This window comes from Calidris pugnax, unplaced genomic scaffold, assembly GCF_001431845.1.
Source record: "Calidris pugnax isolate Ruff unplaced genomic scaffold, ASM143184v1 scaffold188, whole genome shotgun sequence".
Taxonomy (NCBI): domain Eukaryota; kingdom Metazoa; phylum Chordata; class Aves; order Charadriiformes; family Scolopacidae; genus Calidris; species Calidris pugnax.
This window is the reverse complement of record NW_015091257.1, coordinates 1,156,268-1,300,446: the sequence shown is the minus strand read 5'-3', so window position 1 is coordinate 1,300,446 and position 144,179 is coordinate 1,156,268. Positions and strand designations below refer to the sequence as shown.

Sequence of the window (144,179 nt, the reverse complement as noted above, 5' to 3'; positions counted from 1 at the left end):
CCAGGGCAAGTGCAAGATCCCGCATGTGGGTTGAGGCAATCCCAAGGACAAATACAGGCTGGGTGGAGAATGGATGGAGAGCAGCTCTGAGGAGAAGGACTTTGGGGTGCTGGTGGATGAGAAGCTCACCGTGAGCCAGCAACGTGCACTGGCAGCCCAGAAAGACAATTGTACCCTGGGCTGCATCAAAAGAAGCATGGCCAGTAGGTCACGGGAGGTGATTCTGCCCCTCTGCTCCTCTCTCGTGAGACCCCACCTGGAGTACTGCATTCAGCTGTGGGGCCCCCAATTTAAGAAGGACATGGACTGTTGGAGTGAGTCCAGGGTAGGGCAATGAAGAAGATCAGAAGGCTGGAGCACCTCTGCTATGAAGACAGGCTGAAAGAGTTGGGGTTGTTCAGCCTGGAAAAGAGGAAGGTTCGTGGAAACCCCATAGTAGCCTTCCAGTATCTAAAGGGGGCCTACAGGAAGGATGGGAAGGGACTCTTTATCAGGGAGTGTAGTGTTAGGGTAAAGGGTAACAGTTTTAAACTGAAAGAGGTAGATTTAGATTAGATATTAGGAAGAAATTCTTTACTTTGAAGGTGGTGAGGCACTGGAACAGGTTGCCCAGAGAAGTTGTGGATGCCCCATCCACGTGTTCAAGATCAGGCTGGATGGGGCTTTGGGCAGCCTGGTCTAGTGGAAGGTGACCCCTCACATGGCAGAGAGATTGGAACTAGATGATCTTTAAGGTTCCTTCTAATTCTAACCATTCTGTGATTTGGCCCTCTCTCCCTGACCTCCTGGATGGAGTTTACCTTCATGCTGATACTCAGCCAGCACCAGGCAGCCTGCTTCCCTCATCTTGGCCTTCTGAAGCTCCCTGAAGTCTATCACACTCCCCTGAACTTTACCTTTTCAATTCTGATTTTGCTTTTCACAGGGTCCATAAAAGATGGATGCAAAGACCATGTATGAAAGCTCCATAAAATGATTCTTCATCTGGAAAAAGAGACAGCAGAAGCCATGTCATTCGTAACTGAGAGGCCACTGCACTTTGCCGCATAGTGACAATTCAGCTAGATTGAACACAACATGACACTAGAAATGCATTTAAGTGCTTGGGTTTATGGACAGGCAGAGTTAACTCACTGTTCTCCTCTCTCTTAGAATTATTTTACATAAAAACGATGAACTACATCACACAACAAGCACTAATGAGAGGAAAAGGCCATGTCTAAAACTCTTAAAACACCATCAGAAACACAAGGTCTCACGCAACTATCACATTGGTCTTTGGAGTAAAAGGTTTTTTGGGGGATCAAAACAGAAAAGCCCATTTGAAGAGCATGCCTTTTCTTCTCCCTTCCAGCTGTTTTGCCCCCCTGGAGAACTCCACGCAGTGTCCTGGAAGCTCTGGTGGAGGACCTAGCTGACCAGGTGTGCACCAAGTGTTTGCTGTTGTCCCTCAAAAGGTGCAAACTCTGGTTTCATTTTCCAAGTGCTACACATAAATACATGTACTTCACAGGCCCTGGCTTCCTGCTACGGTAAGGTCTAGTTATACATCTTGCGCCCATATTCTGGTTGTTACTTGAAGGAAGCCTGGGAAGGGAATCCAGGAAAAAGCTGTGGAGATTTCCAAAAGGCCCTAGATCTGGACAATAAGGGAACCAGGCTGAATCAACAAAAACAAATGTCCGCATCTGGAATGCATTATTTTCCAAAGTCTGTCATAGCAGTCAGTGGTATTGGTTGGAGAGAAATTAGAGAACATACTATGTTGAAGTTATACATCTTCACAATACCTCAATGCACCTCCCTAATCAAAGTTAAGTATCTTCAAATCTTTTATATCGTATAATTAAATCTCTGGGAGAAAAAAAAATGTTTCATAAAGGAAAGAAAAATGTTACAGAATCACAGAGTAATATAGGATTGGAAGGGACCTCTGGAAATCATCTAGTCCAACCCCCCTGCCAAAGCAGGTCCTTCTAGAGCAGGTTGCACAGGAACATGGCCAGGCGGGTTTTGAATGTCTCCAGAGAAGGAGACTCCGCCACCTCTCTGGGCAGCCTTATCCAGTGCTCTGCCACCCTCAAAGTAAAGAAGTTCCTCCTCATGTTTAGATGGAACTTCCTATGTTCAAGTTTGTGCCCATTACTTCTTGTTCTGTCATTGGGCCCCACTGAAAAAAGACTGGCCCCATCCTCCTGACACCCACCCTGTAAGTATTTATAGGCATTGATCAGATCCCCCCCCAGTCTTCTCTTTTCAAGGCTGAAAATACCCAAGTCCTTCAGCCTTTCCTCATAAGAGAGATGCTCCAGGCCCCTAATCATCTTTGTAGCCCTCTGCGGTAGCCTCTCCAGCAGTTCCCTGTCCTTGTCCTGGGGAGACACAGTCCTCCAGATGGGGCCTCACCAGGACAGAGTAGAGGCAGAGGATGACCTCCCTCTACCTGCTGGTCACACTCTTCTTGATGCACCCCAGGATGTCATTGTCCTTCTTGGCCACAGGGGCACATTGCTGGCTCGTGGTCTTCTTGTTGTCCACCAGGACACCCAGGTCTTTCTCCTCAGAGCTGCTCTCCAGCGGGTCAGCCCCCAAGCTGTACTGATGCAGGGGGTTATTCCTCCCCAGGTGCAGCACCCTACACTTGCCTTTACTGAAGTTCATCTGGTTCCTCTCTGCCCAACTCTCCAGCCTGTCCAGGCTGGTCCTAAGTTATTTTAAGTTAACTAAATTTATTTAAGCGTTTATCATAACATGCTTGTTTGCTTAAAAATACTATTTTATATTCAAGGACATAATGCATTTACAATATAAAATCTTTTTCAAGAATATAGAATTATTTCTTAATTTTTAAATGAAGCTGAATTACATACCTTTTGGAATAGGTAGTTGATTTCTCAGAGTATAAATACACAGCCTGCATTAATTGTTTTCCTTTCTCTTTCCATGGTTCTTCCTGGAGTCATCATTCTCTGTAGAAATACTAAAGCTACACTTACAGTTCTGTAGCGGGGTAGAAGCCTTAATTAAAGCCCCAAATTCCAACACCAATATTCTTTATTTGCAGGTTGTTAAATATATACCAAAGACATAAGCAATATTAAATGTTCTCCATTAAGTATGCCACTTCATTCTCAGTTTTCCTATTGTGTTAAAACAAACAGCCCTTTCTGCAGTAAAATCTTTTGCACAGCAAATACATTTTAAAAAAATCTGGAAAGATAGAATCTGTAGTAGTACCAGGGAAAACGGTACCCACTCTTCAAACTCTTGTGAAGCCCTGTGGCCCCCGTTGAGAAGTTGCACTCACTGAGAGATACTGCATGTTTCTGCCTTCAAACAGGGCACTACCTGGAATGACAGAGCTGTGACTGGTACCAAACCACAACCACTGTCACTGTCACCACCCTGTCACCACCAGCCTCTTCCTGCCCCTCAGAATGTAATCATGCTGAGGCAGCTCCTGCTTCCAGCTCTGTGTTCCTTGTTGCAAAAAAAGCCAGAAGTCCTCCAGTCACAGGTGCCATGTCAACTATTTGTATTGGTTGTAATCATGGAAGAGAAACTTGATTAAGCTCCCAGCCGCTCACTGACTTTTAATCAGCCAGTGATCATCTGCTACCGTATGCACCTGAATGACTGGGAAGTATTTAAATGTTCCCAGGGGATTATAGTACATCTTCACAGAGCACTAAGTAAAGCTGAGGGAGTCTGACTGCTCTTCCACTCAAGTGACCATTTGGAGGAGAATCTGCTCGGGGAAACTACTGTTGCGAGCAGAGGAGAGCTGGGACAGAGTGTTCCATACCACCTCCCAGAAAAATATGCCATAAACCCATATGATGTCCCAATAGCAAGGCATGTCTCACTAAAGCAGCACAGCAATGCCAGAGGTGAACATGGAAGAAAGTAGAGATGAAGTTGTTGGAGATAGTAAGGAAGGGTGAGGAAAAAAATCAGGGAAAGTAGGATTAGTTGGGCATTGATGAAGAGAACAACAAAGTGATAGCAAAGATCTCTACAGCAAGAAACAGAACCACTATTGTAAAGGATGCAGGCATCATTCAGGCACTGAAACCCACCCAAAAAGTGCAGCAAGAGGTTTAAACTTGCTGTGAGTTTATGATGGCTCATTATACATGCCCCCGTTACACGTCTAGTCAAAGAAGAGAGCCTCTTTCCACCATCCATACACACTGTGTTTTTTGGGGACATACGCAAGGTGAGAGGGGACCCAAATGGCTCCAGCACACTTGATGCTCTGACATGCCATGATCAGCCTCCAGTAGGGAGCTGCTGAACCAACTGCCCCTCCTTCTGGTTCTCATGGGCCATTTGCTTCCAAGGCACAGGTGCTGCTGAGGGATTTGTACAGCTCCTAAGCACCACAATGTTCAGCTAAGTCACTGAAAATGCTGGTACAGGCTTTTAGTTGGCATAAGTTTACCCCAATGAAAATCTGGTTTGGTAAATTTAGTGCTTTTATAAATATCAGTGACTGTTCCAGACAACGGTGTCATGACTATAGCTCTTCAAAGGCAGTGACGTATCTAGTAATTATATTTCAAATTATGTCTGCAATGGAATGTAACTAGTTGCAAAGCTCACAGATTTAATTCTGCTAAATAATCTCCCGATGAGATTGAACAAACACATTTAAAATGTAGAGCCAACCAGAAAAAATAGAGAGGCTTGTTGATATGGAACCACTAAAGCTCTAACCATACGTGGCTAATAGCGCGTGAAGTGCACACAACAGAGTGGCAAAAAGGTTTAATTGCTCTTTACTCTCATCAGTCATTGCCAAAGTACTAGGCACAAGGGGCAGAAAACCATCCTGAGTCCTGTTGTTAAATTTGGCAACATTTTCCTGTTCTCATATTTAGTCCCATGTGTTAACCATGTTCTTATTCAAACCTATTTACTAGCAGGTTTCAACCTACTAGTGGCAGAGTTTGGCCAGTTGCCTAGGTAGTGAAGATGTCAGGAAAAAAGAAATACCTTTCCAATTTCCCATTTTCTGAATTGTTAGATACAAGTGAAAACATGCTTATTCAGGGAACGACTACTCCTTCTTTCCAACATTTTCCTAATTTCCATGCATTATCTTTTTAAGTTTAGATTGTGCTTTATTTGTACAACCATTAAGCCAGTCTTCTGAGAGCCATCAACAAGTGGATTCAACACGCTGACAGCTTCAAGACATCATCCATCCAAATAGTTATGTTCAGCAAGGCACTACTGATGATTTAGCTCAGTGACCTAAAATTATTGGTCTCTGACAGACACCTTTTGAAAACGCAACTATTAATTACTATGACTAATTTTGACAAAGTATTCTGTAGTTTTATATGCAAATTAAATACCCATTTTGTTCCACTCTGTCTGTAATTAAACAAAGCATCAGTGATAGCTTGCAGCTGGAAATTATAATTAATAAGAAAGGGGAAATCTGGAGTTCCAGCACCTCAAAATAGAAAAAGAGGAGGGGGGGGAAAGAGAAAAAGCCTTATGTTACAGTCTTTCATGCCTTGGTCCTCACTGACTTGGTTATTAAACACAGTCCTCTCATAGCTTGCTTTTTCATTTTATTTTTTTCCAGCTTATTTACAGTTCACAAGTGAAATTCCTCAGCTGTCAGTCCACTCTGCAAATTATTCGTCTGGTTTTCTTTCATCTTTCATGTCATGAACTTCTCATACTTACCCTCAAGACCCTATTCAGCTGTGCCCGTCTACTTCACTCTTCACATCAGTCCATGTGTCCTGAAAACAGGTCCTTTCCTCGCTAGCAACCTCTGGTCAAAAATCCTCGCCAAGATTAAATGCTTTTATCCTCTTGTCAATCAGTAAAACAGATGTTGCAGGAACATTCTGCACCAACCCGAGGGACGTGAGGAAGGGTCCACATTCTTTTGGCTTCCCCTGAAAAGATTTGCTTCTAAGAGCTTTCCCTTTCCAGTTTTGCAGTATCCTGTTCTTCCTTCAGAACAAAACACACTCTCCAACACCCATTCAGAGTGAATATATGTGCTTTAAAAATCCTATAGCTGCTAGAAAATGGCTGGTGAGCTGAGCTGATATCTCTCAAATATTTTTTGTCAATCTTTGTTTTTTTTCCAAACAATGTATTTTAGGGAATCTTTGTCTTCGGTAAGTTAGTTGTAGTGCATGGCTTAGGCTATTTTCAGGAGAGAAAATGGGAGAAACAGCCTTCCCCCTTTTCTGTGTTGTGACACTGCCTGTCATGTTATTTGCCTTTACTTGTGTGTAATGGAACTGGCTCTCATACCACGCTGGAGGTTTTAAAAAGGTCCATTTTATTGTATTCTTTAGATGCCCGTGAGTTAGAGAAATACTGCCAATAACACCATGGCTAAATGACCATGAAAATGATATGTAATTTTGATCTATTTTCTTTAAAATGGAAAAAAGAAACAAACCTGGGCCAAAAAATCACAGTCACTGAGTCCATAAATTGCACTTTTTTTATAACATGTATTTTGACAATCTTCTGAGAAAGAAAGAATTTCACAGATATCTTTCTCCCACAGCTTTCCGTTTCTCCAGAGTTAGTCTGTCAAGCTGAAGCTCTCTTTAACTCCAGGACAAGCTGGCTTGTGAGTTTTCAGATTAATCATCAGTAACCTCTGAGAAATCAACTGAAAAAAAGACAGACAACGCAGCAGTAACGTCTCCCAAATACACCAGAAAAATAGGAGTTAATTGCAACAGGAGTTTTCAGAGACTTTTCCTAGTCCATCATAGAGAGAAATCATGAGCCCATGACAGACTGGAAACATTCAAAACTCATCACTGGCTGGAAGACACACTGCAGTGTTTTCCTGCATCCAGCAGCAGGACAGCATTTTGAGGAATGCCTAATCTGTGAGGCAAAAAGTATATCTAAGAGGATCAAGCCAGCTCACACGTGCGACCTTAGCTCTGTAAACCCTCCCTGCTCTCTTTTTTTGTTGCCAACAAGGAATAAGTGTTTAGTGGCTCTGCTAGAAGCCTCCTTCTGAATCTTTTGGGTGATTAATATGTAATCACATAAGTAATGATGTGAGAAGTGATACCTCATCCTTTGACTCCAGTGACCTTCCAGTTCTCAGCTGCTCTAAACTGGTGTAGCTCCAGGGCAACCAACAGAGCTGAGTTTATTTACAATATCTGAGGTTTTGGCTATGCCGTTCTGCCATGAGGGGCACTGACATTATTCTGGTAGCTCTCTCACAACTGCTGTGCTCTGCAATAAGGCATCACCAGGATGCATGACAGGAGAATAAGGCTTTTGAAGTAAGCAAGCAAATAAATAAATAAATACACGCCTTTCAAAATCTCATTTTCTTCAAGTTAAGAAATCATAATTTCCTATTTGCACCGTAGTTCTGACCCATTTCTTCTGATTGTTCCACTTCAGAGGAATTAAATGAACAAAGATCTGCGAAATAATTGGACTGAATTGCAAACCTGAGAAAAGCTCATTTGATTTTGCTCCCAAGAGAAACACTGATTAGATCTGCCTTAAAAAGCCACTCGCATTTAAAGAGCTTGAGTTGCGATTTGGAGCGGAGCTACAAAGTGAAAGCTCAATTGAACAAAACTGTGCAGTTCACACGTGCAAATGCAAAACAAAAAGATTCAAAAGACAGGGAAAAAAAACAGAAGCAAGGACCAGAAAGGTTCAAATGGTGCATGCAAAACCCCCATAACAGGTATTTTTACAGTTCTGAAACAGCCTAATCCTGCGAGGAACTGATTACTGTAGGAAACTGAACATGGCCTAGCTGTTTTCAGAAATCTGACAAATAAAAGCAAAAGGGTGCTCATACCCATTCAGTGTTATACTCTGTAGTCTCTGTGTTGTCCTAGTTATAAGTGAATAAACACTGTTTAATTTCCCTTATTTTGCACTACGGCGGGATGTACCGTAAGAGGGAAGGATTGAACTGTGTGCATTTCTTTTTTACTCAAAGTGAATAAGCTTTTCCTTGGTTTGCATAAAAATAAATGTTGAATACACAGCAGCACATCCTGCGTTCCACTGAAATATGGAAAGCATCCTCTGGTGTTATAGGATTGGATCCTTGATATAGAAATGAAAGCCTTAGCATCCCCCCTAAAGCCAGTCATTTTTACAAGCAAAATCACAATGCAAGCCATTACAGGCTAAAAGAATGAATGGTAAACCTTTAATATTGTTTGGTGTTCGACAAACAGAGGTGTTTCCATAAGAGTAGGCCAATGCATAGATAAGGAACCTTCTGCCTGTTGCCTGAGCGAGCACGCAGCTGTATCATTTATGCAGCACAGCTGGTTTACAGAGCCTTTCACAGAAAAGCAAGTACCTGCCCGTGCCCGGTTCTGTGCCAGAAGAGAGTCCCGAGGGATGGGGAGGACACGGACACCCATCAGCAGGGACACAGCTCTCGTGGCCAAAGAGAGGTGTGGGAATTCCTGCTGACTGCAAGCCTACCTCTGAATTCTCTTACCGTCTTGTGTGAGTCAAACTGCCCGAAGACACAGGCTGGGCGATCCGTGCAGAAGCACTGCAGATGCTCAGGGAGAATTTTCTGTGGATTTTCATGCTGCTCTGTTCAAACAAACACGATTGCAAATGCAGCCTTGTTAATGTTTCCCAGGTGACTAGCTCGGGAAAATAAGTACACATAAGAACACTTATTTTTTATGTTGCTTTTCAGGCCAACCCTATCTGTTAGTGAAAATAAAACTATCCTGATGTCTCTAGGGGAATTTCAGCAAAATGCTAGTCAGGCCTGAGGCATAGATAGGGACACAGCACAACTTCTCCAAACAGAATAAATTGGCATTTTCAGCCACATAATGGTGGTCCATTAGCAGCAAGCACAAGGAAAGAGAGACACTTATGTGACATATAAAGTAGGGCTTAAAAGCTTTTCTCGTCATGCTTTCTCAAGGCAATTTTTGTCGTGGTCAGGCCCCACTAATGACTCTGAGGAAACTCTGTTGACAGTCTGCAGCCAAATGTTGGTGATCACAGATTAAAGACCTCTCTTTCATGAACTCATAAATCTCTTTACTAGGATCTAACAACAGTCTGCACAGACTCTGGGACGGACTGTGTCCTGAGACACATGAGACAGGTGATGAGTGGTAGGTCTCTAATTGCTTTCTGTAAGCACTGTGCCAAGTTGTAAACTTAGAACTAAAGAAACCAGAGATCTAAAGGAAGTATATGGGACAGCTACCAGGGGCTAACAGTTCCAAGCATCCATGTGCTGACTTCCAATTCAACAGTATTTTGCACAGTCTGATGCCTCCTGTCAGGAAGCAGTGACTAACCTCAACCACTGAGGAAAGAGGAGAAGGAAAAATCCTATCCTCTTTATTTTGCTTTGGAGTTATTTTGGCCAACACCATTTATTTCCATTTACTGTATACAAGGCTCAAAGTATAAAGTTTGCCTCGCAAGTACTGGTGTTAATGATAGTCATAAAAAAAATAATGTGACACAACGTTCAACATTTCGGTTCATTTTCATTTATCTGGCACTGTTTAATGTCTTTATATGACTTCCCACAGACCAGAGAGTAAAGCAAGGCAGCAGCAGTCCGACATGGTTCTATAGGAACAACCTGCAGCCAGACCTGCAGTACTTGGACTACGGTATCACTGGCAGATATAGCCAGCCCCAGCTCACACAAATTAGATGGGGCGAAGCAGAAATGCTGAAGAAAGGAAGAAATGTTTTTAAAGAGCAAATACCACTGGTTGGGGCAGGTGGGAATTGTATTATGATATGAAGATGACCACAGACAGCGAAGGCAAAGACACCAGAAATCTTTGCCAATGAGAACATGCTGCATGCAAGCTTTGCATGAACAAACAAGCTGTCTGAGAGCTCAGGTCAGTGGTTAATGTCCTCCCTCACTGATGTACCTGAACTGAGCAAGTTACTGGCTCACCCTGCTCTCTTGGTGGGACTGACAGGTTCTTGTTAGATGGCTCTTCTGTCTCTCTTTGGAGGAGATACCTTCTTTTGTAGTGTGAGTGCTGGGCTACCTATGTCCTAACTCCTTTTAACTTACACACAAGGTTAAGGCATGATGACTTATCATAGACTGGCATAGTCTGTTGTAGCTTAGCAGGATGCATATATTCATCAAGACAGTGAAATAATCCTAGTTTGGGGCCAGCTTGTCCTAATTCCATAACAACAGGAGTTTTATTTCAGCAAATAACATACTTAAAAATCCTATACAATGGCCAAAGACCCTCTCTAGCAGTAACTGTCACCAAAACATAGGTTTGAAAGTTGATGCTGCCCATGTGTAAGGAATGAGGAGGACTATGCATCACCTCTTGGCCCAAGTAGGCCTATGGAATTGCCTTGGGGGTGTTACAGTTATTTCAGCAGGGCTCAAGGCAGGGGCATCAATATTTCTTTCCGAATATCACTGTAGCACTTCTGAACACTATTCTGTTTATTGTCTACTTAATATCATATTCAGAGGGACAGCTGTAGTACAGAGCTCTGGATTAGCAACTAGCAGAGAGATTGCTACTAATCTTCTGATGCTTCTTGGAAAGTCAAATGAGAAACGGCAGCACAGCTGCCACTGGGAGTAAGGGATTTCCTGGGATGGTGCCTCTCTTTTCAGCACAGAGGAAACTCGGGAAAACTCTGGGTGGCCAGAAAAACTGAGATCTAGAAACAGACCCAGAGTTTTTGGAACTAGCTTCAGAGGCTGGCAGTAAAACAGAAGAACTCATGAGATTCATCCCATTAAAATCCTGTTTAGCTGGTAAGAATTAACTGTACTTGCACCTGCCTATGAACAGAACAACAAATACTGGCTGATTTGGTGCTAGTAATGGTGAGAGGGAAAGGAATGTTTTTGCAGATTATATTCCTAAAGGTTAACTCCCCATTGCTTGGTTTACATATGGAGAAGAGTACTGAAGGACAAGGTTCATGCCCTTAGAAAACAGTATTCCTAAATGTATGTTATCCTTAAACCCTTTTATTGCTAATGGAGATGGGGATTTCTAGAAAGCAGGATGTGCTAGATATTCTTATGCAGAAATATATTAGGAGACTGAAACTGAGCTTCAAACCATTGTGTCACACTACTGAGAGCTACTGGGAGACTGAGGAGGAGAGCTCAGCAATTTCTCCTGCCTCTTCCATTGCCATGTAGCTGTCTTTCAAAGACAGGAACCTAAAGTCCGTTTGGTTTTAGCACCCTTCTTCCAGTGACAAATAATATGTAATTCTAGGGATATTTCACTTGCCTTGACCTTATCCTTCAAGCACGGGCTGATGAGTCTGGCTCCTCTATGGCATAAACAGCTGGTGAATGGCAAGTGCCTGTAATTCTGAGGCAGGCAAACCCAGATGTCTCTTTTACATGGTAATTCAGAGTCTGATAACTTGTACACATGGATTCCTTAAACACAGGAAAGGAGGGTCTTCTCCAAGACCAAAACTTCTGAAATATAAGCGATCACCCTTCACTACGAAACTCCATTCAACTTTCACAACCACATCAAATAAAAATATAGCATAAAAAATAAGAAAATCAGCCTCACAAACTTTTGATTTCTAAACTAAGGCCCCAACATTCAACAGCATCAAAGTGTGAGACTGGGCCATTCTTGGCACTGTAGGAATCACAGGTACTTTTAAAAATAAATTGCAAAGTTGTATACTACATCAAAACTATTGAAAAGTGACATTGCTGCATGTTATTTTTTTCTGAAAGATGCACAGGGTAGGTCAGGTGACTAAATCACTGCTGTACTGGTTTCAAAGAATAAAAAAAATAAAATTAGGATAGTACTGTAGAAGTCACTGTATCACACAGAAGTCAGAAGTCACTTTAATCGTGGCTATGTTTTGTTTATGCATAATATACAGGAGTGAACAGTAGAGGGTGTTAGCTTAAAGGAAAACTTGAGTTCACTGTATGGAATATGTCCTGTTTGCTACAATTTACAACAAAAAATCAGGTGCTGGGAAGCCCAGCTGTGGCTCAGTGTAAATGGCGCTAGGGAACCTGTCCCTTGTCTTCTTCAAGACCAAAGTAGAGAAATAAAAGAATTGCAAACATAGCCCTCTTCCCACTTCAGGTCTTACACCACAAAAGGGGTGGTTTGGGTATTTTGTCCCCTCGCATCATGATGATCCAGCAGGGCAAGCTCAGCCCTCAGCTCCAAAGTAGAGAAATAAAAGAATTGCAAACAAAGCCCTCTTCCCACCTCAGGTCTTACACCACAAAAGAGAGTACAACAGGGGTGGTTGGGGTATTTTGTCCCCTCGCATCATAATGATCCAGCAGGGCAAGCTCAGACCTCAGCCGGGCTCAGTCTGCCAGCACCATCCTTGTGGCCTCACTGCTGGGAAGAGCTTTGCCCAGCTGGGCCTGACCGTGGAGCTTGGGGCTGGATCCTGCTGGGTGCTGGGCACTCATCACACAGCATCAGCACCCTCCAGTCACATACGCTCGGAAAGAGCCCTGGACCAGAGTTTAAGGATTACTTACACATGTTGTGGGATTTTCAGGAGCAGCAGACACTTAAATCAGCAAGAAATAAGCATTTTTTAATGCCTCCACCAGTGTCTGCCTCTTTAGGCCCCCCTATGCAGCCCAGAGCATGTAATTGCACTGCCTCTGAGCCACCTTATTAGGAGCGTTTGGCCCCTGGCAGGGCTGAGCTCCAAGCAAACAGCCCCAGTGCTCTAATATAACAGAGAGGATCTGCCTTTCTTATGAGCTTTGCCACACTGATAGGAGAAAAAAGCCACGGGGCTTCTTTCTTCTACTAGAAAAGTACTGTTTGAACAAGCATAAAGAGTGAATGTGTCAAGTACAAAAGCAGACCAGCAAGGGAGAATGGCACGGGGAGGGCCTGAAACTCCATGCACAGCTGAACCCATCTGTAAGTCACTAAAAACATGCTATTTCCTCAGCCAGGATGCCTTTCTGTGTTGCCCAGCTAAAAGACCTGGCTTTGCCATCAACAAGTTTCAGGATGGTAGTTATGTTAATGTTTTCACGTCGTTGATGACTATTTTTTAGGCTTGAATGATTTTTCAATGTAACTTGCAGAATGCATGTGTGTTCTTTTGGTGACTTTCCAAGCAGCAGCACAGAAAAATTTTTTTTAGTGTCATTTTTCATGGCATGCCTTGACATCAGGAGGTGTGCCTTTGGTTTTTAAAGCTTTCTAAGGGCAAAAGTATTCTTCCATTCTTGGCATAATCAAGCAGATATAAAAGGTAATGGATATAAACAGACAAACCTAAGCCCCTCCTGCAGTATTCACCAGAGGGAATGACTTCACTGACAGGGCTCAGTGCTATTTTAGGTGCTGTGGATTATCTCACCCAGCATCTAGCAGCCAGACCAAATGAGTCTTCCGTAAGTCTTATGTCATATATGCCAGCCTGAACCAGATGTCTTGGAGACCCTTAAGTATCTCAGATACCACTGGACAGATGTGTCCAGGCACTGGGACCTCATGCTATTCATTTCAATTCTGTGTCTGAAGAGAAAAAAAAGAAAAAAAAAAAAGAGAAAGATTTTTAAAGTTCCTTAATTTACTTCCTCAGGAAGCATATTTATGACTACAATATTCATAAGCACCACATCTATATCCTGAATCACTGGATTTTCCTCCAGCTCAGCTCAGTTAAATGCTAAATCGACATCCTGGACACACACATACTCCCCAACAAGTGTTTGCATTTAGATTTCAACTCTCAAATGAAAATTCTCAAGTGCGGGTCTTACTATTGACTTGGATAACTTTGTTTTGTATGGTTTTGTTCATAACAACCCATTTAGGTCACAAGTGAGACACATTTTTAAAGCATCATATAGTGATAAGTACCGGGTGAATATTATGGGAATTAATATAAGTCATGTATATTTGTGTCTGGGGGCCCCAAATTTATCTGGGGCCACTGCTGGAAAGATCAAAACTACAGTGCCATTGGGCTCAGTATTATATAGCTTATAAGGAGCCCTTGTAGAAGTATTTGTACTTTAATTCAAGAAAAAAAGGCAAAACAGCAATATATGTGCATGTAGATACAATGTACAATAAAAGAAAACTTTCATATTGATTACATACTCCACCTGAGTTACTACGTGAAAATTCTCACACATGTCTTTGCCAGTTTCTGGGAAGGAGTGGAATTGACCTCTCAGCTTCTCCCTGACTCCTTTGAAGTTAAAAAGCGCTTGCCAAAGCACATACAAACCACATACACACAGGTTCACATATATACAGGAACAAAAGTTTCAGTGGGAGACACAGTCAATGGTGGGAGGTGAGGAATAATGTGTTCAGTGCTTTGGAATGCTCTGAACTTCAAGACTTTTGCAGTCAGATGGTATGGGTTATGGTTAAATCTGGTTAGACCATTATTTGAATGTGCTGATCTCTTTTTAAGCAATACAGAAAAGGTAGGTTTGGAAAAGGGAGAAAAATGGACCACAAATTACTAGTCAACCACCAGCTTGTCACTATGAAAGTTCCTCTCAATGGACTAGATTCCACCCTGCACAAAGTGTCACATTTATAGGAGGGAGGATGCCCCAGATGTCCACCAACTATGGAAAACAATGGGTCTTTGCTCTTTTGTGCCATTTAGAAAGCACATCCTCTTAAGCTTTTCTCTTGAGTGTAACCCATTTCTCTGTAGCAGTAAAATACACAATCTCCTGCTGCTCTTACAGCCAGAATTAAGCAGATCTATGGTATAAAAAGGAGAGAGAAGAGGCAAAGAAATTTAATTTTGTCAAGGAAGACACAAAGGAAGTCTATGTGTGGCTTTTGTGCTCGGGATGAAAGCACACAGTGACAGCGTATAGCTGCTCTTTGACCACAAGGGCTGGCAGAGCTGCATGGGACCAGCAAGCACAGCACCACTTGTCCCAACCAACGCTAACGTGGCTAAATGCATTTAGCCGTATATTTAATTAAGAGAACAAACAGACCAACGCTCAGCTGCCAGCACTGCAGGCACACTCACAATGTAATTGTCTGAAAACATATTTTTAAATTCATGTGCCAAAAAATATTTAAGCACTCAGTACCAAGCTGTCAAGTTGAAGCGCTGCCTCTTCCTTGGCAAGGATAGGTCTGAGTTTCCTTCGTGCTGTAAAGCAGCTGCATAAAAGCGGGGCTGATGGCAAACCTTGGCAGGAGCTTGCGAAAGATTTCTTCTCTGCTGATAAACCTCTTATAATATATCCACAGGCAAGTTACATATGACCCCATGTCACAAGTCTTGGTGTGAATGAAAAACTGGCCAGCAAGTACTTCAATATGCTTCTGCTCAGAAAAAAAAATAGATACTGAAATAAGTGCTGAAAGTCATGACACCCTGCCTTGGTATCTAGTCTGCAACCATTCTATGACTTATCTATTCAATCCAACAGCATCTTGCCTTTTTACGGGTAACTCAGATTCAGTATCCATGACCTCCTACAACAGCAATCCCTACAAAAACTTGCCTAGCCCCTGTGTTTTGTATGCTTATTTGTATATTTCTATTTTTTAATACTTTAATATGCCTAGCAAGGGCAAAGCTCTTTCAGTTCAAGGTGACTTTCATGTTAGATCAATGAAAACAACAGGAAAGAATAAACAGGCAGCATCTGTGGGTGGTAAATGAATGCAGTATGTATGAAAAGACTTTCAGAACAAAGCCAGGCTCTGCAGACAGGCAGAGAAGATGAAAAATGTGAAGAATAGTAGAAATAAAACAAAACATTTTCAGCTATATTCCCCATCTGTATTCACCGCATTGCCTGAACTCACTCCCCCCACACATTTCTTGGTAAAAGGTTTGGCTTTTCCATTTTAGCCATAGAACGTGAGTAGATTCACAGTATGTTGTCTCAGAAAGAGCATGGGGAAATGGTAATTCTGCAGATTGCTGGTATGTAAGGACATCACACCCCATCAGAAATCACCACTCATAGAATCATAAAATCATCTAGGTTGGAAGGGACCTGTAAGGTCATCGAGCGCAACCATTAACTTAACACTGCCAAAAACACCACTGAACCATGTCCCTCAGCACCACATCTACATGTCTTTTAAAAACCTCCAGGGATGGTGATGCTCTCCTGAGCAGCCCATTCCAATGTTTGATAACCCTTTTGGTGAAGAAATTTTTCCTAATATCCAATCTAAACCTCCCTTGGCATACATCCTCTTGTCCTGTTGCTTGTTACTTGGGAGAAGAGACCGACTTCCATCTCCCTACAACCTCCTTTCAGGTAGTTGTAGAGAGTGATAAGGTCTCCCCTCAGCCCCCTTTCCTCCAGGCTAAACAACCTCAGTTCCCTCAGCTGCATCTCATAAGACTTTGGCTCTAGACACCCAACCAGCTTCATTGCCCTTCTTTGGACATGCTCCAGACATGTTCCTAGCAAACACAGTCTTGTTTTACCTCAGCGAGCAGGGACACTAATGCCCCACAGACCAAAGGGCCCATACTGCCGAGGTAGACCCTGAAATAGCTCTGCCAACACCATGCCCGGAGCACAGGCATGGCAGTGGCACTGTTGCACCACGTATTGCACCAGCTGGGGCTGCAAGTAGGTGTCAACAGCACAATCCAAGGAGGATGTAATGTCAGTGATTTAATCTGAGGAGAACGCTGAGCTTGAAAAGTCAGCTTCCGCAAGTATTTATGACTTACTGCTGACCCGGATTTTGTTTTCAAGTACAAGCAACCAAGCTCTGCTTTACCTCTGAGCCTGCTAGCAGCAGTGCAGCTCTTGTAGAGCAGGGTGGCTCCTAAACCACTGCAGGCTGCTTATCACCAGGGCTGATCAATGCACGCTCAGTGCTGCAATAGCCACCTTCATGGGGCTCCTGCTTGACTTAGGGCACTGACAAAGCTGTTTGCAGAGGAAATCTGCCTGGAAATCTAATAAAAGATAAGGGGGAAAGGCCAAAAAAATGCAACCTATATGCGAAGTCAGATGTGCCATGCTGCGAACTCGAAATACATGCCAAGATTAGGGAGAGCTTGGCTGGACCTTGTGAGCCCCTGGGAACAAAGGTTGATACAGGTTTGAATAAGTCTGATCTGTGTCTTTAGAGCAAAACCAGGGAAGGTCTGCCAGGCTGCTCAGGTTAGCCTTGAGTTTTAGAGTTCTGCAGATCCTGAAGCTCACAGCTGACCACAGGGAAACAAAGGTGTTGGAATTAGCCACAGTCCTAAAGTCAAGAGCCTTCTATCTAAATCTACCTTAACTACTCCTGTGAAATTCAATGACAGTAATTATTTTTTTAAACTACTGAAACTGAGGACAACAGTCTCAAGGCAATGTCACAGGAGAGCCACTCAGACACAGGGGAATAAATGTGTCAATGAGGTCAAAGGCAAGTTCTAGGAATGAAAAAAAGGCCACCTTGGCAAATGAGGTCCTGTAAAACATTACCATGTTTCTTCTTATGGTGACATAAACAGTGATTGACTGGAAAACCTTGTATATACCTCTCCGTAACCATTTCTCTCCAGATGAAAGGCTATTTCCAAAGGAAAAATACGTGAGCAGTGTGAAGAAAAGTTCTGAAATATTCCTGCCTCAGCAGCTTCCCTGAAAATTATGGCATCTCCTGTCCTAAACCTCCATCCCACTTTGGCCGTCTTTCCTCTGCTGGAGACACACAACATAAAAAAAATAATAAATGAGGTGTGTAGGGATCTCCAGCCTCCATATCACTGTCTGACATAGACAAAAATCAGCTTACAGTCACAAAACTGGGCTCAACCCAGTGCATTCAGGTAGCTGCGACTACACATCTCAGCCTATGTCCTGAATTTCCTTACATCCCATCCACAAAAGCCTTAGATCACAAAAGATCATGTGGAAAATAGAGGCAAGGAGGCAGTTGTACAGACACCACAATACTCAGCTTTGAGTTACCTGTGGAGTAAAGTGTTTGGAGCAGGGAATGCCACTGAAGATGGATGATTACCCCTTCTAAACCTGATAAGAACCAAGACATGGGGCAACTTTCAGTGGAAGGTTATTTTCAGCTGCCAGCTCTGGGAACCCAACATCAAGAGCTGGTTGGAGTGGAAGAAGAACTGGGCAAAAAGAGATGGTGTTTAGTTTAGGCCACAGAGGCATTTGTAGTTGTTTGCTTCTAACCTTTTCTTTTAACGCTGTAATTAGAAGACCAAGCTTACAATGTGCTTAAATCAACCTTCACATGGTTTTGCCCTTCAGCATGTTTTCTACTAAATTGGAACCTTGGTACTACTGAGTCTATTTGAGGTGTGTCTCTCCAGAAGCAGCAAGGCTTCCTTGGCAAACCTCAGCTCGTGACTTGGTTAGGAACAGCACTTGCTTAGTGCTCTTGGCCTGGCTCCAGGCCCAGCATGAGGAGGACTGTCATTGTTAACTGCTCGGTTTTGAAGAGTAGCCAGCATAAGCCTGCAACCTTTTCTGCCAACCACCCCCTCCTCCCAGGAGAAGCATCTCACAGCTGGGGGAAAAAACTCAGGTTTGATGCTAATACCTCCATTTATCAACAGTAAGTAGTTACAGGTGACCCCAGATGCACTTGGAGCAGCATGAATGTGTGATTAAGAGCAGCTATGTGATCTCTCATGGTGTCGTTTATCAAAGGACTGAGCCCTTTGGAACTCAGTTGTTTTATGCAGCAGCCAAGCTAGCAGTGTTCTCACTAGGCAAGAAAGGAATCATAAAATCAAGAAAACATTTAGGTTGGAAAAGACCTTTAAGGTCATCAAGTCCAACTGTAAGGAAATAGCCATGGAGGAAAAGGTTCTTTGCATACCTGTGCAGATTGATTGAAAGTTTCCTATATAAACTTTTTTCCATGAAGCTGCCCTTATACACGGAAGATAGGAAAGATAGGACATTGATCTGATTTTATGGTTCCACAACAGAGTAGGAGGTTACTGATGACTTTCTAAAGGAATTAAATATCAAAAACTTTTCCACTTACTTCAGCTGGTCTCATAAAAGCCTTTACACACTTTTCCCCTTTATCCTCGCTTCCCTTGGACCTCAGGAGTTTCATGATCACACTATCAATATGACAGTTAATTAGCAGGTTTTATATTCCTACACCTTTCTTTTGCTCAACTGAGCGGTCCCATACACAAACATCTTCTTTACCTTCTTACGCAGCACCAATGAATGCGTGTAATGCTGAATGTCGGGGGCCAAGTCCTAACCCCTGGGGTCCAGAGTTCGATCCAGCTTGACAAATACAAGTGGGGGTGAATATAACTTTGTTCTTTTTGTTGGTTTGTTTGTTTGTTTTTTTATAGGCTATCTTTCTGTATCAAAAAGAAATAGAAATGTGGGGGGAAGTGAATAGGGCAAGTACCATCTCAGTGGTTGGAAAAGAATCACAAAGAAGAAGTCTGAGCACAGCCTTGGCCAGTCCCAAAGCCCACCACTGCCAACTTTGTATGAGGCAGTGCAAGGAACCAGCAACCTGGATTTTCAGTGATCTGGTTATGCTCTATTGACCGAGCCTGAAATTAGGCTGTCTTGGTCAAGCTCAGCCATCTGGCAAACCTAATTGGAAAATTCATCTTGTTGACAGACCACTAGAATAATAGTTGCCTCTTTAAAACAGAGCAGTGGAAAGAAGCAAGCATATGAAAGTATAACCTCCTGGACATTGGCAGCACAGTGTGGAACTCAGGACAGAGCTTGTGTTGTACGAACGGACCAACAAGGAACATTCCAATGAAAACAATAAATCATCCTGACAATCTCCAGGCTTAACACAAAGCAATGCAACAAAACATTTAACCAAACTCAGGCAGGAAAAAAGTTTTGTGGGCCGCAGCAGGGAAAGTTAATAAATGTGCACCATGACAGGTGCTTCTTGAGGTCAGACTGCACGCCCAGAAAGGACCAGTGAAATGCATCCTTAATAACAAGCGAAAAGGGAACTCATTCATCACCATCCATATTTCTATAATATATCAATCTTTAAATGTAGCTTGTCTAAGGACAAACAATGATTGATGATCACCCTTTATGCAGAAGAGAAATTTGCCATTCAGACTACCTGTGCTGCCAGTTTTGATCCTGTGCTTGGTTAACATTCCTGTTAGTATTTCTCACAAAGTTGTATTGCCCCCAGTGGAATGCTAAGGGAACCTCAGACATTTTTTCAAGGGAATACCAGTCTTTGTCACTGTGGGGTGATGTACAATCTATCTGCACATAATTGGCCAATATGTACTTGCAAAATTAGCCCACGCTCCATTTTGTTCAGGTCATTGGAATTGCACATGTTCAGCCTCAAACGCACAGTAGTCACAAGAGACATAGGCGAGATGGTCATGTCAATGCTGAATTAGTCTGAGATGTATCTTCTCTAAAAATGTGAGCTGTTAAATTCCAAAGTTCATGCGATTGAAAGCTGTACTTGAGGGAAAAGTAGATTTTCTGTTCAACAAACTTTTCATTGAGGTATCTTTTCTACCCAAATTTATAGGCCTCTTCTGTTCATAGGTAGTGCCATTTCCTCTAGAAAACCAAGCTGTTCATATCCACAGTAGAAATACTTCTTCCCAGTTATCCTGGCCTAAAATTTCATGGATGCTGTGGTATAATGATATCACTTCCAATTTTTCCTCTGGCTAGAGCAGATGATTCCTTATAACAGTGACTCCCTATAAACAACGATTCTGTGTGTGTCCCAGCACCATTTCCCAAGAGAAAACTCCAGAACATCACGGAGTAACTAAGGAGCCTGAGCTGCAGAACAGAAGGTAACATGAACTACCCCGACTGCAACTTCCAGAAAAGACCATTTCAGAATTACAGTTTTTCCAAGGTTTGAGTCTTCCCTGAATCAGGCTAGGCAGCAATTTCCACAATCTTTCTCATCCCACTGAAGTATCCTGGCTCCACAAACTCCATAATTCTCCTTTACTAAATAAAAATATCTGTATGCCTTTTTTTTTTTTTTTTTTTTTGCTCCACACTGAGACAGAAACAGGTAACAAAACCCTTAAAATTTTCCCAAAACTGCTATCTCAGTCTTGTCCTGGGAAATACTTTTCTGCACAGACAGTGGGTAGGATTTTCCTGTCCAAGTGTACACCTGAACTAGTTGCCTGGAGTGGCACTTGTAATATGCCTAAAGGAAGTGCCCGAGACGAGATGTCTAAAATATATCCTCAAAGGCTTTGTTTGCCTCCATTGAGTACACAAATACAATTATTTTTTTTTATACTCTCTCCTGAATGATGGCATGAGGCTATTCTCATTTCAAATTAATGGCGTTAAAAATGTGAAGCACAGACAGAGTGGGGCTTGAGATTTTCAGTGTGCTTGTGTATAGAAGCACAGCCAGTAGATCGAGCCCAAGAGAAGCAGGGTATTAAGTATGGTACTTGTAGTTCTCCTAGAGCAGGAGACACCATTCCTCTGAAAATGATGAAAATAACTTTCTCCTCCTCTGGTAGTTCTTTGAGATCTGGGAATAAGCACCACAAGCAGCTTCAGGTATTATCTCCACATTGGTCTCAAGGGAGACTCTACCAGCTTTGCCATAAACCAAACATGATCTTCCTGCATCTGTAAAATCCAAACAGAATGTTTCATGCATTCCATTGTACTGGGAATCTACTGCAGAAGACAAAAGTATTAGCAACATAGAAAGACATTTGGTAGGAGCTGAGTATTTCACGGTGTTTGGGACGTCTTCTGTTCATTGCTCTGTCTCTTTTAGATGTCAGAGCCAAAAAGTCAATGCTCTTGCAATGCTTCAGTTACATTGTGCTAAGTGAATTATTTAGAGCTCAGAAGAAGTGAGCTGCATGAATTAGAGATCCCTCATTAAAGAAAGCACTTCCTCACTATTATTCCAAATGGCCACATATACATAGAAAGACCATAAGAGAAGCTGTATGATAAAACACCTGGGTTCCAACCAACCCCAACTTAGAATATTCTTTCTTGAGCAGTGGAAACATCTTCTGTATTTCTGTACCACTCATTTTGCCACTGATGGAAATTATTTCCCCATGTTTCTATGCAAAAGCCTCCCTAACAACATACAGATGCTCAGCTGCAGAGATGTCCTTGGCTCACCATATCACTGCCTCTGTCAGGGTCCTAGAGTCCCTGGGTACAGCTAGTACAGCACCCCTGTCACTGCCATTTGAAATCTCCAGTAATGCCATTACACTCTAGGCATCCAGAGGAGACAGGACAGCCTTACTGTCTTGTAAGGTGAAATTGTCTCTATTACTCTTTGTTTAATCATGCAGCAATCTTTAATATTTGTTAATTCATTCAGAAAGATATGTGGAAGGTAATAATGAAGGAATATTAATCTAAGAATAGTCTTCATCTGAAAAAGACAAGTAAAAAGAGAGTATCAAAGCGTGGAGGAGGCAACAAAGGGCAAAAAAAAAGACCTGAGATATTACTGCTACATCAAAGCAGAAGAATATCCTAGCAGTCAGATCCAGTTATAAATGTGTCATTTATCTGAAACACAAAACTGTGATTAAATTTGCTATCATAAAAGCTGGAATTCACAGAATAAAAATGTACCACTAGATTACAATATATACATGTGTATACTTGTATTGTCCACCTTCTGTTTCTGTTTGGTTAAGTGTATTTTTTCAACTTCATTTTATCTCAAATGTAAAAATGAATACATACCTCTGCCTGGAAATTGCATGGGTATCTAAAGTCAAGCTTGTGAGAATCTTTTACTTCCAATCACTTTGATATGCCAAAAATATTAAGAGTCTATTTTCACCTTCCTAACAGAAAGCCCTAGGCAACCATACAGTTGTGTCACTACCTCCACAAGTCATACTTTGGTTGAGATGAGGATATAAAGTCCTAAACACACTACATTCTCCCGACTCTTTGTCATTTCAAATGTCATGTCCTGGAAAGCAAATATCACATTAAATTTGTTAGAGAGAGAAAACGAATCTTTATTTGGATTTAGTTTTTTTTTACTGGGTTCAGTCACCTCTCTCTTATTTGGGAGCTAAGGGTAGAGATGCTTCTAAATGTGTCTAGATGCAATTCCTGCTTTTGTTTATAATACCATAATACTGAAGCAATTCCTCTGCCTTCAGAGTAGCACTGGCTTTACACCCAGTATCATAGAGAAGAATACAACCCATGGTCTAACCCAGTGTTACTAAGAAATTAGTCTTCAAGGGCAAAGCACCTCATCTGCGTTCTCATGGGACAGTCCCCATCAGTGGAAAAGTTTAGGACAAATACATATAGAAGACAGCACCAGTGGAAAACCAGGTAGGCTCCCTGCAACACATCTCCCGAGATGCCTGGAAAACTGAGTCTGTGAAACAGGAGTTTTGGAAAAAGGCATTTCATAAGAAAGACCCATGGTTAATAAATCAAACAGGTCTACTGCAAACAAAGGATACTAAGACAATACAATTTTCCATTCTCTCTTCTAATATTGATACTTTTCAGTAGCACAACCGAACTTCTGACACTGCTTGTCTTTCATACCTTCAAAGAAAGTCTGAAAAATCATAAATAATTTAGCATTAACTAGTCAGTTTATTTTTTATTCAAGAAAGAAAATTTCAGTTACAGGTGCTAAAAATCTTTGCAGCCTCATCCACTCCTCACAAACTCCTCCATCACATACCCTTAACATGCCTTCCTTTGCTCTGTACCATGCTGCTGATGCTGTCTTGACAATCCTTGCTGCTCCATTTTGACTCTAATAACTCTGGTGATGTTGCTTTTACCTGGCACTGGAGACTTTTCTACAGCTGGACTGTGCAAGCAGCTGGGATGTTTTGGTAAGGTGGGAGCTGAAGCACTCAGAGACTGCGGAGTTTGATGCCTTGATGAACACCAGGATGATGAAATGCAGAATGAAGATGCTAGGAGAGAACAGATACTCTTTAGTTAGAGAAAAAATTAACCCACCCTGAGTGTAGCAATTCAACACCACCCCAACACACACCCTGAAATTTATCATGGAACAAATGACTCCATGAGTATGGTAACAGAGCAACAGTGTTGTGTAAAGAGGCTTTTCACTGCTTTCCTTTTTGCTCTCACCCTCACAAGTTCAAACCAGTCTCCTTTTAAGTATTGCTGTTTTTTAAGCTTGTAACGGTTGTTATTTACATGCCAACCTTCGTTCTTACTCTTCCTCAGGAATTGACTTTTGGCCACTGCTGGGGACAGGATCCAAGCTGCATGGACCTGTGTCTGACCCATTACAGCCATGCTTATCTTCTCTGGTTTGCTATTAACAATACTGTGTCACTGAAAAATCACTTTTTACAATCATATCAAATGACACCACCAACTACTAGGTATTATTCTGGCACAAAATTATGACAATCATAACGAATGATTGGCAAAAAAAAAACAAAGCTGGAGGAAAAATGAAAGAATAAAATAGGAAGAAACAAAGTAAACAAAATCATATACTCTATTTTGCTTCATGTACTTCTTTAGGGGGGATTTGGGAGTTTAAAAGGATCATATAAGGAACGCTTGTGTAGTAGAAAACAAAACTGTGGGAAGCATCTGAAGAATAAAGATATGATATGCATGGTGGGGAAGCAACAAACAGATTGAGTCCATAGAGAGCATGAGATTTAAGTATGCTTAGTTTTAGGAATGCTGGTCATTCATAGCTACCACTGAAAACCCTGAAGCTGAGGGTTTAAAAATGTAAAGCATGACTCTGACATTTGTCTCACACATGCACAACAGCAGCACTTAGATGCACAAAAGGAACATTCTGATTCTTCTTGGGCAACCTAAGAGACAGGAATCTGGAGTTCATCTGTGTGAGGGTCAGGAAATTTCTTGACTGTATCCGATTGCAGTACAAAAACATTGCTGGAATAAAATACTGAAAGGTATTGTGGCCATAGTGCTACCTTGAATGAAATGAAACATGCACTGGTAAGTGAGTGTTCCTCATCACACACAATTCACCATTTATTTTCTTTACCCACTGCATGTGCCCTCTATGTACATTCCCAAGATGCTGAAAGAAACCACTCTGGTCTTGCTCCCAGAATCTGGACAGAATTGCCCTTCCTCTCCACCCTCAGATACCCCAAGAGATGCCTTCTTCACCAATGGAATTGCACTTTCTTCCCTTGCACGTCTCCATGTTTCATTCATTATGGGGAAAGAGACAGGAAGTTTAAAATGTTTTCCTCTTTTGATGAGTGGAAACCCTGACAGAAGAGAGAGACGTTTAGGCCAAGTTGTGACATGCTATCAACAGAAAAACAAAAGCTAAATCTGGAGGCTGTTGGGGAGCCCTTAACAACACACAGCTGCAGTAAGTGACAGATGCAAGCAGAGCTGAATTGACATCAACTGCTTATTAAACAAGCCATGACCAACAGATGGGAACACTGCTTTATTACGATAGCCTTCTCCAAATGCTGAATGAACTAACTGGAAAATGAGATTGGAAAACAAATTGGTGCTAAAAATGCGAAATCCTACTGCGGGAAATACAGCTAAACCACTAGACTGCCAGGTGCCACAGCTGTTACACTCTTGAACCCTATTCAGAGGAACTGGATTTGCCACAGAAAAGGACAGAAAATGATCATTTTCAAAGGTCTCCCACCTATTCCACATTGGCAGTTATAGTAATTATCAGTGCAATTACTTCAAGTCACATCTTATTAAAAATTAAAAAGCAGATTGAGGCTCTGCTAGCTATGATTTGCTAATGCATCAGGCAATGCAGTCTATCTCTGTGTATCATACATGTATTTCACTCTGATTTTTTTTTCCTGATTTAGTTTTTCACTACGTCACCATTTTGGAAAATCAGCAAGGAAATCACATGAAATGAACATTGATTTCAGGCATTACCAAACAGAGGGAAGACTAGAAAGACAGGGAGAAGAATTTTTCTATAGAAACAAATACATCTTTTTTAAAGTATCCATAAAAACAATTATTGCAATAACCAATGACAGATTTAAGTATTGATAATCTTGTTCAATCTAATAGTATTATTCAAGTTACTTACACAAAGAATCATAAGCCCACTAACAGTCAATGGGAATTTGCCAGGACTTCATTCACTCTCTTATAAACATACAGAGCTAACACAATAAGAGCAGCAACCATACATGTTAAAAAATTAATGTGTTAAATATAATAGTTCTGGAATAAATAAGACAAAATTACACATCGAACAATAATGAAGCTAATATACACTAACTAGCTAACACAATTACTAAATCTTTATTCACTCTTGTTAAAGCTGTTTCCCTGAGTGGGAATAACACGATCAGGTTGTTGATTCCTTCTAACAACCAGGAATATTTTAGTTGAGCATAAACCAAACCACAAACATTCCAAAATGCTCCATTATTTCATACAGGACCCACAGCTCTGTGGAAGTATAAGGCTTCATGTAAATACAAGGCTTCATCAACCACCTATATAAGAGCGATGTAGCTGAATCCATTGGGCAATGGTCATTCAAGGTCAGGACTACTTACTTCCTCACATAACAGACAACTGTTATATGAAGCCAGCAGAACTGGAGGAAGAAGTGTTGATTAACACATGGAGTAGTTACAAAACACAGCCCAATCAGCTTATTAAAATATATATATATTTATCTGGAGAGTCCATAAGAAGTGACAAGACAAACTTTGGAAATGAAATGTAGGAATTGCTGATAGCACTGAATGCTTTTAATACATTACACACATACTAACATTCACAGAAAACTATTGTGCATAAATATGAAGAAAAACCTTTACTTTAGGCAAATAGACCAGGACCACTGAGCTTTTTTGAAAGTTATTCAGGTACTAGATATTACAAGGAAGAGAATATGTGAGAAGATTATGCATCTTTCAGATAAAACAGTTCCCAGTTTAACAGACTGCTTTTAGAAATCTTGAAGAAATAAGTATAATCTAGTTAATGTAAAAGATGTTAACTACCAAAGTTATTAGTTTTAACTATTAATGATATTTATAGGTATTGAGAACATTTCTTTGAGATGCTGACAAATACTCAAGAAGTATTGGAAACAACTATAATGAAAATCAGGTAAAGGATCACTCTGATGAACATTTGTGTGTGCAGCATACGAAGGGCAATAATGAAGATTTCAGGGTTATGTAGGTGTCTGAAGATGAAAATAGGGTATTTCAGCTCATCAGTACTTCTGCAATTTAGGCTCCTGACATGAATATCCAGCCTTCTTTGAGCATTATGAAAATTCCTTGAAGGAAAAGTACCTTACTAGGTACCTAAGATTTTCAATATCTGGTCCATAGAGACTAACTGAACAATTCTATAGCACAGTACAGCTTTCCAACACCTCACTCATGCTATTCAACACTTATTCATATTGATATAATTAAATATGACAACTTCTGAGGGTAAGGGTTAACCTGTACAGGTGAATCTCACAAACCTGTTCCTCAGCACATATTGGACTGCCAGGCAGTAAGTGTAAACTAACAGTCCATACTAGACCTGAACCTTGAGCAGAAGGAAAAAACAATGGCAGGCAAATTTTTATTCTTTACTGTCTTCACCCTTTAAAATTATGTCCAGTATTAACACCATGAAAATAAATGTGTATGTCAGGGGTCAAGTAATGCATTCGATATAATTTACAATATTATATACACAAAATGCTATGAAATAATTAGCATAGTTTGAAAATGGGTCAAATATCTACACCCAGAGAGGATAAATACACAATCACATACAGAGATTGGATAGTTATCTGACAAAACTCTGTGACCATGACCATACAGTCTTATTTAACATCTTCATCAGCTCTCTGACTTTCTCTTTTCTAATAAAACACAGAGGACATCGAAATGAAAATGCATTTAAGCTTAAAAAACATCATATTCCAAGTGCATGGTGTCATCAGAAGAGGAAAAGGTTCCCTCTTTAGTATGTTTGACCTGCATACCACCTTGAAACCTTGTTAGAGTCTCAATAGAGTACTATGAGATTATTTGGTAGAGCTAGGCAGGATTCAAATGCTAGATAGCCACTGCTCTCATTTAGTATTTCCTTCAACCTGCATGGAATCAGTAACACGACTTGCTAGTCACATTCTGACCAGGCCATTCCAAAAATGCAGTGGCACCATAAGACCCATTGTAAGCAATGTAAATGGAATTTGCAGACAATCTTTAAAAGATGAGTGAGAACATAGAAGGAAAGTTCAGAGGAGCCAAATCAAGTTGATTGACAACATGATGACTGAGTGAATCTATAATCCACTGCTTCTGGAAGTAAATAATTAATGCAGATGTTGAGAACATGTTTAGTACAAGGAGGTACAACTAGCAGGTTTGGAAAAAATCTTGTTATTTTTCTACTGACAGTAGGATTTTTAAAATGCAGAGTTGAATGTGGCATGTAATGGCATACCTACACTAGCAAAGGTCTCTACTGCAGAGTGACAAGGAGTATTAATACTGATGTCAGCTTTAAATAAGCTAGCTCAGACACTAAAAGCTCTTCAATCTCTGAAGCATTGAGCTCCATATGCAATAATTTAATGCCTGCAGTATAGACATACCTTTAATCTAATAAGTAACAAACAGTAGAGGTTCTGGAATACATACTCTGCTTACTAGCAGGTACTAGGGGTGGTGTTACTGCATCTTTACTGCTACTATGAATGTTAGGGAAATTAAGACAGCACATGCTGGAACATGCTCTGTATAGTTCTTCCCTTTGCTGTGGAAACACGTGCTGAGAATGATCAGTGTGAAGAATGGTTTCCAAAGGAGGTGAAAGAACCCCATCACAAAGGGCATGTGAAAGCATCCAGAAAAGATAACGCAGAACCCCTTTTTCCTTGTGTGGGGACAAACTGAAGACCCATCAGATCTGTTTAATCCCATAATATTTATGATTTTCCAGAGCTACTTCTTTACCTTCAAATTCTTCTTCACTGCTAGGCAATGAATTTCTTTCTCTCTGTTTTACTTTCCTTCTGGAGACAAACAAAACATCATCAGAGCCTGACATCCTCTCCCTGGGATGTCTTTTGTCTTCAGCTCTCCTCTTCTTTTTCTTTTTTCCCCTATCTTTTACAGTAGTTTCCTTTGCTTCTTCTCCTTCTTCGTCTTCCACAGATGAATGAGGATAGGGCTTTGTGGTCTCTCTTTCCAGGCTAGAAAATCAGAGAAGGAAATTCACTAAGCTAAAAGCACACATATCATATACTATTTTAAATCCTTTCTTATACGACATAAATTTCACCTTTTCCCCCACCTCTCAGTACTAACAAGAGAAAGGCTTATCACACCCTTGAACATTTGACAGGGCTATAAATGTCTTACAATTCAGCTTCCTTCTTATTTATACAATAAGAAGAGCCTAAAACACAGCATGCACTGTTTCATTCTTTTTTCTGTAGATACTGTATATCTTGCCAGCCTATTGCATATAATGTTTCCTCTTTAAAAAATTCTGGATAGTATTCCTGCTAATCTCAATTCTAATATGATTCAGCAAGAATTGATACCCTTAGTATCCTTCATAGACAGTCCATCCTCAGCCCACTCTTAAGATTTCTAAAATTTGTAGAATAGTTATGAAGCAAAACACAGTTACAGATGTCTCCTTTCACTGCACTAAGGCCCAAATTATCAGAAGTGCTTTGATAACTTAAATTGAAACAAATATTTAGGCACCCAGCTTTGCTGACAAGAGAAAGGCTCCTAAATACCTTTCCATCTCTGGCCCCTAGTTCTGTCTACCTCTTATGGCACCAAAAAGGATTTGGGAAAAAATTGCCTTTTATGGTGTAGACCCAGAGCCTGTGGTGTTTTACTTTGCATATGGAATTTGTCAGTTACATTTGCAGACTGCTTGTTCTTCTGTAAGTCTTTCTTTCCACTGCGATGGTAGGAAAACACCCCAAACAGATGTTAGCATTCATTATTAAAATTATGAGAGCTATATTAGTACCTCTAATGATTAGTGGTACATGCCACATAATCATCAAAAGACAATCCCAAAGAACCCAGAGCTAAACATTCAGCCGAAGTATTGTAATACAACATCTGTGTGCACTGTGGACTCCTTGGCAACAGGGGACCCTGGGCTACCCCTTTTACTTTTTAGTGCCTTACTTCTACAAGACTTAGCACACAAAGATTGTATCTTTTTGAGCTTCTAATATCGCATTGCTTTCAAACTTCTTGTTTCCTTTCTGATTAAATCATGCTTCTATTTTGCTTCTATCAACAATGTCAGCATGTTCTTATTATTTCTGCGTGCACCAATGAGCAATATGCTGCACGGTTCCCCTCTGATAAGTATGATATGGAAGGTAGGCATCTATTTTAGATTATAATAAATAATAAGTTTCAGTGTGAAGCTCCCCTGAAAGGTAGGAGCTCTGCTGGAAACTCCAATTCAATCTGGGCTGGAGCATTGCCATAGAATTTCTAATATTCGTAACTGATTAACATGGAACTAATGAAACAGTTCAATGGCTTTGAACGTATACACCTCCTCACAAAAGTAAAACAATCACTCAACATGGCATAATGATTACACAAAGAAACAAATATAAAGTAAAATCATGGACAGTACCAGCTTTTTATGATGCAGCCAATGAGTTAATATAAGTTAATGCCCAGAAGAGGACATTATGTATGTCTATGTGATATTAAAGCGTCATGTTAAGCAGCAAGAAATAAATGAGTTTTCACTTTACAAGTACATGGCTTTACAGAGAACTCAAAATGTACCTAAGAACGTTACAAGGAGAAGATAAACATTCTGAATTAGTAAATGCATTGCAAGGGACTGTATACTCAAATATTACAAAGCTATTTACTGTAAAGAGTTACAGATTCAAGAAGTAGGAAACTTAGAAGACTCTTAATTATAAAAGCTCTATAGCACCAAGCTTCTATTGTTAATTCTTGAAAAAGAGACTAAAAATTCAGCAGAACCAGGTATGGTACATAATGTGGACAAAGATGAAGACAAATACATTGCAGTAGATGATAAAGTTGGGAATGTGAAAAAGAAGGTATTGTGATTCTGGCAAGAATAATTGTGGAATATTGTGCATCAGTAGTGATCACTGAGGTTTTTATCGGCACACCAATGCACTTCATCTGGGCACCTCGGGATTAGGCCTATGTTGCCAATATGCTAAAAATTTCTATTTATGTAGTTTATCCTATGCCACCAGAGGACCCTGGGAATCCCAAAGGCTCAAATACGTCTAGTTCAGGGCTGTAAGTGGGTATCCAAGTTAAGAGAGTCTCAGTTTTAGATGCTCTGCTCTCTGTCATTTCTTATTAGCTGTTTTACACATTTCACTGCACTCTGGGCTATAAATCAATATATATCCATGGAGTCAAAGCATCTAAATTGCATTCTCAGAACTGCCAAATGCTCAGATGTGACTGCTCTGAGTCCCATATCGTCCCTTTGTGTATCTGGGCCTTAAAACACTAGCAATCAGATGTAAGTAATAGCATTTGAAATAGCATTGTTTGAAGGCACTTGTTCCTTTAATGGGGTAATTTGAGGACAATATGAATAGTGCTATCCTCAAAAATAGAGACATTTTGCAGTAAAAATATTGTCATTTCAAATATGGTGGTTTGTTTCTAAAATCTACAACTGCTGCAAGAAAAAACAGAAATGATGTAGTGAAAACTTCAGACATTAAAGCAAGTGTAAGACATTGGTATGCTCAATCAGTGTGCTTGCAAAATTTATGCTCTATTCCAGGTCATGCTAGAAAATGTTTTAGTTTGGTTCAAACGGGAAAAAAATGAATGCCTTAACTGAGAGTCCATTATTTTGTGCTGTGGCAATAATATTGTTTGGAATATTTTATTTAGATTTCATTAATTTAATTTCAATCATCTGCTATACAATCTAGCCAGTGCATTTATAACCAAATCAGTGTTTATTAGCTGGAAACACTTTATAGACATTCACAATTAACATGACTCGAATACGCAGTCTCATATACTATTTTACCCAGAGATGTGCCAGCTTTGATATCACTTCTTCTAAAATTTATATCTAATGAGTACATTTATTTCTCGTTTGCAAAAATTTAGTGCATTCATTTCAGTCACTTCTCCAAAGAATTCCTCTGTTTGCCAGTGAATAACTCAATTTGCTCATCTTTTGTACTAACAACAGTAAGTCAGCTTGCCAATAAAGTCTGTCTGGAGAATTAATATTAAATTTGATATTAAAGCACTCAATCATGAAACAAAGCATGTAGAATAGAAGCCACTCTTACTGTTTATGTATTTAGTCACACCTTTTCTTAATAAGGTACTTCATTTAGAATATAATCCAACTCACTGGAAGGGAAAGACTTCCACTGATTTTGCTGGAGTTCAGCTCAATTATATACCAGCCTCTTTTCAACTGATTGTATGCATTAAGTAGGAAACCATGGTCTTCAGGTTTACTTTTTTTTGAAAAGAGGCTGCCATCACTTAGGTGATCTGGCCTGGAAAAAAGGCATTGATGTATTTCCAGACTTGGAATTCTGCTCAGGTAAGTGGGGGTATCCATTTGTTTATGTGCTGTGGCTGCAAAGTGGCAGAAGAAGAAGTTACAAACTGTGCTGGAATCACTAGTATAAAATGCGTGGGAAAGAGGGCTTGAATCAGTGTTGCTTTTTCATTCCATCATTCTCAGGGAATCCGTAGATCAGCCCACAACTGGTACCTTCACCTATCATTTTTAGATATGATCTTTACCACTGATCACCATATTAGAACATTTCAATAAAAATGAAGAACTTCTGAAATTGCCTTTAAAGGTTGGATTTGTCTTGTTTGTGCAACCTCTTGGGAATAAATCTCCCATGACAGAGATTATACATTTTTTTGGCAGTGGTGCCCATACTATGTTGACATACGGAGAACAGGAAACCCTTCAGTCTAGAATCCCTGTGTGATGTCAAGGCAGATAGAAGTTTCAAATCAAAGTATATGTTTTCTCATACAAAACATGAAAATGTATAGCTCCTTCTGGGAAAATGCTATGGATGATAAAGGTTTACATGCTTCAAAAAAGTAACCACACAAATTTGTGGAAGAACCCATCAAGGCTTGCAGAGACTCCAATTCTGCTTCAGAAAATCCTTGAATCATGAATTGCTGGAGGCTAGGAATGTATTCTGGAGAAGTATCACTAGATGATTGCTGTGATCTTATTCTATTTCTTAAGATCTGTTGGTGCTAGCTGTCAGAGATTGTTTGTGCTCTGAAGGTTATCACAATCCAATGCTATTAGAACTTAATACAAGATGAAAACATAATCCACAGTCACTTGGAACTACTGCACATTCAGCACACACTTCACACTGGAAAAATGTTAGCCCTGCTGTATGTCAGTTCTGCAGAACTTAAGTAGAGGCTCATATTCATCCTACATGCTCTCTTCCCATCATTCCCCAGATTTAAGCCCAGTAGAAGATACAGTATCTTAGAAACAACGTGTGATTTAATGTATAGCTTTACATCACAATGTGTATCTTAACAGAAAAATAAGGTCTACAACAAATAGAAAGTCCTTCTCACTTTTCAGCAATCCTCTAACAGCTTTGTGTGGCTAAGCTTCAAACCATCACATCCTACCAATGTTTCCACAGTGAAAACAGGGCAATAAATTGCCAGATAATAAAATGGTAGGACAGACCATTAATGCTCTTCTAATCAACATGCTTATGGGTCAAATCCCTTGGTTGCATGTATAGAGCACGTCAGTTCACAACAACTAGAGTATTACATACTGAAATCCGACAGCATAAAGCAACATTTAGGATACACATAAAATAACTTCTATAATTTTACATTCAAGCATACTCACATCATATAATCCACCATCTGCACCATTTTTATATACCGACAGGAAAAGGCATACTTTGTTTGGCTGATTTTAATAAGCCCACTTCTTATACATTGTTCCTGCAATAACATAATCAACATTCATCTAATTTAAATCTAAATCTCATAAACAATGAAGATACATATCCCTAAAAAGTCAACTTAATGTTACTATAATCAACTTCTAAATATCAATGATAAAAGTTTCAAGTGCAAAGTACATTTTCTTAATATGCACTATGAAAAATGCAGTGAAATTACCATAATGGCTTACAAACAAACATACATAATGAAATGAACTGAAGACTATACTGAGTGTGATAAAAATCCCTGTGTTTCTCATTTTAAGCCGCATGGAGCTTGTAAAAGCCAGCAAATGTATTATAGAGGAAAAACCAGTATGATTTAAGAAGAAATTATCCTACAGAATTCCTGGTTCATGTCTGTTGTAAGAGCTCCTCAGATCCAGTTAGCTGGAGACAGGGACTGGGACAGTGAGCTTATTAGCCTGGAAAATTAAATCTGCCTCATCAGAAACAGAACAACGGTCATACCGTTGCCAAATTAGTATCATCTTCTAGGTTTACTTACTTTCCTGTTGTTGAACATCAGAACTGTGTAGAGTTTATCACCCGTTTCCACCCTCTCTGGTGTTGCTATGACAATGGCAGGCGCATAATATTCATTTCCTGTCTGTGTCCCAGTTCTGGCAAACACATAGTCTCCAACCTGCACACCGGGAAAGCATCAGTTTGCAAGAACCATGTAACTTTTTATGAGACATAAAAGGTAAATACTGAGATATTTTTACATGAATCACCATTCTAGCATGTTCCTATGCTTTAAAATAGACCTCTATAAGAAAAGAATAAGAATTTGGTCCTTGCATGTACTATAACTCACAATTTCCACTGAATTCTGGCTCAACTACCAAGTCAAACTGAATGAGGAATTCTTAATTCCCTTGGACTTTGGGCAAATTTATACATTTTTAGTAAGTTTTTAACCAACCTCAGGAATTTCAAAAACTGACACTGGCGTCACAATTTTCTGTCAAATTCTGCAGATCTTCTCTAGAATTAAATGCCCCCCCTACAGAATATCAGAATATAACTACCTGATCCCTATTTACCTTCATTTCAAAGGGAAAAAAGTCATGTCTCTAGCTTTAAGGGTAACAAAACAGTTATAAAAATGTTTTTTGTATTCAAAACAGCTGAATGAATTCTGTACCCTTTCTGTATCCATCTTTACTCTCCTGTGTAAAATAAGAATCATCTTAAGAAACAACTGTGATTACAGATAGTCAGCTGATAAATTTTAAATAAAAGTAGAAATGGAATGCAAAATCTTTTTTTTTTTTCATTACTGTTATTTACCTTAGTATAAGGTTATTTGCTGGTTTTAAAATATTCTGTGAAAAACAAATGGTTGTAACCCGCTGTACATCACATTGTGTGTAAAAGGCTCTCCTTGATTTGTAATCTATGCATTAGGAAACAACCATTCTGCTGGTAAATAGCTTGCCTTTCCTCTAGACATAGACAAGTATTCATGTTTTATAAAGAAAACAATATAGACTTCTATTAAACAGAGGAGGAGGACTACAATGAAAACAAGCTACAAACAATTGAAAAATAACATGTTGAAAATTGTAAGATATTACTATCACTAAAAATTCTGCTTTCAAATAAATAGATTTTAAAATATTTTTTAAATCTATTCTATATTCCATGTGTGACCAAATGAACAAAATTTAAAATGCATATTTGCTGTCATAAAAAAATACAATTTTTCACCTGCAGATATGGGCATGGCATAGCACCTCCCACAGGTATAGTGAATTTCACAGGAACAATCCAGGTCTCCTCATTGCGGAATTCAACAAGCGCACAGGTAGAACTGATATTCTTTATCACAGTCCCTAAAAACCAACAAAATAAAATACTCAAATGATTTTTCTTTTACCTCTTGTGGAAATTTTAAAAAAATCCTATAGGCTGTGACACATTAATGAGGTCAAACGTGTCTATAATATACATTCTTCATTTTCATTCAGCTAGGGCAAGCTGTGCTAGGGCAACAGAGAAATTTGTACCTAAAAAAACCACAGTCTTAGTAACCGTTATGAATAATGCCATAAAAATAAAATGAAAAATCATTTTCAAGCCCAGGTCTGAAATCTCTAAATTGATCAGGTGGGTGACTGATGACATAATGAAACTATTATCATAGTTAAAAATATGCAATTTTAAAAAACAAACAAGTAGAGGTAACACAAAATTAAACACACAGATGATTTTTTTTTTTTTTTTTTTTTTGTGAATCGACAGGACATAATTTTACCTACTAATCATTCTGGCTCAAAACTCAGCAAAAAGACAGAAACATTTAACGAATTCTTTGAATACACAAAGGCTTGGCTTTTGCCAAACATTCAAGGGAGACATCGAAGTGGGACAGGTTGATACTCTCAGATACTCAGTTACTTAGAATCATAGAATTGCCCAGGTTGGAAGGGACCTTTCAGATCATCTTAAGGATTTCCTTCCATACTCTTCTTATATAAAAGTATGGTTGCTTTCTCATTTTACAAAATGCATATATTTCTATAAATGTATATATGTGCACAGAAAAGACATATATTGATTTTTCATGAATATACACATGTAATATTAAATGTGATTAAGGCAGAAGTAGCTAATTATGACCAAAACTAATGTTTTATCAGTATTAAGGAACTCTAAATAATATTTGAAATGTGAACAAAAATATATACCTGGATAATAAAATCCTGTTACGTGTGATCTTGCAATCACCTTTTGCCTTTTATGAGTCACAAATACTTGGCTTTTTTGTCTTTTTTTAGGTTTTGACTTCACAGTTTGTTCTTCAGGACTCTGTAATTCGATACAATTATTTTTTCCACAACAACTAAGGCAGTCAACCTCAAACTATCTTTTCAAATTAACTAATTAACTAAAAATTTAGGCAATGTAATCTTATGACCTCTGTCAATAATTCACAATAAACTGGAATTATTTTGAACATTCAGAATAGTTATAAAAAGAGGAAGTTATGTTACAGGAAGTACTTATGGATAAGATAATCTAAGAGTTTTCACTATAAAATCCTGTTTTACATGGTCATAATACTACCTACACTTTCAAGTGTTAAGGCAGGAGCTTACCTACATGAGTTACAGGTCTGGCTGTTATTTTCCTAAAAAAAACATTTTACAAACTTGTCCAATTCATATTCAAGGATGAGGTTAGGAAAAATCAATTGATTTTGTAGAATAAATGAAGGTGCTATACACATCCATTTTGTCCAGTTAGATGGGTCTTCACAATAATCTAATTTTCATTAAAAGTACCTCACTGTATGGGATAACTTATTAAACAAATCAAATACAGAATAAAAAAAAAAATAAAAAAAAAATTGAAGTGTCTAGAAAAAATGTTTATTTACAAGCTATAAATTAAAAATTAAAATTTTCAGCAGTTCTAAAACGTTCCAGCTTAGCAAAATATTAAGCCACATTTTCCAGTGCTGCCACTGTCCATCATTCTGCCCTGCTAGTTTGGGTTCTTCATACTCTAATTCTCCTCTTTGGGGCACAACTACCAAGACTACAGCTCCTGTAACTACCACCGCTACACATAACAGTGGAGCTTACTCCTGAACTGCTCATAAATAAGTCTGGGGGACCACGCACGAGATGGTGAGACTTGAAATACCAGTGGGGTTGGCTGTATGTGGACTAGCTCAAATCCTAGTTGAAGTCAGTGACTGCAATTAGCAGTAACTGAATGAAGAATGCAATTCTTTTTTTTACGAGAAAGAATTTCTTCCCATTCAGGGCATCCCTCTTACGGGAAGTTTTGAGAGGATCAGAGTATTACATCTGATTGTCAGAATGTGAAATAACATCTTGCTTTTTGCTTTCCTGAGAAAATTCAGAAAACTTATGATATAAAAACATTTTCTTTCTAATATTGAAAAGTCTATGAGTATCTTTATAAGTACATTTTAACAATATTTGAGAATAACACTATAATTTATATTTACCACAACAATAGCATATTAATTCCTGAAAAAGTCTACTATTGTCTCCATACGGCTCATAATAATATTTCTAAATATAAATAATAAGCAAATTCAAAGCTAAAGTTTCCCCATTAATTTTTAAAACACATATTTATTAGCCTATTACCTTGTAAACAACATGGAAGAATCCATCTCTTGTACAGTTCCTTTGAATCATAAAAACACACAGCTTGAAATCTCAAACTTTTCCACAGATCTACACACTGTTCTGAAAAACAACCGTAACTCACATGCTCCTAACCCCCCCTGCTTGCTAGGGTGTGTATGACCTGCTTCCTTGCCTGATGATATTTTTCTTCCTAAAAAGATGTATTTGATTTTGATACTCGATTTTCCCTAACAGTCAATAATGATGGAAAAGATGGGAATAACTTTGACTGAATTGTTTGTTCCCAGTTTCACTATAAATACCACAAACTCTTTTTTCCAACCTCACACACAAAAATCACAAACAACCCTAAAAAAAACAAGTTCTAAAAATATGCAAAACACTGACACAAAAAAACAAAGAGATATTTTAAATGGGAGATATGTGAGGGTTTTCTAGTTTATTCTTACCTCCTACAGAATACAAATTATGTCAACAGTTCTGTTTTTAAACTCAGTCCAAACCAGAGGCTCTTCATAACGCTTAACTGACTGCTTGAAGTCCAACCTTACAAAGGCTGATTTGAGTGCAAAGACTTACATCTCCACAGACACAAAAAAGGTATTTAGGTAAACCATTTACTAAATTCCTCGGGCTCCAAAGGGACAGCTGCTGCTGAATATTTATTATCAACTAATTTGTAATGCTTGACTAATAACTTGGGCAACTTCCAGCACTCTGCATTAATCCAAATACTAAAAAGACTGCGCTGGCATCCACAATGAGGATGCCGAGTCCTGCAGAATTCAGATGGCTCAGAAATACTGTCTAAATTCAAGTCCACCTCTCCTTCCTCTCACACAGCCTTTAGGTGTTCAGCACAATTGACACAGACACTGTCAGAGCGCCCATTTCTGAGAGATTGTTCTCCAGTATTTTTATTACAAAAGAGCCCCGTCTGATTCTCAGGGATTTTCACCCTGATCAGCTCTGCTTCTGTTGAAAGCAATGCATTAAACCACATGAGGTGAAGGAGACTTTGTTTCTCCCTGCCACTACCTGCTGCATTTTAAAATTCCCTTCCGAAGGGATTACTTTTTGCACTTTCCTACTGTGAGTGAGAGTACATTGGAAGACTATCCACAGATCTCCATGTATCTTGGCTCTGACTTTGGCTTTTCACAACCCTGATGCCCCCAGAGCCAAGAAACCACGGATTTTTCCCAGCTGTCAGTGCCAACAAGCTGCTTCTGTCTAAACCAGTCCACTTTTATGAAAGAGTCTGACTTATTGTAGCTACACACTGTCCAACAGGTTACTCCACTGATGACAATGAAAAATTTGACCAAATGTTTCTAGGCATTTATAATTTTTTTTTTTTTCTGGTGCTATTTGGGATGCTTGTTTTGCCTTGTCTCCCTAAAGAGACACTAGAACAAAGACAAGGGATGTCAAGCTGTTTAGGAAACATAGGAATGCAAAAAAGGTATCAACAGACAGCGATTAGTGATCCTTAAACAGTGAGGAAGAATGAGGCGTGTAAGAATTAGGACACCAGGAAATAGAAAAAACTGCCAAGGGAGATCCAGAATTTCTGTTCTTGAAAAGAATCAAATCTCAGCTATAAATATTTAATTAGGAATAATTAAATCAATTGTACATGAAATGCATTTTTCAGAAAGAACAAACTGAATGAGCCACTAGAGGTCCCTTTCCACCCAAATAAACATGCTTTAGAAAGCATGTTATGCTTGTTGATTATTTTAAGTTACTTTTATCACATAGTGACCATTCAACTATATCACAAACAAGTATAAGACTTGCACATTCCAGCTCATCCTAAGGGAAACACAGTACTTTTAAAAGTATATTCTTGACGAGTTGTGCATCCTTAGCAATGAATATGGCTTTGACTCTCTGCAGAATCTGAAATCCATTCATATGCAGAAACAGAAATATTTAGTATGAGAGTAAATGTTCTTAATCCCTCTCAAAGGCCAGACTGTGACACTTAGGGAAATAAATATTTTACATTAAAATGTTACAGATATTAACAGAATACACCAAACTGTGCTGGAAGCTATCGTGCTTGGAGAACAGTAACACTAAGACCCTAGTAGACCTAAGGTGATCTAATGAGAAGTGGATAGGAGACCCTGAAAAAATCATTTTACTAAGCGATATGCTGTTGTAAACAGCTTTATAATTCAGTGAGAAAAAACATAATATGAAATTATGGTTGGTTGTTACGCCTGACAAGTTCAAAATAGAAAACAGATATAATATTTTAAGTTAATGCAATTACTTATTAGAGAAAACAAACAAACAAAAAACCTCAACCAAAGTAAATGATACATTCCTCATTTTTAGTATCTTTAGATGAAAACTGAGTGCCAGCCTGAAGAGGAAGAGTTTTCTTAACCCATGCTAAAATCTGTACAGCAAAACAAACTGAGTAAACTAAGTAAAATATGGGCCTACAATTAGCCCTCCAATTAGGTAATCATCAATGTTCAGTGTTTTATATTTTGCCTGATAATAACTAAATGAGCTTGCTCATTTCCCCAATCATTTATTTCTTTTGCATCAGTACAGGTCTTCAGTTCACCTCACTGCCCTATGCAGATGGATGTCTACCTACTTCATCCTCCTCCAATAAGGCACTGGCACACCCTACCTTTCACAGATATGTGCCAACGTAACAGCCTGAACACAACTCCCAGAGAAGGTCAGAGCACTAATTCAGTTGTAGGCTTAAACAGAAAGCTCCCCTAGCAAGGACATCCAAAAGGATTACTAATTCTTTTAAGAAGTTGTGAAGGTAATTAGGAAACCTTAAAAGCTAAAACTAAAAATTTAAAAGCTAAAATCTAAGGGGTTTTCTTTTGAATTTAGTAAAAAAATTAGTTGGCAATTCCAAAATCTGCTTTGTTGAGTAGACCTCCAGGATAATTGTGGTTTTTCTAACATCTCACAATGACAATTTTCATTCGGTGCCATACCAGCTACTTCCTTGCTGCAATGTATTTCAGCTGGCAGTTTATTTTTTTATACGCATTCTGTAGACAGAAATCACAGTTGGGAAAACCTCCAACAGCATTTTTAAAAGGCTCCTCAGGGTTTTTTTTCTGTTTTTTTTTTTTTCCACTGTTTTTTCCACCACATAAACAGAATCCTAATTACATCTGCATTTCTGCCTCTCACTCTTAAAGCCTTTCAGTTGCAGATTAGCAATTACTGAAGATGGTGCTCTGATTAGGCTCCTAAAGCAGGTTGACTCAGGATAAGTGATTGCACAATGTTAATCACGTCTGAGAGCACACACTGGGCAACAGTAAAATCACAGTCAACAAATGAAACATGAACATGTTTCTGCTGCTCTTGTATTGGGACATTATATGGCAGAGGTAAATCAATAATCAAAATAGCTGTATGAGCAATGTAGTATTTTCAGACTAATGTAAAATTAATCAAAATCATCTGGTTTTGAAGACATTAAAATGTTTTCAAATGTACATTCTTAGTGGAGCAAATTCTCCAAGATTACAGAAAACCGAATGTGAACCTGCCCATAGGAATTTATTTTCATACATGGCCTTTGTTACCATAATACAGGCTATAAAATTTAACACAAATATTTTTTTATAACATCTGTCATAGTACGGAAAATGCTATAGCTCATTGTGAAAACTGTTGCTGAGCTCGATGAAAAGAGAGGCAAATCTTAGTCAAGGAATGTCAAATAAAACAAAAGATTGCCTTTTTAAAGAATACTAGCACATTTCTAGGCATGACCTCCCAGGTAGAGTATATAGATACTTGGCATAATTTACAGTTGTCAATTCCAATTGCACATTCTCATTCATTCCTGAGAACTCACAATGTAGGTTTGTACTCTGTTCTTAGAAGAAAGATCCCACAAAAGATTACAGTGAATTACTCCAACATGACAAGATCTTTTAGTCCCATCTATCAGATATCAACCCAACCACAAATCTTATACCATAACTGCCTTTCATATATCTCTTCTTTATCTTTCATGTATGTTTCTGCTGTCTTTGCAGAGAAGGTAAGATACCTTGCTCATATTGTTTCTAAGAGGCTCGAGTTCTGTGGCTCTCAATACCAGAACTTTTACTTCCCCAGTACTTCCAAAAAGTCATTGAAAGCTTATTCTCTTTTTAACTACATTCTTTCCTCTATCCATTTCTGTAACGACATCATGCTAAACATTTAATTTATCAGCTACTACCACAGAATAATATTATTCCAGAAGCACATACTGAAGAGGAATATCTGGAATATCTATTACCTTTTTATTTATCCTTATGTGTGATTCTGAGCTTTTCTCAGTTTCCTTTCTGACAGCTGTCTGAAGATCAGAGGCTTGTTGTATATATGTTAATGCTGCCAGTATCTCATCTTCTAACAACATTACATCTTCATAGGAAATTGGCCATCCCAAATTCTCTAAAGCCTCCAGCAAGGCTTCTTTATGTTGCATATATTGGATTGGCCCACACTCTTTAAATCTTAAAAAAAAAAATAAATTAAAAATGAGTAATCACAAGTAGGAAGAAATTCACTTTTGGCAGTGCTTTACAAATAGAATCCCAAAGTTTAAAGGCAAAATAAAACATCAGATTCATCTAGACTATCTTCTGTATACCGCAAGTTCTTGTGTTTCATCTGGCTACCATCCAGTTGTGTTTAGTCACATCTGGCTTAACCATATATATAGAAAGACATCTACAGAGCAATTCAAGTGGCTGAGCATAGATGCCTGGTGCCATTTTAGATGTTCTAGAATATGTGAGGCATCAATAAAGAACTTGGAGATACGACTGGGAAATTATGGAAATCCCTGGCCCTTCTGGAACAGCAGCAAGGGTGAAGTGGCAAGCGTCTAAACGCCTGTTAAGTCCTGATTTGCCACATCAGTCTTGACTGATCACATAAAAAAAAAAAAGATACAATCTTCTGCTGTTTATTCCTCTGTCATTCCTGCACTGCTCAATTTTCACTCAATGATCAGGACTTTGCTTCCACCCAGGTTTCAGGTTATGTCAATTTCCACTGGAGTAAAAAGCCGCTTTGAACCTACGTACTGAAGGTACCTGTACACAGAAAGGTGAATCAGATACAGTCATCTTGTTGATAAAACCAAACTAAAACCCCCCAGCTCCAGAACAGGTAAAATTCTTTAAATTTCCAATTGGAAGTAACATACTTCTTTCTAGTATTCAAATAATTCCTGTGGCTCTTCTCTACAGCTTTTTCACATTTAAAAAATGTGAAACCTAGACCTGAAGGGAGTATTTAAGTGTCTGTCTTGCCAGCACATACAGCCATGCTGATGCCTATCTTGTTGCCCTACTCTTTGTCATTGCTCATCTCTCTTCTCCTCTAGGAACTGCTTTGTATTGAAATGACACTGACTGGTATAGTTATTTACCTAGATTTCGCTCTCTGAGTTAGGTTAACTTGACATTGACTATAGATTAATAATTATCTTCTGAGTTGGATCTCTCAACCATTTTGAACACAAGCACAATATTACCACTTCTCCAGTAAACCTGAATTTCCCTAGTATCTGAGACAGCCTTTTAATTACACACTAGCGAACCAGAAAGCTCCTCAACCAATTCTTTCAGGACTCCTGTGACCAAGTTAGTAGACTTCACTACCCTCTCCCTTCAGATTACTAATGATTTTGAAAGCATGTTGTTATTCTTTTGTAATACACAAACACGATCAATCAAATTGTAAATTTGGAAAAGAAATAGATCAAATATTTCAATTTCTATGCACCAATATTAACAATTTTAATATGCCCCTCTAGCAACAGACTGTACAACTGCTAGGACTTTTTTTTTCCTTACATACATAATTGGCCATACATTACCAACAATACAATATTTTTGGTACTACCTTATCAACTTTCTATACTCTATAACTCATTGTCTATCAACAGACATCTATTTCCTTTTATTAATTATATGCTGTTCTTTTCTTTAACAGCCTTCATCTCTGCACCAGAATGGGGTTTTAGTTCTCCTTACTTATGATAGAACTGTGTATTTTTTGCTCATTAGCTTAAGCCTTCTTAAAAGCATTCTACTTTTCATTCTGCCTAGAATATTTCATGCCAATTCAGTTTTCATTAATTGATCTTCAATGTATGCTCTGAATTAAACAGATACTAACTTCACTGATGTCAGTCCTGTTTATACAGCTGCTAGTTTTTTAAATCAATATACAGAAACAGGCTAGTTAAAGTAGGACAAACCTCCAGTGTGATATACAGTTCCAGCAAACGCTGTAAAGGTGCTTATTATACCTTTACAAAACAGCCACTGAAGTGCTCTTTACCTTATGAGAGATTTACCTTGATGACAAAGGTAATGACGTACTGCCCTCCCAAGGCCCTGCCACTTGACGCTGATTAAGAATAGACCAACACCATTCAAATGGAATGCAAGCCCTTTCCTTTAAAAGAAACGAGCACTGCAAGAAGGAGGTCTAGAATTTAATATTACTCCATATCACAAATACATTTTTGAAAGTAAAGTATAGTTCTGAAATATTTGAAAATAAAACCAGTCGATTACAGAAACAGTGATTAAAAGTATCAAATATTTATGACCAGCCTTTCAGAGGTAAGTCAAAAAACCAAAAGGTGCTAGCTTACTTGTCTCTTTCCTCCTCAGATAGAGCTCTCCAAATTACTAGATTTAGGCGCCTATTAAAGAAAGCAAAACAGTTTTTGAGGGAATGCAGTTCCTTGTGCATCTGATCATCTCAAAACTAGTAAATAAACACAGTTTCTTAAGATATCTGCACTGATTTGTATTCCAAGAGCTCTGTATCATCAAATGGTATCCTTATCATTCAGCTATGAAATTATCAACTGCAAGAGAAGATGGGAAAACAGCATCTTCCATCAAGTAGCAACATGTCTATTTCAGGGTCATAGAAGGATTAATGACAATCACTGCTGTTTCCTGCCAGGATTTTCTATGGATGATTCTCTTCAGCACCAGCAAGCTAAATCAAATAATAAAACCACTTAAATGCCAGTTAAGCTAAGCACAGTTCTTCCAATTAAACAATTTCAGAAAAATGTAGCTTGAAGACACATGCAGAGCAATGCTAATTTTTAATGTTTTTTCTCCTAAAATAACCCTTCAGTTGTGTTGTTCAGGTTTCTGCTTCATTAAACTCTGGCTATGAAGAAAAACTACCGACAGGAAAACAGAAGTGATTATCCCAAAGCAATGCAGTTCTGAGATCTTTTAAAAGCACCACTAAACTTTTTGCTTTTGCTTTTTAAACAACTATAAACTCTTATTAGGTCATCTAGCTTATAGTTTTCTCTATTTATTAACATATCAAACAATTAAGCTGTCACTCAATTACTTCATTTCATACTTTAAAATAAACCTCTACCGATGATCCTAATTGCTGTAATTATCAAATAATTTTCATACTTCCTTTGGAAATACTAGAACAAACGAATTGTTTGGAAAAATTCAGATTGTAGCTATTAGACTTTTAACAGTCTTGCTAGATTTACTGGTGCATGTACAAAAAAGCTCATTAACACCAGACTTTGAATATTAATTTCTTGTTGATTCATTTTATCTACTAGAAACCAACCCCCAGCATTTTTAGAATGTAAATTACTTCTTTCACAATCTGCAGTCTCAGCACGCTCCACTGCCTATTTCATACTTCTAAATGTGCACACTAGTAACTAACTCATTTGTAAAAGCCTCTGGCTACACATGATCACACACATTTTGAGGCTTCTTTTTCTCCTTCGATACTAGATATTCTCTTTGTCAGAGCACAAAATTTCTGCCCTTGCCACTTTTTACCTTCTTGATCTGATGCTAAGGTCAACCTACACATGGGGAAGATACTGTCATGTTTGCTTCTGTTCTTGAAACCTGCATGCCCTGACGTATTGCCTCATCTATAGAGGTGTGAATAAATTTGGGACCAATCACCATTCAGAAAGCTGAATTGCACCCTTTGCAAATTCTGTTACTGGAAAAATACTGTAGTATTTACAGCAAAATAAATTTGACTGGGTTGCTGTTTCACATGTAAAGGAAAATCAATGAGAAATCTTTTTTACATTGTCAATTTTAAGGATCTTCAGGCAGATCTGTCTTCTATACATCTTTTTCACAGAAGGAGGGAACTCAATCCTACTATTGTAAATATACTGATTCATTGACCTCTACGGGTAAACATAAATAAACCATACTTGCAATCATCAGAGTTTTAGGAAGACTGTGAAAATGCTGTCAGTTGAAGATCATCAGACTTTAATCAGAAAACACTTTTCTTTCCCTCAAAATCAAAGTAAATAAATGTAAAATATTCAATGGTAGGACACAGCAATGAAAACTTTGAATGTTTTTTTCATAAGTCACCATCCAAAATATACCACTTGAATTTTCTATCAAAATGAGTGACAAATCCAGATTTCTATGAGTTCTTCATCAGCCCGATGATAACAGTGACAGTCCTCAGTGACAGAGGACACAAACCCAATAGATTATTCTCCTGTGAATTCCAATAATATTAGATATAGGAAGCAACACTTGCAAACCATAATTCTTGATTTTTACACAAAACATAGATACATTTAGAAATAGGAAATTGGGAATGAAAAAGAGCTATTACATGCTTTAAAAAGAACTAATAGGATCATAGAGTTACAGAGGAAAAAGAAAAAAACAAACCTTAAAGGGTTTCAGTGGAATTAATCAAAAAACAAAGACTAAACACTTGTCATCAAGGGGTTTTTGATCACATAAAATGATTATAACTGTAAATGTTATTAGAATACAGCCTGAAAAGATATCTCATTTATTAAAACAATTGTAGTCAAAGATCTCATAAAGTTACTGAGTGACATTAGTAATCAAATAATTCCATTACTTCACAAAAATGCACAAAGTTAGATTAAGGAAAGAAATAGCTTAAAGATAAAATGTCCTTGTCCTGTTTAATTCTGATGTGCTTTTACCAACATTTAATTAATAAGCACAATGCATATCTTTCTCATTAAAATAAATAAGAAAAATAGTCAGTATCTTATAGGTGCCTCAGTTACACTCTTGCATCATAGCTAGGTGCCAGGCAGCTGGCAGCAAAATGCAGGCCACTAATTTAAATGTCAGTCTATGGATTTAGGAACTTAATTGAGAGTTATAAATCTGGCTACTATTATATGTTATAGGGGGATTTCTCCCCAGGCTTCCTCCAGGAAATTAAAAAAAAAAATTTTTTTTTTTTTTGGTCATTGAACAAAGATAATATGAGCAATATATTATTTATTATCTCCCTGATGTTATCTGTTGGGTTTTTTTTTATTCTGCACGCTTTTTTGAAGAAAATAAACATTTCTCCTACAGGTTGATGGTGGATTCATAGTGTGTCAATGAGCAGAATTACCAGTATTGAGCAAAGCATGTGTGAGCAAAAACCCCCTACATAAGAAAAAATCCAAAATTAGACTTCAAACATCATAAATTTCTGATAAGTAGACTTGCCTTTCATAGGATTTAATTGCTTGTTCCAGCTTCTCTTTATAGGCATCAAGATTCACTGCCTGAGGATTAATTAGTGTGATCTTCTTGTCGTGGCTAACGTGGGCAAATGGTAACATCTATTATACAATAAAAGACAAATACTTCATTTATGGTACCACTTCTCTCCACCAGAATAACTGAATGCCCATGAGTTCATGTCCAAGAATCAGAACGGACAGAAGGATCACCGGGAAGGCTGCAGAAAGACAGACTTGAGCACCCTAAAGAACTGTCAGAATTCAGACATAGTTTCCAGCCTGTTCATAAAATCTTCTGAGATTATACAGAAGTTATGCAGAAGTTGCAAATTAACATTCCTAACTACTAGTTAATTCTAACCAAATCAGTACTGTCAAAAAAGTCACTGGGTAGGTCAAGTGTAGGTCAGAAGGGAGACAAGCATGTCTAGATCATGACCATATTGCAGATGGTATTGCTTTAAAACAACATGCTCCTATACTTATTAGCATCTAATTCTAGCATACAGATGTGATAGTTACGAATTTAAGAGTATTCAATAGTCTTATTCTGGAGGATCATATTTGCTCTAGAATTACAGTACTAAAATTGGAAAGAGATGTTCTTCATCATCACACTGATCACTAAAGGGTGAACAAGGTGGGTATTGCTCACTGAAACTAGTCTTAATTAACCACAATAACGCTTAGGAATATAACCTGGTTGGTCAGAATCAGGAACTTCAATACCTTTCAAATCTCACAATACAGCATCTACATAAGTCAACTTCATTATAAAACAGAAAGCCATACACTTAAAAGTAGATCTTCTAAAGGTGGAGAAAATGGTAGAAAAGGATGACAGAGGGGAAGAAAGATTCCCTCCCATCTCTCAGTCCAAATCCCACTATCATTCAGCCTTTTAAATTACACAGCAGTTCATATAGGAAAAGCTGTTTTATATATCAATGTCCTGATGCTGATTATAAACAGAAAAAAATCCAAGAAAGAAATGGAGAAGATGGAGAATGTTACTCTCCCCAAAACTGTCTTCAGGACATATGGTAGAGTGCAAATTTCCAAGTGTCTGTCTGAGATCGGGATATAGATGACAAAAAGATGGATTAGATTCAATTTAAATTAAATTAACCCCCTTGTTGGGGGAATAAAACAAGCAATCAGAAAATAAAACAACAAAAATACTTCTTTAATTGACAACATTTTTCAGTGATGTTTTATTTGGATTTGAATCATTACAGCCTAGCTGGATTCCAAATTACTGCTGTGTGACCATTTTTTCAGGAGCAGTGGTGTGACTTTATATTCCCCTCTCTTTCTGAGGACGTCTTCTCTCTGATTAATAAATCTGTGCCACATCAGTGCCAGACCACATCAAAGCTCCTCATATTAAATTAGTGTTAAGATCACTCAGAAGCTAAAGTTAATGGGAACATGTCAGTGAAGTATTTTGCCAAAGACAGATGAGGTAAATCTCTGCCCAGAACTGCGAGCCATGAAATCTGGCTACCTGTCATTTCTAGGTGGAGTTTGAAAGCTGAAAGGCAAGGAACTGAGAGTACTCATCTTCCAGACCCATACTGCCACGGTTGTTGTCTGCTAAGTTATTCAAACCAAGTTTATAAAAGTTCAGCAGAGCTTTGTAGAAGCCCTCTCCTACGTTCCCTTACAAATTCCCAGAGTACAAACAGTATCATTTTCAAAATTAATGTTTAATACAGTTTATAAAACACTTTGAATAGAATATGAGGGGCAGACAAACCTAAACACATTGTTACGGTACTGAAGAATAAAACCGAATCAGAATATGTTCTTAGCAAATAGAAAACTTGAAATATTATGCATACTTTGAGCGCAATGAAAACTGCTCACAAAGTAAAGTGAAATTTGACAGATTCAGCTTGAAGAAATCACAGGGAAGCTTTTTGAGTGCCAAAATGTTTTGTCATTTTTCTAAATCAAATACTTAAACTTTCATATCAAAAGAATTCACTTGTTTCAAAATGGCTCTTATTTCAAAACCAAAATTTCAGATTTTTGAAGACAAAACCAAAGCAAAATAACCCTAGAAAAATCTTTCTTATTTTAGATCAAGCAAGATGTTTTTCTTGGCTGAATCTGAACTTGATTCTTCTGAGCAAAGTGTTAAGTCAAAACTCCATGTCTTGAGAAGCTGTACTTAAGGTGCCACAATCTGCAACAGATACTCAGATGGTTCTATGGGAAAGTTTGCTCCAAATCTACCACAGTGCAAGTTAGACAAGCCCCCAGACCTTCTTTTCTGGATAGGAATCTGATGGGTAGTTTAATGAATTAACCTCTTTGAAATAACTCAGGTGAAACTGACAGGTCACATAGAACTGACATCAACAGGTCAACCTCTTGTTAACAAACAGTTGACATGGAAACCTTTTGCTTGCTGCATCCCCAAGGTGAAAGAACTGCTCATAGCTACTCCATCATAACTGCTAGCAAAGACTGAAAATAAAAATTTTACTATCCCCAGAGAAGCAAACAAGGCTTTCTGCATTCCACAATAAGAAAACTAAGATCTTGGAAGAATGCAAAAATATCTGTACGTTTATTATCTTCAATTAAGTCTTCTGAAGTATTGCAGTAATCAAGATTCTTAATCAATTTGTTAATGGCTTATATTCAAGCTCTGTGTCTAGTCCAAGAACCTTTCTTCTGCTTTTCCTTGATATGTTGGCATGAGGCTTAAGGGAGAATGGGTTCCATAGCTCATAAATTCTACTGGTTTTACTTTGTGTGAAGCCCCCAACCTTCTTTTTCCTTTCTATATCCTGTTCCAGATCCAGAAAAATCCATGCCTCTACTCATAGAACAATAAATCTCTACTGCCTAAGAAACTGAGTGTCTCTATACAACTAATGGGGATTAGCAGGTACAAAAAAAGTGGTAAAAATGGTATGTTACTTTGTGTTTATGTCCCTACATCTAAAGAAAACCCATGGATCACTGTTCAGATTCTGTACAGCACCTGTTCATTCTTAGAACACTGAACTTATTTCAGGCCTGAAATAGACTACCATAAGCTTCCATGAACTACTGTTAAAAATTACCTGTATTGCCTGCTGAATCATAGCTTTGACTATTTTCGAAAGACCATTCTGTTATACAAATAACTTTTTTTTACAAATAGCAGTGTAAATGCAGCTCAGGATTGTCTGGAAAGGATTCAAAGATGTCCTCAATTAGAAACACAGCAGAAAGAACTCTTCTTAGTAGGAGTATTCAGAAGAGGATGGAATAAGAAGTGTCTGTTCAGAAATCAGTCGTAAGAGTTATGTAAAAGTCACAATGTCTCCTGCTTAACATTTCACTTTAGAGTAGATTGTTTTGTACAGTTTAGAATCATTGAATATCTGATTTTTTTGAAAAATTGCTATTTTACATCTGAAATATTAAATTGTACAATTTTTAATGCTTTCAATACAAAAAGCCATCTTTTTATAGCATACAAAAAAAAGTCCTTAAAGATCTTGGGTTTGACTTGCTTTTAGTAAACCAGAAGATCTGGTTCTGCTTCCACAATCTGCATGCTATAGCAAAAATTCCTGTTCCTAAATTTAAAAAACAAACATGAAAACTTTAAAATGTACAGAAGTGTATCTTTGAAGTAAATATTTACTTCACTGCACATCACATTCTATTCCAAACTCCTTGCTTACACCTTACTATTTAAATAGATGCTGTTTAGCTTTTCTTTGAGTATTGTTTAATTAGTTGTTAGTTAAAATGAGCTGCAGCATATTCATAGGACTTTCATAGGATGCATCACATAAGAATAATAAGAGCAACTTGCCACAAAAAGGATTTCCTTTAAATAGAATGGAAATTCTATTGGAATTATGGAGCTTCAGAATACACAATTTATCATGAACTTTGCACCTCCAGAATCTCACAATAGTCTACACCTATCAGAATTAAATACTAATTACTGAATTTCAATGCTTTTCAAAAAGTCTTAGTGGACACATGTAAACCATGAGAATGCACAAATCCACAAACTGCACCTGCACAGTTTTCCAAATGTCTTTAAGGACCTAAAATACATACTCCAGTGAATCAATACGTATCAGTAGAGGCTGTGGCGTTCATGAAATTGCTGAACACCTGATGGCTGCACACTGCCATCAGCTGGTAACTGTGAAAGAAAAATACACAGTTCTAAAACTTAAGGGTAAAGTCTGCAAGAAATGCTATTAACAATCAGTTTTATCTTCTTACTGATGCATGAATGAAGATGCAGGTATGCATTATAAATTTAGTGCACATCAACCATCTACAATGAACACTAGAGAATGCAATTATAACATTTATAGAAATGAATTTTAAAAATCCTTTTGAAAAAAGCACTAAGTTTTATGTTTGTTCTGAAAAAGTGTAAGAGTTTTACCTCATCAAATACTTTAGAAACTACATGTTTGTCCAGAACTGGGATGAATTTGGTACCACGAGGGACAGCTGTAGGAGCTAAGGCATCCATGATGGTGAGTCGCCTAGCAACCAAGCCATGAGTCTTTAACCAAAGAGCTGAAGGGATATCTAGAGAACTAGAAAAAAGAGACTGTAAGACATAGTACAAGGTAGAAATACATTTGAGAAGTTTGAAATTACTGAAGAAAAATATAACTTTTTGTGACATATCAATATATGTACACACATACCTTTTAGATGTCCTTTTCACAGCTTCCTGCGTTTCCAGATCTAAGATAAAGCATTTACATTTCATTGTCTCACAGTTTTTGTGCACACAAAAATATACACAAATAAGCTAACATGTAATAGCATCATTTTTTTATTTGAGCCTACTAGCAGTGTCACAAAGACTGCACATTAATGTCTATTCAGTTACTAAATTAATCAATGAGAATTATGTCTCCTGCATTTCTTTGTGCTTGATCAATAGTAACTGTGTTGTTATACGCCTCATGCGCCCTAATTAACCAATGACAAAATTTATAAAATAGCTGGAGAATAATTTAATTTAAAAAAAAAAAACCCTGAACTTTGTATTTTTTTATTTCTTACAACCCAAAAAGAAAGACTAACCAGTTTATTCCCCAATTCAAGATACGATACCAAGTACTACCAGGAGTGGCTAATTTAAGGTATACCACTATGAAAATTTTTATAAAAGGTATATGAAGAACTAAAAATAAGATGCTGAAATATTTAAAGTCGAACATCTTTAAGTACCATAGGTGAGGTTTTACAACAATTTAGAGAACCTACCATGAAGTTCAGAGCTGCATTAATTACTGAGAGAAATTAAAAGTATCTGGATGTGTATACAAGCCCCATTGGAGATACTTCTGTCTCTACACATGTTTCTGTCCCAGAGAGTGTGTTTTTCGCAAGTCTAAGCATATTAATAAAGTGCAACCTGTCTTACATTGGTACTGTATAATTAGAACAACCAGTCCCAGCTTTAACCTCAACAACGAACATAACTACAAATTACTAGATCACAACAATAATTACTGTAGAACAAGAATCTCAAGATCCACTTTTTCTGCTGATAAGGAGCAACTGTGATATCCTTTCAGCAGTCTAAGGCACAACTGTATCACAGCTGCCGCACACCGCGGGCATGACTAAGCTGTTGTAAACGGAATAGTTTGGGCACTGGCAGGAGTCTGACCACAGCTTATATGCTGTGTAACAATACCCTCCTGCGTCTCCAGATCTCTGCATCCCTGCTGCATCCCAGTCCTTTGTACTGCAGGTCTGCACAGTTATGCCTCAAATGAGGTGCCATTAGTTACAAATGCAGCAGGAGAAATGTTGTCGTCTGCTCCACCCAGAGCTTCCTGTTATGTCAACTTGCCTTTGAAAACAGTTGTACATTTCACACTCTTTTTGACAGAAAAACTCTTCTTTCTAGGAGCTATTCCTTCCTCTGTGCTTTCTTCCCTGGATTTCGCACTATGGCTCAGGATTCGCAGCAGACTTGTCTTTGTATGCTCTGTAGGTGTTGAAAGGGAAAGAAAGGAAGAGCTAACTTACTGCTCAAATACATGCCTGGGATTTTTGAGTTCCTCTTTGGTATCCAGTCGCAATTTTTAAGGGACTGCCTAGTCAAGACCTCAAATATAAAATTAATTCAGCACTGATTTGTACTTTGTGCTTTCCCAGGGATGAAGACTTCTTTTACATCAGCTAGTTAAACTTGGTTTCATACTGCATACAAAGGAGACTTCAAAGAGAAATGTAGTGTTACAGGTGAAGTAAGTTAAATATTAGCTCGAGTAATGCCGTAATTAGTGAAACATAGATCAGCTGTTCGTTCTTCCCAATGATGTACTTATTTAGAATAAAGAGATAAGGGTTTAATATCTGCTGTTAAAAAACTATTTACAGAGCTTTCAAAACAGTCTGTCAAAATGGTTAATATTTCATTTGTCTGATTGGACCAAATGAGTAAGATGGCTGAAAAGAAAAAAATGAAGAGAAGTTAGTTAAAATCTCAGAAAGATGGTTATTTAAATCATCAAAGGCTTCATTTGTTCCTACAACAAGGGATGCTTCTTGCTATTTTTAAAAGAATCTTTTCAAGAATAAATTCCGCTAACAACTACAGTTCATTCTAGTCTTACCTGCATATAAAGCTTTCTTCCTTCGGGCTGGAATGTCAGCAGTGGTTTGCCAGGTTTGCTGATGTGGTGTTAGTGCTAGCTCTTCTGAAGCACAGCATGGCCTACTGCTAAGAGCAGGGCTCAGCTCTTCAACGTCTTCGGTTTCAGAAGACACAGTATCTTTCTGCTTGTGATTACTGATTTTAAGTGACAAAAAGAAGAAACAAGCAAGAAGTTATTCAAACATATATCACTAGTTTAAAAAAACAGTAAGCTGAAGTCTTTTGGTAATTTAAATACTCATTTCAAATGCTTCCGACAGTGGAAAAATATTTTCTCTATTATCCTAGTCTTCATTTCAAAAGGGAGTTCAAAGGAGGTTAAAATATTCTTATTTTTTTAAACTATTTAAAAGTTGTCTCTAGTATGTAAAAGATGTTCATTACTTTTTAAGGCAACATTCTCTTATATTTTAATAAGGTTAGAATGTTCTGTAATAGCCACTTTGAATCCTGGGGGAAAGAGTAAACCTGTCATCAACAATGAAAATAACGCACACACATATATATATATGCATATATATACACACACACGTATATACCTATGTCCCAGCAGTAATAAAAGATAATATGTGCAAATTGAAATAAACACTCATATACATTTTTATACTGGACATCCTACCTGCACTTACATACATATAAAATTGTTCCACAGCACTCTCCACTTTCAATTTACTTTACGTTATTTTTAATAATTTTATTTTAACTTACTGTTCTTAATAAATTTCTGTCTTAAAAATACTATATTTTTTAATGTACTTTTTGCTTTTGTACCATGACTACAAAGATAAGACACAGGACAGGCTATTTTTTCATTAAGGTTATACTCCGGTAAAGATTACAAATAACTTCATGTCTGAAGCTACAGTTTGTTTCTGTTTCTTCCCCAAAGAGAAACTCAGCATATGCAGACATGCAGAAAACTTTTCCCCAGTGGCTTAGGAGTCTGCCTTCAGTATGCTGTGGAAGGACCTCTTTTTGAATAGTCATTCTTGGCACTGAGAGATTTTCAGCATGTTTTTCAACTGCTGCTGAACATGAAAGTATTTTTAAATATGAGATTTCTCACCTTTTCATAAAAAACATGGATAAATATGACATGAACGTATAGACACGCGTTGCAAAATCAAAAGTGTGAAAAGTAAGCTGAATTTCATTTATGGTGTTTGCCATCTTTTAAACAAATACATTTGTATGTAATTTATGTTTCAATCGGCATATCCAAATGAGCAGCAATTTAGTCATGCAGTAACAAGGCAGCTCTATCAATAAGACAATTATTTTTTGTGAATTCTCTAGGTCAGGGGGAGCAACTTTACTTTAGCAACCTTACCAGAAAAATATTTTTACCTCTTTGCTTTATTTCTAATAATTTGAGACTACTAAGATATTTGAGATCATTTTGTTTCAGGCATCACAGTATTGCTGTGTTTTTCCAGATTTTTCTTTTCCATTATTGTAACTGTTTAAAACAAAATAATAAAAAAAAAAAACCTACAACAAAAAAGAAACCCCAACAACCTTTCTTTTTAAAAGAGGAGAATGTCAGAGGTTAAAAATGCAAGACAATGAAAAAGAAGCAATGTAACAAATAGCTCCTATCTCTTATTAACATAATAGAAGCATGAGGACATACTTATTCACTGGATCATTTTCTCCATTATAAGAATCCATCATCAGACATTCGGCATGAAAGGTCTTCACTGTCTCTAGGTCTCTTTCTCCTTGTTCAATCTCTCTTTTCAAAAGATGTATGTCTTCACTCTAACAAAAAGAAAATCAAATGTTTTATTACAATTACTCCTAAATATGTTTAATTTCTGAACCGGAACTATGCAAGCTCTCATAATAATTTCGAGTAAAGATTCAGTTAGGACAGGTGCATAATTTTGTATACTTTTTCACGTAGTCTCTCTTCCTAAATCAAAGTTTGATTCGTTCACTTTCGTTATGTATGAACAAATTTACAAACGAGATTAAAATGTGCTTGGCAATACAACTTTTCAAATTATTCTTCCTTTTTAGGAAAAGGACGAGCATTCCTTAACAAGCCGGTTACCCCTTGGGATATGAACAGCCATATTTCCGAATGGTGCAATGAGGTCAGTAGCTCCCCTCATTCCAAGCAAGTAAGCAAATGAGTAAGCAAATAAAATACAAGATATGGACACTACAACTGTTTTCCTGCCATTCTACAGATCACAGCCATATCACATACTGTCCCTAAAAAATGGGAAGTAAAAACCATACTCTTCAAATAAACATTGGAACTGACTGGGAATCATTTGGACTGCAGGAGGAAACAGGAAGGAAATTCCAATGATGATCCCTTTACAACTCCCACAAGGCCAGAAGCCCGGAGATGGACAACACATACTCTGTCTCTCATCTTTCCAACATAGGCAGTGTCACACAATCCACATCAGCAGAATCACTGGAACTGCCCAGTACACTCTCCGATATCTTCCAAGAGCTGGAGTATTTTCACATCTTCCTTCTGATCAGTGTCTGCAAAGTTCTACATTTCCTGCTACTGCCTTGTTCCTAGTTCTCCTCATTGTTCCACTGCCACCATTTCTAAAATTTGTGGTACTAATTAACTGAGTTTTAACTTTAATTAAAAATAAGAATATGCTTTAAATGGGTGCTTCTGTTAGTCTATTCAGAAATTTCCTATTGGGGATTGTTAGATTGAGCTGTTTAGTCACACTTGATAGATCACTGCTATTCTAGTCATTTTACACATTATAGATCTCTCCCCAGTGGCTATTGTAGAGGAAACTTCTAGCAAAATTCATAGAATCATACATTCATTATCATTCAAGTTCAGCTCTGCATTCTCTCATTTATTAACAGAATACAAACCATAGTTTCATTTTAAACAGTAACATTGCCAAGACAATAGAGACCACATATGTTTCTTGCAGAGCTGAATTTGGTCTATATGGTTTTTTGGGTTTGGGGCAGAGGGAAACAGTTCTGCAACGGTAGCAGTACAAATGTATGTTGCATGATATTTGGGCATTTTTGTTGTGGTCTAATAAGATTTCATAAGGAAAAAATGGCACACATTATTTTCACGACTTCAAATCTGACTAGGATTAACAATCTTTTTTTAATAATCTATTGTAACATGAAATCACAATAATGCAAGTCCTGTGGTTCCTTCAATAGCATGAAGAAACAAACACATTTATTTTCAAATACTCACATCAATAAACCCTGCAGCATCAGGATCAGTCAAATAAATGTTGTAATAATGAAACCGTCCCCCTGCTTCAGTAGATAGTTTGTATAAAAATTTATTAGCTTCTGTATCGTCACAGTTGAAGGATACAGTATGGATGGGAATATTACAATGAAGCTGGACTTGAGCCAGAATTATTTGGGGGGGCTGAAAATTGAAAAATGTGTATTAAACATATGACATCTAGAAATGTATTTATCAAAATATGAAGAATTTGCAAGAATCTAATTAGTCATACTGTTGTTTCGAGACAGATATAGATCCGTTAAAAGCATACCTTTTATATGAATTGCTCTTTCATAATTACATAAAAGGACCTAATTTAAAATTGACTTTGAAACACTGATAATGCATTAAGGCACAGGATAGTCTAATAAATAAAATCTAAATTATAATACAATCAGTACTCTTTGTTTCTGAAGTCTTATAGAAAATTACTGGAGTATAGGAAATTGAACACTGGTGTTTAGTATCACTGGATGTATATAACTGAATATTTTTGGATGTATATAACTGTTGCTTTTTTTTATTAAGCTGAATTAGTTCAATGGTAAGTTTATTCAATACCAGAAAACAACATAGAGGCTGAGAAAACAGGAAAGCTAGTTTTCTTCCTCCAATAAATAAATTAAAATTAGGTAAGGAAGTAAAAGATCAACCATATCTAAAAATTTTGAAGGATCTGGTAGAAAGAAATTCTCTAACTTCTGACAACTTTGGTTGTTCAGAATACTGCCATAAATCTTGATAAATTTCGCTTTCTGCTGATATTTGCAATATATTTGTTTGTTGCACTTTAATAGTTAAAAGCACTCTTGGTCATTTCCTTTTTTTCATCTAAAAAGTATCATATAATTCATAAAAGCCATTATTACTTAGGAAAAAAGAAATGAAGTGTTCATGAATTTCTAACTTTAAAAAAATATTAGGATGAAGAATCTGCATAAGCATATGTTTAGCCAAATTATTCTTTAATGAATATGAATATACACTCCTAGCTAGCAAAAGTGTGAAACAATGCAAAGATTTTGATCAGTTTTAAATTGAGTTTTAATGAGTCACAGTCAATAATAATCAACTTGTCGTCAGAAAATATCAAAGCTCAAAACTGAAATTAAAAACAATATTAAAAGATGTAAGTCAAAGTTTCTCATCTGCTGATTTAAATCAGGTTTACATTTTGATATTCAAATGACTTTGAAGCATATAAATCCACCCTTCCTCACGGGCCACTTTCCTTTTATCAAGGGAAACAGAACAAAAAGGAAAGTGAGCCTTTATGACTTTTCCTCCTTATCAAGATTTAAAGACATTATTTCTGAAAGTTTATGATACTTCCTGAATCCTAGATTTATTGTATATGCTTCAGTAATTAATTTTATGTGCCCTTCAGCCCAGCTATTTATCTAAGTCAGAGTTTTGTTGCATATCTGCCATTACAACCAAGCCAAATTTTCCATAGCAAATACAGTATTCTCAGCATACCAGCTTCTAAGCTCAGTTCTATCTAATTTGCATCATTGTATCTGACCAACAAGTGGGTTTTTTCCAGTTTTTAGCTGGTATTATATAGTGCAATACAATATGAAATAGCATCATTTTAAGCCACAGTAACAACTCATTTGATTTTATTATCCACTTAAAGTGAGACTTAAAGCAACTCAAGCTCTCTGCTACTCCAGAATTGCACCTACATGAGATCAAATTTGACTCATCAGGATAAAAATGGAATTTGGTATCATATGGAGACCTAATGGAACAATATTAATGGTAACATCTTTATATGAAAATAATTTAAATTAATAATTAGGACCTTACTCCTCAAACATGACATACCGTTTGCATAAGCTTTGCAACAGAATGTAAGAAGGTACCTACCTATAAATTTGATGTGTTCTTTGGGGAAAAATATTGAACACACACGTGGGTTGTTTTTTTTCTATTTTGCTATCATTTTCTTTTTAGGTTTTTAAGCCATCATATAAGATTGCAGGGTTTTAATATTTAAATCCAACCATATCATGGGACCATCATTATTTTCTGATTTTTAATTCATGAGATATTTGTACTCAGTCAGGGAGATATTTTATTTAACACAAATCCTAACCTTGATACTAACATACAGCTTTAATGTTTAATCAGTTACCAGATCCTTCAAATAATTCATGATAAATGTCATGAGTTATCATGCACCAAAGACTAGACTGTGCGCAGAGAGTTTTAATCAAAACCCCTTCAGAAACAACACATTCTTCAAATACAATTTTTCAACTTTATGACAATGTCCAAGAGACTCAGCTCCGCAGGAATGATATTCATCTCAGCCTTCTGACACCACCACTGTAGCACCACATTACTGCATTCTCCCTTTTCCCCTTTCAGAAATACCTGGTCAGGTCTCCCATCAGTCAAGAGATAAATAGCCCGAGTGTCGGTATCCGCAAAAGCAATCTGGAGAGCTTTGAGTGTATTTGTGGAACTTCCAGCCTAAGAAACCAAAGAGAAAAAAACAAAGAAATAGCTATAAATACTAACAGTTCTTTGCCTCTGTTCTTAAATTCATATGACAGTGTACCGATTCAGGGGATATTACAGAACTGAAATGAGTAATAAAATGGTGAAAATATTTATGTCACATGGCTAGAAAAATCAAATCAAATGTCAAAGTAGCATAAATTGATACCAAATTGGTATTCAGTGCTTATGGAAACACACATAAGCAAAATACTGGCAACGGAAATAGGAGCTGTAGAAGCAAAAGCAATCACTAAAAGACTATAAATAGATAGCAAGATGTGAGAAAATTTATTCGTTTAAATTTTCCCACTGCTGCTCCTGATAGCCAACTCATCACACTCCCTTGAATAGATATTTTACTTAAACAAATAATTCAAAAGCTCCACAAAAGAGTTGCACAAGTTTATTTCTCAAAAATAGGTAAAGAACTTCCTGGTTTTCTGAAGACTTTTTCCAGACTATCTCCCACCTACCCCCTCAGCACATCAGTGTAAACAACATTTATTTTTTAGCAGAGATGTTAGCTATAACAACAAAACATATGCAGTAAAGCAATACTGTGCCCCTTAAAAAATCATATTTGAGTAACACTAACACTTTTTCTGCGTCATTCACAAACTTAGTGATCAATGATCTGTCTTCCTTCTTTTTGGACTAAATGCAATTCCACACTCACTGAAATACATTTCATGCCTTATCAGAACATAAAAACTACAGTTTGCATCTTCAGACTTCCTCCTTTCAAAAATTCAGTGTACAAAACCTTCCAAATTTAGGGGAAAAGCAAAATTTTACCAGTATGAAGAAGTGTTTCATCAAGTCTTAGTCTTAGCCTTTCAATGGGGACAAAGCAAAATCTGTGAAACGGTATGAGTGTGTTTTATGCCAGTGTAACACCCTGAGTACCAGTCTGGAAAGCAGTGAGGATTGCAATGGTGTAAGTAAGAAGAGACTCAGGATCCACATATATAATGCATTACAGAAAATAAATGTAAATCACTAACATTGACTCATATGTGCAAAAATATGTTAAGAGATAGCACTATTTTTTCAGTCCAATTAATTGTGTTAAAACTTCCTCTAATCCATCCCTCCAGCAAACTTTTATTAGAAAGAGCAGAGTAAGAAAATCAGGTGAAATGGAAAAAGAGGTGTACTCTGAGAGTGACTCTGTATGGCTGTGTAAGAATATATGGGCCAGACAACAAGATAGTTCAGATGGTATATATTCCTATCTTCTAATCCACAAACAATCCTTACCAGTACATAGTCATAAGAAATAAATAGGCTGAGCCATTTTGTGTTAAATATATCTAGTATTCTTAAAGTTTTAGTAAGCATTATAAAGTTTTAGGCACACGTTGCTCATTATTATGTGTTAATTGGCCATCCCGGCTCTTTTCAATAATGGTATATGGTTTTGATCTGATTTGAAACAAAACAACGTCTTCCACTATATCAAGAGAAAACACTGGGGATGTTGATGGTGTGAGGGAAATAGATTTCTCAGTTGCAATTGTTACAGATGGACACTGTTTTTATCAGTGTTTTAAATAAAGTTGCCACATTTCAACTACATGGCATAATCACCCCTAAAATTTTTAAAGGTTATCACCTCTAAAGGATTTTTAAGGAACAGTTAGTTACTGTTTATAGCTCAGCTTCCTTATTCAACATCCTGGGACCAATGTGTATAAAATGAGATCAAAGGATCTACTCTGATTAATATTACAGAGCAATCCTCTGTTCATTTCAGCTTCACTGTAAAGCCAGCTTTCTGATCTCAGCCTTATGCTTGCGCTGCTTTAAACAGACTAAAAGGTCAGCAGCAGATGCCAACCCCCCTTCAAAAAGTAGACTGTTCTTGTACCATTCTCTGTACCATTTCAGACGGCTAGATCTGAACATAGAAGGAAATTTATAATCAACAATTCACAACTTCATGAATAATGATGAAAAAGGCCATTCCCAAATGCATATACAAGATGGTATCAAAGTACAGTAGTTCAAAGTACTATCAACTTGCATGATGCTCTACCATGTATATGGCTTAAACAGAGCCAACTTTTCAAGTCTGAAGAAAGGCAGTAAAATTAAGTTTACTAACCTCAGTTATAAGTATTCACCAACTACTCAGTGAGGCCACACTAATACTTTCTTTTCTCCATGTGTTTGTCTCTTAGTACTTTCTGAGAATATCAAGTTATTTATCTTGCTTTGTAGTCTCAGAGGTATTATGTAGCCTACCCAACTCCCTCATCCTCAGGAGCTTCATGATTAAGTTTGAGGAAGAGCTGTTGTAATCCTGAGGACTTTTATTATATAAACATGTTTCCTGTGTTAAAAAACATAACATGGGATATATCTGTACTGTTGTAGGACTGAGTTTCAGTCCTGTGCTCATAATATTGCCTTCTACATTTGATACATTAACTGGTCCTAAAACTGCTGACAGTTACAGTCTAGTAGCTGACTGTGGCTAACTACCAGCATTTCTACTCTGTTTCAGGGAAAAATCCTCAGATTTTGGCCACTGTCAGAGAATGAATGTTGGGTAGGCAGACATTTGGTCTGGGTATGGTTGCTCTCATGTTGCTATGAAGGCTAAAGTCAGCCGTCTATCTATGCACCAAAAGGGACCAGAAATGCTCCTCCAGCTGGCTGGCACCAGTTTCCTGTCCCACCTCTGAACTGTAAGCCTGCCAGTGACAGCCCTCGTCCACGCAGCAGCCCTGCAGCAAGAGTGACAAATTTAGACGCAGGATCTGAGCACTGTCATGGTTCCTACAGAAACCAAACTGGCCAAAGTTTGCATTGTGGCTACTAAACATAGCAGCCTGCAAGTTGAATTAGTATGATCCTATAAACAGGCCCAAGGTCAAAGGATTATTATACCTGACAAAGAGAATATGTTTTACTCAGATCTGCTAAAGTCTATACACACCATGTATATTTTCAGCTCACTCAAGTCAAATGCTTAGTCGATCCAAAAATAGCCTAGCCATACAAAACAGGAGACACAAATATAACTTTGCACAAACACGCTCTGTGATAATTAGTTTCCATGTTACCTCAAGCCCTTTTATCCAAAGCCAAGCATCTTGCAAATTTTCCTCATTAACTTCAGCAAGTTTCTCTCGCCATGCCACTGCTTGGGCACTAAATTTCACAAAGTTAAACCTCTTTTTGCACCTCAATTGTTCCTGCAAGAGACAGTATCTGAATTTTACTCAGTGTTAACAGACAGAATACTTGTATCCTGAAATAGTGACTAGTAGGAGTTGGTTTCATTAATATATAGTTGATTATATGGTTACAATAAGTTATGATAGCATTCAATTATGGTATACAGAGAGACATATGGAGACAGAGACAATTATTGCCTGCAACTATTAAGATTACTTTAATTTCCCAGTGTAAGTTCCCATTTACTCATATTTCTTAAACTACTTCAACAGCAAATATCTAGGAGGGCAAGAAAGAGAGAGACAAAACTGGGTATGAACAGTGGTATAAGGAAGAGATTATGACTGCTGACCAAAGGAAATTGAAACCAGGATCAAAGTAAGATATGTTTAGAGGAGGAGAACAAGAATCAAATGTAGAGCACTGGCAAGGGGAACTAGGACAGCAAAAGAGAATTAAGTTAAGAATTTGCTGAAGTTGCTTTTGGACAGAAGTTATAAGGAGGAAAAGATTTGTGCAAGCTAGTACAAAGTTTCAGAGCCTGGAATCTTTGCCTCCCTTTCATCACCATTTCTGTGCAGCTGCCCGTGAAACCTGGCACAGTACCTAATCATTTTCTAGTGCTGATCTGCCTAGAGGACCACACCATATTACGTCCTATCATTTGTGCACTTAGCTCAAAAACCTCTGTTACAGTTTCACATTTTCTAGCCCTAATCATGATTGTTATCAATGCCAGACTGACAGAATTTCTGTCAGTTACTCCTCTCAGGCCTAAAAAAGTTAAGATTAATCATGTTTTAACAGTGCCTGTTTCTCTCAAATATTAATGTATGCTTAGGTGACATCATTGTAGATTTCTAAAACTAGGTGAGATAAATCCTATCTTAGGTGTGTTTCCCAGTACACTGCTTTTTAGGTACTTCTGCACTTTGCAAGTCACTTTGCAAAGTTCTGAGTTACTGTAAGATGCAAGCAAGTTCAAAACATTCTACACCCTCTATTGTGAAAGCATGAAAGTGAATCTACAACAGACATTACAAATCACAATATGCAAGTGAAACTGGATGGCACTGCTTAAAAATAAAAATGAAAATGCCAAAAAGTGTTTGATTGCATAGGTTTTTTTGGGGGGGTTCTATTTTTTTCTCTTAGTTTTTTTTAGGAGGGACACGGCTTGAGGGAAAGAAGAACTACTTAAACTTTTTTAGTTTTTAACATTTTCTCCAGAATTTTTTCAAATGTTTGTACAAATAAGGAAAAACATAAATTTTTAACTACCAAGAAAAATAAAAATATTTTTATAAAGCTGCCGTTTTCTAAAAAATAATTAAAAAACCAAAATCCCAGAGTAATAACCAGAGTAAAAGACCAGCCTACTCTGAAATGCTCCTCAGTCATCAAAATCATCGCTTTATCACACCTGTATGAGCTGAAATATTTTCTCCTTCACCATTGGCAGCTTATTCTTCATAGACTGGGATGTATCAATAAGAATATAGACATCATCTTCAACCATATTCCCAAAGAGCCCTCTGCTTCCTCGTTGAAGCCACTTGATCCTGGGGGAGGAAGAAAAAAATCAGAACCTAGTCTGTAAGATCTTTGGAGCTTTGCATATCAGAATCTAACAGGAAGGATCTTTTTATCAGTGCTGTACTACTTATTCTCTTTCCCTAAGCACCTGTTACTACTCACTGTCAGAAGTGGTATATTGGCGTGGATGCACCAATCCTCTGTCACTACATAACAACACAAGACACTTTTATTTTCTAATTTCAGTAGGAATCTGGAGACAGACAAAACAGACAAAGCAATACAGCACCTTTATAAAGTCAATTATTAGGTAGTTTGAGCTGGGAAATCCACAAGGAAGTAACTATAACTATTGCCCCTGCAGTCTGAACTTGGGAAATCTTTTAAGCATATGCTAACATGCTTCCCTTTTGAGGGAACTGCTTGAGAACCTATTCTGCAAGAAACTTGAGTACTTTGAAGAATCTTAATATAACACAGATGCTTCGATGTTTTGCTGACCTTGAACCTTAAATACAGACTTGTTTTACATTTTAAACAGGATTTAAGCATGCCTGCCAGTTAAATACGTGCATACATACTGTTGTGTAAAGAACATTTCCTCAGTAATGGCTGCAGCAGGTCCAAATCTGATTTCCCTTGAGAATCATAAACTACTTGTCTACTGTGAAACAGAGACATTTAACAGACAGAATATAATGGTCCTGGGAAAAATATTACTCATCTCCATAGAGGTTTAAAAACACGATATTGTGGAAATTCAAAGGATACTATTACATTTGCTGCTGATAGCCATTTTGCCATTAGTTATATCCCCCAAAAGTGTTTGATGAGGTCTACCAAGACTTTTTACCAATGAGATGAACTATTCAAAACAGCAAATCCATAATCTTGGCTCAGATTTCAAAAATACAGCAAGATGAAGATAAATGAAAAGGAGTAACAAAATTCTGTTTGACCTTGCTAAATGTATCCAGGCTCTTATACTTGTGGTAGAGAAGCAGCAATAAAATGAAAATACACATCTTGCTTTTTTCAGTGAGATATCTCATTGTCCTAATATACAAAACAGAGGGCAACATTTATTCTTTCTTTCGGTTCTACAACATCCATTTTGCAAGATTCCTTCTTCTCCTCATGTAGATATGAAAGCCAAATTACTTTAGGGCATCTTTAGAACAGATGAATCAGATCTTCAGATTGCCTATATTTTTGTAGATGTCCTACAAAACCTAAGAGTGCATCTATACAGCTGCAGAAAAGTAAACTACAGAGCTAGCTTGATCACTGAACTTTTGATCATACACTTTACTTAATAGCTCATGCCCCGAGGCTGATCTAGACTATTGTCTTCAACATAAATTTGCAAAAAGGGCAAATAACCAGTATTGGGAGGGGCACAAGCCAAGCTGTGCTACTTGTTGCCAGAGGTATCACAAGAGCTCCTAGGTACACAGGATAAATGTTTACCAAGTTTTATTGATGATTCTAGACTTATGTCCCAATGTGTTTTGGCACTTTCAGCAGTATTTCAGTAATGTGCAGCCTGACTTTCACATTTGTGTTCCAGAAGGAGAACAAAGGACAAAACTGTTCATCAGTTTTCTTACATGGCTACTAAGAAATCCTACGCACGCGACTCTGATCTGAAATGGATTTCTGGCGTAGTACTGCTAAGTACTGGCAGTTTACCAACACTTCAGCTTATTATGACAGTAAATGTCAAACATTTCAACATCAGTGTACAATAATACAAACTGATTTTGCGTGACAGAACACTAACCTTCCTTCCATTTGTCTGAGAGCCGCCCTCATTTTCTCCTCGTACTGCTTTAGCTTTTCTGCACTAACATATACGTGAACTACAGATCCATCTTTCCAAAAGGTATGGACAAACTTGTCACAGTATTTTGCATGAATTACTTTCTTCTTTGTCTCCTACAGCCAAGAAAAACACGTTTCATGTTTCAAAGCACATATTGCAGTGCCTTTAGTATTTGGCAAACAAACTTCAAAGGTACGTGCTTGTCGCACATGAACAGGTGCAGAAATAGACATGGAATAGAGTGGTCACAGAATTTGCTCCTAGCAAAAGTCAGTAGAAAATGTTTTTATTGTTGTAGCTAGCAAGAACAAAAGCTCACCAAACCGTATAATGGTAGAGCTTGAGAAAAAAAAATAGCAGATAAATTAATCCAAATTTAAGTGCAAACACTGGAGTCACTGAGACCAACACTTCTAAAGAAAAATGAAGATGACAAGCGATCTTTGCCCTACCCCACACAAATACAAAATATTGCTTAAGACAGTCCTGATTCTTCCTTGCAGATTATATATGGACTAGGAAGGAGTCCTTTATTTTCAAATAGCCCTTTGAAATAGTCTTATTTATGACCATCTTTGTCTCATTCCACTAATAAGCTGATTTTAACAAAAAGTACAAAACAACTGACCATACACTTTATCATAAATTCATCTATCAGTCAAGTTTTCAAGCTTTAAAAGAGAAACCAAACAACTGGCTGGACGTGAGGGAAAACTAACAATACTCACAGCATCAGTTTGTGAAGATTCATCCTCTGGTTTAGTTTTTATGTCAACAATCCCATCTGCATGGCGAAAAGTGCAATCAGCAAGTGCATCATACAGTGTGAGCTTCTGAGCTTTCAAGCCATACTTCTGCAACCACTTCTCAGAGCTCAGATATTTGTCAGATGTATGCTTTTGTAATGGATGATCAGTCTTGGTTGCTAGTAAAGAAAATAAAACAAACAAAATCTCCTGTATAACACGGTTCATTTTGGCTAAGCTATTTTCAAAAACAGGTTATGATACTGGAGTTAACGTTTTCAAACTTGTTCTGCTTGCACTGACAGCACTGGAGTGAGCAGATATTTCTGACTGATTTTTAATATTCTATACTTCCGTTGTGTTTTTTTTTTCTTATCAGACAATTCTTCGCAACTAATTCCTTTTTAACTGGAACAAACCCATGAGAAAGACAGAGTGAAGAAGATAAATAGCTGCAGGATCAACACATAAAAGGAATATTCTTAGTTGTATGAAGGTTGACTTAACCTTCCTACTGGTTGAATCGCATAATGCTAGAAAATATTCCTGTATCAGATGTCTAACTTCAAGGAGAATCATTTGAGAAAACGAAATAACACAAGACATAATTCAAAATACAGTCGAGAACACTGGTTAACATTGCCATTGGTCTTTTTCAGATAAGGCCATTTAAAGTAAAAGGCAAACTACAATATTTTTGGGAGAGATTTTACTGTGTTTCTCTGCAATATTGCCTTTTTATATGCTGAATATTGCATATTTTATATGCTGAATATCCCAAGCCACAAATCACTTGTGTGCCATCTTAACATTTTCTCTAGTTCTACACCCTCCTTCTAGTATTTTTACTTGATACTGAAAAAAATAGGGGTTCGGGTTTTTTGTCTGATATGGCATGACTGCTCTCACATTTACCCTTTTATGTCATATTGTCTTTGAAATTTTTGAAGGACCATCTTAAGGTTGGGCACTGCACATCCCTGGGTACTAGTAATAGAATACAGGGCTGTACACTCACTGATGGCTAGTTCAATAAATCATGCCTAAACCAAACGACCCAGCACTGGGTCTCACAGCAGCGTGACTTCATTTTGTCACACTTTAATTTTGGTGGACCCGGGTGGTATAAATGTCTACTCTGTATAGATGCAGCTACACTGACAACAGTACTGAGATCCTGAGCCTGTAAGCAAACCTGGGGAGACACCTGCTGCCTTAACACACACAGAGATCAGCCAGCATCAGGGCAGGTGCAGGGTCAGAACCTGTTCATGTGGAAACATTTGCTTTCTGATTGCTTGTGGTCCTCAGAACAGCCACTGCAGCAAGTGTCACAAATGCACTCACATAATTTTGAAAAGAAAACTGTAGTTTTCTTTCTTCCACATGCTTCATGTAAAAAGTCGTGTCGCAGTTAAGGTAACTAGTGTATTCTCTAGAGAGAAGAAAAATTGTCTCTTTTTCTCTGCTTTTTCTCCTGCAGAACATTGCAATCTTCAGGACAAACTACATTTCGCAGCAGAGCATTTTAAACAGATTAGGAAGGCAAAATCAGGAAGAAATGCAAGCAAAGAGAAAGACTGCAGTTATTTCGATCAATGGGCAACAGTGAAATAATGCTGAAGAAGTGACAAAATAAATCACTGTGTAATTTAATTTCTTGTAATTTATTTATGAAGTGACTATGTATGAAGGCAAACACTAAAAGAACACTAAAGCTGCATACTCAGGAACACATAAATAAACACTGAAATTAGGGCCGTCCTTGCAGCTTTACTGTGGTCCTTTTGTTCATATGAATTACAGTATAGCTGTTTAACCTCATGTGGGAAGTCCTGGTAATTCAGAAGATGCTATTATCAGCATATTATGCCTTCACAGAAGAAAAAACCACAAGCTTAAGTTCTTCAGAGTTATGTTATTGACAGACATGCAAACTCAGCTCAGGCAGCTTCAATTCTTCACCATCACCACCCTAGTCACACATCTGAACGCACCGCTGAGAGTTCAGATGTCAAGAACAGGCTACCTGTATATATGCATTTCTGAGAAAATCATCCCCAAACTGACATACAATCAAAACTGTTCACAAATAAAATACTGATCATAACTATAATGATAACTCTCTTGAAAGAAACATAAATTATACCATCTTGAGAAGCAGGCTGGTCAGATTCTGATAAAATTTTCTGGACTTGTGTCACTGTACTCCTGGCTTCTTCCAACTCCTTCCAGATCAAGAAGACATCCTCACGGACACCAGCTACTGCAAAAATAATAATAAAAAGAACTTGAAATTTTGAGACAATTTCTAGTTTATTTAACTCCTCAATTGCCACAAAGTCATTCATCCAGATGTTGCCGTATAACCTTGTTTTCCTTAGGTCCCAAAGCAGTGACAAGTGCTGTTCTTTGATAGACTTCAAAAAAGGGCTCGAAGCTCGCACAAGGATATAAGAAGTGCTCAGCCTGGTGGAAGTAACCTCCAGAGTTGGCAACAGATTGCTCCCACAATGGAAGCAATTCCTTTTTAACACTTTTGGATAATAATAAGGGAACTCCCCAAAGAAATTCACATGTTGTACCCTAGTACTCATTGCAAGAGCTTGACTCCAAATATTAGACCCAACTATGAAAATTTAAATATAAGACATTTTCAACTCTTTCAATAGCCTTAAAGTATATAAATACCTTTACTTAAAATTAAATCTTCTTTTCCTGAAAAGTATGTGATGAAATTTTGCTAAGTTTATTTTCATGCTAACAATTCTCAACAGTCATAAATAAATGCAAAAAAAATTAATATGTTTTACTATCAGGCCATATTCTCAAAAAATCAGAAAAAAAACAAACCTGGAGTTGATAAAAGGTTTCTTAATCTAAATACATATGTTTGTCTTGATTTAAAAAATTAAAAATGTGCATTTATTTAGTAGAGTATGATTTTTTAAATTAAGGCACCATGTATACCTAAACAATATGAACATTACTAAAAAATGTGTTAAATTAGGTTAATTTCAGGGTTTAAATTGCAATATAGAACAATGCAGAAAAACTGTGTGTAGTGTTACAGCAAAAATATAAAAGAAACTGAGCTATCCTAACCACAAATGCGGACTACAACCTACTGCAGATTGCAATCTATTACTGAATTGCACATAAAGATGCTGAACAAGGCAAACTGTATCTTATCATCTAGTGGTTCAGTTAATATACAGTGGTGGTTCACTGTATAAAAGATAAGACATTGCAAACGTGTCTACTAAAGTAAGCTATCAGTAAGCAAACCAACCTGATCATTTTGTTCTTTGATAAACTTCCCTGAAATAATAATATGAACATTTTACAAAATAACAACTCAATTTTAATTGTGAAATGCTTTTAGTTTCCAAGAAATATTTTGAAATGTGTTATTGTACACTGCCATCTCCTGGGACCTTCCTGCATTTCAAAAACATCTGTTTCAGCCATTAGGACAAAGATCAACATTTCCTAAATCATAAAAAGCTTTTGTAAAACAGATAATTCCATAGCATAAAACACAAAAGGAAGAAAAAAACCCTCAGTTTGTTATCATGACCTTTCAAGTTTAAGAAAAGTATTTTGTTCAAATACTTCAGAAAGAAGCCAAATTTTCTTTTATAAACAATCCCTCCCCAGAAATGTAAAACATACAAAATCTGAGCACTGGCAAAATTCCAGCACGTAAGGAGCTACAGATTTTCTGATGAGTAGTCAGCCATTGAGTATATATAAACACACCTGTTGACACAGTTAAAACCGCACAACACATGCATTCCTACTACACATGCACATATTTCTAAGTTTAGGACTGTTGAGAAAGCAATTCCAGTGGAGTTGTCTCCAAGTAAACCTGGATGTCCTCCATAAGCTATCACATACTGGAATCCAGATTTAATTTTATGAACGTTTTTAATGTTATGTTTGAAAATATTGAAAGAAGTATACATATTTCACATACCTTTAAAGCAATACTTATGATATCATTGTGTTGGTTCATTTCCCCTTAAACTGATGCTATGGACCCATTAAATGTACAGGATTATTGTTACTGTCCCCAGTAAGATATCTGTATTGAATTGGTACCACACAAAAAAGTATTTTTTCTTTATTTATGCTGCAGCACAGCAAGGTAAAACTGCATGCACTTTCGAATCGAGTATGTTTGATGACACTTATTCAGGACAAATGCAGGCACCAACAACTGCACATTGTGAAGGTCAAGTTGCTCAGAAAGCCTTTTATCTGCCAGCAGCTTTTCCTGGATTCAACTGGGAGAGCAGGCTGCAAGCAGTAACAACCGAAGTAACTTTCTCCCTCTACACTGGAGGCTCGCCCCCACCTCCTCCACCTCGGCCTCTTTTCCTCTCCAGCTAAGGAGGAATGGCAAGGAAAAGATGTGGCTTTTGAAACTGAGCCCCCAAACTCAAAACAGACGTACGCATACAACACAGTATTTTCCAGGTGTGGTTCTCAACCTCTGGCCCGCCCCTCAAAGCGCATCAGTGAAAAATGACCAAGAAAGCACAAACCTCTCTTTGGTTTAAATTCCCTGCTCTCACACCTCAGCTGTGACATTTTGGGAGGGGGGCACCAACAGAAAAGCAGCTGAAATCCACCACTCCCCGGGGGGTGCCGTCCCCAGCCGCTCCAGGCCCGCTTGCCCTTGTGCTCCTTCAGGTACCCGCGCCTCAGGAAAAGATGTCGTCTTAAAAAATTTGCTTTATCCCCAGAGGCAAAGGGCCCTCCCAGTCCTCCCTGCCATGAAGTACTCGCCCGAGCCACGCTGGCTGGCAGTTTAACGGCCACCAGGGCTGAAACCCTGGGGACCCCCCCCAGTTCCGATTCAAAAGCCACCACATGGCAACAGCAAGAGGGCGGCCAGCAGACATGCATGAGTGAGGGAACCTGCTGCCAGGCCCCTGGCTCCTGTTTCAGCTCTCGCCATGGCCATCGCCACCCAGCAGAGCACCTCACACTGGGGAACGCTTCAGAGGGTGAAAGGGGGCCCTGGAAAAGGGGAAGAGGATGGGGAAGGGCGCGGAGAGAGCCCGCAGCCGAGGGGCAGAAGGATTTTGCTGACGCCAGGGAGTTGAGAAGCGAGATGGGTAGGCCTAAGCAAAAACACAAACACACTTGCACACGTGCATGGAAACTCATAACCGCCCTCATTTCCATTTCCCAGTTATTTAACGCTGTCAGGCAATCTTAAAAGAAGCAGCTTTCCACACCTACCTTCCAGCAGACAAACTCATCCAGTTTGACAAGTCACTGTAACTCATTTGATTTCATACTCAAGATACAAAACCTGCTGAGAAAAAAAGCCCATACACACACACAAAATAAAAAGCCTGCAAAATCTACAATATCTTTGAAACATCAAGCAAATACCAATGCAAAAGTAAGTCATGGAAAACGGAAGCATTTCATACTTCTCTGATTATCTGGCTTAGACCGTGGAAGCAAGCGAATCCTGGTATAATGGAATAAGATCTATTTAAAACTTCATTTGCCTGCAAGGCAAGATGGGCAATTTAATTTCTTCATTGCTGGTTCCTTCCTCAGCCTCTACGTGGCAGCAGAAGATAGCCATATTCCCTCAAGTGTTGATTTTTAAAATCCCCACTTAGAGGGGGGTGAATGGAGGGACAAAGGAGCACTGGAGGGGAGTACACAGCTTTACCCGTGTACCTGCCAGGTCAAGCGGTGCTGAAACTCACTGTAGCCCGGTCCTGCCCCTTTCCCACTGGGCAAATGGACAAAGCAAATGAACTTTGCATCCCATGTGGTGTTGCAGAGCAGCTATCTGCATCACTCTCTACACATGAGCAAAGAGATCTGCCGGGCCAAGGTTAGGCTGGTAAGACTAGACAAAGCCCCTGCAAGGAAAAAGTGGAAGCCGTGATCTTTGCCATAGCTTGTAGGCGAAGTAGCTACTCTGAAATCATTATCCTGGCTTTCCAACGGGAAAGTTCGGTCTCTCCCATGTCTGTGTACATAAACAGTGCAGAGTTCATTGACTTCGGTATCACAGAGGAGGCTAGAGCTTATGTGCTTCCCATTTTACACACAGTAACCTGAAGTTTTCTCTGTGATCATAGGTAAATGCGAAAAATCAAATACAGCTAAGAATACAGCCTTATGCTCTTCACAAGGAGGTCAGACACATCCCTCTTTGGATTTGTCAAGTGAGTCAAATCCTGATTTCAGTCCATTTGCATTTTCTTTACACGTACCCTTCCACCTCTTCCACCACACACTGCGTAGAGATTTATTGTTGTTTCTATTTCAGCCAACAAGGACTCATTATTCATTTCAGGACCTAGTTCAAAAACGCCATTGCTTTTCAAGCCCTGTTTATCACTTATCTGCCTGTCACTCCAGCAATGACACAACTGTGCCCCTTTTTCTCAAGAACCTTCTCCACAGCTTTTACCATCACTTACCCTCTATGTCTTCAAGTTTCCAATTAAATTTGACCTCACTTCCACTTATAATTTTAACTACATAACAGGATTGCTTAATTCTGCAGCTTTTTGCAGATGAATAAGCTATAAGAAGAATTTAGGCACAAGTGATAACAGGAAAATCAGTGCTAGATGAGGAGATATCACTGCATTGGTCAAATTAGGCTTTATGTAAAAGCCTCAAGTAAATCTGAGTCTGCCATCATAAGGACCTTAATTCTTTACTGGCTTACACCTTTTTTGATCTCAAGCACCCACTCAAAATGAGTGTAAAAAAAATTCAAATTTGGCAGTTTCTCACGCTTGCTTTCTAAATGACTGCTCAAGATGCAAAACAGGGGAGAATGGAGCTCTTATCTGAAGTTTTAAATAGTTCACTTCCGACTTGTTTTGGTTAAGCAGATGAAAAAGAATGAACATGAAGATATTCTGTATTTGCAAAATGCTGTTATTCAGTGGATACACAGAAAACTATCAGATGTCCTTAAAATGGCTTTTCCAGTCCATAAAGCATAATGATGAGTTTCAGTTTCCAGCTGTTGCATTTGTGGTGCAAAAAGAAACATAATCAAAATATTCCTGTGCCTCCCCTTATTTTCAAGAAACACTACATTTGGAAGATTCTCTGGTTCATTCTCTACTTATTTCCTTGCGTAGTTTATGTCAAACATCTAAGAACCAGTTTCAGAGCCCATTAGTGAGTAATCAACACTTTTATTATTATTGCCTTCTACACCCTTGAAGGAGTCTCTGAAACAAGAGACATCAGACACAGACCAGAATAATGTCTCCAATGCGTTTGCTTTTCTGAAAGGACTTTAGATTCTGCATATGACTGAAATGCTCCGATTGGCTGCCAGTGATGTCACGACTGGGCTTATAATACCCTGTAAATGCAGAAAGCTAATTGTGTTCCTTTTTAATGTGTAAATCCTACTCCATAATAGCAATAAGACACAACAGACAATGCACTTCAAGGAGATTACTGCCCTTTTGAGCGATTAAAGCTATTCAGCTTTCAGCTTTAGAAACAGTGGTGAGGAAGTAATTTCAGTCATGCAGGAGCTCTAGGCCCATCTATTGACACAGGCAGGCTGCCCCGGGGGGAAGAGGAAGCCAGCTCCCCCCATACACACCCCCCAAACGGGGTCCAGCAAAGAAGCATTCGTAGCAGACTGAAGGCAATCATTATACTGCCCTGAATTAGTATTAAGTGAGAGACAGAGTTTTGAAGCATTCTCTGCTGTTGGTTTCTAAACCCTGAGTGGGTGAGGCTTGAGTGTCCCTTCATGAAGCAAAAAAAGCAGGTGATACCTCCCTCTCTTAATTCTGGCTCCCTAGTATGGTTCTCTCATACTGTTATAATCACAGTCCTAGTGAAGGATATCCTAGTACACAAGGAACTCGACTACAACCCAGTATATATGAGACAGTTAGTCCAGGATTGACAAACAACCTTTGGTGAGTCACTAAATCCACCTTATGCCATACATTCCCTAGCAGAAAGAAGAGGATAACACCGTTCTACCTCTGGGGCAACACTAATGCTCCCCAGCCATTAGAATAAAGAGGTCTTATGCCTCCTGATCTTTAAAAGAAACAATTTTTTAATTTAATGTCCTGCTGATAAAGATACCAGATTTGACACACACAGCCTCACTTCACACCACAAGCTGGTCCCCTCCCAACCTGGCTAAAACCCCAGTCCAATCCCACTGAACAGTAAGATTGACTTATCCCAGAGGAAGTAGCACTGTGACTAATAAGAAACACACTGAGGGCTTTCTGCACAGCTCCACCCCCGAGTAAAACTGTTCCTTTTGGTTATTTGTTTACTCCTGATTTTTTTTTCATCAATTCCCCCCCCCTCACCCCTCATTTGCACCTTCTTCTGTATGGTTATTTTACTGTGCTCGTGGTCCGTCTTTATAACAAATTCAGATCTTGTGAGAAGCAAGTCAACCTCATGCGGATTTAATCACCTTATATTACATATGAACTTGGTTATATTGATGTGGCTGTTGTATCAAATGGTCTTCCATGCTGTTCCTCTTCCTTTCTGCCATTCCTCTCTAGCTTTCCACAAGGTCACTTTCCACACAAGCACACCAGTACCATTCTTCATCTCCCTAAATAAATGTTCTTCTCCGTTTTTTTCACTTCTCTCAATTCTCACATGCACACCCTTATTCTTTTCACTTCTCTCTTTTCCTTTCCCCTCTCCTTCCCACCCACAGAATTTCCATTTGACCAGTCCTGTTCTCACCCCACCCATGTCTACAGAAGACTTCTTTGATTTTACACTTAGCAAGTTCCTATATTATATTTCTATTCTGAAATCTCACTGAAAAAATCAGTAACATCTTGGTTTTCATATTGTCTACCTAGTGGCATTCGTCCTCTCACTTTTCTGGAATTCAGGACAATTAGACCTTTTCCATCCTCTTCACATTTTGGTGCAGGTCCAGTAGCATCTCTATAGTCATTCTTCTCAGCAAAAGCATGGAATCTGTAATACAAAATGAGTTTTCACCAGTACATAAACTACATAAATACTTTCCTAATTTTAACAAGATGTATGTCACACATGCAAGATCATAGTGGTGTACAACGTTAGAATTATTTGCTTATCTATGCAATATATCCAAACCTTCAACTACAAGAACACTCTGAATATTATCAAACCTCATACATACATTTATGTACATTCCGAAGTCTTTTCATGAAGAACATCCTTTCAGTTTGTATCATTTACGCTGAGGCACCTTCCTTTTCATTCTCCTGGAAATCTATTTTTAATTAATATTTTTAACATGCTGAGCAAACAAGCCAAGCAAACATGCAATTTGAGATGTATTCCCCCCCCCTCACCCCTCATTTGCACCTTCTTCTGTATGGTTATTTTACTGTGCTCGTGGTCCGTCTTTATAACAAATTCAGATCTTGTGAGAAGCAAGTCAACCTCATGCGGATTTAATCACCTTATATTACATATGAACTTGGTTATATTGATGTGGCTGTTGTATCAAATGGTCTTCCATGCTGTTCCTCTTCCTTTCTGCCATTCCTCTCTAGCTTTCCACAAGGTCACTTTCCACACAAGCACACCAGTACCATTCTTCATCTCCCTAAATAAATGTTCTTCTCCGTTTTTTTCACTTCTCTCAATTCTCACATGCACACCCTTATTCTTTTCACTTCTCTCTTTTCCTTTCCCCTCTCCTTCCCACCCACAGAATTTCCATTTGACCAGTCCTGTTCTCACCCCACCCATGTCTACAGAAGACTTCTTTGATTTTACACTTAGCAAGTTCCTATATTATATTTCTATTCTGAAATCTCACTGAAAAAATCAGTAACATCTTGGTTTTCATATTGTCTACCTAGTGGCATTCGTCCTCTCACTTTTCTGGAATTCAGGACAATTAGACCTTTTCCATCCTCTTCACATTTTGGTGCAGGTCCAGTAGCATCTCTATAGTCATTCTTCTCAGCAAAAGCATGGAATCTGTAATACAAAATGAGTTTTCACCAGTACATAAACTACATAAATACTTTCCTAATTTTAACAAGATGTATGTCACACATGCAAGATCATAGTGGTGTACAACGTTAGAATTATTTGCTTATCTATGCAATATATCCAAACCTTCAACTACAAGAACACTCTGAATATTATCAAACCTCATACATACATTTATGTACATTCCGAAGTCTTTTCATGAAGAACATCCTTTCAGTTTGTATCATTTACGCTGAGGCACCTTCCTTTTCATTCTCCTGGAAATCTATTTTTAATTAATATTTTTAACATGCTGAGCAAACAAGCCAAGCAAACATGCAATTTGAGATGTCTGAGATGACACTAACACCTTTTTATCAGATTATCCTCCCAGTTGAAGCCTAACAGAAACATCTATTTCATTATTGACATACAAAGCAGGAAGTCAAACAGACAAGTCAAAATAGAGAAGCTCTCAGAGCAGGAAAAAGATGCATTTCTAAAACAGAACTACACTAGAAACAGTCTCAAGCCGTGAAAAGCCCATGAACTTGGCCACTCCTACAAGAAAACTGACAAACTTATAGACAGTTATTGGGCAAAAACCCACCAGCGAGATATTAATTTGCCCAATAACTCTCTGCACTAAAGCTAGTCTTATGCAAAATGAAGATAGTGGGAATCATACCAAACAAAGTGATTCATCTCAGCTCCCTGCCACAACCCTTTATGCCTCTTTCTCTACCATACAAGAAACATTCACTTTCCTTTTATGAAAGAGGTAAAAACTGCCAAAAGAAAAAAGGATGGTAACCAGCAATGTACTTGGTATCATGGAAGTACCATGGCTCTAAATGACCATGATCATTTCAGACACACATCAGACCAGAGCAAACATAATACTTTCCCACAGTCTTGTTTTTTGGCAGACGCTCCATCTCTTAAAAGCTACTTCTAAACACAGATGGCTATAAAAAGAGCTAAGCAGCTGCCATCTTACCAATTGCTTTGCTGTCATTTGGAGATTTCTACTGTTGGAGGTCTTCCCACTCTTGCACAAACAACAGTGAAACAGAAAGAGCTAGAAGCCATTTCACAGCTCTGTAATTGTACAGTGACTTCTGTTAAGCAGAGAAACACTCACTGACTCCTATTGCCCTCCTGATGTTCAGCATGAGTTTGGTATTGTGGGGTTTTGCATTTGTTCATTTGTTTTCCTTATTTTGATATTAGAATCAAGATTAGTTTTATTATCCCATTCTACTGAAGGCTGATTCTCACTACGTGACCGATTTCCCAGGATGAAGCAGCCAACAAGCCATGTGGAATATATCAGTTTCCACCACCATACCAAATAGATGCTAGAGAGCATGGTAGAGAACTGAATTTCCACACACCAGGGCCTGATGGGTAACACCACATCAATTTTCTGTTGTTCCAGGAACTGCCCACGTAAGAGAGGCATTACCTTTTCAGTACATGTCTGTATGGCATTCGATCCAACAAAACTCTAGACCCATTGCTGATGCCTGTGGGTATTACCAGAGTACAAAGCAATACAATAACTTGCTTCAATTTGTGTTGTGACCCTGTGACTCTGTTTGAGTAAGTCCTGCATTTTAGTCATAGTTCTTACGACTATTTCCCCAGTTTCCCCAGATCACTTACTGAACTGCTTTGTCTCATCTTCCTCATGAGTAAAACAAGGACTACATTCAGATATCTTCAGTTACCATTCCTAACAACAAAGCACTTTACAAGTACTCAAATCATTACTATGCTGCTTCTTTGCATTACCTGCCAGAGGCCAAGCGGCTCAATTCTTTCAGGAAAATAATAGTTTCATCTTCCCTAGCATTGAAAGATACCATGTTGACTGGACAGGGGCCATGAGAAACCTTCTCAAGGAGTAGCTGCTTTGTGTCCACTGGAATATCTCCCACAGCAAAGTAATAAACAGCTTCAACCTGTCATTAAACAGAAAAAAAATTGGGAATTGGAAGTCATTGTTTTATATTGAAGGGCCTAGAAGACAAATCATATGAAGAGCAGCTGAAGGAGCTGGGGCTGTTTAGTATGAGGAAGAGGAGGCTGAGGGGAGACCTCATCACTCTCTACAACTACTTGAAAGGACACTGTAGAGAGGTTGGTGCTGGTCTCTTCTCACAGGTAATTAACAATAGAACGAGAGGGAACGGCTTCAAGCTCCAACAAGGTAGGCTGAGATTGAACACTAGGAAGGAATTTTTCACTGAAAGAGTGGTCGGGCATTGGAATAGGCTGCCCAGGGAGGGGGTTGAGTCACCGTCCCTGGATGTGTTTAAGGGACGTTTAGATGCGGTACTGAGGGATATGGGGTAGGGGAGGACTTTGTAGAGTGGGGTAGAAGGTTGGACTCGATGATCCCAAGGGGCTCTTCCAACCTCAATGATTCTATGATTCTATGATTCTATATAGATGCCTGGTACTTATTCAAGCACTATCCTGTGCTGAGTACTGGTAGGAAAATTTGGTAGAAACAATGCATTACTTGGGCTACAAGATTTTCAGATCTTTGATTCTCTTGCTCATTTATGCTAGTAATTCAAATGAAGTCCACACAAATTTTCCTGAAGTGAGAAGATAACCTGGCCCATAGCCCCTGGATCTGATTCTGCCCTTTCCACGGAAGTTAACTGAAACCAAACAGAGGTGTAAAGGACAACTGTATTATTAGCCAGGAAAAGGCTCTGTACCACATTCCACTATTATGAAGAAAGATGCTACATTGGTGCCTTGCCAGGGCTGAAAATCAGTAGGAACTTGTATACTAGACATACTTTTACTGGCTGCATGTATTATGAGGGCAGAAAAGATTTTTTTGAATGCTACTGCTGGCATTTACAGATAATTTGGTTTTTTTATACTTCCCAAGGCAGAGGAAGCTTGGCAGGTTTATTATGACTGCACACACTTATATTCTGAAAATATTATTGCAAGAAGAGAGAGAAGCTGAAGAAATGTACTTTAGTTATTGCTTGAGTATTACATTATGAGGAATTTGATGTTACCTGCACTTATCCATGCTAACAATCCTCATGGTAAGTACGCTTCTTGAATTTTCACCATCATTAAAAACGAATGAAACAACATCTATCCCATGATGATGTTCAAGACAATAAGTATAGCTTATCAATCCTATGGCATGGTACATACCAACTGATAAATATCTGATAAATAGTGGTTTAACTGAAAAACTACACTCAAGTATGGCTAGGAACCCTGGGACATGCACCACAAAAGAGAGGACAACTATTTGAGTCCGGGATGGCATTGAGGAAATGTTTCTGCACCCACATGATTTCATGCAATAGTAAAGCAAATTCAGTATCACCTGAAAGTGAGTTCATGCATTTCCACTACTGCTGTTGATATTGATTTATCTTTCAGCTCTCTGGGGCAACAGACTGGTACATGAACACCTTTTGTCCAGTTTGTACTTGAAGCTTCCAGACTGTAGGCTCCCTGTACTGTCCCACATCATAAGCATGTTGACACAAACTGTCACGGACTTCAGGATTTCAAGCTCTCTCCCTCCTCTACCTTTTGCCACAAATACTTGGGGCTAATCCTCAGCAGTGGAAGTCAACTCTCCCAAGCAGCAACCCAAACTCAAGCTCGACCAGGCAAATTAACGAAGAAGCACCTTGCCACCTCAGGCTTCCCTTGGATATTGTAGAGGGGTCGAGACACTTCATGGGAGAGGCAGGGCACATAGTTGCAGACCACACTTGCTTGAGAGCAAGCAGGTCTGTGGCCAGCCAGGTGTCGTGGCATCACAAATACTAAGGTTAAAGAGAAGAATTAATGTGTTTCATTAAAGTGCAAGATTAACAAAATAGTTCTTATCTTTGGAAAAAAGGTGCACAGAAACATAATGAAAGAATTCTTGCATCCATCTGTGCTTTAGTTCAGTTTTACAAGGTTTCCTCTCTCTTTCATCCAACTAAAAAGCCACCTGAGCATGCACACAGCTCTCCCAGCTGAGACCCAGTCCTTGGATAACGCCTTGTTTTCTTCTTCCTTTTGCTGAAGAGGCTCCTGAAGCATGCATATTACACAAACACTTTTCTCTGTGTTCCTTCAGATTCACATCTTCTCCTCCTCCCTCCTAAGACTGCCAATAACTCATAAGCTTGATATTCAATAAGTATATCAATTTTCACACTTCCTCCAAAGGATTTACTGCCTGCCTCTGCAACTTTTGAAATGCTGACGTTTCTTGGACATAGCTGATACAGAAGCAACTCCTCACAAGAAAATAAACAAAATTGCTAACCACAGACAATTCACTCTACTTTACTTAACTACAAACCCAGCAATACCATGCCACAAAGGAAATGTTCCTTACAGATTCGCGGGGAGAGGTTAAAGCCTTTACATTTAGTCCTTCATATTTTGAAAACTATAATTTATGCAGCCATCTAAACAAACAAAACTTCATACAAGAACAGGAAGGAGAACAACAGGAACAGCTCCTCACCGTCTTTACCTTGGTGGGGAGGCGTGTTTTGGGTGGGTGACCCACACTTTGCAGAGTGGCACCTGTAGAGAACTGCAAGTTAAACACTGTGGATGCATCTGTGGTAGGTAGAACTCAAAGAACTGCAACCTTAGCAGAGTCATCTTGAGCTTGGGGCTGACAGGTCGTGAAGAAAGGAAATCTTGGCAGTCACCCCACATGGGAAGAAAAGCTCAGCTAAAGGAATGACAGAAAGAGCCAAGTCTAGGGAAAAAAGAGCCATTGTTTTGGAGCAACTTCTGTTGATGAAGCCAGTTCTGAGGAATGAGTCATTTATGACTGTTCAGTGACTATGCAGCTTTTGCTTAGGACTGAATGGGATCTCTCCCAGCCTCCAGTACAGTGAAGCTTGCACTCAAGTGAACTGTCAGTTATGAATGACAATGAATCAGAGAATCATAAAATCATAGAATAGTTTGGGCTGGAAGGGACCTTTCAACGCTATCTAGTCCAACAGCCCTTGCAATGAGCAGGGACATCTTCAATTAGACTGTATTCAGGAGTAATTGAAGTTTGTTTATCTTGAGCATCTGCCACAACTGACTCCACAGATTACCCATTAGCTCACCAATGTACAGAAAAATATAATAGATGTCTCACTGTTGGACAGATTTTAATTTGTGTTTATTCTTACACAGACCCACCAGCTTCAACAAGCCGCCTTTTCATCCAAACAATACTGAAATCTAAATACAGCCTTTTTCATTTCCCACCAGGAAATCAGTAATATACTGCAAACTGAAAATGTTAATTAAAATTATGAAGGAGACATTTAAAAAGGCAGTCATAAAAAATCTCATTGTTGCACAATTTGGTCCTCACCCAGTTCCTTTTTAATATCAGTTTCCAAACATCAAGGTTCATCTGGATAAGAAATGACCAGCACAGGGAACCAGAAGGAAACTCAAGACAAATTTACCTTCTTCATGCAGTGTCTCAGAGATTTACAAAGAAGTTTGGATTGGATCTGTGCACAGGTGTGGATCTTAACGGCAATGAAAACCAATGATTCTAGTCCACACACAGTAGGCCAAATTCTCCATTAATTTTGGGCGCTAGGGAACTGAAACCATGTATGTTGTGAGCAAATTTCATAAAATACCTCTTTAACAACACAAGTTTTATGTGACTAGCTGAAATGATGGCATATATGTTTTGAATCTTGTGACTCTGCTATGATGAATATAGTAATATGGCACTTTTAGAAACAGACAGAATTTAATTGCAGTAATACCTGTGCATGCTTTGTCTTTTTGTCCAGGAAAATACTCTATCTATAATCTGGCTGATGAAAAAGGATTTGCATATCCCTACCATGAGTTGATTCTTAAATAAATCTCTGTACTTACTATTTCAGATTTTAAATCTAATTTTTCATGAGCACTTTGGATACATAATGAAATAAAAATGTTTTCCCTGTCTTCAATAATGTTGATACTAGCAATTTCCTCATAAACTGGAAGCCCTCAAAAACATATACGGCAAAGAAAGTGGAAGGGAAGATTTTTCCTCTTTCCATTAATGACTGAATATGTAATTTATTCTGTGTACTCTAAAAAAGAAAATAAACAAGTTTCTGCATTCAAAATGCAGTACATTTACATAAACAGGCCATCAGTAAACATAGTATGCAGCTACACTTGGGGGGGAAAAACCCAAAACCTTCCAAATGCGGTCATTAATATTTATCTTTGCAATATTCATCAGGGCAAATCACAGTAGCCAGTCTGGCACTGAATATTCTTGGATTTACTTGAGGCTTCTGAAAAGATGTATGAGCTTACCGCTTCATCACTCATGGCTTCCAGCAGGGCTTCAGCAGAGCTGGTATGGCTGGCAGCTGTCATATGGTCCAGCTTCCAGAGCCACGTAACAGCAGACTCCACAGTATGCTCAGACACAGGAGTAGATTTCTGTTGCCACTTCGTAAGATCCTGAGCAGCCCTGAAAATTACATTAATTATAAATCAGGAGGAGTGAGAATAATGCTGGCAGAGTAAGAGAGTGGAGCTCTGCTATTGTTACTATTGTTTATATTCTTAAGTAATAATTACAATCAACCACAGATACTAAATCTAGACTTGCAATAGAAGAAGCAGACGAAAAATAAAACCACTAGGAAAATAAAAACCCTTAGAAAAATGCTGACATTTTATTAAGAATTTTTTTTTAGACAACTGTTTCCAAAACAGGGTCAAGTGAGCTAAAGTACTTTAAAAACTGTAATGTAAAAACACAATCAAGTTTTTAAATATGTGTATGAACAAAAATATGTCTTCCATGGGTCTCTTTCCACAACTTGTTGCGGGACCTTTTGTCAGACCATTTTAACTGACACACTTTTTTTGTAGTAGGGCTGATCTTTATCTACCCATCAAAATAAAACTCATGATGCTAAGCTTTTTGATATTTTAATTGATCAAAGGCCTTAGTCTTAATGGCAATAGAGAAGTACAAAATATATGAGCATGTATGCCTGTGCATACATGTACATAAAAAACAGAAAGCAAATTAAAAAAATAACTGGTTCAGATATCTATGACATTCCATCAAGCACTATTTTGAAGATTTTGCTGCAAATCTAAGAGACAAGTAGGTTTTCCAAGATTCTTCTAAGGTAATAATTTGTATGCTATATTGTCCTTTGTCTCCTTCCTGAGCAAACAAACCAATCAATCAACACAATTATTGTGCCTCAACTCTGACTTGGCTTTGTAGATCACTTTTAAGAAAACGTTTTATGTGCTTCTCAAAAGCTATGGAAGTTATCTTCTGCTTGTCAAATCTCAGTTGTATCACAAGGTAGAGAATTAAGAAATGGTGCCAAATCTGTAGGACAAGGCTTGGGTAAAACAACTTTAAGAATCACAGCATAGTTGCAAGTTATCATTATGGAACCAATTTTAAAACTGTACAACCTAATTTCTGCATCATTTTTTTTCATAGTCACAGAATTCCACTCATCTATCCAAACCCAAGCTTACATGTTCAAACCTTTATGCATATATGAGAATCTGTGCAGAGATACATAAATTTGAATAGCTGCTTCTATTCTTCTGTTTGTAACTAAACCCAAAATCGTTTACTCATGTTAGGGAACAAGCATTTGTCTTTTGTTATGGAAATCTAGTATTGTTTCCTAGCTCTGCTACTGATTTCTGTGACCATGGAAATCTATAGAAATACAAATTACTATGCCTGTGCCTTTGGCACTTGAGGGAGTGTACACTTAGCTGTAAGGCAGGTACCTGTAATGCCTAATGATACAAGAATGCCTAGGCAGTCAGATGGGACCTTGCTGTTTCACTCTGTAATACTTAGATGCCTGAAGAGCATTACTGCTATTGCAAAGTCCCCCTTATCTTGTAGAAGGCATATATCAGTATTTGGGTTCTGTTACTCTTTATCTGTTCTTCAGGGTAACAATGGTCTTCTGCCAAATGGATGCATGACTGTGGCTGAAATTTGGTGGAAAATTTATAGATATTACCATGATATGAATCATGACAATTTTCACTACAGAAAGCATATTATTCAAATATGTGTCTATATAAGACTCCTATTCTGCAGCAACAGACAGACATGGACTTCTTTGCTAGACTGGAGAAGAGAAGGCTCTGGGGAGACCTTATTGCAGCCTTTCAATACTTATAGGAGTCTTATAAGAAAGATGGAAACAGATTTTTTAGTAAGGGCTGTAGCCCCATCCCTGGAAACATTCAAAGTCAGGTTGGACGAGGCTCTGAGCAACCTGATCTACTTGAAGATGTCCCTGCACATTGCAAGGGGATTGGATTAGATGGTCTTTAAAGTTCTCTTCCAACCCAAACCATTCTATGATTCTACAATTCTATGATTCTACAATTCTATGATTCTCTCTGCTTACCGAATGAGGTTGAATTTGGCAATTTGGGTCACCTGTTCCACAAGTACCATAGAAAGTGCGTCCCGACACACATCAAATTCATTTGGAGATGCAGTGCCAAAATCCAAAACAATGACAATGCACTGTTCTTGAATCACTCCAAATATCTGCCGGCTCTCACTGGTTAACCATTCCATTCGCTGCTTATATAGCTCAATAGCGCCCATTAAACAATCCACAAAATGAAGAATCAGTTCTTTTTTGGCTGTCAGCTTTATGTAAATAAGGGAGAGAAAGAAATTGAACATCAAAACAAATAACACAAATGCAGCCCCAAGCTTAGCACAGCTGCAATAGCTGGTTTGCAAGTGCCAGATATGCCAGCCAAGGTAGCAGAGAAAACAACCCATTTTCTTCCACTATTTCAAGAGCAAATACTTGACAAACACATCTAAGCTATAGTAGAAAAGACACTGCATCTTGTCCTAATTGCTTTTCATAATCTTTTTGTACAAGCATGGGACAGTGCCAGTGGGCTGTCTGACTTGTCTGTCTCAAGACTGGAGCAATTAGAATGAGCTGAACACAGGCTAGGATGTAGAAAGGGCTGCAGAGCAGATGGGGGAACAAACAAGGACACAGAAACTTTGTACCTCCTTAGACTAGAATTTTGACTGGCTCTTAAAATTTTGGTCCCCCATACAACTGAGCATAAGGTTTGGTTCTGGGGCACTTCAATCTCCACCTTGTCTTTAGCATTTGAAAGGAAAATGTAAAATGTTTCCTGCCCAGCATTTCAGCTTAACTATTTGTGGGTAGGTGCTTAGGCAAATTTTGTTCAGGCAGCTGCAATCAACAACTAAAACATCCTATGCTATATCAGTAAAATAAGAAAAACCTACATTCAGTATTAAAATGAAAAACAGCCAACCCTCCCTATGAATATATGTATATATGTTCACCATGCAAAATCATTTGTGGGTTTAAAATTTCACTGCGGGTTGCAGTAAAGACATTCCCCCAGTTTCTTTGATCCATGTAAGCTAATTTACTGACTACCTTCTACCTCCAACTACCTTTTCAGGACTGAGTACAAAACCTTGGAGATACAAGTGTATTTTAAAAAGAACATTTGTTAGGGAGAAGATATTTTGTGTGTCAGCCTGCACACTTATTCCTCTACTTTGTCTTTTTCTCTGTTCTTTAATGTCAGCTAGGGCCCTGTTATGTGCCTCCCAGATACAGTCTCAGGCTGCCTGCCAAAGCAATGTAGGTCTTCGAAGGAGCATTTAGAAATCCAGTTTCCTCCTATGACAGCCAGACTCATAGAAAGAAGCTTATTGCACTACACCAACCAAACTCCATCTTAAAATAAAGCAGTTTTCTTGTACCACGCCTTCACTCCAAGCTGCCCAGTCCAGATTCCTGTTTCTCTGAGGGCTGGAAAACTTCTGACTGTCCAGCCTAAATTTATTCATGGCAGTTCATATCCATTTATTCTCAGACTAGCATGCCTTTTAGCACAGAAAACTTTAGGTTTTCCCTATCCCTGTAATTTGCCTTTGTGTAGACATTCAAGAGCAATAATGCTACCCTTTGTCAGTCTTCTTCAGTCTCACATAGGTAAGTATCAAACATGCCTTCTTCTAAGGTCAGCACTCCACTGCAGTTCATCCTAGTAGCTCTTCTCAGTACCTGCTCTGGTTTTAATTGTTTCTTCTCAAGATGTGGTAACTGTACAAAATATTGTACACAGCATCCTAAATAAGATATCGCCAGAACTTGAATAGTGCCATTGCTACTTTAACGCTACCAGAAATGTCTTTCCTACTGCTCCCAACATGTCCTAAAAAATATTATGTAGATATTTCATATGGAATTACTGGGGGAAAAAAAATGAGGGGAAAAGGCCCCCCGAAATGATTCTTGTCTCATTTTTAAGCCATGTGCCTCAGAAGTGGCTCCGTTTATCAGAAAAAAAATGACAACCCATTTGCTTTTGTAAAATCCTTTATGAATTAACTCTCTCCCCTCCTCTCTCACACGCGTATCTCTTCAGTCAGAATCCATCCTCTTAACAATGGGGCCGCCAGCAGCTGTTGCTAAGACATTCCTCAGAACATGAGCCTGGGCAGAGATCCAGCTAGCTGTCTCTATAGAGTAGGCTGAGCCTTTTGTGACCCGCTGGCACGAAGAAAAGCAGCGCTTTGCATTGGCAACGGCAGCGCATTATGTCTTCTTATTTCAGCATCCCTGTTTGTTTTATTGACTACGATTTTATTTTTTTCAACTCAGCTGAGCATCTTCTTTTTAAGTGTTCCCTCTTTCAAGGCAGCGTAAATGTTGCTTAGAAACTACAGGCTTGTCTGGGAAGATTTACTGCAATGCTGCACCAAGGCAAGAGCATAAGACTTTGCAAGGAAGAAAAAAAAAAGATATCTAGCTTCTCTACCACCAACTGTTGTTACTAACAGTTTGTCAAAACAGAAAAAGAAAAGATCAAGAGAGAAAGTTCTCACACAAAGAATATAAGTATTTAATGCCAAAGGGAGACAATTTCAGTCACATCATTCTGCTAGAGCAATCATAAATTCTAAGTGCATGGGGAAGTTACCACAAGTCAGTCACACTTACATTATACACGCTGCCATCTTGTGCTCTCTTGTATTGAGGAAATAGGCCATCCGCATACCGAGAAGCCACAAATTTCCCCAAAGATGTCACATAATCTACGGGAAAGGTTACAAAAGATCAAGTTGCTAATCATAAGGATTAGTTCAAACAGGTTGATGTGCATAACATCCATGTGTGAGGCACGTGCATCCATACTGAACTCCTGACATTAAGAAATATCTAATTACGTTCTTGTTTTAATTTTTTTTCTGGCTATGTTTATGTTGGGGCACTAAGGGTACCAACAGGCCTCGATTGCCCTGATCAGCCACCCCCTGGGCTTCCCACCCACAGGGTGCTCAGGCCTGGGCACCCAGTCTTTGCCTTAGCTGTGTGGTAGGCGTACCTGTCTCAAATCCTGCTGGTGGACCTCTTTCCCGGATAGACCTCTCAGCCCTACCTTACAACCTTGTCTCCAGTTCTGTTTCCAGGATGTGGCTCTTAAATCTATGTTGTGGCCTCGTCTCTGGTCCCATTTCCCGCTGCTCCTGGCTGCGCTCCCTGGCTGGACCCTAGACCTGGTTCATCACCTCACCTTGTCTGGGACTGTCTGTGGACACTGCTAGCAGCACACTGCTCTGCTTGTGGTGCTTGGATGCTGCAGGACTCCATCCTAGTCAGGGAAAGCACTGCCTGGGCTTCTGGTTCCTCCATGGGCTCCTGGGGCATTCCCCCCACACGGAGCAGCCCTGCTCTTGCTGCTCCCTGCCAGTTTAGTCAGAAGTGGGGGAAAACCCCACAAGTAACTACTTATAGGCCAGAAACCTACATGGGACTTTAATATCAGAAAGGTTTGGGCAATTAAACTTCTGTATTATCCATTTACCTCATGACAGGACTTGCAAATATTTGTCCATCAAACAAAATACAAAATCTGGTACAGATAATGCTGTCCTCTTACACAACTAAATGGGTGCAGAAGAGGGTGCAACTAAGGAAAAGGTTGCACTCTGCTCTTTCAGTAGCTAGAAATCTTCTACAGGATCTCCACTGATAGGGAAACATTAGGGGTGGGAATATTTAACGTCACGAAGCATTTATTCTGTACAGCATGCTGCCCTGATAAACTAGTACATACTGCTCCTAAAATTACACTGTAACAACATTAACCCTGCTTAACAGCTTCTTCATCTACAGCATACAGGATTTCAGGATCTGCACTGTTGATCTTTGAATGACCCATGGACGTAAGCCAGGCAAAATCTTAAATTATGCAACCTAGAACAATTGCAATACATTACAATTCCTACTTCTCAGGCAGCAAGCTCTTCAAAGAAAAGAATATTTTACCATGCTCTGCAAAGCACTATTATGGCAGTGATTAATAATTATTAGCAAACTCTTCCCCTCCAGCTGTCAGATAACTGCAAAAGAACATTTTTCTATAGTCTGACTAGTCTTACATAAAAGCAGTCTGAATTCTAATCAAATTCAACTGCTTCCTTAAAGCTGGATCCCTGGAAATAATATGCTATCCCCAAGTAGGCTGTATAGCCCTGATGATCAAATAGTGGATCACAGATTAAGGCATGTTATGCATTATATTTGCCATCTAAAAATGGACAGAGATGTTATGGTGTATTATTTGCAGGAAAAAAAACAAACTAACAGCCTCAGCAGCACAAGTTATTTCCCAGATATAGCTAAATTGGAAAGGATTTCAGCTGGAGCCTAGGGTAAAGCAACAGCACAGCTGAGTAAGGAAAGCTGTTCTCAGATCCTAAGTCCTTCTCAGATCAAAAGGAGATGGAGTTCCTCAGTTCTCTGAACCGGCAATGTCAGCAACTATGGATACAGCTTCCCTTTCTTCCATTATCATAAGATAAGACATAACGTGAAAATCTCCTCTGTGTACAATGGTGTGCAAAATGAGCATGACCCTAAAGACTATTCAAGGTTTGGGGTTTTTTTATTGCGCTATTATTGATTCGTCATATACCTTTCCTATGCTGGAATCCAATCTGTGACAAAATCTGAGGTAGGGATAATTTATTTCTTTTGAGCCCATGAAGCTGAAGCCATTTAGAAGATGAAATGAGGGGTTGTACATCCATGTCCCACTGACTGACTCTGAGTCTCCTTTCCTTCTCTTTTGATTTCTCCCTCTGCACCCTGTGGGAATCTTCTGGATCTTGTCTGTGCTTTGAATCAAAGGCATCTGTTGTAAAGACAATAAGGGAAACACAATTCTTAACCAAAAGATTCACTTGAATTGCCTCCTTACTCCACCTGTATTCTGTTATACTCTGTACACAAACAGCTCACCTCTTCTTTTCTTTTGTTACACTGGACAATGTTCTTAATCTGCAAAGCTGCTCTCAGTGCTACACATCTACTTGCTGTTATGTCTTTTTATTCATCCATATACATTTACCTTCAATTTATTAATGAAAATGTCTCTTGTATGCTGAAATCCAAGCTCTGAAAGCTGTCGAGTTTGCCAAATAGCAATTCTTCTGTCTCCTAAGACATCTCTCCTAAATCTTGGGAATCAGAACTCCTAACAGGTATTCAAAGATTTCCAGACCATCACTACATACACATTAGAAGCATTATGCAATAAACAAGGATTTCTTAACAATGATATGTTGAACTCCTACCATGAGCAATAACAGTGTCAGCAGCAGATCCTGACTTTATTGCAAGGCTGGTGAAACACACTCTCCTCACATCATTTACACTTGGGGTAAATGATGGTTCTGGCTGTATCTGCTCCAGGCTATGATGGATCATGTGCATGCACAGGAAATCATGGACATGAAGACCCAGTTTCATGTTAAGTTCTACAGAACAACAAACATACCTCAGCACCAATGTATATCTGGCTGGGCCACTTGAAACTGGCCACAGAAACAGCCCAGAGCCTAGAGTGGCTGAGGCAGAAATGGCAGCGATGACAACAGTAATGCCTCTGTTCCTCAGCACAGAGGTTCTAGGATGACTTTATTATTTCCTGTTTATTCCCAAAATACTCTGCATGAGCTAAACTGGCTCTACTGGATTAAATATCCTTGTTGTAGCTAAGTTTATTTTCTGTGGACTTTTGATATTTCTGTCCATTTTCCCCAGCATCAACATTACCCAGAATATCCCAGTGCCTCATTGCCCATATACTGTAACCTGGCTGTAAATCTACCACATGGATCAAACTAGTCCAAAATACAAAGAAGGGTACTTCTGCCTTTAATGACTAAGAAATAACATTCAGTCTAGTATGGAATACAATCAGAACTGCTAAGACCAAATATTACAACAACTGACCTGGTTACAAAGAAGGTTTATTACATAGACTGTTTCTCAGTTAATAATATGTAAAGAAAATGAGACTGTATCTTCAGAAATCATCTCTCAGTGACAGTAGCCTTCTAAATGGTGCAGTCTGGCACCAGGTCTTTCATGCTTATCAGTCCTACAAGCAGGGCGCTGGGCTGGCATACCTGTAGAGGCTGGCATTTCACCAGCCCTCCTCCTCTGCTCAATACAGAAGCAGCAGTGACAGATGTGAGCTCTAGAGAGAGACAGGTGAAGGTTTGCAACTGTTTGAGCTTTGTATGCAGTCAGGGACTGCTTATAGTCATTTGAACAGTCATTCCCAGTTTCCTCCTCCAAAAATGCAGAAAGGCCAGCACAGCACCCCGTATATAGCACAGGTGAGAGTGGCACAGCTTCAGAATGGCTTGTAACACAGCTAGGAATGTACCCATCACAATGCTGCAAAGGAAACTGGAAGTTATCCAGGAAAACACAGAAACGATGCAAAAATAGTCCTGAAATACTCACAGTCACTCCAGGCAAGTCTCTTAGATGGGTTGCCAGTCATGATAGATCTCAATTGGCAGTTCCTCTTTGATTTCTCTTAAAAACCTGAGGAATTATTATGTTTTAAAAAAATTAAAACATTCCCATGCACACGTCAACCTGAACTGGAGATCAGCTCCACAGGCCTAGGCAATAATAAACTGCAGAAGGTTAAGATCAAAATTTTCCTTAAGGAAAACAACATTATAAATGCAAAGTGATAGCTGCTCCCCATGTCAAGAAAGGCTGAAGTCAGATTTGACAGGGAACCCCATACTCAGAAATGGAAAAGTGGGAAATTGGTAATGTGTTTTCCCTTCCTTCGCTCTAAATTATCATAAAAAAGAGCCAAAGTGGAAGTTTCCACATAGATAGACTAGAAAAATGAGTGTGGTGTTTAGGCCTGCTGTCAGCCTGCTGTATTATATTCTATTATTGCTTTGCAATATACCTTACCTTTGCTATAACCCAATTTATGACTAAACCTGGGAGTACCCGAGACACGATTTTGTGAAGAGATTCATAACTTTGCCTATAAGACTACAAGATGATTCACAAAGAAAAATAATTATGCGTGTATACATGTATGTATATGTGGTATAAGGCCCAACTGTGAATAAGACACAACATATGAATAAAAACCCAAACACCAGGCAAAGCAAGGTAGCATACATTGGCTGACTGTATCACTTTGAGACATGGTGTTTTGCCACACTGCCACTTATTTGGTCCTTCTTTTAATAAATAAGATGAATGAATGAGGGATTTATGAATCACTAGCAGGCCAGCTGCTAGCTATTATCATCAAGCAGTTATTCCTGCGGGAAAAGCAAAAATGGGATAAAATAATAACCCAAAGACTTAGCCTCCTCCCTCTTTCTTCATTGCAGAACTAAACATGCTATTTATTCCTCTTACAAGGTTTTAAATACCCTTATGGAAATGTATAAACCATTCCGGTCTTTGTCCTGCTCACGCAGAAAGACATGAACAGTATGAAAGGCAGGGAGGACTTTAAAAAACAAGGACTCTGTTCTCACCCTAACCCCCCGGGCATTGCTCAGATGTCCTCCAGCAGCACAACCCCTGAGCAGCCTGGCCTTGGTGTCAGTGGGGTTAAAAGGAGCCCTTGCCACCGGGGAGCCATGGCAGACAGTGCCCATAGTGAGCCACCACACCCAGCCACCAGACCTGTACCATTTCTCTTGGGCTGCAGAACTACTGCCACAGCTGAGATGTTTGAAGAAGCATCCTGCATCAGAGAACGCATCCCAGGTGTCATCTCACCTTCCAGGTGCCCAGGGCTGTGGCGACAGGATTTCCCTTGGGATAGCCTCCAGCACCACCTCCAGCACCTGGACCTGAAATGATGGTGCCACACAAAAAAAAAAAAAGGAGCATTTGAAGGGAAACAAAGCGACTTCCAATGGAAACAGCAAGTTTACCTCAAGTCTTGGAAAGGCAAGCAAGTCAAAATGGGTGACAGTCGAGATAACCGCCAGCCCAAAGCCTGGATCAAAACAGGTTATTTTTGAAAGGTGAACAAGAGTTCACCTGGGCACCTCTGCCCTTCCGCTCTGGCCAGGGCAAACAATCTGCTCAAACCTTCACCCCCCCAACGTGCTTTGAGTTTTTAACAGATTTTTAACAGTGTTGGCCAAGGCCATATGACCCGCCTTGTCCTGACACATGGGAACGCCTGGGGAAAGCCCACGTGCCTTGTGGCCGCCCCACACCACCCAAAGCCCTGAGCACCCGGTGAACGTTGGGTGGAGGGGCAGAGGTGGCCAGATGCCCACTGCACGGAAGGGGCAGAGAGTGTCACTGGCAAAAACCACAGGGGGGGTGGCGAGGAAGAGGGGGAGCGTAGGACAAGGCCTGACCCACCACCCAAGGTGAAGGGCGTCTGTGTCACCCACACGTCCCCGGATAAACTGCATGGAAACGGGCAGGGAAGGGGAAACACGGGCCCCCGGGGTGAAAGACTAAAGGGTCCGTGTCACATTCCCCCCGGAACCTGCCGGGCAGCCCCCGCCCGCCCTCACCTGCCTCCGGCCGCCCCGACGCCGCCACCGACGCCGACCGCCCCCGGCATGGCGTCGCCGCCGCCCCGCTGTTGACCTGGAGACCGCCCGGTTGCTACGGCACCGTCTCGTCCCTTCCCCCGCCCCGGCTTCTCCCGTCAGGACCGAATAGTAGAGGAGGAAAAACGAGCGGGGAGAGCGGCCCGAGGGTGGCAAACGTTGGGGACGTGGGGCTGGGCGAGGGGCTGGGATGCGGGGAGGGTGCCGCGGGGAAATACGGCAGGAATAAATTCATCGCCACCACAGACAATGCGCGTTCCTTTCTCTCGGAGCCAAAAAAGACACGAGCCAGCTTGGGAGAATCGCAGAAATCTATATATAGTGGATCCCAGTCTTCTGGTCTTGTTAATTCTTAATTTAGACTGAGCCACTGACAGTGTTTATACAAAGAGCAGCCGGGTGTCCTTTGTTTAAGTCAGGGGAGCGATACACACTGCCAGGGGAACTGCTGTGCTCCTGGAGGAGCCTAACTAAAAATTATTCTAGTGGAGTAATTACTCTACTTGTGTAGTGAAGTACACAAAAAGATGTGCATCATAAACCTGAGCTTGATATTAAAAAGCTCCCGTTGATGTCGAATAGCCAGAAACCCAGGTCTGTATACGCAGACTTTGTAAATGTTTGTGAGCATGAGAAATAGCGCTGAGCTCTGCACTTTCTCTGGTTTGCTTTGGTTTACTACGCAATCACAAAGTCATAAAAGATTGGTCACTTTATAGGATCAACCGATCGGTCTTATCTACGTATGGATGTTGAGGTGGAAGTACGTGCGGCAGGCACAGACGGGGCCGTCCTGCGGCATGCCAAAGCCTTGGCTTCAGCTCGCTGAGATGGCTTGGTAAACAGAGATAGGAAAGAAAAGTTCCTTATAAGGCGTGTGGTTGGGATGGGAACGTGGCTTTCTGGAGCTCCAGCTTCTCGTACAGTTGGAACCAAGGGTTTGAAGGCTAGCCTAGGCATGGCAAATCACTCGGGATTGCACAACTGTTCCCCTGAGGTATAGAAAAGGCATTTATTTCTCAGGCATGAAACAGCTTCCCATTATATCATTAAAAACAGTAGGTACTGAATGTTCTCTGGATACTTTAAGACACCGTGACTACCATAGCACAAGCTTTAGGGACCCCTATGTTGGGAGGGGGCATTTTTAAAAATTTCTCTTGAAAATGCAAGTGCAATGGATTTATAAGTAGGTGCCCAAAAATCAATATAGTCAATCTCCTGATTTGTTTTGCTGCTTCTAGCAATGGAAGATTTTAATCAAACAGCTAAAATACCTTACTCCGGTAGCTTTTTCTACACTATACAGAACAAGCCCATCTATCCTCATGCCTAAACATCTGTAAATGTAGTAATTACAATTTAAAAAAAAAAAAAAAAAAAAAAAAAAAAGATTCTATGTGCTGTAACTTTCTATGGAAGAGTCTGCCAGAAAGCTTCACTCTAGGCTTGGCTACGCTAAACAAGAAGTGTTGCAACGAAACATTCCTTACAATGCTTTGAATTGAGGCACTTCTACAACTGCCTGACAAGCCCAGGGACAAAGGCTGGCAAATTCAAAGCCATTTCTAGCTCCCACAGCCTTCATGATCAACTGGCTGCGGTCTCTTAGGTCCTTAGGAAAATAAAATGCTCTCTGCACATATGATAAACATTGTTCCTTGTTCATGTGGAAGCCCTGCCTTGGCCACTGCAACTCATGTGGAAAAAAAGGAATGTATTCTCCAGATGCTGCCTGCTGAATGAGGCAAGGCTGAATAATAAAGGAGGCAGGGTTCCAAGTAACTGGGAAGTGGGAATAACTCCTTGTACAGGGATGATAAAAATAAATCTTGAGCCATTCTGCCATCTGACCTTTAGGCTGAATGACAAAGTGATATTGATGAGTGGAATGCACGTTATTATGTCATTCATTAGAGAATGTATTGTAACATGAGCCTGAGATTGCATTAGCAAGTATGACTTTGCCCTGACTATTTCACCTATCGATAAACATATTTGATCACTTTTTCTTATGTCTGTATTGTCAGCATTTCCTGTGTATTGGTGCTTACAACATGTAACTGTTGGCTTGGTTTTTATGACAATTCTTTTTCAACCAAAATAAAAAGATAATTTATTATTTTTCTGTCTTCCATTTAAAAGCAAAAACCCAACTCTTTTGCACAGTCTCTTTTTTTTTTTTTTAGATCATTAAAACTACATTTAACATAAATTTGCAAAAGTTCTTTATCCATGCAAAGCATTGTACATGGTACATCTAACCTAACTGCTATTGTATTAAGAAAGAGACAGTCTCCTACAGTGGTACTTAGTAAGTAAGGATTATTGCACTGATGCTTATGGCTATGATAGTACCAAGAATGGAGCTTCTCCAGGAAGTTTAACGCTGTCACACATCCTGCCCTGTGGTGTCATGCTTCCTGTTGACTCCCTCTCAAAGAGACAGGAATCAGTGGCAAAGGATAAGGAAGAAAACAAAAGCAAGTTGGATAGAAGCTGAGTTAATGGTGTCCTTACTAGACATATTGTTTACACTGATTGTCTAAAAAAAAATTGCATGCACCTAAAAAACAGTTCATCAGCACAGGCACAACATAAAAAGCATAAAAAGAAAGCTCAAGAAGTGAAATATTTTAAATAGTCCTTTCATGCGTACATTGTTCTCAGCTTTCAAGAGCCTCCTAAAAAAAAATTATTCATAGTATATCTACAGAAGTCAGAGGTAAATAAGTTAGCTGTAGAAGAGCTGACACTGGTATCAGTGGTGGTGTGGCAACACGAGTGTGGGATTTCGCCTGTTCCTGCCTAGAAGGTAGGCAAATAAAGCAGGACATAACATCAGGCAGAAAGCTGGATTTAGGGCAGGCTCAGTTGCATCTGTATAGCATTGCACTGTACCTTGTACACTTACTACAGACAAGTATTTTAAATTTCTATATATTTCTTAAATTGTTCCTTCAGTTTTTTAAGGTATTCCTTAAGTTCTGCATCACGGAACTGTGCAGCCTAGAGCCTGTGATTGACTTACAGCCCATGGACAACCTAGTCTATCTAATGTGAATGTAGAAAGAAGTAATTACATTTTTGGATGAGGACATTCTAGGGAGGTGGCATGAAATTAAAAAATAGGCACTGTATAGTGGGAGAGTGGAGGATAAATGGAGCCATGAGAAAGGGCAAATGGGGATAAACTAAAATTTTAGGGGGAACAGGTAGGGACAGGAGAGGGGGCTAAGGGATATGTGACACATGCAAGGGTAGGGAGAAGCAAGAATTCAAGCTGTGTAAGTCAGATCTACATTAAAGAAGTTGGTACACATAACAGGAAAATGGGGAAGGGATGGACTGGCATGGTGGAAGTGATGTGTATAGGAATTTTTTACCCCTTGCCTCATAATCTGCATAACAAATTGGATATACCGGGTAGACTGTGAGTCCCGTGCTGTAGGAGCACTGGACTGGAGGAGGAAAACATGGGAGTGGGAGGCCAATGCCACTTTACAGAGGCCTAACCAAACTGTAATAGCTGTAGGACTAAACTGTTAGCCATAGTATTATAATAAAAAGCTGGGCATCTCCTGTGAATGTCTAGCGCCCATGTTTAAAAATGTAGTTTCAGGCCTTGAGGAGAGAGTCACATTTCCAACAGAGGCCAGCAACTGGTTGTCTTCAACAGCCCACCTGTGTTGTGCATCACTTTGCTACATAGTCATCCTCTACTGTTTCCACAATCTGCCATGTGCAGTCTTGCAAGGACGGTTGCTGACGATGCACGTGCCATTCTGTGGCTTGTATTTTTTTTTCTCTTCTTTTTACTTTTCTTTAGGTGTATACTTAACTGAAAGGAGTCATCCCTGAAAATTTCTGTCTTCCAGTTACTGCATGTAGCACGACCAAGGTGCTAATGGAGATGAGCTTGTCACTGAAGAAGCAATGCTACTTGGAACAGTGCATAACAGATCAAATAGAATTTAAAATTAAAATTATAAATAAGATAGCAGTGTTCCATGACCATTTTGTTTAAGATAGGGGCAGCACATATAGCTTTGCCACTCCCCGGTACCCACACAGTGTTTGTATCTTCTAGAATGGAGGATGAAAGATCCAAACGGCGCTGATTCCTCACTGCCCTGGGGTGATATTGCCTTACCTATATCACACGGATTTCTTTCCAGGTAGCCTGCTTGCACAAGCACAAAAGCATGCTGGCAGGCACTGTGCCCGTACTGGAGAGACTATACTGAAAGGAGGAGTATGAGGCTGAAGCTGCATGTAAGTGCTTCCTGTTCTCCTCAGCAAATAAAGGAGAGGCTCTCACACTCCTTGTTCTTCTCTGAGTCCACCATCAGTGGACTTGCCCTTTCCAGAGTCACTCTTGCCCTTGAACTGAGTGGTTCTTTTAAGGGGAGTGAGAAGAAGGGGAATTAATTTATAGTGAAGGTCTTCAGTGAAGAACTGGTAAAGAATGTCTCATCGTGTTTGCCGTGGTATCTCTCCCCATCATTTTCCCATCTCTGCCTTTCTGTTCCACAATGATTTTTGTTAAAATGGAAAGAAAGTCCCTGCCTGTTACCACAAACATCTGCTTGCTAACATCTTTTGGGCTGTGAACCCCCAAGACATGGTATATCCACCGTGGAAGATCTGGAAAGTGCTTTGAACATCATAGGCAGTGGTAGTCTAGAAATAGTTTAGTGAGAAATGAGGAAAGCCAGAACAGGTAAAGAGGCTAAGAAGCTTATAGAGCAAAAATGAGAAAGTAAGGACAGGAGGTTTTCCTGATGCTAGTGCAACAGGCAAATGAAATAGACTAAACTAGCCATTAATTATTCTAGCTTAGAAAACACACAAAAGTTCCTAAATGTCAATACAGTGAGGACCTGGAACAGACTTAAAGCTAGAGTATTGGTGGGACATAAGCTGCTTTTAAGGTAGAGGTGAATATACAAAGCATGAAAGTGAGCAAGAAGTTCCTGCCCAGTCATCTGTTTTCACAAGTAGATATGCAAAAATTATAAATGCAAAATATAAAACAAAAGAGATTAGAGAGGAGTAAACGGAGAGAGAAGGAATGAATGCATAGATTAATTTGCATTGGAGGGGAAACTGTCAATAGGGGAGTTGGAATAAGAGCAAGTAAGACATTTATTAAAATATTCTTTGGGTTGAAACACTCATTCACACCAGCATAGAAACACCAAATGTGGAGAGACATTTGGGGCACAGTTCATACACATATACTGACAGCAGACACTTGGACTCTTTAGATGGAGAATGAACTGTTTCCTTCAGTAAGGGAAGGTTTGGCCTGTCATAAGCACTAGGGAGCAACAGTGCTAAGTCATGCAGTGGTTTGTGGAAACCAACAGATTCACTGTTGGGCACTAATAAATGACAGTTGTGCAAATGAAGTGAGTGTCATCAAAAACACTGAAATCTTTCTGGCAGCATCTGGTGTGAAAGGGTAGAGGGAAATCATGTATGGCAAAATCATCAATCTAAGTCAGAGTCCCTGGGATTACAGGCAGGTTGGAGGCAATTTTTTGATAGTATCTAGAGGCTGAATTCAACTTAAATGATGTTCCTTTATAATGAAAACAGCCTTTATGAAAGTCAGGTATTTTTATTTATAAATAACTAGAGCCACACTGTATCCATAGAAATCTAGCTGTGCCATGATCCTGCCATTCATGTTTAAATGCATGCACAAGGAATTCTGGGTTTGCCTTTTATTTTCTTAAGTGCTTGCCAGGGTGTTACATATATTTCTATCATGTTGTCTGCCTTCCAGAGAGAAATAGGCATTCCCTGGAAATCCTTTTTACAGTGACTAAGCCTATGAGACCAGCGAATGTCAGGGAATGCCAGAAAAAAAGACCACTTATTGTTAAAAACAAATAGTTTTTATAAGAAGTTGCCCACCTTGTATAGCAGATAACGCAGGAACTTCACTGCAACAACAAATCAAAGTGGGTATGTTAAGATTTCTAATCAAGCCTAGACAAGCGCTATTGTAATATTGTATTAGTGCCAAAACTACAGCAAGGGTGGGGTAAGAGAGGCATCAACTGAGGAAAAAGAGTCCAAGTCCCTGAAGCGACGGCTGCTGCAGGTGGAGGAGGCGTGAGAGTGAGCCGGAGGCAGCTACAGATGAACAGGAGCACAGCAGGAGACAGAGGAGGGGAAACCAGAGGAATGGGAGGGAGCTGCCCCAAAATGTCCTTCTGCTCTGCAAGGTATACAGTATAAAGTAACAATAAATTCAACACTTTAATGTACAAATGAAAAGCCTACACCAGTAAACTGCTCCGGTGTAGACCAGACTGGGTATTTTACTGTAGGCAGCTGTGAAAGCAGCTTTTTCCATGTTATGTAAAGTTGATCTGGACTCATTTGCTCTTCAACCAGTAAACATACAGCAACGGGCAGCGCATCAGCTTGAAAAATTATTTAAGCTAAATAGTATCGCTTTCTTTTATGCATAGTATTGTGGTGTTATTAAAAGGGATAACTGGAGATGAGAATTGCAGGTGGCATGCTGCTGGCCACTTAGGTTCACAGAAAGGGATTTGCTTCACGTGACTATGAAATCTCTCATGTCATCTACGAAATGGGCGATTAACCAGAGCTAGTCACCTGCCCTCCTTGACAAGCCAGTGGAGAGAGATGGGTAGCCATCTCCCCATACCCATGTATGCTCTGGCTGCCCAGGCGGAGCATGCCAGCTCGTAGCTCTGTTGAGCAGGAAATGTTTGTGGTCTGTCCAGCTTCAGAAATGATGTGAACGATGGGCAGGTGTGGTCCCACCAGCAGGCTCAGACCTGTGCTAGCAACCGAGACAAGACGCACCTTCACATGTCTCAGTGACAGAGGAGCCTGTTTTTAGACACAGCGGTCGGTGGCTCGCTGCTTGCTGTGCTCCCACCATCTACATCTGCCCCAACCCTCTGTAAGGCAGCAAGGGAGATGGGACTGCCAGCGTGGGTGAGGGCCTTGCAGCTCTGCCTAACCTGAGCTGCTGGGGGTTGTGTGCCAAAAGGAAAAGTCTCAAAGCTGGCTCCTAAATCTTAAGCTAAGATTAGAATCATAGAATCATAGAATCATTCAGGTTGGCAGAGACCCTTGGGATCATCAAGTCCAACCATCTACCCTACTCTACAAAGTCCTCCCCTACACCATATCCCTCAGTACCCCATCTAAACGTCCCTTGAACACATCCAGGGATGGTGACTCAACCACCTCCCTGGGCAGCCTATTCCAATGCCCGACCACTCTTTCTGTGAAAAATTCCTTCCTAATGTTCAGTCTAAACCTACCCTGTTGGAGCTTGAAGCCGTTCCCTCTCGTTCTATTGTTAATTACCTGTGAGAAGAGACCAGCACCACCCTCTCTACAGTGTCCTTTCAAGTAGTTGTAGAGAGTGATGAGGTCTCCCCTCAGCCTCCTCTTCCTCATACTCAACAGTCCCAGCTCCTTCAGCCGCTCTTCATATGATTTGTCTTCCAAAGATTGCAAAGCTGGCAGCTAAAAGGGGGAAAAAAAAGATTTGTTTCTATTTGTAAATGCAGCATCACCGAGTCATGATAAATATCGATCCTGAAAGCAACATTGATATCCAGTCACTGTGTTTATACCTGTGTTTTGAACAGTAAATGAATTACTCTACATTCATTCATGCTAAGGGTCATTTGGCAAAAAGAAAAATGCTATGGACAACAATTCTTTACCCAGCAAGATGTACACTGGACAGTTATTTTATACAGAAAAAATATCTAGAGTATAATTTGCAAAATGTAGAAGAATATTTAAGGATTGGCTTTATCTTCATTGGCAGATATGCAGCCTTTTCACATTATTAATGCTATATTTTAAAACATTTTACTGTCTTCTAACAAATAAAACAGATTTGGTGTTGATAAAATCCTGCACAACAGGAAAATACAGGAAATGAAACACATTAAGCAATTAAGATGTGTTTTTCACCTTTTATTTTTGACATATTTCCATTTTACATTTGTGGTGGGCACGTTGCTTAGAATATTTTTAGGCAGGACATTTTGTTAAATAACTTCACCTCTCTCCTCACTTTAAAGCCTTTTAAAATACTTTACTATCACTGAGCTCATTCAGAAGAGATCAGTAACCTCAGTGCGTTGTAATTATTTTTCCAGTCCAAGCACAATTAAGATAATACTTCTCAAGTCTGAATAACTCTTTGCAGCATATTTTCATAAATACTCTACGGAGTTAGGAAATAATTCATAGATAAGAACTTTCATGAAGTACTTGCTGACATTTTAATCCCCAGTTGCCACTTCGGGCAGGACGTGCCTCTTAGCGATAGTGCAATTGGGACACTGCCCAGGTGATTTATAACTTGGCCCCAGTTCCTCCTTTTGGGATTGTCATATGATGTCCATGAAAATGACAGTGACACACATCATTCTGTAGCAACCACCAAAGAAGCTGTATTTAATGACATCTGCGCCCACAGTCCTCCAGGTGAGGATTTTGAGTGCAGGTGGGTTTAGAAGAAGGAAAGAGCCAGAGAACTGATGCTGGAGGGGATGTTTTATAGCATCAGGGAAGTTCATTTTGTAAGGGCTTAGGAAGGCGATTAATAGCATTAAGGAAAAAAAAAAAAAAAAGAAAAAAAAAAAGAGAGAGAGACTTATTATGTACTGATGGTGGAACCCGCCGACTAGGCTTTTTGTTTTAATCAGTGCCTTTTGTTTCCTTCCACCCTGGCTGACAGCTTCATCCCACAGAGCGGGAACCGGGATGTCTGCTCATGGCTGTCTCGCTGCATGGCTGGCAGGAGGTGCTGATACCGAGCTGAAACCAATTCACTCCCTCCTTTTGGAAACCGATTCATGGGTGTAATTATGCTAATCAGTGGAGTTATGCCCCTCCCACTTCTCCCATCACTTCCAGCGGCAGTGCTTTTATTGTAATTGAAGTAGTATTATGTCACATTAATTTTAATTTTCCATAATACCCCCTACAGTTGGTGTGTGTCTTCATAACTCAGGGCCCATTTTACAGATGACTCACGTAGTAGTCAAAGTTATTAGTTTATTACAAGACTGCCTGCAATCCCAGTTTTTACAGTGTTCCTACATTGCTCACAGATTTAAAATCTGGAACCACTCATATTACTCACTAGTCAAGCAAAATAATTGGAAGCGTTAGTGTAACTCTTGTTTTATAGGGCCCCGGGCCACGGCATTACATGCTGGAGAGTCAGTGGAGCCTCTCTTCCCATCTGGGTGGCTCGGAGCCTTCATCTGGACCAGGAAGCACCTTGCTTCATGAGCAGTCCCACAGGCTGCGATGGGGCGACTCTGAAGAACGCCTCCATGCCACATGAGTCAGGACACCAGAATGTGCCCCTTAGGTGCTAATTAAGGTCCACTTCATGCACAGGAGTATACTTCCAATTAACATAGTAGCCCTGGAATGTGTTGTGGGATGTGGAGAAGAGCAGAAGCTATTGCAGAAAAAAGGTAATTGGAGCGCTTAAATGACAGGGCCCTCGTGATTAGTCTATGTCGACGTATGAATTATCCCACAATAACCCAGCTCCAGGTTCCAAAACAGATGCTCACATGAAGGTTCTTCCAGGACTTCCAAGAGCTGGGCCTCGCAGCAGTCCAAAAATCTGAGGAAATCAGGCTTTTTTGGTTTCCTTGCTCTTGAGTTTCCTACGTCACAGCATGGTCAAGAGCCGGAGCTATTGGCTGTTTGAAGACCTTAAGAAAGAATTTGTAAAGAACAAACAAATATGTCATTCAGAATGCTGTCCTGGAAAAAAACCTGAAAATCTCCTTCCATGGGAAATCTCGAAGTTTATTTTTTTGTTTTGGAATGACTTTTTATTTTGGAATTTCACTTGGAATAGAGATTTGAAGAGCTTGCCAATTCAAGTCTCAGTTGTGATTCAGCTGTTACTCATGCATAAAATCAGTAACTTTATGTCCTGTTTCTTAATTCATAGAAGTTTATACTCAATTTATCATTACCCTTTCTCATCCTTCTTCAAATACCGTGCAAAGTACTATTCAGGAGAGAAATAAGGAGAAGGAGAGAGAGTCTGTCTGAAAGACTGGTGAAGCCCAGGATGTTTGTTTTTCTATGGAGAGCTGGTATATTTTGCTTTTTATTCTGCTGTGCTTAAGGAAATACTGTAACAAGACCTTCCACCATTTTGCACCTAAAAGCTGTGAAACCTGTACCAAAGGTCCACTTCAACAAGAAAACCTGTGCCATCAAGTAATCCCCAGTACACCCAGGACATTTGCAAACAATAATCACAGCAGACTCCCTTTCCTGCAGCTACCTACATCGGCTTCAGACGCAGTTAAATTGTCTGTCTTGCAGCGATTTTGCAAAGAATATTTATATAAAGCTGTGATTACACACTGTGTCCACAGTTTGTGGTCTGTGCCAGCAAAATAAAGGCTCTCAACCCCCGAAGAACTTTTTGAGTTTAGCTATAAAAATGAGCACCAAATGCAGTTTAAGGTGTAGCCAACTAGGAAAAAGGGTGTTGGCACTTACAGTTTATATTCTTTTTGCTAAATCATTTACTTTTACAAGTATTTAAACAAGCACACAGTGACAGGTACACAACAAATTCTGAGTAGCTTTGGGTTTCTGATATTGTCATCATGTGACAACAGTAAACACAGAAAATGCTGTTGTCTCTAACAGCAAAAAAGGATTCTCTTTGAGCGAGCTGCTACAGAAAGCCCTGCTCTCCCTCTTTCAGCTTCTTGGTAAAGAGTCTTCCCAGAGCCTCCATCAGCCTTCCCCTTTCAGGTCTTCCCAAAGCAGACTCAAAGAGACCCAACAAATCTCACTGCTGTAACAGCTCCTGTTCTACTTTTGGACAGAAGGTATAAATATGCAGAACCAGAATCTTGCCCAAAAGTATCTGATTTTGAAAAATATTACCAGCATCCTGGAAACCAGAAGCCAGGATGACCCATTCTTTAGCCTTGGTTAAACATGTGGAACTGAGGGGTCATGACTGATGGGCTGAATGAGAAGAACCCACGAGTCCAGAGCAAGATAGAAGCACGTTTTGCCCCCTCTGCAGTCTACAGCCTTTGATGGATCTGCACGTGGCAAGTAAAATAGAATTATTTTGTGCTGTTCCAACAGAGTCTTCTCTTATGGTTATTTTGACACTACACTTGCTTTGCTTTACCTTGTCCTGTAATTTCCATCACTCTGAAGAAATTTGTACTTGGAATACACAACTATATCACTGGAATTTTTGGGGAAAGGAAGAGACTGAGGCAGCTGGCAGAGGAGGGCTAATGGTTTTGACAGACAGAAAAATGCACAAGTCAGCACAGCTTGTTGGCATCTTCAGGTACTTCACTATTTGTATTCAGGGAAGGGCACACTTAATTTCTTCCTCCCTGTTTTTGCTTGTTATTCAGTAAGCTATTCTTATAATAATAAAAAATGTCCTCAGCATATGCTTCACGAAGTGTATACATTAATCACTTCAGCACATATGTAAAAACTTTCCAAATAGAGATGGACTTTTCTTAAACAGGTCTGTGAGAGGAAGGAAAAATCACTGCAATTCCATACGTGAAATTTAGTTAGTCTGAAAATTCAACCTGGAGTGCCGATAAGGATTTCCCTGTCTCCAAAAGGAGCTCAGACTTTCTCCACTGTATTTTTCACACCCCGTTCCTTTTAGAGTCAAACCCTGGTGTCTTGTCTACACTACAGAAATGTAAATGTTTAACTTTTCAATATATACAGGTGATAAACAATCGACTTTGTAATTTAGCTGATAATAAATGATGAACATAGAGCCTGTCACTTTTCCTAATTTACCTTCTTGAGGATCAGCTTCTAAGTGCAAGCATTCATCATAGGTATGCAAAAAGGATCCAAACTTTTACTGAAAGAGAGTGTGTTATTCTTCTGGTTGAAGATTAACTCAGTCATAAGCTCTTTCTTCCCTGAGAGAAACAGCTTTCAGGTTGTTGAAAACATGCAAAATAAAGCTCAGCAGCTATTCTTCTATTTGAACACCTGCTTTACTTTTCCTGAAGCTAAAGATTATTTTGCTCTGTAAGAAGAAAGTATTCTTTGTTTTGACAGCCATATACATATATAGCCTTTAAATAATTTTGATTTTATTTAATTTTGATTGTAATTTTTATTTGATTACTCAAATAAAATTTGAGTAATTGTTATATTTTTCATTGCATGTTTTCATTTTTTCACAGATATGTTTGGTAAATATATAAACATGCTGTAGTTTAAAGTATAATCGAAAAGCAGGCTATTACTTCATACTTCTGCATATTTGAAAATAACATTATATGCATGGTCTGGTGTTTGGCTTCAGTGGTGCTAATGTTCAGAAAAAAAAAGTGCAATGAGAAACACATGATGTATGTGCAGGTGCAATTCAGACGTTATTTTTCATCTATTGCTGTTGACAACACACAGGAAGGAAAGGAGTGAGCATGAGGACATTTGTATGCAGAACACCCAATGCCTCTGTGTTTCTCTGTCCCATGTCCATTAACATGGAATGAAACGCACTCACATTAATCTCAGGCGGATGTCAGATTTACTCTCCAGTTAATATTTGCAAAGCACAGTAAAATGGAATATGCTAGACTAGGGAGCTGTAGAATGTTCTTATTTATTCATTGCCACATCTGTGGCAGCCTTTTTGAAAATTATTCATCAAACTATGCATTTATAATTATATGGTTATAATTACAATGGCAGAGGCCTGCATGTTCTCTTTTGTTATATTTTTTGTAGAAATGTGTGTCCTGTTTTTTTTTATTTCCTTTTTCATTGGTGTTAGCGTTAACAGTTTTCTTATGCTCTTGCTCTCTCTCATCTCCATATACTCAGTAAAACTAACGTAAAAATGCACAGCTCTGGGAATTAATACTGATAACTAAGTCCCTGTAAAAACACTTCTCAGGCAAAACTTCAAGGAGTGCAGTAATAGGTTCATTTAGTAAATACCTAAGGAGTATTCCAGATACCATTATTATTAAGATGTTACTATATTTTTAATTTAGCTAAAACTCACTTGTATGGTCTTTGTTGCTTTCCCTTTTGATTTCTTTTTTTTTTTAATGATGCACACTCAATCTATCAGACCTATAGAAGTGATAAAAGAAAGCTTTAGAAGAGGTTAACATTTAGGAATGAAGAACCTAACTATTGCAAACACTTGACGCATATTATTTATTCCTGTAAACCTTCCTAGATCAGTCAGATGAAAAAAGTGAAAATGTAAAAGGGAGTGACTGCCAGCATCCCCATGACACGGAATAACAGCAATATGTAAGAAGCTGCTCTGATGTAAGGCATTGTGTTTGGAAGACGATTCCTGGTTTAATTTTGAGAGGGGAAGCTGGGTCCACAGCCCATTTCACTGTATCGTTATGAGCAGTTCACTCCTCTTTATTCTGTACAGAGAGTTTGTCCTCTACTACCATCAGTTTCACAAATGGAGGGCTGCAGGAACTGCATTCATTTCTGAGATTCACTGCTGAGGGTAGGCGAGGATAATGAGGGCGGATAGAAATGGCTGGAGAAAATGGCCAAGATGCAGCAATTTAACAGACTGTATATAAAAAATAACACGGCACTTACGAGCTCTGGCTCTTGGCGATTAGTGAAAGTGGAAGGTGATTATAGCTCTGTTACGGCAGAGGTCTTCCCCTCTCAGTACTCCCAGGTTACCATTCAGTGCTTTAACATACCTGCAGCACTGCACAAATTACCATCCTTTGCTAGGAAATCCCTTGCATTTGCATCGAATTAGGTCATTGCCCAGTTGACTTTCCCACACGCACAGGAAAATGCATAGATGCTTAGAAAAAGAGGGAAAGGAAGCTTTCCATTTCCCAAAGAAGCAGAGGCGGGCAAAGTAAAATGTCTGAGAAATGGCACTAAGCATAAAACAACCCTGCTCCTCTACTTTTAATGTGTTTTCTTATTCCTGCTGATCTACGCTGCTGCTCAAAAGATAATCCTGCTCAATATAAGGATAGCCACAGAGCCAACTGAAGACAACGATATATATACAGCTGCATATTAAAAATGAGAGGCAGAGCAAATTTAGCCATAATTAAAGCACAGCATAGCCTCACAAATGTGGCTTCATACATTAACACAAGCAGGAAAGCAGCTACAGCTCGCATCCCTCTGCCGCCTGCCAAAGCCCTGGTGTCGAGGTGCTGTCGGAGGCAGGAGTGTAGGAGTCCTAAATAACACTTTAGCTCCTAATCTTGCCACAGTGCTTTACAAACATGAAGCTAACCTCACAGCAACATGGGGATGTAGGTGTTATCTCCTTCTTCCCGAAGTCAAATGACTCGTGTAGCCACACGTGGAGTCACCGGGGCAGGGCCAGACAGAGAACACAGAAATAGCTGGGTTTTTTGCATTATTCCAATTGCTCTCTATTGAAACCATCCCTAACTGCAGACCTAGTTTCTTTTCTGAGAAACTAAATGGCAAAATTCACCCTGAACACCGCGAATGCTAAACAGTCCCTTAAATGCAGCCCCTTCAATCCAACACCAAGGAACATCCAGCATTTAAGAATTATTTTATTGCTAGTTAGTTCTTGCTGGCTACTATGGTTTCAACCAGGCTTTCCACCTCAGACTGTAAAACTGAATTCCTGTGACTATCTGAAACTGGCAGTGGCACTAGCTAGTTTTACACATCAGAAAAACCAATTTTCCCGCTGTTTTTGCCAAGCAGTGAAGTCCACCAGCAGCAAAATGGCTGCTTATGTAATCAGCCTCAGCTAACTGGGGCTGGGTGTACATATTATTATTTCTAAATATGCAATTAGCGTTCATAAGAACCTCCCACATGTTGCACTTCAGTTGCCCTTCATAGATGAGACTCTAAGAGAACGAGCCCTGTAGCTGTTTTGGACAGAAGGACACTGTCAAACGTAAAAAACCTGTAGCAGAGTTTCTTACACTTTTACCGTAGCGCCTGTTTTACAAGTGCATTTACACAGCAGCTGTTTTCTTACAGACACCACAGCAGAAGAGGGACTTGAAAATGCATTACAGGAAGATGTGGCGACCTCAGGGGGGCTTCTTCCATGCAGATGATGCCACGGAGGAACATGTTACAGAGGGAAACGAGAGAATAAGGTATCATTACAGAGATCACAGATAAAAGGGCTGCGAGAAATGCATCCTACTGACATTAAATCTTAATTTTCCTGACGGGTGTTTGCCTGTTAAGACAGCAAGATTTGTTGATAGAATCATAGAATCATAGGAATCATAGAAACTGATTTTCAGTTCAGTTTAGAGTCGGTGAGGTCTTCTTAGCAAAAGCTGTAGGACTGGCTTGAACTAATGCGTTCCCCAGCCCAGTAGCTGGAGCTGGAGCAGAAAATATCTCTTGAAAAAGTCTTTCATTAGGATTTTGAAGTTACTTGTGAAGAAGAAATCTTTGGCAAGTTGTCCAAGGGTTATTTTCCTTCAGAGTTAAGAGAGAGTTTCAAAGATCTATTGGGACAAGCATCTGGGATGCTTGTGCTGTCCTTTAAACTTGTTTTTCACACTGCGTCCTCCTTCTTGCTTATTACTCTAATGGCATTTTCATAAACATTTCATTTCTCTCAGCATGTTCTCAGCCTGTAAAGACCTGTACTGCGCAACTGTCATCAATGACAGGACTGCAGCTGAAGACAGCAGCAATAATATCAGGCTCTGCATACAGAGTCTTATTTTTAAATCTGCCTTTGTTGAGAGGGGAGGGGGTTTCCTGTAAGTGTAACGAAGTGGTGGTTGGCTGCGTGCTACAAATAATTTCTCATGCAAATTTGACCCAAGGTTGTGTGTAAGCTTCTCTTACAGCCTTGAATAGAAAAAATAGTGTCATCCGTACAAGGACAATAGTTTATTTATAAAAATTAAAATAAAATAAAATAAAATAATAATGATATACCAACTTCACAACAAAAAGGATAAAGTAACTTTCTCTAGAGTAATAGGCATATGAAAATAACGTACCAAAAACAATTTGTGCAAGACAGGTCTAATTCATTTAATCCAGAATCCATAGGAATCTGTGGGAACCATCCCATAGCCATTGGTGTGCATGGGGTAAGGCTCAGGGGTTTCTGAACAGCAGCTACTGAGAACCTCAACTTTAATCCTGCTCCCTTACTGCAGGAGAGCAAAATCTCTGTAGTTTACTATAGCACAGCAGTGATATCTTCACATCTTCAAAGTTCTGCAACAAGCTTCCCAAGACATTATTATGCCGCTCAAGAAACAGTGGGAAACAATACTCTAAAATAGTGTCTAATTTAATAATTGAATCTTTCTGCTAAATACAATAATGAGTCAGTCATTCATGATTTACTCTAAAAGTGGATTAAAATATGCCCACCACTGCAATCAAAACAAAACTTCTAAACTAATCTCTGTAATAAACAGTCCAGTCATTTCTTTCGGGTATGAAAATTTATATGCTGCAGTCAAAAAAATTATTATAAAAGTTAATTAGCTCAGTACAGTTAATTGATGTGCTCTGTAGCATCCTTGGAATTTAAATTCTGTAATTTTAAGTCATAAATTAAATAAAATTAAGAAACATACTTTAATTCTTAATCCCATTAAATTTGCACTGTATTTTAAGCATGAGCGAGCCTGAAATTCACAGTAGACATTTAATGAATAATGAGATCTGGAAGATATAATTTGTCATAGCCACAGAAAGAGCTCGGTGAAAACCAAGCCTGACAAGTTAATTAAAGAAGTCTGAATATACTGGATGGTAAAAATATTTGCCAGCATTTATGTGTTGGTTTGTTGCTTTAAAATTTATTTTGGTGTCTAGAAAAAAAAAAAAAATAAGAAAATCTACAGCATATGGAATTACAAATCTTGATAAAAAAATGTAGCTAAATATTTAATGCCTACTGGATGCAATTCTTCAGGCTTTTTATACAAAATTTCCTTCTCAGAAAACTCAGCCAATGTTTAAAAGCATATTTTCATAAATGGCTTGGCCTTACAACCCTTTAACCTGATGAGTCATTCCAGATCATGCTAAAGCTTACTCATGAGGAAGAATGTAATTTTTGGATCCTTAGCTTCTGACCTCACAAAGTATGATGCAAACTTTACTACCATGAGTGAGAAAACTAAGTGCATTATCAGGGTGCTGGAATTTCTTGCTGGAAGAGACGGAGCTCTTGTGCTCCTTCATGGGTAGCTCATATTCCCCACTGACTACTACCTCCATCCACATGAAAAACCGCTCAAGCGGATCAAGTGCTTGCAAGAGCCAGCCAGAAGTGTACTGTCTCCTAAAGGACCTAGTCTGGCAGCGTGCTGAGTCTTCTCCAAACCAGCTACGTACCTCCAAATTTTCACTAAGGCTTTTTATTAGTGGGATGGCATCACCAGTGACTGCCTTCCAAAAACTGAAATCCTTTCCTTCACAAAGATCACGAGATGTTTTTGTATCTCTCTCCCTCCCTCCCTCCATACAAATAGACAGATACACATGGACACACCCATCCATACAATATATATACATATACCTATGGGTGTACGGGTGTATGCATGTGCATGTATATACACATTAAAGGTGGATTTGTTTGCTTTCTCTTTTTTTCAGGCTTCAGGAAGCCTGCAGTTTCAAATACGTCCATGATGGCTGCCAACATCATCCTTTGACAAGAGGGGAAGGACAAGAGGGAAGAATCTCATAAAATCCCATGACTCGGGATGCTGGAATTCAAGATAAAACCTTGTCATTCATAACACACCTGTGAACATTGGCAGCAACTGAGCCAAGCCCACAGCACAGGTTAGCAATGGTTACATGGTTTTCCGTTTTGAACCTTTGTATTTTGAGGCATATTTTTGCTACTACAACAGAGCAGCTAGTAAGAAACATGGTATTTCTGTGACATTAAGAAACTGTCAGAATTTAAGCATTATTGATCTTTCAGAGTCATAACTAACTACCAACTATTTCACCAAAAATACTATTGTGGTGCAATTGCAGGTAAAGGTTTGACCCCTGGCTGGTGGTTTGTTATCATACAGCAAAAGGTATGTTTGGTAGGAATTGGCCCGAGTCAATCTCCTGACACCAGCCAACCATATCTTTAGTAGAACCACATGGCCATAAAACCTCCCTGCAGCTGTTGCCTTCGCTGTGGACCCTGTCCAGATCCTCCCTCCCAGCACAGAGGACATAACAGAAGAGCATCCTGCAGCCCAGGATGCTCTATTCTATAGATAATTTTTCTGCTGGGATCAAGGGCTGACAGTGACCTCCAACATCTTTTCGTGCTGTTTCCTTGTAATAGTTCCCTGACTGCAGATGAGAGCTCTTCCTCCTGCTTCAGAGGAGAGACTACAATGCTGGGGAGATGAGCAGTACTTTCTCCACTCACACATACACTCCCGAGGCAGAGTGTTTACCCCGGCTCTCCTGCCACGTAACAACTAGGGGCTGCATTAGTAAATAAAGCAAGCACCGAGCCTGGAATGGGAGGTTAATCATCCTGGAAAGTCAGCAGTTTTAGTCATGGTGTAAAATCTCCCGTGACAGCATTCCATTCTGAAACCTGATCCCAGAGAGAACAGCTTACAGAGCTGAAGGGATGCCAGGCAATGATCTACAGCCCTGGCCTTCCTGAAATGTATTCCTCCCCAGCATCTGTAAGCTGTCAAGTCATCCATGTAGTCCTCACGTATGTGTAATACATCCTTGAGCCATGACTTTTCTCCTGTGGTTCAAAGCCGTGTTTTCATGTGGCTCTGAGCGCTTCAACTATGCACAACGTTGGGAGACAGATCCAAACAAAACAATTTTCTATCGGCTTCCCTGCTCTTGGAGGATAGCTTATGTCCTGCTCGGCTGAGTGAACGGAAAAGTTTGGGAATCGCCCTCAACAAACTTCTTGTAAGCTGGAAGTCTGAATCCTACAGCTACATCTGGGCAATCACATGATTATGAGCGTAATCAGGACCATACATCTGAAGGATGTCTTCAGCAGTTTCCAGGAAGTTTGGATCTGTCCCAAGAATTACAAAATTTTTAAAAACTGGGTACTCTTTCTGTTCAAACCTGTTATTACATAGAGTAAAATTGTTTCTAGCTAAATAAATCTATAAACCTTTAGTGATTTGGTTTTTTTTCTTCCAGATTTTGGAACCAGCAGTGGGGTAAGGAGGGAAAGGGAGGACTTCTCCTTGGAAACCTAGGCATTTAGACTTTTACCAGCATTAATCTGATTCCCAAAGAAATTGTAGCCTAAATCATAAATCAACTAAAGTAAATGAAGCAATTTTCATAAGAGATTTTGGTGCTGAACTGTTTGATCTGTATTTGGGATGGGTGTACCACGTTCAGGACTTTAAGCCAACCTCTGGAATTAATGTGCATTTTTTCCATTTGAGCTTTTATGCCACAAATTCAATGTCACAGTAGCAATCACAAGTGGCACAGAGAGCAAAGCAGCACTCAGAAACAGAAAGTAGCTCTTCTGCATTGTATGTAGCTGGCTGCATCTAGGAAAGGCACGACTGTCTCCAGATGCCTTATTTCCTGGATAAAGGTGGTCAAAAACTTAATCACTTTTGTGACTTTATCAAATGTTTCGAAAGGCTTTCTAAGGACAGCACTGCTTATAATAGCATCTTGAAATGCCAGCTGAAGGCAGTGCTGCAAGCAAGGAATATCTGTATCTTATGGTTCCTTCTTTTACAATCTGGTTACCAAACCCAATACTGAACCTGCTGTGGTTTCCCACAGTTGTTGATGCTAGGAGCTAGACGTAAGGTACATCTTTAATTACTGATATAATTATTTCCACCAACGTATGGGTTATGTTGTAGAATCCCATAAACTACATAATTGCCTACAGGTAGCATTCATGTCATTATCCATGTATCACAGGCAAAAAACCACATGCTCTTTACTGAAGAAGTCCTTAGTGTCATTTCTGTACACATCTCTCCAGAAATTCTCCTGGAAATACCCTTCAAGGTCAAAAGACGTACAACTTTTATTTGCCAGCTTTTTCTTGACTTCACATGGAACCAGCAACTGCCTTGTCTAAGAGCGAAGCCCAGTCCTTAAAACCAGCATAATTCCTGCTCCACATTAATTCTCTCATCTCCATCAAGCATTAGGGGTGGCTCATCAGAGGTAGGATCATTCTGGGTTGCAATGATAATTCAGGGAATTTTCAGCACACAATGATATTTGATTTTTTTTTTTCCTGATAAAACAGGCAGTGAAAGGTCACCTTACATTCAAGGTTGCCCTACAATTTGGTAAATATAGTACTCTATCTGAAAAAAAATCAGCTAATTAAAATGCAGGCAGTTTTCTACTGAAGAGCATATTTTCAGATTGATCAGCATGATGGCCTCCCAGGACAGATAACATATACTACTTGGCATTTATATTAAGATCTTCCCTTCCTATTTCTGAGATTACTGAAAACTTGACATGTCTACCACATTCTCTGTAGTCTTCGAAAATTATTTACAGATGACAGGAAGGGATCTGGTGGCCTCTCATATTTGTCTTGAGTCTTTTCCAATTAAAGAATTCAGGCAGCATTAAAACTTCAGCTGTATCTGCTTAGTCAAAAGAAGCCTGTGACCAAAAGCTGTTCAGCTGTCAAGCACAAAAAGTGGTGGGACAATGAAGATATGGAAAATCATCAGAGGAAGATGAGCAGAAAGCACAACTTTGTGAATACCTAGAAAAAGTCAATGACCCTGTTCTAGCTAGTATCCTCTTTTCCATCTCAAATAGTTGTATTTAAGTGATTTCTTTTAGCATTTTTAAAATATAGGTGGTTTTATTCTTCATTCCTGGCTCCGTAGGAATGTCCAGGTCACGCTGGATGGCAGCACAGCCCTCTGGAGTGTCAGCCAGCCCTCCCAGTTTGGTATCAGCAAACTTGCTGAGGATACACTCTGTCACCTCATCCAGGTCATTGATGAATATGTTGAACAGGACTGGGCTGAGTATTGACCCCTGGGGGGACACCACTGGTCACAGGCCTCCAACTTGATCCTGCTCCATTAATGCCAACCTTCTGAGTTCTGTCACACAGCCAGGACTCAGTCCACCTCACTGCCCCCTCATCTTCCCACACTTCCTTAATTTTCTAATGAGGATGTTGTGGGAGACAGTGTAAAAAGCCTTGCTGAAGTCAAGGTAGATGACATCTGCTGCTCTCCCCTCATCGAGCCATCTAAGTTATAACAACATAGAAGGCTGCTTATTGGTTTTATATAATACTTGCAGAAGTATCTAGTAGCTGGAAGAATGAGTAAGAGGAACAGTCTATGATTGATCTCATTATCACCTTAGAAAATAATTGTTTTTATAGTTGGGTCTTGTTTTTCCTCCTGGGTTCCTCTTTCATCAGAGACTTTTACTAATAAGAAAAGGTTTACAGTATGCTAGGAAAGAAGAAGGCACTTGGATTACCAGGATTGATGCAATTAGGGCTGGAGGCTGCCAAAGCATCATCTCCCTGCTCTGCAAAAGGAAAGCACTGGAGTTACAGCACAGGGATGGGAGGAGCAACATCGCAGTCCCAGAGGAACAGCACATGGCTGGGCAGATCTCAGATATCTTTGGCAACGGGGATCAATAACTCTCATCCTCAGAATGATGGAAGAAAATTAAGAAAACGGGCCTTCCTTCAGCAAGGAGACAGGCACAGATAGAGGGGTCTCGGACTTGCATCCAGTATTTCTATTCATGAGCCCAGAAGGCCCTGCTTACTAAGCAATTTTCTCTTCAGGGAATGAAAAAAGGCAGAGCCTTCTGCATAGAGCCTATTAGACCACAGTCAGTGTTTAGAGCCATCTGATACCCTGGGAGAAGGAGAAAGCATTTAAATATCCGAAACCATCAGAGTGAGGACTGTATAAGAGAACAACTATGTTATCAGGTGATGGCATATGCTATAATTGCTAGATCGTTTTGAAATGACATTCAGCAGCTGTTATTTTACCAGCATTACTAACTCTAGTTCCCCCATAGACATAAATGAATAAAAAAGCTGTCTGTTGCCTACAAATCCGAGATCACAAGCCACGGGGCTCAGAAAGGACATTTGCCCTAATTATCTGCATTTTATTAAAGTTGTAGATATACACCATAAATAAATTAAGATATTCATTTGTTTGGCCACCAAAACTAGTCATCAATATGATCCTCAAAGTATGAATAGAAGTTGGAACTACATGATCTTAAAGGTCCCTTCCAACTAAACCATTCCATGATTCTATGTGCACTGATGTCAAGTGAGTCACAGAAATAATAAAGCAATGTTGTTTATCTTTACACGTCAGCCATTGTGCTATATGAAAGTCATTCTACGTCACAGAGCTTATAAAATGAAATGAGATTGCACTGCCATAGTAAGAAATTATTCTAGGCCTTTCTTTTCTGTGAAGAAGTAAAAAAAACAGAACAAAAAACCATTCTGTATGATTCTAATGTTAATCTTCATAAGAACTTCTATTATGACACAAAGTCATAAACAAATGTTTTATTTCAAAGGTATTGGTAACACACCTGGATCACTGCCTTGGATTACCCCACTAATCTTTGACCACACAGTAACCATAAACCAAATTGGCAGAGGTATGAGTCAATATTCTTTCCTTCTGACAATGAGGACAAGACAGTTTGGCAAACTGCCTCGCTTGCTGTTTGTTTACTGAGAAAAGTATATTAGCAGCAAGCCTGGTCACCTCCAAGCAGGACTCTGCAGGTCTGAGTCTCAGTTCAAGGGCCAGGTTCAGGCTCAGAAGAGTCTTGTGAGTCTCTCGTCATTGCCTTGACTTGACTTAAGCCTTCTTTCTGCAAGCAGTCACAAAAACTGTGCATGGCTTCAACTCAGCTACTACATTTCTGGCAGCTCAGTTGCCTCTAGGTTACAGCCCCCAGCCCCTGCTCTCTCCTAGGGAGGTGAGAGAATAAGTAGTTTAAAATGATTAGGCCAGACTGCACCTCCGCCAACAGACGGTGCTGTATTTTATTAATAACACGCTATGCAGCTTTATACTGTAATTGCTGCCTCTGAGCCAGCAGCAGCAAAGGAAGGCAATGCTGCTCCCTGCTCTGGGCACCTCACTGCCTTTCCCTGGTAGCCTTTATGTACTTTGCACCCATGGCAGTGGGCTCAAAACAGAAAAAGCATCTCTTCTTAGAAGAAATCTCTTGGCCTTGAGTAGGAGGGCTTTCCGGTCACTGAGCTAATACTCTTTGAGTGTAAAGGGAAAGCAGGACAGCGTTTTCACAGTGCTTCTGCATGGCAAGACCAAAGACTTTGGCCACAATTTTTAATGTGTCGGCTGTGCATCTTGCAAAGCACAGTCTTATAAAACTTTTCTTGATGTGATGGAAGGGAAAAAGCAGCAACGTGGCTCCTTGGAAATTCCGAATAAACAGCAAACCAAAAAGCAGCAACAGGGCAACCTCCACACAGGCGGTTATTTGCATTGAGGAAGCTTTTGCTGGGGGTTTCCCTCTGCTTCTGGTCAGAAGATGGTTTAAGTGAGGCATAACTTCGTGTGTTGAATTCAGAATGAGTAACACAGGGAGACTGTGTGCCCAGGGGGAGGCCATCAGGAGCTCTTGTATTAATATTTACTTCGAAAAGAGTTTGCATAAAGACAACTCATAGTTTGTTAGCTGAGGAAGACAATGTCACTGATAACGCCATGGCCGGGCTACTGACCAAGTTCTAAATACTGAGACAGAAATTTAGAGTGTTTTTTTAAAGGTATCAGCTGTGAATTCCCACCCTCAGGGTGAGTCATTTAGACCAGATGCAGAATTTCAAGGAATCATTTCTAGTGAAGTGACTGAAGAGCTGGAGGAGGCCCAAGTGCAACGCATTCATAGGCATCCCATGGGTCAGATGAAAGAAGCTGTTTCTTAAGGGGGCCCTGCGCCAGATGGTATTTGTAGATGATGTAGAGACAAAGGCCAAAGGAGGTGGAGTTGCCTAAAAGAGGGAAGCCTCATCCAGGAAAGCAGGAGCTGCAGATATGTTGGCACACAACAACCAGAGCAACACGTGTCAAGAGCTGTCCAGGCACCTGCTGCTCTCTGCAGAAATCAACAGCTGAAAAGTGTTGTGATTTGATGAAAATATGATCCATGAAAAATACTTAGGAGCTAAAGAATTGCCAGAATAACACTGGGAGCTACTAATGACTGGCTGATGCAGACACCAAAAAAAATTCATTTCCCATCAGTTTTGGTGTGTGTGAAAATTCAGTGGATTATGTTGTGTGATCAGTATTTCTATTGCTATTGTACTGAGAGTTGCCTTCATCTAGGGACCCTGGAGGGGTTCTGGGCTAGTGAAGCAAGTAAATGTGCTCTAGAGCAGAACTGAACCCCTCCACAGAAAGCTGGCAGGAGGGGACATGGCTCTAGGGACTTCTTTGAGCTTCAGGTGCTTCTAGAATGAGTATGGAGTGACAAAGATTAATTGTTCCCTGTGATAGCTCTAAACTAGGTCACTCTGCAATGGTATGTCTAAGTGAACCTGTTGGAGTATTTGAAACTACAGCTGTGCTGTCAGGTTTTCTCCTTGTCAGGACGCTGCCTCACAAAGCATCGAAAGTTGAGTTCTAAGTAAAAATAAAAAATGTGATTGACATTATCAGACCCTAAAGACAATAGCCAAACTTGTCCCAGCATGTCACGGCAAAAAAGAGTGAAACTTTTGGTAGCCTTCTATGATGGCATTACAGTGTTGGTGCATAAGGGAAGGGCAACTGACATCATCTACCTGGACTTCTGCAAGGCACGTGACACTGTTGTGCAAACATCCTTGTCTCTAAATTGGAGAGACATGGATTTGATGGATGGACCGCACAGTGGATAACGAATTGGCTGGATGGCTGCAATCAAGGAATTGTGATCAATGGCTCAATGTCCAAGTGGTGACCAGTGACGAGTGGCATTCCTCAGGAGTACAAACTGGGATCAGTGGAGAGACATGGATTTGATGGATGGACCGCACAGTGGATAACGAATTGGCTGGATGGCTGCAATCAAGGAATTGTGATCAATGGCTCAATGTCCAAGTGGTGACCAGTGACGAGTGGCATTCCTCAGGAGTACAAACTGGGATCAGTTTGTGCTGTAAAAACAGTGCTGTTTAATGTCTTTGTTGGTGACATGGATAGTGGGATTGAGTGCACCCTCAGCAAGTTTGCTGACAACACCAAACTGTGTGGACTGGTCCTGGAGGGAAATAATGCCATCCAGAGGGACTTGGACAGGCTTGAATGATGGGCCCCTGCAAATCTCATGAAGTTCAACCAGGTCAAGTGCAAGGTCCTGCACATGGGTTGCAGCAATCCCAAGAACAAATACAGGCTGGGCAGAGAATGGATTGAGAGCAGCCCTGAGGAGAAGGACGTGGAGGTGTTGGTTGATGAGAAGCTCAATATGAGCTGGCAATGTGCACTCAAAGCCCAGAAAGCCAACCATATCAAAAGAATGAGCTGCATCAAAAGAAGCATGGCCAGCAGATTGATGGAGGTGATTTTGCCCCTTTACTCCGCTTTGGTGAGACACAGCATCCAGCTGTGCATCCAGATCTGCAGCCCTCAACATAAGAAGGACTTGAACCTGTTGGAGCAATTCCAAAGGAGCACCACAAAGATGATCAGAGGGCTAGGGCACCTCTCCCATGAAGACAGGCTGAGAGAGCTGGGGTTGTTCAGCCTGGGGAAGAGAAGGCTCTGGAGAGATCTTATAGCAGCATTCCAATATGTGAAGAGGGGCTACAGGAGATATGGGAAGGGACTCTTTATCAGAAAGTGTAGTGATAGGATGAGGGGTAATGTTTTTAAACTGAAGGAGGGCAGATTTAGATTAGATTTTAGGAAGAAATTCTTTCCTGTGAGGGTGCTGAGACACTGAAACAGGTTACCCAGAGAAGTTGTGGATGCCTCATCCCTGGAAGTGTTCAAGGCCAGGCTGGATGGGGCTTTGAGCAACCTGGTCTAGTGGGAGTTATCCCTGCCCATGTCAGGGGTGTTGGAACTCGATGATCTTTAAGGTTCCTTCCAGCTCCAACCATTCTATGATTCTATGATCTCACTTCGTCTAGAAATTAGGGAAGAATTCAGAGAAGACAAAGAAGAGATTCTAGTACAACCCATTTTTCTTAAATTTGCAAGGGTTTGAGCAATGCAACTGGGTGTAGTGTCAGGTGACATACCACAATGTGCCCTTACACCTTTTTTTTTCCCTTGTCACAGTGGGTAACTGTGAGGGATTACATTGGTTGGTGGAAAATGGCCTGACTGCATCTACATCATCTTGAACTTCCCATACTGCAACAACTAAAGCAAGAAAAACCACCCTCAACAACTTCCCCAATAACTGAGTCAAAGCTCTGCGATAACTACGAGAAATGCAATTCAAAAGAGCAGCACACTTTCCTGCTGTCAAGAGCAGAATGTCTTATTGGTCTTGACTGGGAGTTTGGGTCATCCAATTACATTGACACTGACAAATTAAGACAGAGCACAAACCACCAAAAGTTCTGCCGAGCACCTTTCATATTCATGCATATGCCAGAGATATTTCAGAGGATGATAAATTATCTAACTCAAAATATGAAAACTGAAGACACCCAAGAAAATCCACAAGAGAAAGATCCAGCCCAGGTCAAAAGAGCTCTGAAAGTTTTTTAGAAGATTATTTAAGAAGGTTTAACTCGCATGGGATGTCATTGGCTTCTGCACTGGAGCCTTCAAGAGGCAAACTGCATGCAATGGATGGGCCTGGTCAGCAGAACAAGCATTTGTGTCTCACTGATAATCTGGAATGAATAACGTGGGGTATCCCCCAGACTTGAGCAGGAAGTTCCACACTGGAGCCTGCAACAACTGGTGGGCTTCCTGCAACCACAGATATGACAGCAGTGACCAAACTGCTAATATTTTCAAATTCTTCCTAAACAAAATAGGGAAAAGTTGCACGAGAAGTACAGAGAATGCCAGATGGTGATGCTGTATGGTTGTCTTAATGGGAAATTGCTGCATCTGTATTACGTCACACTTTTTGACGGGTGAGGACAGGCAAATGTGCACTGGGACAGAGCTTTTACTCACAGTGTTACCCTAAGTCTTAGACTTCTACATGTGAATGATAAAACAATCTAGTAGAAGACAGCTTTACGTACAGCTTTACATAGATAAAACAATGCCTATTATACAGTCTTCCATGCTAAAAGTATTCCCAAGATATTTGCTTTATTCCACATCCGGTCCCAGCTGACTGAGAAAGCAACAATAGGAGTCTCACCATACCCCACCCAGACTCTCTTTGAGAAGATCACTCCCGTAAACTATAGGATCTGTATGTGCAAAAGCTGTGCTTTATGACCGTATAATTACACACATTCTAAATGTATTTTTTGAAAGTTCAGACTATGAATTGACACTGTTGCATAAATAAAAAATGGCCACCTGAAATAAGGCCTTATCTATCACCACTTGTTCAGTGGGGGAAAGCAGCACATCTGGTCTCTTGTCCTGCAGCTGCCTGGCTGAACAGAGCTTGGGAGCACCGAGGAGCTACCGCTGCCTAGGAGGAAGGGAGTGCCTGGCATTAGTCACCAGAAACCGGGTCTGAATCACTCCATGGAGTCCTGATTCAGCAAGTTAAACATTGGTGTGAAACAGGAGATGAGTCCTCAGCACTGTGCACTGAAGTGGAAAACTGTTGGGAAACCCGAGGGCACACCAGCCATGTGGATCTGGAGATCCAGAGGGACCTGGGACCAGAATGGGTCATCTGGGTCTCCATGGGCCTTGATCTGGGTGTGGGACATTGGCGCGCTAGGGGAAGGATATCCTCTCTCTGGGGAGGGCAGTGACCCCAAGAGGGGTATGAAGTGGCCCTGGAAGCCCATGGCCAAGTTGAGAGTTTGCTCTTCCCCCATCTATTTTTGCTTACCCTGGATAGACGATACAAAGGCTTACACTCAGGCCCTCCCGTGCCTGAGAACGACTGCCCACAATTACACAAAGCAAATGTGCGCTTGGGGAATGCCACATCAGCAGTCCTCCTAGGTTGCACGGAGGATTAGTGCCAGCCTGGTATGATGTTTACATAAGAGGATTTGATCCGTGCTTCCTAGTGTGATTCACAGGGCTCTGCCCTGCTGGAGTAGCTAAAAAAGTTAATTCCTGTGCTTCTGTACCTGGTCCTGGTACTCTGCCTTCTACAGCAACTGCATAACAGTAATATTGCAGCAGGTGTTACAGTCCAATTTTAACACAGATCTTTTAAATCGTCATTTTTGTTTTCCACAAATATTTTCTAACTGTATTTTTTAAGCTTACAAACTTAATTTTCAACTGCAAATCCTGCTTTCTTTATTTAGATGAAAACCAGAACACTAACATTTAGAAATACAAAGTTGCCAGCACTGTTTAAACACCCTCCTTTTAAATACATAGGTTTACAAAAATGAAACTGGTGCCTCTGTATTTTGAAGAGCTAAAAATGACACTGGTTTCAAAGATATGAAGCATGAAAAGAAAAGAAATGTTAAACTATAAAGAACTCAGTTTTCATGGGTGCTCCAAAAACTTGCAGAGCTTTCCATATAGGTAGCCACTAGGGCACCGACTTATTTTTCAATGATCAAATGTACTAACAAGTTTAAGAATTTCACAGTATGCCACTTTTAGCACTAATTATGGGGTTTTGTTAAGAACAGTAATTTCAAAAATACGGTTTTGCATCTCTTCTATTAAAAATTTATAGGTCTTCTATAGAAACAACATGGTTCAAAGCCTTGGTGTTCCCTCTTCCTGCCTTTCTGTCACTGTAACCATTTTGCATCTCAGTTTTCCAACTTTAAAAGGATCACAAGACTTATGAACTGTGCAAGAATCTAAGAAAGCTTCACTTATCAATATTTTCAAGTGTTTTGCCTTCCCATGGACATGCAGGTAAATCAGAAGGGCTGGTAAATAACCATGCTTCGAGCAGGATCAAGAGTTTAGTACTCACAAATTCTGGACATGACCAGCCCCCATCGGGCTCAGACTTTCGATTACAACACTGAACAATCTTTGCTCTCTATATGGCATGACTGCTGCTGTGCAATATTTTCATGCAGCTTCATTGTTAAAATGCAGGTTATCACAGCAAGAATATACACTTTGGCAGCTAATTTGTTATCTTGCTTTGTTCTTTTTCTTCTTGCAGATTTATTTGTTTGTTTCCTTTTTAAGTGTGGTGTGCCTTTCTGGATACTTCCAACACCAGCAGATGTTGCTTAAGGGAGAAGATGCACTCCCCAGATCCATCCGCTGTCATTGTTTGCCCAAGTGTTTCCATGAAAGTAGGCTGCACAATCCCCAGAAAGGAAGTCTCCTTGGCTGCTTTTCATCTAGTTCCTTTCTTCTGACACGTCCACAGCTTTGGTGGCCTACAAGGAGTCAGGCCTCCTTCTGGAAGAGCTATTGAGTTCACTTGAGACACTGACACAATTGTGCTGTGTCATAATACAACAATAAGCAGAGAAATGCTGGCAAAAGAAAATTCTGTATAAGCTATGATTAACATTAACAGGATGGTTTATTACTGAGTTTTCTATCACAGCAACCAAGATCAGAGGTTTTTATTCCCCTGTGAAAACCTTACATGGATCAAGTTGAGTCATAGTCAGTTTACAGATTTTCTGCAAGACTCCCAACTCCCTCCTACTTCGGTTTTGCAAGAACTTGCAAGTATACATTATTCAGCTCAACCCTCTGTGACCACCTCCTCCCCATTCACCACCTAAATCATTTCTGCACAAGTAAGTCTGGACTTTGTTGCTTACTGTCTGTTTTGGAGCCACAAGAAACCCATTTCTCTTTGAAAAGCCTAATTTCATTTCAAAGTAATTTTAAATGTGTCAATTTAGAGCTGCTCTGGTTGTAATTATTTTTTCCTTTGGTTTCAATATATTGTCACTTTTACATTTTACTTGAACAATCCAAAAGAGATTATATACTGTGAAATATGAAATTATATGGAGTGCTAGTCCTGTTGTCACAAGAGCAGTTTGCTTCCACTGTGTAACGACTGCCAATTCGCTCATGTATGCACATGTGGCTGCTGCAGAAGCTATCGTGAGAGCCGACTACTGCAACTAACCAAAAGTGTCCGTGCAGAGTGGTGCATGCAGTTGCTTGTGGTCTGGGCTAGCTGGATGTAAGCCAGACGGGTCTGGATACTAGGGAGCTGCATTAACCAAAAGCTCAGAACTGCGTTGGTAAAACCTGCAGAGAGAGTGTTTATAATAAACGCGAGCACAGTGTCACACCACTGAGGTTTCGGTTGCTGTATCAGAGCTGGCCTGCATCCTGGTAAGCTCAAATGTAAGAGTAGGCAAGCAACTCTCCACACCCATCCATGTAGACATAATGCCTGAAGCATGTATAAGGTCCTTTAACGGGAGTGCTTGTGGACGAGAAGCTCAGCATGAGCCAGCAGTGTGCACTGGCAGCCCAGAAAGCCAACCACATCCTGGGCTGCATCAAAAGCAGCGTGGCCAGCAGGTCAAGGGAGGTGATTCTGCCCCTCTACTCTGCTCTTGTGAGACCCCCACCTGGAGTATTGTGTCCAGCTTTGGAGTCCTCAACAAAGGAAAGACATGAAACTGCTGGAACGGGTCCAGCAGAGGGCCACAAAGACAATCGGAGGGCTGGAGCACCTCTCCTATGAAGACAGGCTGAGAGAGCTGTGGTTGTTCAGCCTGGAGAAGAGAAGGCTCCAGGGAGACCTTATAGCAGCCTTCTGGCATCTGAAGGGAGCCTACAGGAGAGATGGGGAGGGACTCTTTATCAGAAAGTGTAGCAATAAGACAAGGGGTAATAGTTCTAAATTGAAAGAGGGGAGATTTACATTAGATATTAGGAAGAAATTCTTTCCTGTGAGGGGGCTGAGACACTGAAACAGGTTGCCCAGAGAAGCTGTGGATGCCCATCCCTGGAGGTGTTCAAGGCCAGGTTGGATGGGGTTTTGAGCAACCTGGTCTAGTGGGAGGGGTCCCTGCCCATGGCAGGGATGTTGGAACTTGATGATCTTTAAGGTCCCTTCCAACTCCAACCATTCTATGATTCTATGATTAATATTCCAGAGAGCACATCAGTAGCAAAATGCTCTGTCTTCTCGTGGCTCTCAATCCTCCCCCCTGGTCTTCCTGTTAGATGAAATTCTACCTCCATCCATGTTGTATGCCCAGACATCTATACCTCAGTTTGGACAGGCAGGGCTGACAGCTCTTGCATTGTTGATGGGAGAGCAGTACCTGAAAGAGCAGCTGCTTCTTACTAAAAACAAGCTTCTTCAAGAAAATTGACTACTTATTCAGGAGCCTCAGCTCAGGTTTCCTTGGCCCTCCAACATACTGCAGCTTCTCATCCAAGGCAACACTTCATCTTTTTGAATCTTTTTGTACTCTGATGCATAACAAAAGATGGGGACGTCTCACACTCAACCACATCTCAGCTTCTGTAGACTGGGATTTGATAGACATTAGATACAATTTTGCAGGACAGTAAGATGTGCTAGCCCAGTTAGGATGAGCTGGCATTGGGAACTGCAGCCAATTCCTGAACCACCAGCTATATCCTGTTTATGGGACTGCTCAGCCCTATGCTATTACCAAAGCCTCTTGTTACTCCTGTCCCGTTCAGCTGGTGCCACTTCTGCTTTTTCTGACCTGACAGATCTGGTATCTCCTCTGAAGGGTGAAAGGGAGGAGGCAACACTCACAATCCCCCTACCTCAGCTCTGCAGATCCCATTCTCTACAGCACAAAAACTACAGCATAGCACGGTTTGAAACAACATGGAGAGGTCACAAATAAAAGTGGAACTGAGGGAATAGAGCCTTGAACGATCATACTAGTATAGTCTATAGACCCTGAGGCTAACTCTCACCCATAAATATCTCTGTACAGCTTCTTGGGAGCCTTTCTTTCCCAGTGTGAGGGATGACATAAGATAATAAGCACTTGGAGACATTTTAAAGTGATGTCAATCAGTCCACAGCAATAACATACTAGTGAAGGTCTTTGTAAAGCTACGAAGCTGTACCATGAGAGTCTACCCTAGCTTTTGGTCTCATCTATTTTCTTTCTATTTTAACATGCAGAACTGAAAGAGATGCTTACCCACAGCAGCAAAGGGGAAGTCAGACAACAGTGAAGAGCCATCATTTATACACTCCGACCCAGAAACAGAAATGAAAGAGACAGCAGAAGACCAAAAAAGAAGAAGTGCACACACGAGAGCCCGTACCCAGAATGCCAGTACTAATGATAACATAGGCTACCTGAAAGGACAGGAAAATCCAGACATCCACCTACTCAGTCTTCATATCATGTAGCATATGACTCAGTTAAGATGGAGAAAATTTCTAGAGCTGTCCGAAGGGCAAAAAGAACACACTAATCATTGAATTACTCAAGCTCCTCCGGAAGTGAGATTTTAAAAAGACAAAGAAGACACACAACAAGCACATAAAGCAGGAAGAATAGGATGGAGCCGCTTTCAAATTTCAAGGCATTTAATCAAATTCTACCACCAGAATTTCATCCTGCCTCATCTCACAAGTTGATCTCTGTGTGCAGATGTCTCCAGCTTCAGTCTTCTTCTTTGAGGACCAGGGGCCTAGGCAGCAACCAGAATCCACGGTGCCTGATGTGTGCTCTCTTTGTGGGCTTCATCTACTGCTCTGTTCAGCTTGTGCACTGAAATCAACAGCACTGCACAAAAATGCCCTCCTGTGCCATAGGGATATCTGGCTTCCACACGCATTGGAAGGTAATCTGGGACTGAATAAACTCTGGCCAAGAATTTCAGATGGAGGTGTCTGTGGCTGGGCTTCTGAATCTGCATAGAGACAAGCGGACAAATGAGCAAGCATGCTGATCATTTTCAAATTGCCATGAAAATCACTCACACTTCACCAGTCTGAATATTAACATCTTTTTCTTTTCACCCAGCCATGGATACTCTTTGGCACTGAAACCTCATTGCAATGTTGTTGGATGTTCTCATCAGGAAATATACGCATAGCTGAGTATATAACCATTTTGGTAGAATCCCATTTTATGGAAAGAACAAATTTATAATGAAGTTTCAATACTCAGAAAAGCTTTAGAAACTCAAGAACGTAGTCTGTGTATCTTTGGGCTGAACAGGGTATTTGGTTGGTCAGCACTCTGTTCGGGCCCATTCATTTTCTATTTCTTCCTCTTTTCTCTGTCTAATGCATCAGTGGATTGCTTCTGCAGTTGAGGGTGGTTTTGCACTAAATGCCTCTTTCCCAGCAGAAAAATCAATGTACAGAACTCACAACAAAATTAGCAGCTATCTAGCATGATTCTGTGGGTACTGCATTACGATACCGTGTTAGCAGTCTTGGTTTTCTATCAGGCTATCATTGAGAGGAGTCCTGTGTTACAAAGTTCCAGCATTGCTCAATGAGTGTGGAGTACAGGGGGAATAAATATCACACACTTTGCTGTCACACCAAAATACCTATCAGCTACACCAGAAATTGTGCCAGGTTGCCAAACATTGAGGAGGCTGGCAGCAAAAGGGGGCTGTATTGCTGCACCCTTGGGGAATGAATCTGGAAAGTATGGAGCATCCTAGCAAGGCATGGAACAAACACATGGTCGAACTAGAGCAGTTCCCTTCACTGACAGTAGTTATGCACAGAGCTAACCTGGTGTTGAAGTCTTCTGCTATGTTGGACTTTGTTGTGGGATTGAGCCCTTTGTGCTGTATCTCCCAAGTTTGCTATGTCCCAGTGCGTAGCACCACATCTAAACCGTGTGGCCACCGTTCCTTCTAAACATGAGGAGGAACTTCTTTACTTTGAGGGTGGCAGAGCACTGGAAGAGGCTGCCCAGAGTCTCTGGAATGTCTCTGGAGACATTCAAAACCTGCCTGGACATGTTCCTGTGCAACCTGCTCTAGGTGGACCTGCTTTGGCAGAGGGGTTGGACTAGATGATCTCCAGAGGTCCCTTCCAATCCCATATCATTCTGTCATTCCATGATTCTGTGAAATGTGAAGTGGTGCTCAAATTAATGAGTCAATGCTTATTGCGTGTGACTTTCCAGGTAGGTATCCACAGCAGCAGTTTGCAACAGTGATACTGCAGCCAGCACTATTGCCAGCAAAATACTGCATCGTTTATTTTATTAGAGGAAACCAGAAAACCAAAATCACACAGAGTGTCATGGTTTTTATCATGGCAAAGCTGAAAGCAGGCTCTAATTGGGCAAGTGTGTATCCTAAATGATGAGTCTGATGAGAAGGTGATCATCGCTTTCTCTGAGAAAGTAACTTCTGGATCATTACATTTAGTTCATAAAATGTAAAATTCTTAAAGATATGAAGGATAATTTTTCTCAACAGGTTAACAAAAATTTTACCACATATCTTGGATTTTAATTTAGGCGTATGATCATATGACTGATTAAGTGATCGGAAAACAGAAGTAAAACAAATAATAAAAAAGCAAACTGACCACTGTTTATCTAGAAAATAAAATCATTAAGTAAAGAGTAACAAAGGTTCACTGAAAATAAATCTACTAGACAATCTTGAATATTAAAACATCAATATATCATATCTACTCTCTTTTCTTCATGCACAAGTTTCGCAATGCCACAAATAAAATGCTGGAAATAAAGCCCTCCAGTGACTTGAAGCTGGCATGGACAATGAAGCAGGGATTGTGTGGAGGGAACCCTGAGGCACTTGTCCTCACTGCAGGGTTGTCTTCAGCACACAGGTCCATCTGAGTACCAGAGCTGCAAAGTACGGGCAAATAAAAGGCACAGCACAGATCCACAGGGTGGTAAATCCGCGTTTTAAGGTGCTCAAAAATGTAGCCAAGTGATGCAAACTCATTTCGGCAGCTCCAGCTTATTGAAACATTTCTGAAGGGACGACTTTTCCCTAGCAGACCCAGTGGTGGTATGTGCATCGTTTCTGTGCAATCCATCATAACGTCACGGCAAATGAAGCAATTTAAGGAACAGCAGAAGAATTATCTGGAAGAGCGGTTTTATAGGGAAAGGTTAAAAGAGCTTAATACATCTAGTTTTGTTAAAGCAGAGGTAGATGGAGGCATGTCTCCAGCCAGTAAATGCTTAAGTAATGCAAACCTTAAGGATGGAGGAAATACTTGTGCTTATACATATGGGAACAAGTAGGAGTAAATTAAAAGAGGGTGGGGAAAGACTGAATGTCAGAAAATGTTGTTGGCAGTGAAGAGCTTGTGCAAATTTTTCAGAGGAAGTGGTGGGAATTCTTTTAGTTAAGTTATTTAAAAAGAATTTGAAAAATACTAATAAACAAGCTACTGAGAGTAAGTCTGTATTAGCAGGAAAGTTGATTGGATGATCCAACAACTTCCTGTCTCCCGATTTCTTTCTTTGCTTGGTTTATTTTCAACCAATTAAGCACATACAACATTTGGTAAAAGCAGAGAAAGTGACCTGGGGTACATTCATGACAGAAACCTCAAAGCCAGTTTAAGAGACTGTATTTCCCACTGCAAGTTCCTGACCTCCCAGCAGAACCTGAGAAAAAGATCCCATGAACATTTCTCATTTATTCAAGTGCAACATCACCTGGATTTGATCCATGTCCCACAGAAGAGGTAACCCCCTGCAGAAGAGACAAGGCTGCTTAAGTATCAGATTATTGCTTTTGGAGCCTGTCCGGCAGATAACCTTTAATGAGTACCAGCAGTTGAAGAGGTTACAGCTTCTAACTAACTGCTCCGCCACTGTCCCAGAAGTTTCTGCCTACATAGTGAAGGTGGCGGGACAGAAAAGACACATCTGTATTTTAGCAGTTCTGGTTCCTTGCCCAGAAAAAGATAAACTATCAACAAAAGTAGCTTCCATGAGAGTTGGATGCTGACACTTGCGTGTGCTTAGGAGAAATACCTTAAACTACCATAGCTCAGTAAATGTTGCAGTCCTTAAGTACACACATTTCCACTGAAGACAGGCAAGACTGAAGGTGAACCGACCATACCTCTTCTGGTATGAAATTTACTCTGCTTTAGCAATCATGCTAATGAGGTTGATAAGGGCTGCAGAAATCAGAGTGCCCATTTCAAAGTCTTTCTGAGGTGTTCTCCAGTAGAACATGGCACTTCTTCATCTGATGAGTCAGCTGTTGAACTTTAGTATCTAAGTATTCATGCAATTTCTGTTTATCAACACATTTCCATAAGAACTATATTCTATGTCTCATCATAGTTTATTATAAAAATGATTTTTTCATATAGGAATTGTGTTTTTAAAAAATTGTTCAATAGGCTCAAGCAATACTGCAATATCCAAATATTAATATTTATATGCACTGCATGCATAAACCAGGCAACTTGAAGAGCTTCAAACGTGTATGAAATAATATAACCCAGATTAATTCAGAAATAAATTAACAGAATGCTTTTTGCTTTATCGTTTACAGACATTGAACCATATTGTATTGTGTTTTCCTGCACAGAAAACAGTGGGAGTTCTGGACAAAGATGAAAGGGAGAATATGTACTGCAAGCTATTTGTTTTCTACACATCTAATAATATCTTTTGAGAAAGACATTCTGTATATAGAACAATTAAAAACTATTCATATTTTAATGCTGTAAGGTTTTGCCATAGTGGTAGGACTCACAGTTGTTCTCTCTTTTATATCGTGGCCTTTTTTTTTTTAATAACACAGTTGGCGTTTCCATTTTTACTCTGAGGCAGATTTTGCCACCCTTACATCTTAGTTTCATTAGCGTTCCCATTCATTTTAGTGGGTAGGATGCTCTACAGCATGAATTAGAGCAAGAAACTGGCTGCTCAGTTGTGCAACACTGGATTTGAATTACGAGAAATAGAAAATAGCTGACTTCTTTTTCCAGAAAAGAAATGTGAGCACAGCAGAAGCCTAATTAAGAAGGTAAAATCAAGATCATACAGGGTCTGCTATAATAATGAAGCAGCACCAACTGCTCTTTGTCTTTCTAAGTTCTTTGCTTAGATTTGATTGTGCTCTTTGATGTACATACCTATACCCCACAGAAGTCAACATGCAGGCGTCTGCTCACAGCAGTGATCAGGCTTTATATTTACTGTGGTTTGGGTGGTTCTGAGAACTGTGAACAGACTTATGCTCCGAAGTCACTGATTCATGTATGCCCTTTTTCAGTCCAGTGGTCAAAAGATTATGCATTTGAAAAATTAGTAATTATACACAAGCCTTTAACTTGATTTCTCACACATCTTCTGGAAATCATCACTGTTGCTGGGGAAAGCTTCAACTCAATGTTTTTAAGTTTCCATTTCTCCCTTGAAAATAAACCTAGTTGATGCTGTGGCCATAGTTCAACAAAACAACAGCATCCAGAACTTCAAGGTGTCTTCAGGGTGTTCTGAAAATAAAGAACAGTGTATGTTATGATTGTGTATGAGCCATAATAAAAGTTACTATTTTTAGTTAGGCTAAAAAGTTTAGTTTAGTTACTATTTGTTAGTTAGTCCCTCAGAGACTCTGGATCTATTACACTATCCAAATCTGTTATGCTGTTGTGACAGCTAAAATTCAGCCACGTGCTCAAGCACTTCGAGTTTAACACGTTGATCATATTGGGAAATGCGTAATGATTAAGGAAGAGAGTATGGGTGCATACAGCCTTTTACTCTAAAAAGCTAAGCCAGTTCATTAGTGAACGGAGACTATTTTTACGACACATAGACTTTTCCTTCTGCTGCTTTATTCAAGATGACTTTGGCAGTATCAGTCCTGATCTTGGACAGACGATATCCAGAGCAAATGACGGCTGTGGTTCACAGCTCTTTACCGGCAGCCTCACCACGCCACACGCCTGGTACCACAGCTCCTTTCAGCATTGGTGAAATGTACCATTTGACGGTGCAACCTTGCCTCAGCTTGGCAGACACCAACCTCGTACTTGTAACCACATTGTCTTCTCCCCCATTGCAAATTCACTTCACAAAGGCCCTATGGCCACACATGTTGCTGAAACACACGGTGACAGCTACATATCTTTCCTCAAGAGCGGCAGATGCGTGGCATCACGCCCTTGCTCTAACACAGGGCCTCACACACCGCCTCAGGCGTGCAATACCTCGCTGCCCTCTGATTTTATTGCTGGTGATGGTGCTGCGTGGATGGGCCTGGCAGCTGCGGGCGGTGGATTCCCTCACTGGGAGGGCTGCCGACACCCCTGGCCTGCAACAGCAGCACGGTGGGAATATAAGGCAGGGCAAAAAAGACGCAAACAGAGGAGAGTAACCTCCCTGCTGAGAAGCCGCTGCCCCCGGGGCCACCGACGCCCCGCCCACAGCCACCCTCCCGCCGCCATCTTGGATGCGGGCAGGAGAAGCCCCCGGCGCCCTCCGTAGGGAAACAATAACAAGCGACACTCCCAAACCCTGCCAGAGACGGGGAAAGGACGAAAGAGGCGAGGCGGCCCCAGCGCCAACAGCCGGCCCCTTATCCTAAAGTCACATTTAAAAGAAATAAAACACCAAGCTCTCTACCCCGGGACGGGGAGGGGAAAAAAGGGCGGCTTGCCCGCACTTAAAATGGCGCCGGCTGCCGCGCCGCACCGCCCCCCCCGCCTGAGGGGGCGGGGTTACCGGGAGAGGGCGGGCACCCCCTCAGGCAGGGGGGCGGGGGCGGCGGCAGCGGAGCCGCCCCCCCTGCGTGACCACACGTGTCACCGATGGCGGCGCGGCGGGAGGCGGCGGCGGCGGCGGTGGTGGCGGTGGTGGTGGTGCCGGCGATCAGCGGCTGCCGCCCCGGCTCCCCCTTCCCTGGCGCCGGTAGCTGGACGTCTGGTTGGCTGGGCGCGACGTTGTGCTTGGCCCTGGCGGTGCTTCTCCACACGGCCCGGGCCGAGAAGGAAGGTGAGACCCAGATTTCCTTTCCGTTCTCGGCCTGCTCCGGCGGCGGTTGCGGGGCCGTTGCGGCGGTTGCGGCCCTGGGGGTAGTGTGGGTGTGTGTGTGTGTGTGTGTGTGTGGCTCCCGGCCTCGCCGCCCCTTCCCCCCCCCTCACTACCCTCGGCGGGGCCGCCGGGTCTCGCTGCCCGTCGCGCGGCGAGTCGCTGTCGCTGTGGTCCCCCCCGTTGTCGTTCCCCCGGCCCTGCCGGGGTGTGTGTGTGTCTATGTGTGTGTATGTGTGTGTGTGTGTGTGGGGTGCCGGCGGCGGTGGGGGCTCACTGTGTCGTCGGGGCTCACTCGGTGGGGTTTTCCCCTCCCTGACAGCGGCGGGGATGGAGCTGGAGCTGTCTTTTAAAAAAGAAGGAAGGGGTGTGGGGGGGGGAAAAAAAAAAAAAAAAAAAAAAAAGGCTTTCTGGCTTGGAGCTGGTTTCCCTGCGGCAGGCTTCCAGGCAGGAGAGGGAGCCAAGCCAAACAGACGGGCAAACCTGCCTGGGAAAGGGCAAAAAACGCCCGCTGGGATGTGAGGGCGGGAGACCCTCCTTCTCGCCTCCCTCAACTTTTGACAGGTGTCGGACGCCTTCACCGGGTCCCTGGCGTTTTCGCCAAACTTCAGTGAAAGTCGGACGGGGACTTTCTTAAGTTCCAGAGCCTTTGATTTTGGCACGTTGTCTTTTCATTGTGGTTTAACAAGGGGAAAAAAAAAAAAAAAAGCCCCGAGCGAAACACCTAAGCGTATTCTGTAGCATTGCTGAGAATGGCTTTCAAGCAGTTCCAAGGTGCAGACTCATGGTCTCCTTAAAAGTGCGTCTCTGTGGCAGTGTTAAAAAGCAGCAGATAAATGTAATGGGTTGGAGAAGTAGGTGAAACAGATTTACTTTGACTGACGCGAGAATTTACTTTTTAGGCAAGTTGCTGTGCCAGAGGAGGGTATAGTGGAAGGAGATTGAAATGTTTCATGCTGGACGAGCTCTGAGAGAATGAAACAGAATAAAAATAAGAAAATAAGAAGGATATGGAATATGAGTTTAGCGAGGAGGCTGTATTCATGTCTCTGGACCAGACCTGAGGGAAGAAATGAATCCTAATAATGCATGTGTCAGAATAAATGTAGATAAGCCTTTTGTTTCCTAATGAAAGGCTCAACTTGAGTGATTTCCTACTGACTTGTGTTTAAAATGTGATGATGTTGATATTAAGGTGATAATAAAATACAGTTAATTTTGAGTCACAACCACTCTTGTTCACTTGGCTTTGTCTTCAGAGAATTTAACATTTAGAAAACAGTGTGAAGAAGATGTAGTATGCTTAGAGTGATGAGAATTTGAAAGGCTATCAGCTCAGTCTGTAGTGTCTTGAGGTGTTAGAAAAGTTCAAATGCTTCAGAAAGACCTGTTTTTTAACTCTGATTTTGACTCCATTCCTTTACAGATAATAGCTTACGTGAGTTAATAAGCTTTATCAGTGATGTCATATACCAGTATGATGGAATTGATTCATACCATAAAAGTTGTGACAGCGGGGGCCATGGTCTGGCTTTGTTCATTTGTGGAGGAGATACTGGGTTTTTCTCTGTGGACTTCCTTGGCATTCATAGATAAACAAAGACAGGTTTAGATTCACAGAGTTTGAACGGATATGATTGAAGCCCTTCAAAAAACTGGAACAGTTTGTACTGATACCATTTCCTTCTGTTGATAGTCTATTACTTAAAACTTACCCCACCAACACTTATGTCATTTTCAAAAAGTGAATTTGATTCTCATACAGAACATGGATTTTTTCAGTCTTTTCTGATTTCTGACACTGATTTTTCTTCCCAAGATTTTTGCTGCTTGAGTGTAGTTCATGAGTAGTGCATTTAAGCTTCCTAATACATCTCGGTTTAGTTTGGTTTTGGGTTGGTTTTTTTTTTGTGTGTGTGTGTGGTTTTTTTTACCTTAGAAGAATTTGTTGGTGATCTGCATTTGTGGATCACACATGGAAAAATGTCTTGGAGTCTTCCTTTTGCTGAGTGCAATGCCTGTTTATGGCCCTGGATTAAAAAACAGTGGCGTTTTAAAGCAAGACAGAGTTGGATAGTGACTTGTGAGATCCAGTCCCACTGATTTTAAACTACAGTCTAAGCACCAGTCTGAAGGGGCAGTAACTGAGCATAGGCGAGGAAGGACCAGTTTGTACAGTAGGCCTTTACACCAGGGTGGGAGCTCAAAATGAAATGCTAGTTCAGAAGAAAGGAGGGGAGGGTGTTTCAGGCTCTGGCCTTCAGCGCCTTAGCTTCTACCAGGTTGTGTCCAGTTAAATACAGTAAGGCACAGAAAAGACATAATCTGTAAGTGAGGAAATAGCTAGGAATATACATTTCATTCCCCAAATGTGAACATACATGTTTCACTACAGCTGCAGGAAGGAAGCTGTGGAAAGGAATTAGAACTGAGCTTGTGCATTCTTGCTCCTGTACTGTTTCTAAACTGCTGAGTCGAGGGTGACTGTAGTAAGACACAATGCAATATATATTCCAGACAAGTTGCTACAGAAAAAAAATTTGATAGAAGCAGGTGCTCAAATGAACAATAGGGGTGAGAAGAATAGATCAGAATATCACAAAATAAACTGAAACATTAAGGTGGAGGACATTATTTTCCTCTTACTTTGCATGTACAGGAGGAGAAAAGGGGAAGGATGGAGCTGATGTGTGCAGGCTTGATGGAGCTGATGTGCGATGGAGTAATGCTGGCTTCATGCTTCTGTGGAGAAGGAGCAGCAAACAGTTCTTTATGGAGCTGTCATGAGTAGGAAGACTGATGCTGGAGTATTCCAGATTGATGTGACTGCTTTTAGTCCCCAATCTTAGCTAAAGAGTTTGAGGGTAAAAATGTAACACAAACAGCTTTGCCATTTGTCGAACAGCAAAAAGCAAAATTGAAATCATTCGTGTATACAAGCTGTAAATCAAACTCATGGGAAACAGTGATACTGCTGTGTACTCTCTCTGTGCTAGAGAAATAGAACTTGTGGAAAATATCTGGTATCTGAACAAATATGAGAGCAGAGAAAACTGCATGTGAACCAGCCAAAAAAACAAAACCCCATATCCATTTCAGACTAAACACAACACTGATGTGTGACCTTTTTTTTTTTTTTTTTTGTCTAGCTGGGTGCCCACGTATTGCTGAGGAATGAGTAAGACTGAGAAGGTTGTAAAATTTTTTTTGGGTTTTTTTTTTGTTTGTTTTTTTTTTTTTTTACTTAGGAAATCTGTGAACCCATAGCAAAAGAATGACATGGCAGGAAAAAAATTTTTGCATTCAGTCTCAAAGAGCCTCCTGCCATCTAGGAGAGGCAAAAATAACTTAAAAGTTTCTTTTGCAAATAGATATGATTTTCAGGCTTTTTGTGGGCTCATCTTTTCCTAGTGTAATTATCATGTTCTGTGTTGCCACATGGATTGAGACAACTTTTAGTTTATATTTGAGCATGTGTGGTTTTTGTTTTGGGTTTTGTGTGTTTGCTTTGGGGTCTGTTTTTATTTTTTAGTTGTTGTTTTTTGGAGGGACATGCAACAGCCTTCTGGGTTTCAGGTTGAAGGAAGCCATAGTAATGCCATAAGCGCCATGGTCAGCAAGATGTTTTGAAGACAAATGTCTAACATCAGCATGCTTTTTTACTTGAGAACTGTTTTGTGTTTGTTCCTTTATTTATATCCATTTTTACTTATTTATATTAAAATATGTCTTCATTTTATATAATGATGATTTTTTAAAAAAATTTATTTTTAACCACTTTTTATTTGGCCGGCTGACTCAAAGCCTGTTGAGACTTATTTTGGTAGTTCTTTTACCAAAATACCTGCTCACAAGATTGGTGCAATTACAGCAAGGTTGGTATTTAGACTAGGTTCAATCTCTCACTGTAATTTTTGAAGTTACATCTTAGTGCTGGATCTGGGAAAAAAATTCTATTTAAGCATCTAAGATCTGATACCAGATAGGTCAGTGAAAATATGGAATGTTCATTTTTTTCTAAGGCTTTACATATTCTCTGCTAACATCCTAGAAACTAAGATAGTTACTGAGTGTAAATGGTCTGGTATTGGGCTAAAATCACGGAAGAGTTGAAGGGAGATGTTGTTGTTAGAACAATGCACTGGGATGCTGGAATTCTGGTTCCATTTTTGTCGTTCTGTCTAATCTCAGGCACGTAGCTTTTTCTTTTTGCTTTTTACCAATTTCTAAAATGTCAATCCTGGATACTTCATATGACTATAGAAAGTAGGCTAATGCTGGAAGGTGATGTGGGAGAAAGCATATATATTCTAAATAACATTATAAAAAACCTCTTCACTATATACTGCTTGTTTGTCATATCTGGCTGTCAGAACTAATATAAAGCATGCTATCATTTATTTTAATGCTAATGTTTTGACCCTAACTTAAATCAAAATGTGATCCAGAAAGAATGACCTCAAACTGAAAACGCTCTGTCAGCTGAAGTAGCACGTCAAAATTGTGAACAGTGTGAGGAAAACACAGTGAATGAAAATTGACCGTGCTGTCTCACTGTGTTTTTGAAACTTAAGTATGGGAGAGCTGATTAGGTTTACACTATGTCTTTGCTCTTGTGAATGGTAAATATTAACCGTGTGTTTGGATTGAAAGGTCTCATACTTGTGTGCAGAATCTTTGGGTTAAACTAAATATAAGGACAAATTATAATGCAATAGACAGGAAGTTGAGACCCCATGTTCTCCATGACCTTCTGTGTAACCTTGAAATGGTTGCTATTCCCTCTCCTGCATCTCTTTCTGCCTCAATAGCATCCAGTTATATTGCACATGTGAAGCCGACTGAGGTACCCTCACCTGTAGAGGTTGATTGAAGGATAACGTGCTGCACTTCATGGTCTTGGATTGTAAACTCTTGAAGGAACTTGCTATATATTTGTATAGTGCCTAATATGATGAAACCCCTCCAAAGTTTGCAGAATTCTACAGGCATAACTTTATTTAAAGCTTTCAGTTGTGATTTTTGTGATTGACTGCCAGTATTGCAGTATGGGTTGCTTTGAGTCATTTGGATGCATTTGTGCATGTTAAAATTTCAGCTGTTTACGGTAAAACTTGGACATTTGCTGTATGTCGCTTTATTTCAAAACCTACCCAGTTTTGTTCTGCTTAAAAGATACATGCTATGGTTCCATTGTGTGATTTGCTAAGTTTATAAAGAATCTTTCAAACTGTAAACTTGGTAAATCACCTGGGAGTTTGACAGCGAACGGTGGATGGTTGTGGTTCACGCATAACCAGCAGTAAAAGTTGTCCGACTGCAGCACAGGCTGGAACCAGTTTGGTTTGTTCCTGTTTGTGGGTTCGGCAAGAATAAAAGTCAATAAAGACCCGTTTTATTTCTCTTGCTAGTAACTGCTATCCAGTGTGGTGTCTCTGACTTAGTCAGTCTACAGCATGAACTTACCTGGGTCTAACAGGAGCTGTGAGAAAGTGTCTTTTTTTTTTTTTTTTTTTTTTTTTTTTCTTCCTCAAAGACAGCATTTGAAGTAAATCTGCACTCCTCAGGGTAGTAAGTGGGGTTACTCAGGACTGGACTGGGTAATACCTTGAGTAACCTGCTCCAACTGGACCACTCTGACTAGGCAGCTGGGTTGGAGGCCTCTGAGGTCACTTCCAGCTTACGTTTTGCTGTAATTCCAAAAGGTGGGCACACTGGCTGCTTATTGTGGATGCAACTGATTTGATCCATTCACCTGTGGATGTTGTTTTAAAAGTCTTTTTTTCTAAAAATTTGTGTTGGTATTTCAGCATTTTTAATTATTAATACCAAGATTAAGGTGTGTGAATCGACACAGGCAGGGTGCACAGGAACAACCACAAAACCACGGCTGAAATGCAAAGGGTAAATTTATTTTTGTTACCTCGCTGACCGAGGGGATCTCCAAAGCAGTACCTGGGCAGAGGCACAAGCGGGGCTGCAGGGCTCGATCATTGCTAGAGGATCACTGAGCCTGCTGGTTTTGCCTCTATATTAGGGATTCACACAGGAGTAGTTTGCCACCGTGTTCTGTTCTTTCCCACAGCAGGGCAGGAATCTCAAGTGTGTTTGATAGGGTACCTCTAGGTCTATCGCAGGCCTGTGTTATCTAAACACAGATGTTCTACTTGTCCAACACACAAGTCTAAACAACAGTTAGTATGATATATGTGTTTTTTGACACCCCAGCAAGTCAGTTGAGCATGTTTACAATCCTCCTCAGTCATCTTCTGTTATTTTCCCACAAGAGGATACAGAATTTTTTCGTGCATAGGGAGTATATCAGTGTGTTGCTAGAATGGCCTTTATTTTGTGATTGACTTGTTTGCCATTACTAATCTAGCTTGTAAGTTTGGGAATGGGAACCTAGTTCAACTTCATTTGTTAACTGTCACCCACCTTTCTTATATCGAGAAATCGTTAACAAGCAGTCCAGATGTGGAGGCAGTAATTCTTGCCACCAGCTTCCATTTTTCCATTTCATAAAGCTTCTAAAATGAAAACGTAGATGCTTGATTTAGGAAACCAGTGACCATGAGAGGTATTTATCTTTCTAGTCATAAATACAGGCAAAGAATAATCCTGTGTCAGATACGGGTTTGTTTGAGACAGCAGGTAAAATTGTAACATGTGATGCAGGAGTGTTGGGTATATCTGTTTTCTGAACTGTCTACATGGAATAATTAGTGACTTACTGACTGTAGCAAGGATGTGATGCAGCATCTACATTTAACACTATTTAAGTCCATTTTTTACATTTTCTGATAAGCAGGCTTGGATAACTTCTGCTCTGGAATATTAAGGGGGCTAAACCAGGATAAGGTAGTTTACTCAGTGTGAAATTGGATGGCTTCAGCGTAGTTTTATGTGACTGGCTTGTGAAATTTTTTTATTTTTGTAATAGATAAGCTGCAGACTGAAAATGTCTGGCTCAGATTAAAGATGATAGAAGATACTGATATTGAGATAGAGTAAAGAAATCGGCTGTTTTTCATGACATCTCGTTCCAGTAGGGGATTTTTGGGTCCCCCATTTGAGATGTTGATATAGTATGTGAAGTGAATTTAAAAACTGGTTAACTGGTTATTGAAATCATCTAGCAATACAGAAAAACTCTTAATGAATCGGTGATTTACACCAAAATACCACAAAGATATTTGCAGGTGGAATTTGTAGATAATGGTAAAAATTATCCAGGCAGCTAAGTAAACTGCAAGGTGTTCAATTTTGGTTTATGCCCAGCAGTGGTTTGTGCACTATCTTGGCAGCTGGTTACTGGGAGTTCCTCCTGGCTCTATTCTTGGACCTGTCCTGCTTAGGAGAGGTCATTGATCTGGAGTTGGAGTGTAGCAAGTCTGGGGAGCAGTCAGTATGCTCAAGGGCAGGGCTGCATTTCAGGGCGATCTAAACAGGACAGAGCAATGAGCTGACAGGACCTTCGTGAAGTGCAAAAAGGACAAATTGGGGAGTCCTTCATATGGGACGCAACGACCACTTGCAGGGGATACAGGCTGGAAATGCTATATATGAGTCAGCAATGTACTTTGGCAGCATACATGAGTGTAGCCATTAGACTGAACAAAGTGATTATTCCTGTTTACTCAGCACTTAATAGACCACACCTAAACCACTGCATCCTTTTTTGCTCCCTACCGTCCTACTGGAAGGCCGCAAAGATGGTTGGTGGGCACATGACCTATGAAGAGAGGCTGAGGCAAAGTCGCATGGAGATGAGGCTTTGGAGGGACCTCGTGGCAGCCTGCCAATATAGAAGTAGAGGTTATGGGGAAAATGGAACCAGACTCCTCACAGAGACGCATGGCAGGAGCCTGAGAGACAATGGTCATAAAGTGAAACAGGGGAAGTTTGTTTTCTACCAGGAGGTGCTGGCGTGTGATGATCTGAGTAAGAAAGGCACTCAGACACTGTAAAATACGATTGAAAATGCTGTTTATTAGAGCTAACACTATAAAGAGAGAGTAGTATAGATAATCTTACTTCTGCTTTGATGCTGGGAGCTCTGAGTTGTGCAGCATCAAACAGGCCTACGGTCCACGTGCAACATTCTGTGCAGACCCTGTCCGCAGAAATGGTTACCCCATGTTGGTCCTTCAAGCTATTGTTGGATTTCCTTACAAGAAGACAACTCTATTCATAATTTCTAATGTCAAACAGAAAGGATGCTCACATGAGAAATTGTAGCTGTACGGTTAGATGAAGGCAAGGCCACCCAGGTGGCATAATTGCTGGTACCAAGTGGGAGCTGCCTGCAGGCTCCTTCATTACATTGAGCTGGCTGGGCTCCTCCTGCAGCCAGGGGGTATGTGCAGCACAGCACAGGCTTCAACGCAAGCCCACACATGCAGCACAGCACAGGCAAGGGCCTACTCAGGTTAGCTCTTGCATGGATCACTGACTCCACGATGTATTGTGGTCTTCTGGTCAGGATCACTACAATATTCTGGCTTGACATGAGACCATATTTCACCATGAGTACAGTTAGGCGCTGAAACAGATTGCCTAGAGAGGTTGTGGAATCTCTGATCTTGAAGGTTTTCAAGGCCCAGCTAAACAAAAGCCTAAGCAACATCATCCGAATTCAGCATTCGCTGTAATTCAGCAGAAGGTTGAGCTAGATGACATCTTAAGGTCTGTTCCACCTGGAATTGCTCTGTATCTGTGTTTTGGATCTCCCTTTGTGATCTTAAAGACTTGGTAGGAAGTTTCGATAACTTTGTCACAACAGATGGGAATATCCTTAAGACAGGAGAAATCTGGGTTTCTACAGAACTCCATGGTGAAATCAGTTTTATGGTAGTAGTAATTTAGATATAATTTGATAGAAGTGGAGTTGTAATTGGATCCAAGAAGTTTCACATGTTGCTGCATCACTGAAGAAATGTGATCATAGAATAAAAAAAAGACCCCGTTGGCGATTCCTTGTTTCTATAGTCATGCATCACATAGGCTTTATTTGTCCCCTAGTTTTCATTCTTTCTCTTGAAAAATTTGTTTCAAGAGGAATATTTGTATCCCATCTTTCATGTGGAGGATAATATAGCTATGAGTTTCCATCTTTGCTAGCTTCTGGTAATAAGACAATAAATTAGATTGTGGTTGGCATGTTAATATACAAGATGTATTAAAGTAATACTTAACAATCTGTGCAACACATATATCTGAGGAAATACGGAGAGATCTGGATGAGCGTTGTCTAGTTTGGCTGTTCCTTTCTTGCAGCAGGGGGCATTGAGTACTTGGTCCTTACTGGTAACCATTGCCGCCTTGTATGTTTGCTTTGGTGTTCTGGTCCATCAAACTGAAGTTTGGTGTAAAAGTCTATGGAGCAAACAACGGGCAGTCTAGTGGTACCAGAAATGACCATTGTGTAGTGAAACCCTAACCCCAGCCGTCCTGCTCCTTACCTCGGTGATAGAAACCACTGAGACAACTCTTGCCCTCTAAGTTGTTGCTACTAAACGTAAGACAATAAGGTGTGTGTGTGTGGGTGTCATGGTTTAACCCCAGCTGCAACTAGGACTACACAGCTGCTTGCTCATTCCCCCTCTGGTGTGATGAGGAAGAGAATCAGAAGAGTAAAAGTGAGAAAACACATGGGTTGATGTAAAAACAATTTAAGTGAAATAAAAATCTCACATGCAAGCAAAGCAAACCAAGGAATTCCTTCCCTGCTTCCCACAGGCAGGCAGGTGTTCAGCCATCCCCAGGAAAGCAGGGCTCCATCACACGTAACGGTTACTTGGGAAGACAAACAGCATCACTCTGACTGTCCCCCTCTTCCTCCTTCTTCCCCCAGCTTTATATACTGAGCATGATGTCTATGGCATGGAATATCCCTTTGGTCAGTTGGGGTCAGCTGTGTCTCCTCCCAACTTCTTGTGCTCTCCAAGCCTGCTCACTGGTGGGGCGGTGTCAGAAGGAGAAAAGGCTGGGACTGCTTAGGTACAACCAAAATCACCAGTGTGCTATCAACACCATTTCTCATCCCAAATCCAAAATATACCACTATACCAGTTGCTAGTAAGAAAGTCAACACTATCCCAGCTGAAACTATGTTAGTGGGGAACTTTTATATTATAATAAAGCTGCTTTTATATTATCATATACCTTGTCAGTTGCCTTTCATGTAGCTTAACTAGGTCATGATCTACCCAAATAGCTTTAACTAAACTGTATCTTGCAAAATAATGAAAAGATTAATAAATGCCTTGGTTTTGGAGAAACCTGATTATATCTGATGCTGAAGAAGAGATCATTTTCATTGACAGAGACTGAATCTTCACAGGTGAAGTTACTCTGCTAATTAGTACTACTGAATATCATTATCTGATGGAGAAAAGACTGAAAGAAACTTCAAGTTCATCAGGGAAAATTTGATCAGAGTTCCAGTACTTGATGAGTCCCATTAATTCTTCCTTTGATTACATTGAATTTCTCTAGGGAAAAGGACATTAGAGTAAGGCACTTGGAAACTAAAAAAAATAAAATAATAAAAAAAAATTATTTAGCATTATTTAATTGCATTTTAAAAGTACCTGTATTGAAAAAAAATCCTTCTAATGCTGAAGGGGCATTTAATCTAGCAAAGGTCTACATATTTATTTTAACACTTGGTGCTAGGTGTATCAGAGTAGAAATGAGAGGTGTTCTAAGTTGCAACT

The 144,179-nt window shown here is 39.8% G+C and overlaps 2 protein-coding genes across 2 annotated transcripts in view; one reads left to right on the top strand and one right to left on the bottom strand.

Moving 5' to 3' along the window:
- Window positions 1-23,651: 23,651 nt before the first annotated feature.
- Window positions 23,652-94,448, bottom strand: VWA3B (von Willebrand factor A domain containing 3B). Its single transcript, XM_014960208.1, has 30 exons — window positions 94,335-94,448; window positions 93,577-93,650; window positions 92,272-92,355; window positions 90,431-90,649; window positions 88,453-88,547; window positions 85,840-86,090; window positions 83,738-83,897; window positions 79,190-79,359; window positions 77,274-77,398; window positions 69,552-69,668; window positions 67,385-67,581; window positions 66,615-66,769; window positions 64,719-64,857; window positions 63,181-63,312; window positions 59,981-60,079; window positions 57,557-57,739; window positions 55,982-56,109; window positions 54,308-54,483; window positions 53,539-53,676; window positions 52,376-52,415; window positions 52,105-52,261; window positions 47,671-47,786; window positions 44,793-44,843; window positions 42,414-42,633; window positions 36,683-36,803; window positions 35,703-35,827; window positions 34,495-34,632; window positions 33,887-33,984; window positions 28,951-29,189; window positions 23,652-23,910 (listed from the first exon to the last, which is right to left on the bottom strand). The coding sequence occupies exons 3-30, from the start codon at window positions 92,309-92,311 to the stop codon at window positions 23,672-23,674; spliced, it is 4,068 nt and encodes a 1,355-aa protein (XP_014815694.1). The 5' UTR covers window positions 92,312-92,355; window positions 93,577-93,650; window positions 94,335-94,448; the 3' UTR covers window positions 23,652-23,671.
- A 38,816-nt stretch (window positions 94,449-133,264) lies between these two features.
- Window positions 133,265-144,179, top strand: part of TMEM131 (transmembrane protein 131) — a 106,803-nt gene continuing 95,888 nt past the window's right edge. The window contains exon 1 of the mRNA XM_014960321.1: window positions 133,265-133,422. The gene's annotated coding sequence lies outside the window, so the exon portion shown is untranslated. The remainder of the gene's footprint in view (window positions 133,423-144,179) is intronic.

Coding starts and splice junctions, on each gene's coding strand:
- VWA3B (XM_014960208.1), bottom strand. CDS start 92,311: ATGACTGGCAACCCATCTAAGAGACTTGCCTGGAGTGACT. Junction 69,669..77,273: donor GAGAGGACGAATGCCACTAG/GTAGACAATATG, acceptor TTATTTTTGCAG/TAGCTGGTGTCCGTGAGGAT. Junction 60,080..63,180: donor TTTGGATAAAAGGGCTTGAG/GTAACATGGAAA, acceptor TTGGTTTCTTAG/GCTGGAAGTTCCACAAATAC.